The sequence below is a fragment of the Oryctolagus cuniculus genome, chromosome 6, assembly GCF_051225735.1.
Source record: "Oryctolagus cuniculus isolate XC-2025 breed Fujian yellow rabbit chromosome 6, ASM5122573v1, whole genome shotgun sequence".
Taxonomy (NCBI): Eukaryota; Metazoa; Chordata; class Mammalia; order Lagomorpha; family Leporidae; genus Oryctolagus; species Oryctolagus cuniculus.
In genome coordinates, this window is record NC_142872.1 from 63364084 (window position 1) to 63504306 (window position 140223).

General features: G+C 53.8%; 1 protein-coding gene across 2 annotated transcripts; it reads left to right on the plus strand.

Moving 5' to 3' along the window:
* Positions 1 to 29680: 29680 nt before the first annotated feature.
* CPLX2 (complexin 2) lies at positions 29681 to 110767 on the plus strand. Of its 2 annotated transcripts, XM_051843633.3 has the most exons (5): positions 29681 to 29946; positions 41107 to 41188; positions 105452 to 105571; positions 105705 to 105880; positions 106766 to 110767. In XM_051843633.3, exons 3-5 carry the CDS (start codon positions 105541 to 105543, stop codon positions 106961 to 106963), a joined length of 405 nt encoding a protein of 134 aa, XP_051699593.1. In that variant the 5' UTR covers positions 29681 to 29946; positions 41107 to 41188; positions 105452 to 105540; the 3' UTR covers positions 106964 to 110767. The 2 variants fall into 2 exon arrangements, with proteins under 2 accessions (XP_051699593.1, XP_008253661.2); XM_008255439.5 differs by lacking the exons at positions 29681 to 29946; positions 41107 to 41188 and adding an exon at positions 98360 to 98591.
* The last annotated feature ends 29456 nt before the right edge of the window (positions 110768 to 140223 follow it).

Consider the following 140223-nt stretch of genomic DNA (forward strand, 5'->3'; position numbering starts at 1 on the left):
GTGGCAGCTTAACCCCTTATGTCACAACACCAGCCTCTTGTGTGGGGGTTAAATGGGATGATGCAGGCAAGGGGCTTAGCACAGAACAGGTGCTAGAGGTCTGTAACTGTGTTAATATTCCCCATCTCCCCAGCCTGCTTACTCAGCGTCGTCCCATTTTACAAGTGATGGAAGTGAGGCTCAGATGAAAGTGAGGTCACACATCCGGGAAGCGGCAGAGCCAAGACCTCCATGCTGGGCTCTTGCTATGAGCGACCAGGTCCCCCTCCAAAACTCAGCTGTACTGAGAGCTGGATCCCACGCAAGGTGTTAGATCATGAGGGCTTCTGCCTTTAAGTAGGACTGGGAGCCCTTATAACAGGGCTTGATAGAGGGTGTGGAGCCAGTCCCCTTTGCCCAAGGCCTTCTGCCAGGGGTGGACAGAGCGTTCCTCCCCTCCAAGGGGTGCAGGAGCAAGGCCCCATCTCGAAGGCAGAGAGAGCCCCTCACCGGGCAACTGAACCTGCCAGGACCTTGACCTCGCACTTCTCGGCCTCTAGAAATGTGAGAAAACGGACTTCTGTTCTCTATAAATTTCCCAGCCTCGGATGTTTAGTTCCTGCAACACAAATGGACTGATACAGTCCCCGAGTCTTACATGGATGCCCTTTGCCCTAAGAATGACTAAGGTCGTCCCTCGGCCCAGTATGACCCTGCAGCCGAGCGCAGAGAGCCATTTCCTGAAAAAAGCCCAGAGGGATCTGGCTTCCAGCCCTCCTCCTGGCTGTGTGACCTTGGCCAGAACTGTGAGCCTCTCTGGGCTGCAGGTGCTCATCTCTCACTCAGCCATCATTAGCCTCCCTCCTCCAGGACTGGTGTGGGCAGGAAGCCAGGATGGGTGGAAAAAGTGCCCAGCACTGTGCCAACAAACACAGTGGGTACTCAGGAAATGTTCCCTCGCCTGCCCTGTTCCCATCAGTGCACCTGTCATCACCTCCCCTGGGGCTGCTGGCGCCAGCTTCGTGTGCAGCCAGAGGGACCTGGGTGACTGGCAGGCCCTGACATTCCAGCTGACACGGCACTTTCGTCTCCACCAGGCCACCCCGCCTCCCAGCCACCTGCTGCGGCGGCATCCCACCACCCAGACTCAGAGACCTAAGGAGACCAGGGGTGGGAGCACAGCCTAGCCCACACCCTCCAGCCCCTGCCTTTCTCTCCTTCCTCTTGTCTTCCCCTCCTCCTCTGTCCTCCCAACCTCTGACTCCTCCTCATCCCCCCCCCCCCCGGAACTTTCAAGGAAGCAGCCCCATGGCCTCTGACAACGACCCAGAGATTTCTCACAGCCTCAAACAGGCACACATGGCTCAATCCACCTCCAGCTGCCATAACAAAATCCCCGAGGCTGGTGACCTTAGAAAGCACAGAGGTTTTCTTTGCTCACAGTCCTGAAGGCTCAAGGGCATGACACCAGCGACCGCGCGACTGTGGGGAGGGCCTGCTGGCTACATCACAGCCCTGCAGATGGCGTCATGGTGGGCGCGCGGGCCATGAGAAGGTACGTGGGGAGCTGCGGCGTGGGGGATTCCAGGGCCAGGCTCGCTCTTTGTGTAGCCATTCACCTGCAGAGGAACTGTCTGAGAAGCACTTTAATCCCTTTCGAGGACGGCGCCTTCCATGGCTCATTTACCTGGCAGTGAGCCTCATCTCACGAAGATCCCACCAACCCCCAAGATCGTCACACAAAAGATGGAGCTCCCAGTTCCAGTTACAGAGAGAGAGGCAGAGGCAGAGGCAGAGGGAGAGAGAGAGAGAGAGAGAGGTCTTCCATCCGCTGGTTCACTCCCCAAATGTCCGCAACGGCCAGAGTTGCAGCGATCTGAAACCAGGAGCCAGGAGCTTCCTCCAGGTCTCCCACGTGGGTACAGGGGCCCAAGAACTTGGGCCATCTTCCACTGCTTTCCCAGGCCATAGCAGAGAGCTGGATCAGAAGCAGAGCAGCCAGACTCGAACTGGTGCCCATGTGGGATGCCAGCACTGCAGGCGATGTCTTTACCTGGTACACCACAGCGCCGGCCCCCTCTGTCTATATTCTGATCTCTCCTGTCCTAGGTTCTCCGACCAAACCATCACCCTTTTCTTCACTCCATCTCTACAGTCATCCCTTGGTGTCCAAGTGATTGGCTGCAGAAGTGCCTGCAAACATCAAGATTCATGATGCTCGAGGCCCTTATGTAACTTTGCATGGTATTTGCATATGATCCGAGCACACCCTCCTATATATTTCAGTCGCCTCTAGATGACTTAAAATACCTGTGAGGGTGCAAATGCCATGCAAATAGTTCTAGGGTGTCATTTAGGGAATGTAACAAGGAAGGAAGTCTGCACATGGTGAGTACAGGTGCAATTTTTTAAAATATCTCAGCGATCCACAGTTGGTCGGATTCTCAGGTGTGGAACCCAAGGACCTGGTGGACCAGCTGTAATTGTTCATCAGTTGGGGCTCGAAGTCATCCCTGGTTCATCAAAAGAGTTTGTGAAAGCCAGAAATGATTTAAATAATGACCACACACACTGTCAAAACATGTTATTTTGGGGCCAGCACTGTGGCGCAGCAGATTAACGCCCTGGCCTGAAGTGCCGGCATCCCATATTGGCGCTGGTTCAAGGCCCGGCTGCTCCTCTTCTGATTCAGCTCTCTACTATGGCCTGGGAAAGCAGTAGAAGATGGTCCAAGTCCTTGGGCCCCTGCACCTGCATGGGAGACCCGGAAGAAGCTCCTGGCTCCTGGCTTCGGATTGGCACAGCTCCAGCCATTGCAGCCAATTGAGGAGTGAACCAGTGGATGGAAGACCTCTCTCTCTCTCTCTCTCTCTCTCTCCGCCTCTCCTTCTCTCTGTGTGTAACTCTGCATTTCAAACAAATAAATAAATCTTTTTAGAAAAAGTGTTATTTTATCTCAAAGCATATAAATGTATATGCATTCAAACAATTTTATTTTATTTTTTAAATATTTATTTATTTATTTGAAAGGCAGTTACAGAGACGCAGAGGTAGAGGTAGAGGTAGAGAGAGAGAGAGAGGCTTCCATCTGCTGGTTCACTTCCCAATTGGCTGCAACGGCCGGAGCTGTGCCAATCCAAAGCCAGGAGCTTCTTCTGGGTCTCCCACATGGGTGCAGAGGCCCAAGGACTTGGGTCATCTTCTACTGTTTTCCCAGGCCATAACAGAGAGCTGGATCAGAAGTGGAACAGCCGGGACTCGAACTAGCACCCATATGGGATGCCAACACAGCAGGCAGCGGCTTTACCCTCTATGCCACAGCACCAGCCCAAGAAATTTCAGATGGAGGTCTGTGAGCCCTTTAAGAACAGGCCTGTTGATGAAGTCTGCATTCTTTTTTTTTTTTTTTTTCCTATAAACCTGGCCATCCTATGTCTAACATTCGTGTTTCAGGCATCCTCAAAGTGGAACAAGGGAGAGCGACCCGAGTGGGGAATCTCCAGGGAGTTTTATGGATTCCTGGTTTCCTCCTAACACTTTACAGGTCTCTCACCCACACACAATTGGACACAAATTAGCAGCTGACCTTTATCGAGTCCAGCATTCCGCTGGGTTCTCAAAAGAGCCGAGTTCGCTTTCCTGGTGGTACTTGCCTGGGATTCTGTGTTGCAATTATGCGGTTTTGCTAAATGTGATATAAACCGATGAGGCACCAGCACAAAAAGAAAGAGTGGTTGCTCCTGTGAAAGCTAAGCTGGACATCTTGGAAACGCTTCATAAAGGTGAGTTGTCGCAGGGGCCGGCGCTGTGGCGTAGGAGGGTAAAGCCGCTGCCTGCAGTGCCGGCATCCCATATGGCCGCTGGTTCAAGTCCCAGCTGCTCCACTTCCATTCCAGCTCTCTGCTGTGGCCTGGGAAAGCAGTAGAGGATGGCCCAAGTCCTTGGGCCCCTGCACCCACGTGGGAGACCCGGAAGAAGCTGCTGGCTCCTGGCTTCGGATCAGCGGCCATCTGGGGAGTGAACCAGCGGATGGAAGACCTCTGTCTCGACCTCTCTCTGTATCTCTGTCTTTCAAATAAATAAAGATAAATCTTAAAAAAAAAAAAAAAAAGTGAGTTGCTGCAAACAAAGTTAGCACCTGCTAAGCTGCAGCCAGCTGGCAGGAGCCGGAAGATGGGTCCACTCAGCCAGATGCAGCCAGCATCAGGTAATAGAGGTTTGCAGAGGAAGTCATGGACCCAGTGAGATTGTCGATGAAGCCTTGGGAATGAACTTCCACTTACTTTGTATTTCTGAGCCCCTAAAGGCACCCACGCAGTGGGGACCCGACATGATGTTGCCTGGCCCGCTTATTCCCAATCTTGTCCACACAAGTGGAGGGAATGTAGTTTTAAGTGGTGAGATCCTATAACACAGATTCTTTTAGTGAGTGGGCAGGGTTGCAGCCATTTTTCTTTATGTCTCACTAGCTCTTGTCTCCTGCCTCATGGTGGTGTCAAGAAGAATCTGAAAGAGGATCCATTTAGAGAGGCTGGGACGGGGCGGGGCGGGGGGGGTGGGACGTGACAGAAGAGCTGCTGGGAGGCGGGAAGGCATCCGTCCTGGAGCCCTTGGATGCCAAGCTAAGACAACCAGCCTGCATCCTAAAGACAGGTGTAACTGAGGTTGAATGTGTGCTCAGTCTATCAGTAGGGCTGCTGACGCGGAGACTGGACCGGAGCAGGATGGAGGCAGGGAGACCAGTGAGCCTCCTGCCTGGTGGTCGCCAGGCAAGGGATGATAAAGACAAAGCTCACATGGGCAGCAACGATGGGGCTCCGGGTCCCACACAGCACCAGGCCTAGTCGTGATTAGGGGATGGAAGCTGCACAGTCTCAGTTAATGCCCAGGTTCCCATCCTGGCCAACCATGCCAGGATGAGACGGGACAGGGTTGACTCCAGAGCATGCAGGCTTCCAGTCTGGCTATTTGAGCTTGCATTGTCTGTGAAGGAGAATTCCAGGGTCCCAGAGACAGTCAAACCTAGGAGGGAGACGGCCTCTTAGAAACAGCCTTGCTCTGGGGGCTTGAACCAGAGGAAGACTGTTCTCTGCCTTCAGGATTTCTGATTGTTCTTGTTTGATTCAATACTTGGCAAGCAGAACAGGTAAAGGGGGAAAGCCACAGCTCTGAATCCAGATCTGGATAGAAAATCCTGGCCCTGCTGATCTGCATCCTATGTGGCTTCGGATATGTGATTTGGTGTCTCTGAGCCTCTCTGACTTCAGCTGTGAGGCGGCAATAAATAATAACACCTTGTTCATGAACAGGACCCTAATGGGAATCCCCTGAAGTCAGGGATGCAAGCACCCAGTTGCCGGACACATAGTAGGTGTTCTATAAATGGTGCTAAGCTTTCATTTAGAGTAGTTAGTAGTGATGCTTTGTTGTTGTTTGAGAGGCAGAGAGAGGAGAGAAAGAGAGGTCTCTCATTCACTGGTTCACTCCCCAAATGTCCACAACAGCTGGGCCTGGCAGGGGCCAAATCGTGGATCCAAGAACGCAATCCAGGTCTCCCACGCGAGTGGCAGGATCCCGGGCACCTGCTGCCTCCCAGAGCCTGCATTAGGAATCAGGAGCCCGAACAAAGCATGAAACCCAGGCACTGCGATGTGAGACACCCTTCCTGTGTCTTCACCTCCAGGCCCAATGCCCACCCGTCATATTTTAATTGTAATCTCTGAAGTCCTATTGTTTTATTAATCCAACAAAAATCCGAGTTTGCAGTTCTAGAGTGGGGAGTCTGTTGACTTGAAGTGATTGGAGAAGGAAATATGTATATCATATATCATATATCATACATCAATCATCTCAACTCCACAAGGCTTTTCTGGGCTCCCCTGGTATGATTGACCCTGGGAATACAGGAGAAGCCTCCCGATTTTTCCATGCTCTCCCTCCAGCCAAGCAGACAGTCACTAAAGGAGGTTTCCTCCATTGCGTAGGAGCTCTCAAAGCTGGGTTAAACAGACATTCCATGCTGGCACTGAGCACGGAGAGAGGACTCACGCCAAACCTAGGCCTGGAGGTTCAGGGAGCCCAGTTCTGGCCATAAGTGAGTCTTGAATGAGCTTTTTCTCCAGGAACCCGTATCCACCCCCGCCTCAGGCTCCCTGCCCATGCACAAGGCTGCCAGCCCATCTGTGTCCTTGAGAACATGCTGGGCTCCTGACCCAGGCAGCAGCTGCTCCACTACCTGCTGCCCCCAACCCGGCACCTGTCCAACTCTGAGGTGGTGAGGACAGAGAGAATCGGAGCTGGGAAGGAGTGTGGAGCTCATCCAAGGCCCAGAGTGTGCAACTCGCTCGACCCAGGGTCAGAAACGGGCTTGGTTTGTAGGGCACTTGGCCCTTTGCTAGCTATGGGGGTTGAATCGCTCTCTTTTCTCCCTGAGCTTTGGTTTCCTTTTAAAGAGAGAAAGGAAACATCTACTTCATAGGGTTATTGAAAGGTTTGTGTAGGCTAGGCACTGTTGGGCCTCTTGATTGGAAATGATGGACATGGCATCCAATGGCAAGTTAAAAAAAAAAAAAAAAAACAATGAGGAAGGTGTTTAGAGGTTCAAAGTGTCACTGAAAAGTTTAAGAGCAGACCTGACTTGAGACATAGCTGAACCAGGTGTTCAAAATAGTTCCAGCTTCAGGCAAAGCTAGATCCAGCCAGCCAATGGCATCACCAAGGATCTGATTTCCTTTTCTGTGTCAGCTCTGTCTTCTTCAGTGCTGACTTCATCCAAGGCTGTTCCTCTGGTATTAGCAAGGTATCTTCAAGTAGATCCCAGGCCTGTATGTGTCCACTTTATGTCCAGCAGGGGAAAAATAGCTCCTTGTCCCACAGTTCCTAGCATAATTCTAACAGATTCGCTCTCATTGGACCATCCTTGATTGGTTTAAGAGAGCCATGGTGAGTTCAATCCTCTCCACTGTCCTACCTCCCTCTCCCCCCCCAAAAAACCCCACATGTCTCAAAATGGGAGAAGAGAAATCAAAGATCTCATAGCCATTAAGGACGGGGGAATATGCCTGGCTGTGGTCTACAGCTGTCCACTCTCAAGTCACACTCAAACGGTACCTGGAGGGGAGCCCAAATCTTGCCTATATCCTTAGAGACAACCTGCCTTTGGTTTCCGTTTCCACTTGTTTGGTTGGAAGTTATTGGTTGAAATTCTTCACTTTGAGTCTCGGTAAGGAGTACATCAGAGTCCTCTCTACTACTCTAGCAATTTTTTTTCTGTAGGCTTGAGATTATTTCCAGATAAAAGTTTAAAATAAATACATGGAGCATAATACCCATTTTTGGCCCCTCTGGTAAGATCCATGTAATCTTGGTATCTCCCCTTTCTTCACTGCAGGGATGGTGGAGAGTGGGTAGAATTCACCCAACTTGGCTGAGATGTTGGGAGCGCTGGTCTGGAAAGGGATTTTTGCATTTTGGTTGGCTGGATGTTGATTAAGTAACAAAATACACAAAAGTCTTCCCAAAGAGATTCATGGATGGGACCTCTAAAACAAACACCTCCAAACTGGGGCCAAGTGTGACACCATCAGGATCACAACTCGTGTCTCAGTGACCCTGTTATTTAATATGAGGCGTGAGTTTTCAAGGTGATGGGGGGTGGGGACTGCCCTGTTTTCTCCCTTTTCAAATGTGAGTACTTAGGGCGGTTCTCCGGTGCCTGCCTTGTCATTAGGCTGGGTGAGGGGGACACATAACTCGTCTGTTTAGTTCACTGATCTTTCAACCAAGAGGAAAGGTGCTCAAGACACTGCACATGAGGGTTCTTAGCTAAACCTGCCTGGATCCCATACCATGAAACTTTGTCTAACAATGAAATAGATGCAATTTTGGAGGGAAGTGTTAGTATGAGTGAGCACATTTTTTACAAGGGAAAAACACAACCCCAGAGTCTCCGCAGTCCAGAGAGTAGATAGCAGTGGCTTGAAAATGTGGCCCCTGAGTAATTTGAGGCTCCTCCAATAATGAGGTACACTCTAGGTCCATTTCCCTTGAAGTGAGGGTGAACTCAGGATAGTCAACAAATATGGTTGGATTTTTGAAGCTAAGTGAGAAAAGGCCAAGCAGCTTCAGTTGAGTTTTCTTGAGCTGCTCGCTCTTGTGATCCAGACAAGACCTGACTGTGGAGAGGCCATGTTGGAGAGGAACCAAGGTCCCTCTGACTTCCGCCCCAAGTTGAGCTCCCAGTGGACAGCACCAACTTACCAGTATGTGCGGGAGCAGTCCTGACAGCAGCTCCTCCCGCCCCAGCCAAGCACCCCACATGGAACAGAGTCCAGCCAAGCACCCCACATGGAACAGAGTCCAGCCAAGCACCCCACATGGAACCAAGCCCAACCTTTCCAACCAATCCCTACACACACTGCAGATTGGTGAAAGAGGTGAGATGATGGTTGGTTTTTCAAGCCACTGAGTTTTGGGGTGGTTTGTTACATAGCCAAAGTAATTGGAGCACCATGCAAATGGAAGCAAACGCACATCAAGGAGAATAATTTTGGGCTCAGAGTTTTAAAGAGATACCCTTGGGGAAAATTTGAAAGTCCATGAATATTTTGTGCAAAAGTGATCCTCTTGATAAATGTACTGCAAAAGTCAAATGAAAAATAAAGGAGGCAGTAATGAGCTATCCAAAAATTTTACTGGGAAAAATTATATACACTCTCAAAATGAATCAACATTTGAATTAATTCTTGTTTGTTCTTAAAATTAGCATATAATTTCAATCATGGCATTTATTTTGTAAAGTATAGAATATCACCAGTTTTATTTCAAATCTTTTAACTCTTGACAAAGTCCAATTTAAAACTATTAATCTGCTTTTACACTAAAATTTCATTCCCTCTTTAAAGTGGTTCCTATTGAGTGAAATATTTTTCTGGTCCCAATTATTCTTAGGAAACTGTACTAGTCTTAGTTCTCTGAAGAAACAGAACACATGTGCATATACATATGAGTATTCTTCATAGGTTTCATGAAAAATGTCCATCAGGAAAACATCAAGCTGGATTTCAACTTTTCTTGCACCAAAATAAACATATTAATTTGTTGTATCATACCTGAGCAAAATCTAGTTTGAAGCTCTAGGAAGGATAAGATGTTAGTTTTATTTAAAAAGCCCCTATCAGAGCAATATGAATTTTGCTAAAAACAAAGAACATCAAATCTATGTTAAAGCTTGGGTGGAAGAATTGTAAAATCACTGTTTTATGAAAAATGTGTTGGGACAATGCCCCCTCAGCAGTTTATAAATCAATAATTCGTTTTTAAAATGGAAAACACATGGATCAAAAACATCACATTGTGTCCCATGTGTCAATCAAAAAAGAAAACAACAACAAAAAGAGTGAGACAATACAGAAGCCCAAGCCTGAAGCAGCAAACCACATCAATTTGCTAGGAAAGAATTGATCATACTCATGCCCTAATTGAAGCAGACCAATATTTTTTTTAAAGATTTGTTTACTGATTTAAAGGTCAGAGTTAAACAGAGAGAGAAGGAGAGGCGGGGTGGGGGGCGGGGGGAGAGGTCTTCCACCCACTGATTCATTCGCCAATTGGCTGCAATGGTCAGAGCTGTGCCGATCTGAAGCCAGGAGCCAGGAGCTTCTTCCAGGTCTCCCACACAGGTGCAGGGGCCCAAGGACTTAGGCCATCTTCTACTGCTATCCCAGGCCATAGCAGAGAGCTGGACCGGAAGTGGAGCAACCAGGACTGGAACCGGCACCAATATGGGATGCTGGCACTGCAGGCAGTGGCTTTACCCACTAAGCCACAGCACCGTCCCCGAAGACCAATAATTAACAGCAAAAACAGCCAATGCTAGAGATATCTAAATGGTTTGGCTCACACAAATGTAACTGAAAATTAAAGTAGAGAGAACTTTCTAGGCAAAACTGTTGCACCTAACCCAGATCAACTGCAGCCAACAGCAAAGATTTCAATGAAAATCTTGAACAAGTGGAATCAAGATCCCGAGGCATTTCTTCAAGGAATTGTAATAGGAGATAAAACATGGCTTTGCCAGTGTGATCCTGAAGACAAAGCACAATCAAAGCAGTGTTTCCCAAGAGCTGGAAGTGGTCCAGTTAAAGAAAAATTGTCCAGTTAAGAGCAAAGACCGTGACAGCAACTTTGAGGGATGCTCAAACCATTTAGCTTGTTGACTCTCTGGAGGACTAAAGAATGACAGCATCTACTTATTATGAGTACTTCTGCTTAGCAAAAGCTTTAGCAGAAAACACCCTGGAAAGCTTCTCCACCACAACACTGCTCCTACTCATCGCTCTCATTAGCAGCAATTTTGCAAGTTTCATTGGGAAATCATTAGGTATCTCCCTTATAGTCCTGATGCCTCATTTGGATTGACTTTTTTTCCCTAATCTTGACAAAGTCCCTAAAGGTCACTCATTTCTTCTTTAATTAATAATATGAAAAGACTTCACTGACATAGTTAAATTGCCAGGACACCCATGTCTTAAGGATTGGTCTAAATGGCTGATATCGCTTACAAAATTATCTAATCCAGTCTAAAAAATCACCTCACACACACACCCCAGAAAGAATGTTTAAGCTACCTTCTGAGCATCTCAGGGCCTGATCAAGCTGACATAAATTTAACCATAAAAGAAGCCAATAACCTCTTCTCTGTGCCTGTACTATAACCTGTCATGGTTGCTTTATCTTTGGAAACAAAAGAAGAGGATGTTCCCCAGCCTCTTGGGATCTGCCATCACCCCAGTTTGCCCACCCTTCAGGCCTCCTGGCACCCACTGAGAAAGAGCAGCCGAGACAGCTGCCTCCCTCCAAAGCGCCGTCATGCACTCTGCCGCCCCAGCCTGCCTCCACTCTGCTTGTCCACATGTCTCCACCTCCTTGGTTCTTCATCTTCCTTCATGCTCTTCCCTTGTGTTGTCCTTGGCAACTCCTCTTCATTCCATCTGTATACTTGGACATGCAGCGTAATTACGTATGTAGATTTCATTCCATATGTATCAACCTCGCCCATGAAATAGCCCAAACCAATTCCAGCAAGTCCCCAACACCAGCCCACAAGGCTAAGGCTTCTGCCAGATCGGTCCCACTTATCACAAAGAGAACCAGCAGTCAACTGAAGAGAACCAAATCATGACAAAATTCACATTGCTTTGGGGCTGGCTGTGGAGGCAGGAGGCTAAAGGATAGGGCTTTACATTGGGATCTTCCAAATCTATCCTTTTTTCCTACCCGTCAAACTTTGGAGACTCAGTTAGAACTCATTATATTGAAAGTATCAGAAAACCCAATCAAAGGGGAATGAGATGCCTGATGGGACTGACAAGAGGCAGGTCTCACCTCAGGTAAGGCTTGATCCAGACACTCAAGTGATGCCATCAAGAATCCATTTTCATTCTCTCTGTCCTCTCTACCTTCTAGGGAAGTGCCCTCATCATAAAGGCCTCACTCTGAAGCCACCTCCCCTTTTCACAGGACATCTCTCAGTATCTCCAAGGGCTTTACAAAGCCGCTCTCTAAGCGTTGGCTACAATTCTAAGAATGGAGTCTTACTGGTCCTAATTGGCTGATTGAGATTATGTGCCATTGGCTGATCCTCATGGAATCTCTGTGGTCAGGAAGACGAGAGGTGCTGGTTCGTTTGAGTGAATTGAGTCCACCCTTCGGAGGTGGAATTAACACAAACCAGCCCATATGGATGATAAATGCAAAGTACTCTTGGGAAGGGGGAGGGGATGTTAGAAGGCTGAGAACTGACTCCAGATCACAAGTTCCATATGCTTCGTGGTTGGAAGACATGTTAAGGTACTTAGCTGCCTCCAAGATGGTGAGAATAGCGCCTGTCTGCATACCTTTTTTAAAACAGGCTTTATTTTTTAGAGTAATTTTAGACTCACAGCAAAGCTGAGCAGAAGGTGCAGAGATTTCCCATCTCTCCCTTCTCCCATCCCTGCAAAGATCCCCTAGAAGAAGGGGCCATTTGTTACATTTGATGAACCTACATTGACACATCAATATCATCCAAGGTTCCCTCTTGATGCTTTCGGATTTGGACAACTGCGTAAGGAAACCTAGCCGGCGTTGCAGTATCACAGAGTGGATTCACTGCCCTAGGAATCCTCAGTGCTTTGCTCGGTCGTCCCTCTCTGCACCCCCGGCTCCGATGACCATTCAAATCTTTAGTGTCTCCATAGTTTTGCCTTTTTCAGATGCTGTAGAGTTGGGATAAAACACTATGTAGCCTCTTAAAATTGGCTTCTTTCACTTACTAATATGCATTTAAATTCCCTCTGTGTCTATTCATGGCTTGATAGCTCATTTCCTTCTAGCATGAATAGTGTCCCATTGTCTGGCTATGCCACAGTTTGTTTACCCACTGAAGGACTGCTTCCAAAATTTTGCAGAATATTAATAAAGCTGCTATAAACATCTGCATACAGGTGTTTGTGTGGATGTACATTTTCATACACAACGTTCCACAGTTGACCAAGCTCCTTTTCAGCCATTAGCTCTTTGGAGCCTCACATTTTCCCTGAAAGGTAGATACTGGTGACTCCAATGTCCACAGGAGCAAACTGAGGTTCAGTCCAAGAACATCTAACTGGTTGGTGATGGAGAGGGGACATGAATTTCCAAATTCTATATTTTTTCTTGACATTGTCACTAACCTCCCAGAATGTGAGTTTTTATAAGACCAGACTCAAAGCTCTTCCCAAATGGCAAAGTACTGAGCCCAAGTTCTCAGTACCTGTAGGAAGTAGGTATCCCTACCTGTATCAGGGCTAACCCACCAGGATATCCCGTGTGATGTTGCTCTTCATTCTGGGTAGCCTGATTTCCATCGTCTATGAGCCAGGCTGATAGCACGACTCAACCTCAGGCCCCCTGATGGAAGACATTTCCCATTGGCAGGTTCCTCGGTTGTGTGCCAACCAACTCCAAGTAGACTATGAGTTCCTAACCTTCCTCTCTCCCCCTGCTACAGTTCTCAGAATGGAGTCTTACTGGGTCTAATTGGCTGATTGGGATTATAAGCCATTGGCTGATCCTCATAGAATCTCTGTGGTCAGGAAGATGAGAAGTGCTGATTTGCCTGTCTTCATCCAATGTTCATTGAATGCCTGCTGAAACCCGACCTCCTCCCTGCAGCACTTCACACACACACCACCACCACCACCACCACCACCACCACCACATTCCTGTGACCTCCCCTCATTCAATCCACTCCAATCAACAGTCTCGAATCTGCCAGGCACATCCCACCTCAGTCTTTGTTCTCAACCTACACAACTCACTCCTTCACTCCCTCCAAGTTTCTGCTTGACTATCACTTATAAGTGAGGTCTTCTCTGATTCCTCAGGGAATAAAAAATAAACCAACACCCTCAAGACTCCTGGTATCATATCTGCTTTAATTTTTTCTGCAATAATTATCCCAAGAAATGTCTTGCACCTTTATGCATTTATTGTGTAGCTTCCTTCCCTGAAAAGAGGGTGAGCATGTCCAAGGCAAAGATCTTTCCCTGTTTTGTTCATTGGTGAACTCGAAGTATCTAGAACTGTTCTTGGCACATACTTGGTGCTCCATAAATATTTGTTGAAACAATGAATGCTGTCAGCTACCTGAACTCTCTTTAGAACTTTCCAGAAATGGATGACACCAGCCTAAGTGCCCCCAATGTCCAGAGACCCACATGAGACTCCCCAGGGACTGTCTACTCATTACCGTGCCTGGGTGGGGCAAAACCTAGCACTCCACTAGCTCATAAAGCTCCTCCCTCCCTTTCTTTTCTTAATTTCAACTTTTGATGTCTTCAACGTTGGCCATGCCTGCTTCAAAATCAAGCAGTACCTCTCGACAGGTGGACTGATCTCTCCCTTGGACTGAGGATGCTTGACATCTAGAGTTTATTTCTGGCCATGGTGGCTTCAGATGACTGACAGAAGCAGTTCCCTACTCCCCTGCTACCCGTACAACCTATACTTAAATGTTCACAAATATCTTTATCTGCATTTTGCAGATAGGGAAACTGAGGCTCATGGACTCCTCCCTCAGACTAGAAAACTGCTCACCAAGTACTCGCCTCTTGGTTACCCCCAGAGAGCTATGTGTATTGCTGCCCTCAGCCCTGGGTTCCATCCTAAACATTGAGTTGGGCTCTCTCCAGTTGTCTGCTGTCTTCACTTTGAGACTCTGTCTCCCACCTGTCATTAGAACATTCCCTGCTTCCAACAGGCTGAACCCAGACAGGCCTCAGACCCTGAACAGCTTGGCCCCTTGCCCACTGCTGCAATAAGCAGCTTGGGGGACTAGCAGTAAATGGATGTGATTATTGGCCTTAAATGAGGTTTAAGGATTATCTGTGGATTTTCTCCATCCTTGTGGCAGACACATGGAGAAGGGAGGGCTGTGACTTCAGAACCCAGCGAGAGGCCCAAGCACTCTCATGTCTTGAGTTGTACCAAAACTTCAGAATCAGGTGGCTTTGGATTTGAATGCAAGCTCTGTAGCCTTGGGCAAGTTACTTCACTTCTCTGTGCCTTTTACCTTCCTCTGCACTAGCAAGTGGAGACCAGCTAAGGCATGCTCTTTGACATCTGAAGAGGATGGCTCTTCAAAGCACGTAGAATTTCACAGATGACTTTAAAGCTCTGTATTAATTCCCTCTAAGCATCTTGTCCTTCATGGAAACTCCTCAGGAATACCTCGAAGGAGCCAAACGAGCTACCATCTACGCAAGAGAAATAGCAGCAATATTAATAGCAGTCAATGTTTACTGAGCCCTTGTGAGAAAGCACATTACCATGTAATCCTCTCAATCATCCTAACAAGTAGGTTCTATTTTACTGCCACTGAACTTAGGAGCAAACTTGATTTTGCGTGGCTTGCACAGGGTCACAGAGTTGATGAAGAGGTAAAACCAGGTCTAGAACTCTAATCTATTGTTTCCCAAAAGTGACATTCACATCATCTGCTAGGGGTAAGCATTTGACCTGGCAATTGAGATGTCACTTAGCATGTGTGTGTTCCACATTGGAGTGCCTGTGTTCAATTCCCAGCTCCAGCTCCTGACTCCGGCTTCCTACTAGTGTGAAGCCTGGGAGGCAGTGGTCATGATACAAGTATTTGGGTTCTTGCCACCCTGGTGGGAGACTGAATTGGGTTCCTGGCTCCCGGCTTCTTACTTCCACCTCTCGGCTATCATGGGCATTCAGGGAGTGAATCAGAGGATCCCTGCTCTGTCTGTCTGTCTCTCCTTCCCTCTTTTCCTCTAAAACAAATAACATTTAAAAAAAAATTTAAAAATAGAGGCCAGCACTGTAGTGCGGTGGATAAGCTACCACTTGTGAATGCAGGTTCGGGTCCTGACTGCTCCAGTTCCGATCCAGCTCCCTGCTAATGCATCTGGGAAACATGAAAAGATGGTCCAAGTGCTTGGGTCCCTGCACCCATATGGGAGACCCAGATGGAGTTCCTGGCTCCTGGTTGCAGCCTGGCCCAGTCTTGGCTGTTATAGCCATTTGAGGAATGGAAAATCTTTCTCTCCCTCCCTCCCTCTTTCCCTCCTTTCCTCTCTGTAAATCTACCTTTCAAATAAATGACTAAATCTCTTTAAAATAAAAATTTAAACAAATTGAAAATAAATAACTCCTCTGCCAAATGCCTCAATTGCATACCCCATGAGTTCCACAGCATATTATGACATGGGTTCATTTGAGTAATCTCTGTGCAATCCTACAAAACCACTTTGTGATGTGCGTTACACCTGTGCCTGCTTCTTTGTCTGTAAACTGGGACTGATACCATTTCCCTTCAAGTGGCTATTCTGAGAATTGAGTGAGATATAGCAAATGTTACAGAAGGATCCATCTTCCTTCTTGTCACCTCAAAAAATTAATGTACATCAATTTGCTAAAAGTATGAAATGATGATTTAAGAGCATCCATAAAAATAGGGGGACATAAGTCAGGTGCAAAATTGATGATGCTGGACCTTGTCTACCTAATTCTGCAGAGTGTCACGTGATGCTGTGCCTTGTTCTGATGCTAGAGCTGGGTGGCCTGGAAAACAGGGACGAATCCATCTCACTGATTGAACCAGCAGGGCTGGCGTTGCCTTTCCCAGCAAGCACTGTGGGTGTTGCGGTCTGAATGTGTCCTCCAAGATTCATGTGTTGGAAAATTAATCCCCATTGCAGCAGTGTTGGGGAGCTGAGGCCTTTGGGGAGGTGTTTGAGTCCCTAGGGGTCCACCCTCATGGATAGATCAATGCTGTCATACACAGGGCTTGCAGCAGGGGGCGCCCTCTCCTGTTTTTCTGCCCTGCGGGCTCAGAGTTCATCTCTTTCTGTCCTTCTGCCTTCTGTCGAGTGAGGACTCAGCAAGAAGGCCCCCAGCAGACGCCAGCACCTTGATCTCAGACTTCCCCACCTCCAGAACTACGAGAAAATAAATCTGTTCTTTCTAAATGACTCCATTTTGAACATTTTGTTTGTGCAGCACACAATGGACTGAGACAGTGGGTTTAGAGATAAACAGAACAGACATAACCCTTGCTCTCATGGAAACTGCATCCCAGTGAAAGAAATAGAAAATAAGCAACAAATAAATAAGACGACTCAAAAAGCAGCGAGTGTTATCAAAAATATAAGAAGGCAATTGGGTGGTGTCACTTGAGGCAAGCAGGGAATAGTTTACAGTGTGGGCAGGTCAGTCTTCTCTGCAAAAAGGGCATTGATGCTAAGTCCTAACTGCTGAGGAATAAGAGGCATTCATTCGAAGAGCAAAGGGAAAGGCTGAGGCTGGTGTGGACTGAAAACGCAGCAGTGGGGTCAGAAGCAGGCTGAGACCAGATCGTGCACAACCTTGAAGGTTGTGGTGTGAAGTTTGGACTTTATTCCAAGTTCAACTAGAAGGCTTTCATTTTAATTTTTATATGTTTATTTTCCTTTATTTGAAAGAGAGAGAGCGCTAACTTCCATTTGCTGGTTCATTCCCCAGAAGCCCACAATAGCCAGGGCCAGGCTGAAACCAGGACCCAGAGTCCAATCCAGGTTGCCCACCTGGATGACAGGGACTCAAGTACCTGAGCCATCACCTACTGGCTCCCAGTGGGCAGTGCACATTGGCAGGAAGCTGGAATTGGAAGCAAAGCTGAGAACGAAACCTAGGCACTGGTAGGGGATGCAAGGATCCAATCAGCATCTTAACTGCCATGCCAAATGCCCACCTCCATTAGAAGTTTTTAACAAGGGGCCAGGTGGCATAGCAGGTTAAGCCACCAACAGCAGTGCTGGTAACCCATGTGGGCTCTGGTTGCAGTCCAGCTGCTCTACTTCTGATCAGTTCCTTACTAATGTACCTGGGAAAGTTGTGGAAGATGGCCTGGGTCCTTGGGCCCCTGTACCCAGTGGGAGACCCAGATGAAGCTCCTGGCTCCCGGCTTCAGTCTGGCCCATCCCTGACAGTTGTAGCCATTTGGGGAGTGAACCAGTGAATGAAAGATCTCTCTCTCTCTCTCTCTCTCTCTCTCTCTCTCTCTCTCTCTCCCCCCTCACCCCTTTCTATTTCTCTCACCCCCTGTAACTCTGCCTTTCAAATAAATGGGATAAATCTTCAAAGAAAGAAAGAAAGAAAGAAAGAAAGAAAGAAAGAAAGAAAAGAAAAAGAAAGAAAGAAAGAAAGAAAGAAAGAAAGAAAGAAAGAAAGAAAGAAAGAAAGGGAAAATCACAAAAACTAAAAGGCTAGTTACTGAGGCCTGTACTGTGGCACAGTGGTTAAAGCCCTGACCTGAAGTGCTGGCATCCCATATGGGCACCGGTTCGAATCCCCACTGCTCCACTTACGATCCAGCTCTCTGCTATGGCCTGGGAAAGCAGTAGAAGATGGCCCAAGTCTCAGGGCCCCTGCACCCACATGGGAGACCCGGAAGGAGCTCCTGGCTTCAGATTGGCGCAGATCCAGCCACTGCAGCCAGCTGGGGAGTGAACCAGCCATGGAAGACCTCTCTCTGTCTCTACCTCTCTCTGCAACTCTGTCTTTCAAATAAATAAAATAAATCTTTTTTAAAAAGGCTAGTTACTTTATCCATTTCATATTTTCCAAAGTCACACTGGATCCACATAAACATGGGTGGGCCCTTGACTTATAACAAAGATAGCATGCAGAACAGTGAGGAGAAATGGTTTTCTTTTTAATGGGTGATGATGTATCAATAGAATAATCTATGTGGTTAAAAAATATTGGATCAAATGTTTAGCCTGACAGCTAAGATGTTGGTTAACACTTCCATGTCGGGGTCAGCATTGTGGCCCAGTGGATAAAACTGCAGCCTACAATGCCAGCATCCCATATGGGCACCAGTTTGAGTGAGTTCTGGCTGCTCCACTTCCAATCCAGCTCCCTGATAATGTGCCTGAGAAAGCAGTGGAGGATAGCCCAAGTCCTTGGACCCCTGTACCCATGTAGGAGACCTGGAAGAAGCTCCTAGCTCCTGGCTTTGGCTTGGTCCAGTCTGGCCATTGTGGCCATTTAGGGAGTGAACCAGCAGATGGGAGACCTCTCTCTCCCTTTCTCTCTCTCTCTCACTCTCTCTCTCTCTCCCCCTCCGTCCCTCCCTCCTTCTCTCTGTAACCCTGTGTCTCTCCCCCTCTTCATGGAGGAACAACACTAAACCCTGCCTAGGCTTCATATCCGAGTCACGGCACCATTATGTCGCTCCCCCTCTTCGTGGAGGAACGACACAGGACCCTGCGCTGTTCTTTTGTCTGCTCGGCCCTCCCCGGGTTTGCTGCTGGTTCTTCCCGGGTTGGCTACCGTCCCTTCCACCTCCGTGGAAGGGCGGTTCCCCCTAGCCACTTTCCCCACTTCCGCAGGAGAGTGGCACACCGCCGGCCGGCTCTCTCGGGGGCTGCTCAGGTGTTCCTTCAGATAGATGTTCCTGGTGCCTGTTGTCTCTCTCCTCCTTTATAGTCCTCTTCCACCAATCCCAACTCGGCTGCCCACACGCCGAGTACGCTGCTCTCCTCCAATCAGGAGCAGGTCCTGCTGTTTATTGGTTGAACTGGAGGCAGCTGAGTAGAAGCTGTTTCCTCCTCTCCCAGCACCATATTGTGGGAGAGCAGATGCATAGAATAAGTCTTAATTCCAGTAACAGTCTAGTCCGAGTTGCTCCCCACAACCCTGATTTTTAAATAAATAAATAAACCTTATACACACAAGCGCGCACGTGCACACACACACACATATATTTTAAAAAAGACTTCTGTGTCCATATAGGAGTACCTGCCCTCAATTCCCAGCTGCGCCCCTGGTGCCATCTGGCTGCTAATGCAGAGCCTAGGAAGCCGTGCTGATGGCTTCAGTGACTGGGTCCCCACCAACCACAAGGGGACCTGGATGGACTGCCTGGCTCCCAGCTTCAGCTCCAGCCCAGCCTCAGCCATTGCAGGCATTTGGAGAGTAAACCAGCGGGAGGGAGTGCTCTGAATAAATAGATGAACTGATATTTTTAAAAAACCTTAACTCCTACTTTACACTATACACTAACATCAATTCTAGGTGGCTTTTAACTATAAAATGTTTAACAATAACAATGAAAATTCTGAAACACGATAAGGAGAGTACTTTTTTTAATTTTCGATAGGCCAGGAGTTTGGTTTTTTTTTGTTTTTTTTTTTTTGTTGTTGTTTTTGTTTTTGTGTTTTTTTTTTTTTTTTTTTGACAGGCAGAGTGGACAGTGAGAGAGAGAGAGACAGGGAGAAAGGTATTCCTTTACCACTGGTTCACCCTCCAACGGCCGCTGTGGCTGGTGCACTGCAGCCAGCACACTATGCTGATCCGAAGCCAGGAGCCAGGTGCTTCTCCTGGTCTCCCATGGGGTGCAGGGCCCAAGCACTTGGGCCATCCTCCACTGCACTCCCAGGCCACAACAGAGAGCTGGCCTGGAAGAGGGGCAACTGGGACAGAATCCGGCGCCCCGACAGGGACTAGAACCCAGGGTGCCAGCGCCGCAAGGCGGAGGATTAGCCTATTGAGCCGCGGCGCCAGCCTGGCCAGGGGTTCCTAAGCAAAATACTAAAAGGGACCTTTTTAAAAAGATTTATCTATTTATGTGAAAGGCAGAATAACAGAGAGAGAGAGGGCACTTTCATCTGCTGGTTCACTCCCCATGTGGCCACAATGGTCAGGGCTGAGCCAAGTCAAAGCCAGGAGCCTGGAATTCCATTTGGGTCTCCCGCATGGGTGCAGGCAGAAGCCCAAGTACCTGGGGTATCCTAAGCACATTAGTAGGCAGATGGATCAGAAGTAGAGCAGCCAGAACACAAACTGGCACTCCTATGGGATGCCGGTGTTACAGGCAGCAGCTTTACCTGCTGTGCCACAATGCCAGCACCATGAAAGGGCTTTCAAAGTAGATACATTGGACTTGGACTTTCTCAAAACTGGCAACTTTTGTTCACCAAGAGACATCATTAACAGAGAGAAAAGGAAAGCCACAAAATGAGAGGTATTTATACAACATCCAATCTCAAACGATTTCTATCTGGAATATATACAAAACTTCTACAAATCAATAAGAAGAAAACAGGTATCACAATAGGGAAATTGACAGAAGACATGAACAAGCACTTCACAAGAGAAGTTTTCCAAGTAACCTCCAAACAGATGGAAAAAAAGTAATTCATTAGATATCAGATAAACTCAAGTTAAAATTAAATATTCACAAAATATCTAGAAATTAAGATAGATGGACAACACCAAGTGCTGGTGAAAATGTGGAACAGGGGCCAGCATTACAGTGCAACAGGTGAATCCACTGCCTGTGACACCGGCATCCCATGTGGGTACCAGTTTGAGACCCGGCTGCTCCACTTCTGATCCAGCTCCCTGCTATGGCCTGGGAATCAGTGGAAGATGCCCAAGTGCGTGGGCCCCTGCCACCTACATGTGAGACCCAGATGAAGCTGCTGGCTTCTGGTTTCATCCTGGCCCAGCCCCAGCAGTGGCAACCATTTTGGGAGTGAACCAGCAGGTAGAGGATTTCTCTTTCTTTCTTTCTTTCTTTCTTTCTTTCTTTCTTTCTTTCTTTCTTTCTTTGTCACTCCCCTGCTCACTGTAACTTTCCCTTTCAAATAAATAAAATAAGAACTTTTTTAAAGAAAATATGGAACAACAAGGACTCTCATAGATCACTTATGACAGCAAAATTGGCAACTATTTGGGAGTCTCCACTGAAGCCAACTACATGTGCACCTTATCCGGAAGTTCCACTCCTAGAAATGTGCTCAATTAAAATGCTTACACAGGCCGGCGCCGCGGCTCACTAGGCTAATCCTCCGCCTAGCGGCGCCGGCACACCGGGTTCTAGTCCCGGTCGGGGCGCCGGATTCTGTCCCGGTTGCCCCTCTTCCAGGCCAGCCCTCTGCTGTGGCCAGGGAGTGCAGTGGAGGATGGCCCAGGTGCTTGGGCCCTGCACCCCATGGGAGACCAGGAAAAAAGCACCTGGCTCCTGGCTCCTGCCATCGGATCAGCGCGGTGCGCCGGCCGCAGCGCGCCGGCCGCGGCGGCCATTGGAGGGTGAACCAACGGCAAAGGAAGACCTTTCTCTCTGTCTCTCTCTCTCTCACTGTCCACTCTGCCTGTCAAAAAAAAAAAAAAAATGCTTACACATAAGTATCTAAAGGTCTACACAAAACCTGAAAACAACACACAAAAAAAGTATCAATGAATTGAGATACTCATTCATATAGTAGAATACAGCACGGTCGTGAAAAGTAACATATTGTTCAGATAGGCAACTTCGTGGATGAATCTCACAAACACAGAATTAAGCAGAAGTCGAACACAAAAGGATATACAGCAATCTTCTCCCTCATCCACAGTTTTGCTTTCTGTAGTTTCAGTCATGTGCAGTCGGTGGCTGTCAAAAAGTATTAAATGGAAAATTCCAAAAATCATTCATGCATTTTAAATGGTACAGCACTCTGAACAGTGTGATGAAACCTTGCACCATCCCATTCTGTCCCACTGAGACGTGAATCATCCCTTTGTCCAGTGTTTGCACATTGTATATGCTACCCACCCAGTAGTCTAGGTTATCAGATCAACTGTTGTAGTATCACTTCGCTTGTGGTTAATCCTTATTATACTTGCTAATGGCTCTAAAGTGCAAGAGTAGTGATCTTGATCTTGGAAACTTGGAAATGCCAAAGAGGATCTGTGAAGTGAAAAGATTAATGTTTCTACCTGATAAGGGAAGAAAAATAATCATACGTTGAGATTGCTGAGGTTTGTGGTATGAGTGAATCTTTTATCTGGGACATTGTGACAGAAGAAGAAATTTGTGCTAATTTTGCCATCACATCTCAAACTGAGAAAGTTACAGCCACAATGCATGATGACTGCTTAGTTAACATGGCAAAGGTATTTCATTCGAGGGCGGAAAACATGACAGAAAACATGTTCCAGTCAACACGGTGTGCCAGAAAGCATTGAGCCACAAAGCATCCACTGGAGATCTTGGAATATATACGCTGAGAAGGAGTGGGAACTTGTGTGCGATTCCAATTTATAAGGTCCGAGAATTGGGACAGTTAACCTAGAGTGTCAGAAGTCAGGGTACTGAAAACCTTTGAGGAGGGGTAAAGAGTTATACCAGGGGCTGGCACTGTAGCATAGTGGGTAAAGCCACCACTTGCAGTGCCGGCATCCCATATGGGCACTGGTTCAAGTCCCGGCTGCTCCACTTTGGATCCAGCTCTCTGCTCTGGCCTGAGAAAGCAGTAGAACATGGCCCAAGTCCTTGGATCCCTGCACCCTCATGGGAAACACATGAGCTCCTGGCTCCTGGCTTCAGATTGGCCCAGCTCTGGCCATTGCAGTCAACTGGGGAGTGAACCAGTGGATGGGAGACCTCTCTCTCTCTCTCTCTCTCTCTCTCTCTCTCTCTCTGTGTGTGTGTGTGTGTGTGTCTCCTTCTCTCTGTGTTAACTCTGACTTTCAAATAAATGAATAAATCTTTTAAAAAAATACTTATACCAGATGTCAAGGTAGAGACAAGACAGGTTCTGTTTCATTATCTGGCCGCTGGCTACACAGGTGTGTTTACCTTGTGATCATTAATCAACTTGTTCACATGATTTATATTCTTTCCCACATGGGATACGCATTTGACAAATCATGTCAGAGAGCAAGTATGGAAGCAGAGGGCCCAGGTAAGAGGACGTTGTAATAGTTCAGGCAGGAGATTGTGAGGTGGTCTGGAGAGGGTTTGGCAGAGAGGGAGAGACGTAGGTTAGTTTAGGATGTGTTTTGGTGAAAAATTTTAAATGAGTTTGGAGGCTGAGGGAAAAGAGGAATGCAACAGTGGCCCCTAGGTCTGTAGCCCGAGCGGCTGGGTGTACCAGGAGGAGACCCTTGAAGGAACCAGCACCGCTTAGGTGCCTGCAGACACGGCCTCACTTATTTCTCCAAGTACCCTTTCTTAGTTGCCATTTATAACACCACTTTACCGAAGAAGAAATTGAGGCTTGCAGAGATGAAAAGAGTTGTCAAGGTCTGGCAAGGAACAGCATGGAAAGATTTTTGTTTGGGAGAGTATTAGGTGTAATGTTGGGGTGCACACACTCTTCTATTTTAAAAGATTTATTTATTGTATTGGAAAGGCAGAGTTACAGAGAGGCTGAGGGAGAGAGAGAGAGAGAGAGAGAAAGAGAGAGAGAGGTCTTTCATCTGCTGGTTCACTCCCCAGATGGACACAATGGCCAGAGCTTCACCGATATGAAGCCAGGAGCCAGGAGCTTCTTCCTGGTCTCCCACGCAGGTGCAGGAGCCCAAGGACTTAGACTATCCTCCACTGCTTTCCCAGGCCGTAGCAGAGAACTGGATCCAAAGTGGAGCAGCCAGGACTCAAACCAGCACCCATACGACATGCTGGCATTGCAGGCAGCGGTTTTACCCACTATGCCACAGCGCCAGCCCCAGAGTGCAGACTCTAGAACCCGCCAGCCAAGGTTTGAAGCTGGCCTCTGATGGTGAACAATATGCTCTAGTCTCTGGACTTACTGTGTCCTCATCTGTAAAGTAGAGTGACAGTCTTACCTACTTCACAGCATTAATACATGCCATCTCTGAGGCCGGTATTGTGGTGCAGTAGGTTAAGTCGCTGCCTGCGATTCCAGCAAAGCAACACGTATGAGCAGCTGTTCATGTCCCAGCTGCTCTACTTCTGATCCAGATCCCTACCAATGCACCTGGGAAAGCAGTAGAAGATGGCCCAAGTACTTCAGCCCCTGCCACCTACATGGAGACCCAGATGGAGTTCCAGGCTCCTGACTTTAGCCTGGCTGAACCCTGGCTGTTGTGACCATTTGGGGAGTAGACCAATAAACAGAAGATTCTCTCTCTCTCTCTCTCTCTCTCTCTCTCTCTCTCTCCCTCTCCCCTTGTAACTCTGCCTTTCAAATAAATCTTTTTGGGGCTGGTACTATGGCTCAGTAGGTTAATCCTTCATCTTTGGAGTCCACATCCCATATGGGCGTCAGTTCGAGTCCTGGCTGCTCCACTTCCCATCCAGCTCTCTGCTATGGCCTGGGAAAGCAGTAGAAGATGGCCCAAATCCTTGGCCCCCCGCATGGGAGACCTGGAAGAAGCTCCTGGCTCCTGATAGGTCCAGCTCCAGTCATTGTAGCCAATTGGAGAGCGAACCAGCCGATGGAAGACCTTTCTCTCTGTCTCTCCCTCTCACTGTCTGTAACTCTACGTCTCAAATAAATAAATTCTTTTTAAAAATAAATAAAATTTTTAAAAAAATACATCTCTATGTTTTCCATCATCAGCTTCTGTGTGGACTTCCCAAAGGGGTAAAGAAACAGAAGGTGGAATTTAGTACTTGAGCCAAGATCTGCTTCATTAGCATGGTGAATGCCCTTTAAAACATAGAAACAAATGATGGTATATAATGTTATTGCTACATAATAGAGACCATCAGGACCAAAACGCAGAATCCAAAAGACATAAAGTAGATACGACTGCAGAAGATTCTGGCTGGGCAGGCTGTTGGCTGTCAAGGTGCCAATATGGTTTTCTGTATATTGAAGAGAGGAATTGTTCAAGTTATTCACCAACCATTCTGTGGAGCTGCTAAATCCCAGCCCTCCCTCACCCCCGCAAGGTGCACAGAGGTAAGAGGCAGCACAATTTGACTGTGTAGATGCTGTAGTATACAAAGTTGTGCACTTCTGAACTACATGCTGCTTTTCATCCTTTTTCTCCTACTCGAATTATGGTAGCAGCATCCAGACTCCTGGTATCCAGTTTCTTCCTCTTCAACAAATGCTTCCTGAACACCTTGCCACTTGCAGATTTTCTGCTGGGTGTCAGAACAAGCCCACGTGGTGCCCTCCTGGGGCTTCAGACCCACATCCTGCTGGAGGGATATTTCTGATGTCAGCAGAAAGCACCTTGTGAATGGTAAAGGACTGATCCGGTATTGTTGCTGTGGGGTGAGCAAGGTGGCAGCGGCAGTGGTTAAAGCAGAGCTCTTCCCTTTCCACGCCTCTCCACTGCCTATGGGATTAAGTTGGGCAGCCACATACAAACCAGTTCCAGCCTGTTTTCCCATCTGCTACCTCAGCCTACACTCTGTCCACACCAAACCTCTGACAGTCCCATTTTCACACCTCAAGGCCCTTGACTATTTATCACGCTCTGAAATATTCTCCTTTTGTCTGCCCAAGAAACTCCACTTAATCTTCCAAGGTCCAATTGCAACCTCCCTAACTCCCCCTAAAGGTAGTGTTCATCCCTTTCCTCCTCATCTCAAAGCTTTCTCTATACAAGTGCTCTTGGTGGTGGTGGGAAAGACTGGTAAGAACAACCTAAGAATCATCTTCAAACCCCAGGCCCATCCCTGCTCACCAGAAATCCAGACTTTGAGTCAACAAACCAACTCGGGCTGAGTCCCACCTCAGCTGTTCTCCATCTTAGTCAAGCAGCCTAACTGCCCAAGGCTTCATAGCCCATGTAAAATGGGCAAAGGAGTGAGCAGAAATGACTCGCTGAGACAGAATGTATATAAATCACTTAGTGCAGGATTTGACACCCAACTATTTTTGAAGAGTTTGAGTTTATTCTGATGTCAACAGCCTGTCCACTCCTCTCCCCACCCTACTCTATCCCTTCCAGGTCAAGAAACACTGGCCAGCATTCATCAGATGGTGTTAGGATCTGTTGTTTATGCAGCTGTGCCTCCTGCTAATGGGAGATCCTGGAGGTCAGAAACGTGTGTTCATTCTGGAAGTTAGTTCTCAGCTCAGCACTGTAGCATGGTGCCAGGAACAGTGCACTGCTCACAAGCTGTTTGACTTTGTTCAACTCAGTCTATCTGTTGGCCTCAGTTGTTTTAGTTGTGAAATGGGGAGAAGAATGCCTCGAGATAAGGTAATCACAAACATCAAACAAGATCAAGAGTGGGAAAGTGTTTTGGATGGTGTACAAAAGTGAGTTGTTCTGATGATGTCATCCAAAGAGAAAAGGGGCTTATAACGTCACAGGTACACACCTGTGACTCACCCTACTATGGCTTGAAGGCACCCTTCAAAGCTCCTGATGTAAAACAAACAAACAAGCCACTGCCTAATGGGAGGTGTTTAAGGCAAGAGGGCTCCACCCTCATGCACGGATTAACCCCAGTCACACAGGAGCTTGAGGCTGCATGGTCGATCTCTTGCTCTCTGTCTCTTTGCCTTTGCACAGGAGGTGGAACAGTGACAAGGCCCTTGCCAGATGCCAGCCCCTCTGTCTTGGACTTCCCAAAATCTGAAATCATGGGCCAGGGAGTTTTGGAGCATGTAGATTATCCAATCTAGGGTATTCTGCACGAAATGGACTAATATCACCCCTACCTCTCCTTTCTTATTCCATAGAAGATCAATGTGCCCTTCTTTCCTTAAACATTCTTAGCTGGCTTATACTTCAGAGAAGATTCCACAATGACCTGCACAATAGCTCAAGCCTTTCCAAAGACAAAAACAAATGAATGCCTTGTTATAAAGTCTGTTCCTCCAGAAGGTTGAGCACTGAGATCACTGCAGTGGGCAAGACAGACATGATCCTTTCCCCAGCAGTTTCCATTCTAGTTGGGGAGATGCTAAGTGACCAACAAGTAAGCATGTAAGTACACTGACTCTTTGTATTCACAGATTCTGCATTTATAGACTCAACCAACCACGGATTAAAAATATTTGGCAAAGAATTACATCTGTAGTAAACATGTACCACCTTCTGTATTGTCATTCCCATTATTCAATATAGTATAGCAACTATTTGCATAGCATTTACATTGCACTAGGTATTATAAGGAATCTAGAGATGATTTAAAATATGTAGGAGGATATATGAAGATGAAATGCAAATATTATATCATTTTAATTAAGGGACTTGAGCATCCACAGATTTTGGTATGTGCAGGAGGTCCTGTAACCAGTTTTCCCATGGAAAGAACGGGATGACTATAAAATTACTTCCCAGAGTAATGAGGACTAAAAGAAAAAAGGAATTGTGCTAACGAGGCAAGGATGCTGCCAGGTAGGGCCTTGCAGGCTGTGATAAAAATGTAGGAATCAAATAAGCAATCATAGGAAGAAAAGGAAGTTACTTTGGCCTCTGCTTCTCCTGTGTGCCTTCATGCAGCAGATTAATTCAACACCTATTGTGTGTCAGCCACCATGCTAGGAGACAGAGACAGGGAGAAAAATAAAACATGGAAACAGTTTTGATGAGTGTGGCAGCTGAGGACACAGTTGCATAAGTAATTATGATACAATGTGATAAGAAGTCTAGAAGAGCATTGTAAAGGCTAGGGGAGCCCGGAGGAAGAAAGACTAACTGTGCCATAGGTGTCAGGGAGATTTTCATTGAGAATGAGGACACTTTCCCTTGCAGATGAGCCATTGGTAGTAAAGGGAAGACTATTTTTATAGAAAGCTTTTATTTAATAAATATAAATTTTGTAAGTACAACTTTTGGATTATAGCAGTTTTTCCTCCCATGCCCACACTCCCACCCCCACACCTCTCCCACCTCCTACTCCCTCTCCCATCCCATTCTTCATTAAGATTCATTTTAATTATCTTTATATACAGAAGATCAACTCTATATTAAGTAAAGATTTCAGCAGTTTGCACCCACACAGACACACGAAGTACTGTTTGAAGACTAGTTTTACCATTAATTCGCATAGTACAACACATGAAGGACAGAGGTCCTACATGGGGAGCAAGTGCACAGTGACTCCTGTTGTTGATTTAACAATTGACACTCTTATTTATGATGTCAGTGATCACCCAAGGCTCTTGTCATGAGCTGCTAAGGCTGTGGAAGCCTCTTGAGTCCACAAACTCCGAAATTACTTAGGGCCATAAGCAAAGTGGAAGTTCTCTCCTCCACTCAGAGAAAGGTACCTCCTTCTTTGATAGCCCCTTCTTTAAGGGAAAACTATTGCAGCCAAGGGGAGCAGCAGGTGCTAAGACACAGGGGTGAACCTGTTCGGTCATACGGTGGCACACTGGAGAGGAGGGCCTATGTCTTGCTGATGAAGGATCTAAAATGCCACAGCAAAGAAGGTGTGTGTGTGTGTGTGTGTGATCTAGAAAGATTCCTCTGAGGCATGGTTGATGCTGGACAAGAATGAGGTACTTGGGGCCGGTGCCGTGGCTCACTTGGCTAATCCTCCACCTGCGTCACCAGCATTCCATATGGGTGCCGGGTTCTAGTCCCGGCTGCTCCTCTTCCAGTCCAGCTCTCTGCTGTGGAGGGCAGTGGAGGATGGTCCAGGTGATTGGTCCAGGTGATTCCACCCGCATGGGAGACCAGGAGGAAGCACCTGGCTCCTGGCTTCAGATAGGCGTTGTTCTGGCCTTTGCGGCCATTTGGGGAGTGAACCAATGGAAGGAAGACCTTTCTCTCTGTCTCTCTCTCTCACTGTTTGACTCTACCTGTCAAATAAGTAAAAAAAATTAACTAATTAATTAAAAAAAAAAAAGAATGAGGTACTTGAGGCCAGCCTTGTGGCACAGTAAGTTGCTGCCTGGGACACCAGCAACCCATATCCCATATCCGAGTATTGGTTGGAGCCCCAGCTGCTCCCCTTCTGATCCAGCTCCCTGTAAAATGTGTCTCAGATGATGGCCCAAGTATATGGGTCCCTGTCACCCACGTGGAAGACCCAGATACTGTTCTTGTTCCTGGCTTTGGCCTGGGCCAGTCCTGCCATTGTGGGCATTTGGGGCATGAATCCACAGATGGGAGATATATATCTCTCTCTCTCTCACACACACACACACAGAGAGAGAGAGAGAGAGAGAGAGAGAGAGAGAGTCTTTCTAATAAACCAATAAATAAAAATCTTTAAAAAAAATAAGGTGCTGGAGGCAGTTAGATGGTAAGTGGAGTTTCCAACAGGGCAGGTAGGTATACAGCCACATTTGGCGGTTGGTCACAGACGGGAGGGGGGAGATTTCCAAGGCGAAATGTCCTAGTCACAGGCCCCCTAAGTCCCCAAACTTCAGGGCAGAACCTCTGTGTGAGGAACTCCCCCGTCTCCCTCTTGATTTCACAGCCACCTCTGCTGGCGCCCTCTCTCCTCGCCGCCGCCGCCAGCCCCCGCCTCTTTGCTCAGGAAGCTCGGGTCTCCCAGGGAGCGGGTCTGCCCTTGGGGGAGGCCTCTCGGTTCTGTGCCTGCAGCTGGGCTGACGGGGCGCGCGGAAGAGGGGCTTGGCGCCCCCCGCCTGCACATGTACTAGCCCAGGCAGGAGGAAGCGCCTCGGCGGAGGAACCGGGGAAGAGGGGGAGGCAGAGGCGCGCCAGCATCTCGGTCCCGGGCGCCCTGGTCGGCCGCGGAGGAGCTGCAGCCTCCAACAGGTTCGTAGAACGCGCGCTCGCTCTCGCGCCCGGCAGCCACCTGCTCCGGCGGCGTAGGTTAGCTGCAGAGACCCTCGCCTTGGGCCCCGCGCTGCGGCGCTCCCCGCAGGCGGCTCCCTCCGGCCTCTCCCCCGCCCCGGCAGCGCTCAGCCGCCGGCGGTTCTTCCGGGGCGAGGCGGAGGGCGCCGCGGGCTCCCTTCCCCTTCAGCACCACTTCGGGGACGGAGCCCGTGCCCCGGCGGGGGCCTCCCCTGTTCAGCACCGCCCCGGCGGACAGCGTCGCCGGGCGAGCTCCGCGCCTCTGTCGGTCCCGGCTCAGCCCCGCGGGCTCCGCTCCCCGCGTCAGCACCGAGGCGGCGGACAGCTTCTGCCAGCCGCCCGCGTCCCGGCCCCTGGCGGCAGACAAAGCGAGGGGCTATGGCCCCCTGCATTCCCAGGGGGAGTTGGTGGGTGCCTCATTGGGGGATATCGGTGTCTCCCAGAGCGGGGTCGGGGACGAGCCGGAGAGAGGGGGCCTAGCTACAGCCCCGCTTCCCTGGCTCTGCCATTCGCCAAGGCCTGGCGGTGCAATGGCGGGTCCCGGCTGCAAAGGTCCCGGGCTCGGTAGGGCGCGCCAGGCCTATTCTGAGCTCCTGCCCAGGAGGGAGTGCACCGCCGCCTGTTTCCTGAAGACCCCCCACCCATACCCCCTCCCCCACCCGAGCCGGGACCGGGGACTTCCGAGAGCCTAACATAGATGCCCGCTGGCTGGCAGCTGCGATCGCTGACTCTGGCTGTCCCCGGAACATCCCTAGAAAGTGTGAGGCTGAGTTTCCGTGGGGGGAGGGCGCAGAGAAACCGCGGGGAAGCCGCACCAACGTGTGGGGCAGCTACAGGCTCCCCCACCCCCACTTGCCCAGAGTTCCGCCTCCACCTCCGGAGAAATCCCGGCCCGCAAGGAAGGAAGTGGGGGAGGGGTGACCCGGGCAGCGGGTTGCAAACGCAACTAAGCTTTGGGAGACTGCAATTAGCAAGACAAGAGGTTTGAGCGGGTACGCGAAGCTGGGAGGTTCCCGAACTGGGAAGCCAGCTCGGCTGCCGGAAACCAAACGGGGAAGAGAAACCTTCCCTCCCAGAGCTGGAGGTGGGAGGGCCCTGGGATCATGTGATCCTCGAGATGGCTGATAGTCTCACCGGGAGACGGCGCCTAGGGGGCAGAGGTGATCCGCCCAAGGTCGCTCAGCGGTTCAGTAGCACAGCTGGGCCCGAAACCCAGGCCTGTTGTGTAACGTTCACAGAGAAGACTTTTTAAACCCCAGATACAAGAAGAGCGAAGCGGTTTCCATTCTGAGCCCAGTCTCAGTTCTGTCGCTGTAGTAGTGTGTGACCTTGAGCAATCCACCTCTATCTTGAGCTGTTAAGGAGAAAAGACATGGGGTGGGTGCTGTGGTGCAGTGGGTTAGAGCCCCAGCCTGCAGCGCTGTGGTATCACACGTGGGCACAGGTTCAAGTCCCAACTGCTCCACTTCCGATCCAGCTCCCTGCAGGTAGGCCTGGGAGAGCAGTGGAGGAGTGTTTGGGCCCCTGCACCCAGGCTTCTGGCTCCTGGCTTTAGACCACTCAATTCCAGCCATTGCAGCCATCTGGGGAGTGAACCAGAGGATGGAAGACCTTTCTCTCTCTCTCTCTCTCTCTAACTTTTTCAAATAAATAATAATTATAAAAAAGGATATAATCACACCCACTTGTGCTGGGGATTTAGTGGGCTGGCTAAATAACAAGCTTAGTTTAGAACCTGGCACACCTGGCACACACCAGCTCCCCAAACCGGTACTACCCATTGCTGTGTACCCGTTGCTGTAGTTATTCTTTCTGTAAACATGCTGAGAACCTGGCTGTGCACTGAGGGGACAGAGCAGTGTCCCAAGGATGACAGAGATCAGCAGAGGAAGCAGAAAAAAACCACGGTTGTAATATGGTGTGAGAAGTGTCGAGGCAAGTACACGAGGCTGCAGGATCTCCGAGGAGGAGTGACAAACTGTGGAATGGAGGAAAAGGCCCCCAGACAGATGGAGCTGTGTGCAAAGGCTTAGAGGTGTGAATCACAGCCACGAGGGTGATGCCACTGAGCCGGAGGGTCCTCAGGACAGGGACTGCGAAGTGACAGGAGAAAGGGGGGGTTTGAAATATTGAAAGTATAATAGAATAAAACCCATGTATTCAATAGTGCACCAATTTTATGTCATCTCTCTGTCCCTCCTCACACACATGCACGCACACACACATACATACTTTGAAGCAAACTCAAGACATCATATCATTCCATGCAGAATGATTTCTTTTTTTAAGATTTATTTATTTATTTGAAAGCAGCTTCTTTTGAGTATCCCATGTGGGTGGCAGGAGCCCAAGCATTTGGGCCATCTTCTGCTGCTTTTCCAGGCCATTAGCAGGGAGCTGGATGGGAAGTGGAGCATCCAGGACTTGAACTAGCACTCATAGGGGATGCCAGTGTTGCATGCAGTAGCTTTACCTACTATGCCATAGCACCGGCCCCTCACAGAGCAATTTCTAACATCATTAACAACTTCTGCCATTCAAATGTGTTGTGCCTCCTTGGAAGCCATGAACTCAAGTCATAACTTCTGCCTGCACTGTCCCATTCTTAGCAGAAAGGTTTGAGGGTGGGGTATATGAATTAGAAGAAGCTGCTTCTGGAAAAAACAAGGGTACATCCACCCTTGGCAAGGTTAGTGATTTCTACCAACCTCCCTGGGCCATCAGCCAGTGACTGTTTGCCAGAGTGACCAAAAGACAGACAGGGCCCCATCAAGAAGAAGTAGGCTCTTCCCAAAGTCGTGTGAGTCAGGAGCTCATCGGGGTAGAAGGCTGGGAGTTACAGAAATGACTGACTTGGGAGTCATCCCACCAGGTTTTACAGATGGGGAAGACAAGAGCAAGAGAGATGGGGTAAAATTTACCCCAGGTCCCACAGGGTTGAGACCACAGCCATGGTCTTTGAACTTGTGATCCAGAGTTCACCATTCCACCTGCCAGCTTAGACCCAATGGTTGCTGAGCCCATAGACTGTGGACACCACATCCTTTCGCAGCTCCAAGAGCCCAGAAGGAGGTAGGGGATGTGAGGCAGGACGAGTCCTTCCTGGTTCTCAAGAGGTTGACAATGTATGACCATGGGGCTTGAAAACTCTTTGACGACGTGTCCTTCCGTACACTTTCAAAGTCAGGTGCTCCTGCCAGCACCTTCCGGTTACTGTGTGACCTCTCGGCTGGCCCTCTTGCTCCTTATTAGCAAAGGCTCTGCAGGCAGACTCTGGGGCCTCATTTCGGTGGGTTTTTGACAGTCCTGCCGAGTGCTTGTGAAGCCTCCTTTTCCCCCACTGGCCCTGACTTTGGCTGCACATCCCTCTCGGCTGCAGACTGCAGCTCCTCTGGGGGTGTTAAATGAGTAGCGTTTGGCCCAGGCCCTGGCAGATCTCAGAGCTCTTGTGCCTTTTTGGAGCACACAGGCTCTCCAGTTCCTGATGAAATGTGACAGCCGTGATAGGTCTGGGTGCCCCGATCGGGCTCTGGAGCTCTGACTACACCAATCAGCATTTTGACTTTTCAGGGAAGTGCCTGCAACACTGGGGAGGGCAGGGTCTCACAAGCTCCCCCGCCTCCTGAGACACGCGCGCGCACGCATGCAAGGAGCTCTCAGCAGCCCTGGTGAAGAGAACAGCCAATAAAATTGACTTACTTCTGGGAGTGTGACTGCAGGCAAGACAAAGGAAGGTGATAAAGATAGTGAACTTCAGCTTGTGAAATTGTCCTGGCTATTAGCCTGGAATGAGACCGATTTAGATGTATTATATTACCCGGGCCTAGTTGTATTGCAATATACAGGATCCCAAGGGGCACCTGGTGAGCATCCACTCTTCCTTCGAGATGGTTATTCAGTGAACGGCTGCTCTGAGCCAGGCTCCGCTCCAGGGGCTGGTGATACAGCAGAACAAGACACCTCTGGTGCCTGTCCTCTGGGGCTTACGGCGTGGATACAATCATCAATAACAATTACAAAGTAAACATGAAAACACTAAGGCTGACACACAGACCAGGGAGGCCTGTTGGAAATGGTGACCCGGCACGGAGGCCCAAGTCACAAGGAAAGTTGGTCCATGTGCGGATGTGGGGCCGAACAGTGCAGGCAGAGGAAATAGCTCTAGCAGAGGCCCTAATGTGAGCCTGCACTGTTCTGGGGGGACGGGCAGGGGGCCAGTGTGGCTGGAGCACAGTGATCAAGGGGAGAGCGCAGCAGGTGAGGGCAGGGAGCGAGCCGCCAGTGGATCAGGCAGAACCTTCTCGGCCATGGCCAGCCTTGGGATTCTATCCAAAATATCATGGATTGTCGCTGGATGGTTGGAAGCAAGCAGTGCTAAAAACTGGTCTGGGTTTTTAAAGCGTGCTGTCGTTGCTACGTGGAGAATGGATGACAGAAGCTTCTGGACTGGGCACAGAGGAGACAAGGGAGATGGAGACACGACCTCCCCCCCCCCCCACCTCAATGTGCTCAGCACAGACAAGAATGGCCGAGCCCCGATGTGAGGTTGCCACTGGGGTAGGGAGGGCAAGGCCTTGTGGGAATACAGAGACAGGAGTGAATTCAGCCTGGGAGGCATCAGGGAAGACTTTGTGGAGTTGGGCGATGGATGTTGAATTGTACCCAGCAAATGAGAGTAGCAGGGCTAGAGCATAGGTAGGCAAAAGGCAGTGTATAGTCACACTGGATTCCATGGTCCAGGAGGCAGGTTGCCCAGGTTCAAATCCCGGCTCTGCCATTTAGTAGTTGTGTGTGTGTGTTTAGGCAAGTTTTGTACTTCTGTGGGCCTCAATGTCTACTTCCTTAAGCCGAGGAGAAGCCAAATCCTTATTTTAAAGGATTTGAGTGGAGACTAAAAAGTGAAAATTTGAGAAGCACTCTGACAGTCCCAGCACTAAGGAAGTGCTGTATGTGAGCCTTGCTGAATAGAAATGGTATGAGACAGCAGGGAGCAAACGCTGAAACCTGACGCTCAGTGGCTTTGGGTCCCGGCGGAGATGCCCATCTTGCTCCGTAAGCAGTGAGAGAATCTTCAAAGGTTGCTAAGCAGGGGATTTAGGGTGCAGAATAAGATAAAACCCGGAAGGCCCAGAGAGGGGAGGGGACTGGCCCGCAGTCACACAGCAGGACTCTCTGTTATTTGTCTGAGGCCAAGGGCAGAGTGCATTTGCTTCTGTCACTGCATCCTCAGAATCTCGAAAAGCACCCAGAATATTCTCAGTAAATATTTGTTCAATATGTTGCGGAATCAATGGCCAAAGGGGATGAGAAATGTCAGGAGCCTTGAATCCTTGAGAAGGTCAGAGCATTTGCACAGTGGAAAATGAACAAATTCAAGGAAACTGAACTCCTCGAGGTGTTGACTCCAGCTTGGGGGATTCTCAAGCCCCTCCAAACCCCAGGTTCTCTCCTATAACAAGAGACATCAGTGCCCACCCCCACCCCAGGCAGCCCCTCAACCCACAGCAAGCCTGGCTGCCTAGGGTTCAGAAGTTAATCCTGGTAAAGTGCCTGGAAGATGAAGACTGTTCCCCAGACATCCGCGTGGTAATTGCCAGTGCGGAGAAAATGTAGCTCCGTATTTGCAAGAGGCAGGTCTTTGTATTCCACACACACAAAAAAAAAAATTAAAAAAAAAAAAGCAGCCATTAGAATTCCTGTCTGTGACTTGGAGAGCTATGACAGCCAGGCGGGCCAGTAGGGTCTCTGCAGTTCAAGTAGCAGATGGCAAGAGACTGGGAGGAACTCAGCCCCACTCTGACATCGCCAAACGCCTACTCGGAGCAGAGCCTGGGGCCAGACGCTTCTCCAACAGGACACAGTCCCAGCCCTGGCACTGCCCAGCTGGTGAACTTGGGCAAATCCCATCATTTCTCTGAGTTTCAAGTTCATCATCTGTAAAGTGAGAGTATACTACCGCCCCACCCCCAACCCCCAGCCCCGGGGGCACTCGCTCGATTGACAGGCTGTGTGCAGCAAAAGTGCTTTCAGTTCTGACAATGACCCTCGGAGCGGGGGTTGTCACCCCACTTCCCAAATGTGGAAACTGAAGCCCAGAGAACGGCTCATTGAGTACCTGCTACAGGCCATCTGGTTTAGGAGCTGGAGAGGCAGCGGCGAATCGCACAGACAGGGGCCGTGTGTTCACAGAGCTCAGGTTCCTGTGAGGAGACAGAAAACAAGCAAGTAAACACATCAGATAATTCCACCGCGTCATACCTGCGCTAGGAGGGGACTCAAACAGGCGGGCGTGCCAGGCAGAATGCAGGCAGTTGAAATAAGGTGGCTGGGGAGACTCCAAGGGAAGATTACTGAAGATGAATGATGAGAAGAAGCCACCCAGGGGACAAGCATCCAGATAAAAGGAACAGAACGTGCAGAGGTCTTGGGGCAGGAAAAAGCCCAATAAGTTGGGTGAGACAAAAACCAAGTGAGAACAGGGCGGGGACTGGCAAATGATGAGGGCACAGAGGTTGCAGGCGCCACATCAGGCTGGGCCTTGAAGGCTAGGCAGAGTCTATTTGTAGGGGAGAAAAACAGCATGATCTGAAAGGTGACAAAGCCACTTCCTTCAATTGTCCATGCAGGAAGGGGCCAGACGGGATGAAACCCGAGTCAGAGGGATCCCCTGGACTTTCCTTCGGGCCCACAATCCGCACCAGAGCAGGTCAGCCAGGGGCAGGCCAAGTGATGCACCTGCAGGACTCACCTGCTACCAAGTAAATCCACCGGCCAGCTGGCTGTGGGGGGCGCTGCAGGGTGGGGGTGGGGGGCTGGGTGCCTTGCTGGTTGCAGAGAGAGAAGACTTAGCATAGGCCAGACCAGGGTGATCCCTGTAAGAGTGGCACCTGCTTCGGGTGCACAATTTAAGGGAGTGCTTAGAAAACTCAGTCTCCGAGATAAATAATGTTTTAATTTAGGACAAAATGTTCATGATGAATAAAGCATATCAAAATTATGAATAAGGACAGGGTACAAAAAAAAAAAGCCAGGATTCATGCAAAGAAATCAAGTAGAGGGATTCACGCATTAGCAAGGCCTCATGCTGTACCTGGTAACCTTTTCTCAACTACAGCGACAGCCCCCTGGGGTCGGGCTCTGTTCCCACAAGTCGGTGGGCTCACAATGAACCGAGAGGAAAACACAGTCCTTAAAGAGCCTCAGAGACCTCTGTCTGCCTTAGTAGTGGGGACAGGAGCCCAGAGCAGAGACCACACAGTGAGGAAGTGATGCCAGGACCAATCCCAGGCACCAGGGGCACTGCCTCTCCAGCCTCAGTTTCTCCTCTGCAAATCCAGAGCTAATAAAACCTCGACCCCAGGATTCAATAAATTATGTAGGAGCCCTCTAGCACCCGGCTACTCCCACAGCATCAGCAGTGGAGCGGACGGCAGTGTATCAGAAACGCAGACTCTCGGCTGCATGCCGGACCTGCTGAGTCAGAATCTGCCCTGTTGGAAGACCTTCCCCACCCCCTCGCTGCCCCCTGCCAGGTGATTGGCACACTGTGAGAGCCTGGGAAGCTGGTTAATTCTTGGCACAGAAACGACGCTCATTAAACCAAACCCTCAGTGAGATTCTTGACTTCAGGCAAGAGGAAACTCCCAGCTGGAGAGATGAGCGCTTGAGATGGACACCTCTTTAGGTACTCAATTTTGAAGCCAGGGAGCCTGACCAAGCCCTCTGTGTACTTAACCATGTGGGTCCTGCACTTTGTGCATCTGCATCTGTACAATGGGAGAGTAACGATGACAGGTAACGTGTTTGCTGTGAAGCGAAACTGAGTTCACACAGGGAAACCGCTCAGCACAAGGTGTGGCATGTAGTAATTGCTCAATAAAAAATGCCTGCTGGTTTTGCTGACCGTGGCAGCTCAGTGAAATGAAATGAGAACACTTGTATAGCTGTTTGCCATTTATAAAGCACCTTTACTTTATACCCTTTCAACTGAGTTTCAGAACCCTGTAGGTAAGACAGCATGAAATAAAACCATTTTATAAATACAAAAAAATCTAGACTCAGGGGTGAAATGAATTGGCCAAGTTAACCAGGATTGGAGTTCCTGGAGTTTGATGCTAAAATCTGTGTCAGCAACAAATTATCCAACGAATAACCATGGAAAAGATCGAAACCCGACAAAGACGATATTAGACACTCAGAAGTGGCGTCGTGCAACCTCCCTACTTGACAGAAGGGAGAACAGCTAAAGCCAACAGAAGGCCAGCAGCTCGCTCGTCCGGGGTGTCCCAGACAGAATGCAGCTGGCAAGGCGGCCCGCCCAGACTCCTTCTAGGGACACAGGCCCCCCTTCCTCCCCTGTCTGGCCAGCTCCTTGGACAGGGGGAATGGTCAGGAGACATCCCGGATGCGCCTCCACTCCAGCCAATCAGGAGCAGAGGGGATGGAAGTTGGCATGACCAAGGTGAGGGCTGCAGCGTTGCTGGGACAGCGTTTGGGAGCATCCAGATGGCCAAAGAGACTTTGCTGGGGCCAGGGCTCAGGCAGGGACCAGAATCTGCCACTGTGATTTTCTTGGGGGTTGGGAGAGCATCTCCAGCTCCACGGGGCAGGGCATGCAAACCTCCCCGCCCCCCGCCATGTCACCGCTCCACCCCGTCCTGGAGGCTGGCTCACTTTCTCCCCAGTTCCACCCTGCAACAACACCAAGTCCTGCCATTGACGCCTCCCATCTTTGCCATTCTTGAGCCACTGCCTTAGCGCCTTTCCCTGCCCTCAGCCTGAAAAGAGGATGGCAGGCTCCCGTTCTCCTGCCCACTCCCCCCAGGACCCCCAGGGGAATCCCTCCTGGCTCCTGTATCCCCCGGGGTGCATCCAGGCTCCTCCAAGGCCCCTCAGAACATGGCCCCGACAGCCTGTCATCTCTTTTGACCCAAGGCTGCAGCCAAGCCTCACTTGTCCAGGTCCCCTGAGTAGATCTCTGTGCCTTTGTCGATGTTGTTCCTTCTACCTGGAAAACCCTTCCTGCTGCACCGTCCCCTCGGCCTCCTCCATGTCTCAGCTGCTGCCTCACCTCTCAGGGGAGCCCTCCTTGCTGCTCCCGGCAGAGGGTGGCACTTGGACGAACCTCAGTTCAAGAGGGTGTCGCATTGCGCTCTGACCACCTGCTTTTGTACTGGCGTCCTCCAGTAAGCTAGGAGTTTTTTTCCCATCTCATTCTTAGGATAAGACAAGAGGCCTGGCTTCCAAAGATGCAAGACAAAGGCCTCTCTGGGCCTCCTTGCATACTCTGTGTGATGGGAGTTGTGACATTGGCCTTGACAGGTTAATGGGAAGCTGGAGGCTATGGACGTGAAAGACTTGGTGCACAGTAGATGCACTGGAATCGGCCCCTCACCTGCACAGGGAGGGCGACTGGTGGGTGACAGCCCCAGGAAGAGTGAAGCCCCTCTTGTGATCTGACACTCATGGCGCCCACAAGCCCCAAGACCTAGGTCTTCCTGACACCCTGTGCCCACCTTCATTCATTCAATCAAAGTTCCCCAAGCATCTACTGTGCACCAGACACTGTGCCAGCTGTTTGGGGCTCCACAGTCGGCTGACATTAAACACTGTCTTTCTTTGCTTTCTTAAAAGCAAAGCCTCCTCACCCTGCACACAGGAGGCTGTGCCTGAGGGCAGAAAATCTGCCCCCCCCCCCCCCCCGGCCACTTGGAAAAACAGCTGCCCTGTTTTCACTTGCAGCTGCCGCTGGAAATCCCAATACTGCCAGCTCCCTGGGAGCGGGGTTTGTGCCTTCCCTGTGCACTGCTGTGTCACCGACATTCAGAGCAAGGGCTGGCCCAGGGGTTCACCCACTTAGTCTCTCATTCATTCATTCACTCCAACAGGCACTTATGAAGCCCTGCTAAGTGTCAGGCTCTGGGGAACAGGCGGGCCCTGTTCTAGCAGTGGGATTGGGATGTGGGGGTGACATTAGGGGGTGGCAGGGCCACGGAGTCCTGTGGCTGAGGCCAAGGGGCCAGAGAGCTTTGTTACCCTGGGCAATCCCTGAAGCCTTCCATTAACATAAGGCGCCCGGGGTCTGCTGGTCTCTGTGGGGGTCCCTGCTTCACCCAGGACTGCCTCTGTGGGCTGGGCAAACTTGTGCTTTTCCCAAACCCCAATGCCTACCTCTAACTGAGACAGTCTTATGAGCTTCCTGGAGCCGCTGTGGGTGGGCCCTGCGGCGGTCGGCAGTTGGGGGAGGCAGTGGCAGGTTGTGTCGGGGCGGGGGCAGGCACAGCTCTCAGGCCCTGGCGGGCACCCAGCCACAGGAAGCCCTTCCTGCTGCAGCAGACAAGAGAGTGAAGACGCCGGGTTCCGATCCCAGCCCGCAGCGAGCAGCTCACTCTGCTCTCTGCCTCTGGATTCTCACACATGCGGTGGGGACAGACGTCAGCCTCCCTCATCCCAGATGAGTGGAAGCAGATCTGGCCCACCATGGAGCAAGGCCCAGCCACGGGGGACCTACGTCCTCTCAGGCCTTGTGGAAACACAGTCGTGGAAGAGCCAACCCAGGCCTCGTAAAGAATGCCTGGTGTCCCCTAGAGTCATGCAGAGGGAGGGACTAAAATTTGCAGGGCTACTACCGAACGGATAGCTCCACCCACATGTTCTCAGCTAACAACAGCAGCAACAATAAGCCATGCACAACCGGAGCTCATAAGGTATGCAGTTGGTGCTAGTAGAAGCCCCATTTTACAGATTAAGAAACCGAGGCTCAGAAGCTGTATAGATGTTCCCAAAGGCAGATACCACTGACAACAAATCCTGTCCGTTGACACCCACCAGAAGTCGCCCTGAAGGCAGAAAACAGCATGGCCAGTGGTATAATCTAAGCATTGCCTGGACAAGTGAGTAAGAGGGGAACCCCTACAGGTTAGGGGAAATGGAGCCCAGAGCTGGGCCTGAGGCCAGGCAGCACCCTGTCCCACCTAGCCTTCTGCTGGAGCCAAGAGAAGCAGTTGGGACCGAGTGCGAGGGAAGGACATGCCCGCCATGGGACTGGGTTCTGTGCCCATTGAGGAAGCCAGCATCCCACAAGCTGGCTCCTCACCTTCAGCATACTCTCTCTTCCTCCAGGAAGCTGTGTGTCTCTGACATGCCCACCTGCTCTGCTCAGTGACTGGAGACGCCGGTATCTCAGCTCAGCCAGCAAGCAAAGGTAAGGGTACTGCCCAGGGTCTCATCCATGGGCGGTGTTCAGGGTGTTCAGCGTGATGACATTTTTCCCTCTGAGCTTGCCAAGAGCGCTCCGAAGTTGCAATGAGATGGGGCAGTCGGGCTGTGTGATGGAAGGGTGCAGGTGCACCTCGTCCCAGCTGTTTCCAATGCACATTGTCTTATTCAATGCTCCCCAGTCTACAGATGCTGAAACTGGAGTTCAGAGGGGAGAAAGAATTTGCCTAAAAACTTGAGACTGGCAGGTGGTGGCTAAGGCTGACGAATTCTGACCTGCTGTTTCTTGTGTGTAGCCCGTGGCCTAGGCACATTGTATGTGCTCAGTTCGTGTTTGATGAATGAATGAGTGAACTAAGGAACTGCCCCCAAATCAATGGCAAGGTGGAATGAGCTGGACCCTGGTTCTTCTGTCACCTCAGGTCCTGCGTTGTTTCTTCTTGAACCCTTGCCTTCCTGTATTAATAAGCAAACTCAACCCCACCCCCACCTCAGGGTCTCAAGGCTTGTGTGTGGCATCCATTAGTCCCTCCTCCTGAGAACAGGACCCGTGGCAGAGCAGTCACCCCCAGGTCCCCCTCCAGGTGGCTGGCCAGGCTTGGCTCATGCCCAGCGTCCCTCCATCCACATCGCCTGCTCTCCACCACCCACTCCAGTAATCCAGTGAGCATAGTTGTAAACTTGTTTCTTTAAATAAACAGTCTTGAGTTTCATACCAAATAGTCTTTTAAGAGGAGGCACGTCTCCAGGCCACCTCGTATTTAGCACACAGTGAGCCACATATTTGCACAGAGCGAGTGTGTGTGGATGTAGAGATCGCTCGATCGCTATAGCTAGCCTTGCTCATCCAGATGGGAGCTATTTATGCTGCTGAGTCATTTGCAGCGAATGTCACTGAGGGATTCCAGGCTGGGCTCTGAGCCCCAGCACCACAGACCTCATGGCTGTCTGCCTCATCTTAAGTGTTCACAAATGAGAGAGAGGGAAGAGAGAGAGAGAGAGAGAGAGAGAGAGGGTCCCCCATCACAAGGAGATATTTTTGCCACAGGAAAAAGAGAATTTCTCGTGAACAGTGTCTATTTCAAGTCATTGCCAACCATCCGGGACACAACACCCATGCAGCTCATCCAACTCTTTCATTGTGTAAGGGAGAAAACCGACACCCAGAGAGGGCAAAGAGCTCGCCCAGTGCCTCACAGAGAATGGGCAACAGGGCTGGTGCTGCACCTCAGGCCTTCTCAGGATTATTTGAGGTTCTTCCCTGCCCCAGGCACGGGCTTCTGCTCCCCCCCCCCCACACACACCCCAGCATTTGGGCTCCCTGCGGAGCTTCCCGCCCTCTTTGGAGCTGTCACTGAGCACTTAGTTCCGTAGGATCCTCACGACAGGAGCTGAGATCCTCTTGTTTTGTGCTCTCCTGCTCTGGGCAGGGTTGCTCAGTGCACTGTGTATTGGGAGTTACATAAAACCAAACTCAGCACCAATTCCTGGGGAACCCTGATTCTCCATTTGAAAAATCGCCCATTTATCTCCACCCTCTCTTTCTTGTCTTGAAGCCAGTTCTCTATCCATGCAAAAATAGACTCCCTCCCACTCACCACCCACCTCTGCCCAATTCTATCATGAATCGATTTTATTAATAGGCTTTGGGATAGAATCTTGACAAAGGTTTTTTTTTGTGCAAGTTACCCTTTATCTCCCTGTATAGTTTATTGTTCAAAGAATCCTAATAAACTAGTCAGGTGGGATTTGTCCTTTACATAATATATTCATTAACCCACTCTTTCTTGCTGTAGAGAATGTTTCAAATGTTCAGTGATGTCTACCCTTCATGATGAAGATCCTATGCAATTGTTCTCAGAGACAGGAGAGGGAGATTCAAAGCTCACAGGCTTTGGAATTAGGACTGGGTTAAATTCTAGCCACTTAGGTGGTTCCATATCCTGTGAGAATTAAACGAAATATGTGCAAGGTGGCTGACACGTAGTAGGTGTAATAAATGCGTAAATGCAGGTTTGTGAATAAGTGAGCAACTGAGTGAATGAGTGGCTTGGGACCCACATGAACTAAATCTGAAGTGTGACCCGAAGTCAGACCTCTCCAGGAGGAAGATGGTTTGAGGAGCCTTGGGAAGTACACTCCAGGACCTGGGCTGCTGGTTGGGCTGTCTCAAACCAGCAAAGAAGACTCTCCACCCCAAGTGCAAGAGGCTTGTTCCCTAAGCTCAAGGAAAAGTCTGGAGTCTAGGTTTAAAAGAAAAAACTCCTTGAGAGCCCAGAGTGTGTCTTGTCTGTCGTTAGATGCTAACCTTCCCCCAACTCGAGCCTGCATCTGGCTGGTATAGAACAGGTGGAGAGGGCCACAGTAAGTATGCACTGGGTTGGGTGGAGTTGGATCTGTCTTCACTTCAGTTGACTGACTTGGCTTGACTTAAACAGAGTAGACCCAAGTCGCCTTGGCTTGCATTCACTGGAGTAGTTTTGAGTTTTCTAAAGAACCCAACTCTTGAGCCTACCAAGAGAGAAGCTTCCTGAATTTAGCTAAGATCTGATCCTCATAGCACAGGAGAGACCCAAAGGATGATGTTCTGGGGATACTTCACAGCCTTCCAAAGATGGTGGCATCTCAAAGAAGACCAAACCATGGCCAGGACTGAGAGAAAAGGGTAGCAGTCTTGGCTTGGCGAGGGAGTGCTGCAAGGCTGAATGTTCCTTAGGAATCTTTCCAGCTAATTGGAACTCTTCCAGGACCTAGCTGTATTTTTAAGGCATCCCATTGCACCGTTGCTGGCATACAAGGACCTGTGGGGGTACCTGCCTCCGTGGGAGGATGGCCTCTGGGTGAGGGAGCCAAATAGACTCAGCAGTGAGGGGAGGAGTCAGGCTCGGGCTGTGAGCCAAGCAGAGCTTCTCCTTTCCGAGGCTGGGTCATGGTGAACTGCCCTGGCTGCTGGAGTGAGGATCTGGAGGTCTGAGTGGGATGTGGTTGCAACTCCAGACTCAACTCAGGCAGTGTTGCTGAAGGAAGAGTGTGTTAGTCGGGTTTCACAACCACAGCCAAATACCTGAGACAAACTAACTTTATGGGGATAAAAGGTTCATTCCGGTTCCCAGTTTTGGAGGCTCACAGTCCAAGATCAGGCAGCTCCACTGGTTCTACCTCTGGTGATGATGTTTGTGCCAGGAGAGCCCTGAGGCTGTGGAGAGCACCACATGGTTGGAGAGAGCAATCACTGTCCATCTATGTCTGTCCTCACAAGTCCACCCTAACAACCTGATCCAATCAAATCACCTTCCCAAGTCCCTGCCTCTAAACATGGTTATTGAATCAAGTTTCCTCCTCCTATTACCATTAAGACTTTGGGGACCAAACATTTAATGCATGGGCTCTTGGGGGACACCCAAACCAATATCCAAACCACAGCAAATAGTGACCTAGGAAATGCACTGGGGAATCCAGCAAGAGCTCTGGCAGCCCACACTGTGCTGGGGTTCTGGGGCTGGTCCCATCATAGAATGCAACCAGGCACCCTAGAAAGGTAGGAACCGAGAGAGGGAGAACTCCAGGTGAGCGGGAGCTGTTCTTGCACTTGGCCATGGCTGTGACTGACTCCTGCATTACCCTGGGAGTAATCAAAGGAAACATTCTGTTCCTCTCACTCCAGCTTTGTGTCTTTAAAAATCTGGGAGCAGGTTAGGCATCAGTGTTTGATGAATGAGTAATTGAGTCGGAGCAAGACTTAGAAAGCCAGTGGAAGATTTCAAGATGGAAAATTTCACGATCTCATGATGGCCAAGGTCCAGGGCGGAGATGCTCAGCATGAGAGGGGAGCAGAGACCCAACAGGTGCCCCTCAGGAGTCTGGCTGATGGGGAAGTTTGGACTAAATGGAAGCAAGGGGCAGGTGGTTCAGGGTTGGTGCAGAATCACCTTCCTCAGAGTCCTGGGGTCCCAGGAAGGGTTCGCAAGGGCCATTACAGAAGGGGGAGGAGTGTCCCAAAGAGAAGATCCAAATACCACCACCCCCAGCCCCATTTCAATCACAAAGTTCTGCTTTTCTCTCTCATATACTGTATTTCCAGATACACTTCTTTTTCATTTATGATTCTCTCGATTTAAAAAAAAATTTATTTGAGAGGCAGAGTTATAGACAGAAGGAGAGACAGAGAGAAAAATCTTCCATCTGCTGGTTCACTCCCCAGATGGCCACATTGGCCGGAGCTGGGTCGATCTGAAGCCAGGAGCCAGGAGCTTCTTCCAGGTCTCCCACACAGGTGTAGGAGCCCAAGAACTTGAGCCATCTTCTACTGCTTTCCGAGACCATTAGCAGAGAGCTGGATCAGAAGAGGAGCAGCTGGGACATGAACCAGTGTCCATATGGTATGCTGGTGCCTCAGGCAGAGGCTTAGCCTACTACGCCACAGCCAGCCTCATCGGCTTTTTGTTTTTTAATGCCTTTGGAAAGTCCTGGAATTGACAGAGCCTAGGCCTGTGGAGATGCTGCTGGATTCACACCGCAGCCCCACCCCATTCCACTTGTGGGACTTCATTCCCCCAAGGGGCGAGAGCCTTAGCTACGATGCTGCAGGATTTCCCAGAGGCTAGCACGTGTGTGGCAGATGCTCTGTGAGATCGTTTTAAGTGGTATACAGATGAATATTTATTATCGTAATAGCTCGCAATTGATGCATGTTAGAAATAAATAACCAGCACACCAAACTCCGTGATTTATTGAGGATAATACAGCATTTCCTTTGAAAATAAAATTGTGCACCTCTTTTAAAGGCAAATCAGTTTTAAAAGATACACTCAGTAAATGAGTAGTATTGATAGGGCAGGAACCATGGAGATGGTGGTGATGAGAGAAGCACTGAGACCATCCATGGAAAACACCAATCCCAGTGTTTGTCGCTCCAGATTCGTGCTTGGATCCATCTGTTCATTTGAACTCCCTGAGATAGTCAGATCTAATATCAACTTTATCCACTTGGACAAGGCAGGTGCTCAGGCCCGGATAGCCCAGAACATGGCGTTGTGTTGGGGCTCTGGGATCAGCCGTGAGTGGCCCGTGAGACAGTTGTCAGGCACAGGTTAACTACTACAGGGAGAGAGGTATTTCCTTTTCAGCTGACTTCATCAAGGAGAAAGTCCCATGTACAGGCAAGCATTTCCATAACATCCCCTTCTCAGCTAAGAGCCCCAACCTTCAGCTGGCCACAGTATCTAGCTAGAATCAAGTGACAATGATTTATTTCCCTTGTATTCATTTTTTAACCATTGTCTTCCAGTTAAGAGCACGATGCAGAAAACACTAACTTTAGTAATGGTTCTGCTTGAAAGTGTTTTGACTTCACAGTGGTGCAAAGGTGATTCTAACTCAGCAGGCACTGTCCGGGGTGTTGGACTTGACCTTTCCCAGGCTGGTGCTCTGGGTGCCTCTCTGGTGGTGCCGGGCAGCAGCAAGCCCAACTCCCCATCAGCTCCCTGGGGTGCTGTGCTCCGAGCTAGGGTGCACGGCGGGCTAGGGGCATCCAATGCACTTTCCACGTATGCTATCTCCAACGCATTGGGACCTAAGTACATCGTAAGTGAAGGAGCCTCCGTACTGGTTTCCTGTGTATGAGAAGGATCTTACACTCCCTTTGAAAATATCCGTATTCAGGGTTAAAAGAGGAATCTGCTACTCTGTTGAGTGTGCAGTGAGTAATACCGCAACCAAGATGTACACAAGGTAAAAAGGTAGAGGGAAGAGCTTGCCTGGCAGAGACACTGCAAGGGGGTCCCTGGCTCTGGAGCCCACACCAGGCCCAGAAGCAGAGCTTTCTCCCTGCCTCAGAAACTTCTGAGCAAGCTTTACCCTGGGGAGTGCAAAGGAGGCCCCAAGCTGGGGAGGTGTCCCACCGCCTGCCCATTGAACTGAGCGCCCAGGGGCCAGGAGGGCAGCCTGGCCAGTGGGGAGTACGTTTGGAGCTGTCCCCAGGGGCGACTGGAGCAGATCCAAGGCCTCTGGCTCCTGACAAGTCCGTGCAGACAAAGGACGAGCCAGTGGCTCCAGCAGATGGGGGAGGAAGGAGCAGAGGGCAGGACAAGGCAGCCTGGGCCAGCCTGTGACAGGGGTTGCGTGTGAGTTCAAGTGTATTAACAAGTCACAGAAGCCACTGGTGCCACACTCGGACAGGAAAGAGGATGACAGGGTGTCCCCGAGTGCCCAGAATCAAAGGGGAAGAGAGCACCATGCTCAGGGAAGATAGGAACTGAAGGCGAGCCAGGGGTCTGGGAGCAGGCCTGGGGCCAGTGCTTTCCAGGGTCCCTGCAGGCTGAGGCAGTCGCTGCCGTGGTCTCCGCCTCCTCAACCCAGGCTTTTGTGGGAAGCTCTTATTTTTTTAAATACCGTCAATTCTGAGGGAAAAAAAAAATCAGGACTGTGCTAACTGAACAGTATACGAAGGTACTTCAAAAACTACACGGAAAATGAAGCTAAGATACAAGTTTATTTTGGTGGGAAAGATCTAGAAAGCTGGAGTGGGCATTTGGCCTAAGAGGCCCACATCCCACACTGGAGTGCCTGGGTTCAATATCTACCTCTGGCTCTGGACTCCAGCTTCCTGCTAATGTAGGCCCTGGGAGGCTGGGTGATGGCTCAAGTCATTGGGTTCCTGACTCTCAAGTGGAAGATCTATATTGAGTTCCTGGCTCCTGGCTTCACCCCAGCCCAGCCCAGCCCAGCCCTGGCCATCAAAGCCCAGCCCAGCTCAGCCTAGCCCTAGCCATCACAGGCATTTGGGGAGTGAACAGATAGATGGGTATGCCCTCTCTCTCTCTCTGATAAATAAGCTAAGTAAAAAGTTTTTAATTAATGACTAAGCAGTCTGTAAGAAGTTCATAGAAAATGAGTATTATGAAAAAAACTATGCATGGCTTTCAAAATTTCTTTGCACCAAATAATCCATTAATTCCATTTTTTAAATGAACCTTCTGAAGTACCCTCAAATACCACCGCTTTGTGGCTGCTGGACGAACTTCTGTTCATCCACTACAACTCCCCTGAAATGCCCCTTCCTCCAGGAAGCCTTCTGTGACCGGCCCCTCCTGCCTGGCCACCCTGTCCTCAGATCTGCTCCCGCCCAGAGTTTGTATTTCTTCCCGTCTCAAAAGTGCATCTGCTTTGGTCCTCTGCTCCATGTAAGCTCCTGGAGAGCACCCACTGGGTCTTGCCATGTCTGTGGCCTGACAGGTGCCACGGCGTTGGTGCAAGGAGGCAAGTCGGCATTCCAGGTGTCAAGATGGCCAGGTCTCAGTGTGCCAACGATGAATCCTGACATCTTCACTGCTTAGTACAACACGGATTTGTTTCTTGTTCATGTGAAGTCTGCCGGGGAGCCAGCAGCTCTCCACTGAGCTTCCTTCCTCGGTGACTGAGGGATCCAGGCTAGCTTTGCCTTTCTGGGCCTGGAAGTGACACCCCTTCATCCCGCCGACAGCCCATGGGCCCATGGTGTCTTACACCAAGGAGTCGAAAGCACGCCTGGGAGCAGAGGGGTAGCCACTGAGGCCGCGCGCGGCAGCTGGCAGTGGTGGTGAGGCTCCAGAGCCCAGCAGGTGGACTCCGGCTGCTGGAGGCGCCCAGGCAGACAGAGCCAATGGTTGTCAGGTAGCAATGGGACTATTCATGGTCAGTGCACGGAACTGCCTCTTAATTTGCACATTTAACTTGAGACATCCTGAAAAGTAGAAAAGGGAATGGAGAGAAAATGTCATTAGCCAGAGCTTTCCACCTTCCTTTATTTTTCCAATCAGTAAACACTAGGAAATGAAAATCAGGTTGATGGAAAATAGAGGTCAAATGCCAGTGAGCAAGCCATTTAGAGTGAAGCCACCACCTGGCCCCCTCTGCATCTCATCTGAGGCCCACGGTGATCTGGCAATGACTGAGGCTGCTCAGAGGCTTCTCTTCCATGAGCCGATTCAAGTGCACTCAGGGGTCCTGATCCTCCACGCACTGCTGGCCTTGGCCAGACCATGGCTGACCCCAAATCCGTGGGCCCTGCCTTCGCCAGCCTGGGCATGGCGCCATAATAGCTGTGTCCTTGGGGGAGGAATCACCAGATCTGAGCATCAGAAAGCCTGCAAGCTTAGGAGCCAAGAGACCTGGGTTTGAATTCTAGCTGTTTCCTAGGAAGTCGAATTCCCAGCAAGACCCTGCACTCCTCTGGGTTTCCATTTCATCACCTTGACAACAAGGGCAATGAAAACACCTTCCTCTCGAAGGCTAGGAGATGACACCCTTAAGGGCCTGGCACACGGCAGGCTCTCAATGGATGTCATCTCGCTTCCTTTTCCCCCTGGGTGTGGAGGAACTGGACCCCCCCCTTCCACCAGTGGCATCTGTCTCTGGGGCCAGCCAGTTCTCATTCGCACACCTCAGAAGACAAGGGGTTCACGACGCCCTGCTCTCTTTTTCTATGTGTGTGATGAGAGGATCTGATAACCCTGGGGACTGAGGTTTGTGGGAATGGCCATTGGCCAACTGCCCAGTCTGACTGACCAATTCATTTCCAGTTCACAAATGGAATCCATCCCATGGGAGACGGCATTGGGACTGGGGTCAACTATCCCAGGGATGGCTCTGGAAGACTATCATGACCATGGGGGAAGTCCACCGTGAGATGGAACATGGGGAGGTCAAAGCAGGGCAGATAGAAACCCAAAGTGGGAATGCATTTCCGTTACTCATTCCTCAAACACTCACCGTTTGTCCACCATGCCAGGCCCCAGGCTGTGCAAAGGTGACAGAGAACTGAACCAGTCACAGGCCCTGCTCTTGGCAAGAGTGGCAGCCATGTAGATGTGCTATTGAAATCCCACAGGGTGCTGAGATGGAGCGAGCATGGGAGTTCAGAGAAGGGGCACCAGGCTCCCCTGGGGGAGGGGATGTTCAGGAAGAGAGGAGGAGACAGGCAACACCAGGGAGAAAAGACAGACAGAGGGACACCACGACGCAGGCATGGCAGGAGGAACAGCCGAGGTGCAGGAGACCCATGCTGTGTCCCTGTCCTCTGAGGCGGTGCATTGGGTCAGCTGGTGGCAGGAGCCACGGAAGCGGGGGGCTGTGTTTTGCTTTTGTTTTCAGGAGATTTTATGGAAACACAACCTATGTTCCTCAAAGTGCTCATATCATGTGGACAGCTCAGTGGCTTTTTGCAAAGTGAACACACCCATGTGTCCCACCCCCATCAAGAGATGGAACCTTCTGGAGTCACGGGAAGCCCCGCTGCCCCCTTACATAGGCACTGTATTCCCCCAAGAGAACCCCTTCCCGGCTTCTAACCCCAGAGATGTGCTGGTTTGTTTCTGGGCTTTCAGTTAGCAAAATCCCAAGTTCACTGGACTCTCGAGGATTTGGCTTCTGTCCCTGTGCGTCACGCTGGAGACGCACATTGTTGCCCTTGCGGCAGCTGCTTCTCAGTGCTGTTGTACGCCATGGAGTGCCTGTACCAACATGCACTTATCCGCCCTCATGTTGACGGACACTTGGGTTGTTTTCAGCGTGAGGCTCCTGGGAAAAGAGCTGCCACAGAGATGCTTGTACACGACTCTGGATGAACGCATACATGCATCTCCGCTGGTTTTAGGCCAAGGGGCGGGGCTGCTGTGTCACAAGCATGCAGGTTCAGTTTTAGCAGATGCTGTCAGAGGCTTTACCCAAAAATTCCAGGACCAACTGACACTCGCTCCTGTACTGCATGAAAGTTCTCGCCAACATCTAGCATGTTCTGCCTTTTCCCACTGGCCGTCCTGGTGAGCATGTAGTGGTTACTGATGGAATCTCTACTCCCCCGATGACTAATGAACTTGAACACCTCTTGATGGGCTTACTGGCCTTTTGCACATTCTCTTTCATGTCCCTGGAAGGGGAGCTGAGTAGCCAATCAGGGTGACTGGGGCTGTGGGAGCAGGCCCCCTAGAACCTCTGTCTCACACCAATGGGGGTTCTCTCATAGGCACCAGGCTTCACCCACTTCGTCTCCTTCCTCAAATATTCACTGCCTCCCTCAGAGGTCAAACTGCTGTCAACGTCTCCCAGAGGAGGGGTTTAGAGAGAGGAATGAGTTGCCCAAGACCTCACAGGTGGAGCAAGGCGTGGAGCCCAAGACTGGGGGCCCTGGGTACATCTCCTCTCCCATGTCCCCTAGAGGAGGCAGCCCCAGGGAAGGAAACAGAACAGAAAGTGAAGAAACAACTACAAGGACATGGCTCTCACTGAAGAGTTCGCAAAAGAAGCCATGCTCTTCTCTTTCCTCTCTTCCTTCCCACCCCCTCTCCTCTCTCTGCATGTCACCCAAGCTCTCTGCATCTGTAGGCTGGTGCCCCAATTTTGACCCAGTGCTGATGCCCACAGTGCTGCAAAGGGTGGAGTCAAACCAACTGCAGTCAAATCCAGGTTCTTCCACTCTCACTGTGTGGCCATGGACCGGTCACTTTGCCTGCCTGAGCCTTCGATCCTCTGTCTGTTTCAGTGGTCCTTTCCCCAGAGCCTGTGGCCAGAAGTCAATGAGATACAGTGGATGAAGTGCCCGGCAGGGTAGCTGGGCTCATGCAGACCTTGGTTTACTGGGCATATGCTCACTACTTCCTCCCCCTACCTCCCGACACTTCCAGGAGAGGCAGGGTTCCCTGTCCTGCCTGGGGCCCACTCCCTGGGCTTCCTCCCCCTGAGTAGCAGGGTCAGCTTCCTTTTGTCTCCTGGGGCCACAGCAGGTCCCTCATGGGTTTCCTAGCTGTCTGAGAGCAGGTGTGACGGGGCAGGGACAGCATCCCTCCCTCCCCATATCCGCCCCCTCCCTACGTCTCCCTGCAGCTGTCTGCACTCGGGCTGACAGCCACACAATTAGCCCCAGAAGGGCCTTGCTCTTCTCAAGGGCTCTCATCTCAGAGCCCAGATGCCTTTATTTTGGGAGCCTTGCTTAGTAAAGTGTTTCATCAATGCCACCTCCAAGCAACACCCCCCCAGCCGCCGCCACACACACCCCACACACTCCCATCTTGCCTGTCCGTCCATTCATTAATCCACTTAGCATGTGATGAGCATCTCCAGACAGCCTGCTAGGCACCCAGAGACCCACAAAGACCCTTCCCTCTCGGAGCTTCTCTGCAGAGGGAGAGACAGACGATAAACAAGCAGCTGGCTACGGTAAACAGGATCAGGCTGGATGGTGCCCAGGACCATGGACAGTGTGCAGGGAATGCTCTGGCAGCGAGGCACCATGGGCGGTCTGTGCAGTTCCTACACAGGGCAGGGGAACTCAAGCCCACTGCCTCCAAGTGGATATCCTTCTCTGGTTTGGACTCCAAAGTCAACCTTGGCAGGAAGGGCCCCATGACAGACCCTGGGGAGAAGAGGGCATGTCCTGGGATGTGGCAGCTCCAAGAGGTCCTGGCTGCTCCCGGCCTGGTCTCCAGCTGCTTCCTCCCTTCCCTGCATGCCTGGCTCAGTCCCAGTTCCTCATAGGTGTCTGCATCTCCTGCCCCCATTGGCAGGGAAGGGAACTGCAGGAACTATTCCTTGGGCCACCATCTTGGTGTCTTTGGAGTCCATGGAGTCCAATCATCCGGGCAGTCCCCCATGAAACACTAGGGACAAGGTCAAGCTCACACAAGGCTGGTGGATGCTTTCTGATCTGCACGCTCAGGCCTCCCTCACTTGCCTCTACCTTTCACCTCCTTGCTGATTTGTTCTCTCCATCTCCGTCTCATCTTGCTTTTCCTCTCTCTTCCTGTCTCTGTCTCTAATTCATATCCCAAATCTGATTTTTATCTTAACATTCATTCCCTTTAAATAAAAAAAAACATGCTGAACCCCTACTGGGTGCCAGGTAAGGGGTGAGGAGCTCGGATCTCATCAAAGATGAGTAAGACATGGACGTCCCCAGAAGGAGATGAGTCATGTGCTGACATCAGGGCAATGGGGAGGCTGAAAGTGACCCGTGCCATCAAGGAGACACTGATAGGAGCCACAGAGGGGGCTCCTGGAGGAAGTGGTGTTTTTTAGTCAGAGCTTGAAATATGGTCAACGTTAACAAAATTTGTTCAGGATGTAGGCAGCGAGGTTGCTCTCCAGCCAGCCAGTTGCTCAGACACCAGCTCATCCGGGTGGAACATAGGGAATTTGAATATTATCTTTCAGCCAGTTCACCCGTCTCTGATCTTACAGATCTCACCACCTTGTCCATCTCTCTCCTCTTTTCCATTCACACTGAACCCTTCACAGACTAGAAGACAGTACACTTCCAAGCTCTGCCTTCAACTTCCTTTTCTCTCCAGCCTCTTTTCTCAAATCAGTCGTTCTCTGCAGCATCCTTTCTCCTTCAACTCCACCATCACGGGTGTCTTACAGTCCAGGTCTGACTGCCTTGACTCAACTCTCTCATCCCCGGTCACCAGCCTCCCAGGGCTGTTGTGCAAATCAAACATGACAAAGGTGTGGAAATGCTGCCTATTGGTAACGAGACTCTTTGGTGTTCGTGAGCGCTTTTTGGACTGCAAGTGACAGAAACCCAACTCCAAATGGCCTGAAGGGAAGACAGAAGGTCTGGCTGTGGGCCTCAGACACACGCTCTTTCTTCCTTTTTGGATTTTGTGTTGGTATCACTCATGGGCAGGCTCCCCTTTCAGCTGACTACTCCTTTACGAGCTGAGTAGCTCCCATGGAATTAGAGTATCCCTTTCTCCATGGTTCCAGCAAAGTTTTGGGATTGAGTGTCAGGGCACTACCTCTCAACCAATTCCCAGATCCAGGCGAGGGCCACATACCACCACCAGGAACTGGTGAGAAGGTGACCTTACCCCACAATCCATAAACCATGAATGGGAACTGGGTAAGTTTCCCCATGAGTGTTGTTTCACAGTTATAGGAAGAAGGTAGAATGGTTGGCTTGCAAATCAATCTCCTTGCTTAAGAGAGACAAGGAACATGTTTACTCCCTCAGCCTAGGGGTCTTCTCAAAAAAGTCTCTGAGCTTGCAAAGAAGTGTTGGGTGCCTCAGCTGTGGTCCTGCAGAACCTTGCTCCTCCTTGTCATCAGACTTATCTCATTTGTTTTAATTTTCTGCTTACTTATCTGACTGCTTCACATGATTTTAATTATTTGGAAAGCAAACCCAGTGTCTGTCTTGCCTGTTGCAGTATGCCTGGTGTAGTAAATGGTGGATGGATGGATGGTTTGGTGAACAGTTAGGTGAGTAGATAATAGATAGATGGTTGAATGAATGGCTGCATAGTAGGAGAGATGATGGACGGGCAAATAAATGGTTGGATGGATGAGTGGATGGATGGGTGGGAGGAATGGGTGGATGGATGGATGGATGGATGGATGGATGGATAGGTGGATGGATGGATGGGTGGATGGATGATTTGGGAAGAAACTGATGAAATATTTTAAATGTGCTAAACCTGGACTGCCTGTGGACACACAAACAGAGCTGCCTCTCAAGCTGTTGATAGATGGACCTGGAGTTAGCAGAGGTCTGAACTGGAAAAAGGTCTAGGAGTGGAGACTATCACCATGGAGCCTCTAACAGAGGCCATGGGAGTGGATCAAGATCAGCAGAGAGGAGGCAAAGTGGCACACCCAAGGTCACACAGCGCATCAGTGACACTTGAACTTGTGATTCCAAGCCTGTTCTCGTTCCCTCGTTCTTCTTTCTTATTCCCCCTTCCAAGGCAGTCTGGCCACTACTGGGGACGGCAGCACAGAGTTAATGCCTCTGCCTTCTCCCCTCCCTCCCCCTCCTCAAACCGCTCAGCCAGAAGGGAGCAGCTGCCTGGGAGGACAGAGAGACAGATTATGTAAACTGCGATTGCCACCCACAGGAGGAGGAGGACAGTGAATAGGTATTGAAATGCGCTTTCAATAATGCATGTCCTCCTCCGCAGAGGCCTAGGGCGGGGACCAGCCTTAAAGAGACCCAGCTTTCCATCCCCAAGGGCTGGCCACACAGGTCTGGAGGACTCTGTGGACATCCACCCCAGGGATCGCCAACCTCCCACCCCTGGTGACACCTTTTTCCCCTCCTGGCCTCAGTGCATTTGACTTTTGAAAGATTCTGTTTCCCAAACATGCTGCATTTAAGTCATGACTAATTCATCCCCTCCATTTTTTATTAATCAAAGACACTTAACTGCCAGTCAGAGCTTTGATCAGCAAGAAGAAGCCACAAGGAGACACAGTCCAATCCAGAGCTAAGAAGTAGGACAGCATTCTAAGTCAGGCCCACCCTCTCTGTCCCGCCCCCCCAACCCCCACCCATCACTGACTCTGGAAAAGCCAAGAGACAGAGAAGGCTGGGTTAGGGAACAGGGATCCCACCCCACACCTTGGTCCTGCAGAGGGGGAAACTGACACCCAGAGCTGGTCCCTGGACTTCACCTGGGGTCCCCAGCAGGGTCAGTGGCCTGGCCTCACCACTTTTATCTGACCTAAAACTTGGCAACGAGACAGACACTTAAGGAATTGGAAAGACAAGAGCAGAGCAGGGAAAGGAAGGAAAATAGGAGTCTTCCCAGTGCCCCTGCTGTGCGCCAGACCCACTTGATTCAACCTCCCACTGCTCTCACACAGGCACCGTGGCAGGTACCATCGCCATTCCTGCTGTGCCTAGAAGGAACCCAGGCACCAAAGAGGCTCCAAGGCCAAGGTAGCCCATGTGGCTAGGAGGCGAAGGGTCAGGATTCTGGCGAGCTCAGCCCCTCCCCAGCCTGGCCAGGTGGAGGCAGGAGCTCATTCAGACCAGATATGGAGTTGCGCTCCCCACTTCAAACCTGTGTGGGTTAGGCTGACGATCTCACCTCTCTGATCCTGCATTCCCGGGATGAGGAGTTGGCAGAACTCCTTGTTCCTGGAGTGACTGTGGACGATAACAAGAGACAGTGCACTAGAACCCCCAGAGCAGAGGCTGGGGCACCATGCTCAGGAAAGGTATCCTCCCCCGCCATTCTCCAAGCCGGCAGGAGCCAGGGCACGAGGTGTGATTGCTTATGTCTTTGAGGACGTCCTAGGCCGTGGATCAGGGCAACGTGGCCTTGACCTCGCTCTGTCATCAGCGAAGTGGAATGTTTTCCTCTGGGCCAGTGATTCCAAGACAAGAGGCGAGGCTCTGTCTCTCCAGGTGACTGCTCTCCTGGTCCCTACCATCTGCTTCCAGGCTGGTTTTGTTGATGTCAGGTTGGAGAGGGCCTGAGAGTTCCCACCATGCTCCTGGACATGCTGTTTCTTTCCCCAAGGCAGTGGAAATCCCAGCTCCCAGCAGCTGGACAGAGCACCCTGCTGGGCTTGCCACACTCTCTCCTCTACAACCAGGTAGGACTTGACCACCCGGTCTCCCTCTAGACATGATTTTCAATGAATAAGTGCAGAAAAGAAGAAGAAAACCCACCCTGGTGCCTGGGCTGGAGCGCTAAGCAGTTCCTTGGGTGGGATTTCCACGTACATCAGTGAGGGATACAATGCACGAGCCCTCGTGTCCACCTGAAACCTCCGACTGCACCAAACCCTGTGTGGTTTTCCCACACACACATACCCACAGTAAAGTTTCATTTACAAATGCAGAAGGAGATTGGCCATAATATTTGATAAAGGAGAACAAGTAATACCAATGTAAAAATCATATACAAAAGTCATGTATGTGAATACATGCATAAACACATACAAAAACAACTGTGCTTTCTCCTCTCGTTCTCAAAATAGCTTCTGTACCGTACTCACACTTTACCTTGAAATGATGTACGATGTTTCGACACCTACATGATGAGATGAAGCGAGGTGGGGGCACAGGCACTGTGATGCAGCTTCGGGCCCCTACGTGGGTCACAGGCAGGGCTACACTGAGAGCCAATCTGATAACTGTCAGGTGGATAATGTATACAGCCGGGATACAGGGGACATTGACACAGACACGACTCCCTTTTCGGGCAGAATAGAGGAAGTCAATGTGAGATTTCCTCCTGCTTCGCAAAGTGGGGCATGATCAAAAAGTTAGGAAGTGTTTATCTTTGGAATTTTCCATTTAACATTTTTGGATGCCGATGAACTGTGGGTAACTGAAACTGCGGAGAGCAAATTGCAGCTAAGAGGAGGCTACAGGGTCGCAGGCCTGGGAGGCCCCCTTCTGTGCTAGCAGGGGTTAGAATGGGGCCTGGCTCTGCTCTCCGGGAGCTCCCAAGCCAGCTCTGGGGCTGTGGGGGAGGGTGGGGATTGGGCAGATGACAGGGAGACAGACTAGAACTGCTGGGTGGTTTGGGGCTCTGGTAAAGGCTGTGAGAGCGCAGGGAGAGGCACATCACAGCTGATAGAGTTGTGCGCTGAGCCTCGGGAGAAATGAGCAAGCTCGGATGCTATGTACGGCCAGAGGTCTTGACTGCCATTGGCAGTGGGAACGGCCTCCAGGCTTCGGCCAAAGAGCCACGGCACAAGAGAGCCAGGGGTCGCACGAGGGTTTAAGAAGCTCTCTCTGTAGAGGAAACTTTCACAAACACAGAACTGGAGCGGATGTCCCAAGGTGGAAGCAGCAGGCCCTGCCCAAACCACACGGACCCTGAACGGGGCAGCAGAGCTCTTTATGGAGGGTGAATGGGTTGGGCTGGGCGGCTGACTGGACGTGGCAATGCTCCAAGGACGGCACCCTGCGTTTTGGCCCCTTTGCTTGGCTCAGGGAGAGAAGAGGGGACCCACCCATGTCCAGGCCAGCGCAGGTTCCCATGGAAGCCTGGAGAGGGGCAGGCGCCCTCCAAACTGAAGAGCAACTTTGCTTCCGGCATTCCTGCGCGGCTCAACACACTCTCTGTGGCAAGTGAAAGAAACCCAACTGAGAGTGACTTAGCCAAAGGGAGGAGGTCTCAGTGTGTGCAGTGATGGCTGTTTCTACCACACCGAGCTCGGGCAGTCCGGAGGATGAGAGCAGATCTGACTTTCCCTCCAAGTGTTCGCTCTGCTTTTCTCCACGCGGGCGCCATGTTCAGACAGGAGCGCCTCCCGCAGCACCAGGCTCGCATCCCACCCCCTTGGCAACCCCCAGCCAGGAGGCGTCCAGAACTGCGGCTCATTGGCCTTTCTTGGGTCACGTGCCCGGGCCTTGACCTAATCACGGCCACCAGAAGAATGGCTTACGCCGATTGGCCAAACACTTGGTCATGTGCCCTCTACTGGCGAACCAGGGGCTGGAAGGAGACTGGGGGAGGAGCCGTTTCCTGGAGAGGGAAGTGAGCGTGGAAAGCCAAGCCGCCGTGCTCTGGATTATGGCCAGTGCGCTACATCCCAGGGCTGTCCAGACTTGGCGTGTTTGACACCTAGAGCGTGGTTCCACGGCCAGGCCTCCTCAACCCGACGCCAAGCTTCGAGGGCTGAGTGAGCAGAGATGCAGTTGACCTTTTGTACATCCGGAAGAACACAGCCCGCAGCCTGGCCAGCTCCGGCTGTCATGGGTGACAGAGAGACCCAGACTCTGCCCCCCGGGAGTCCACGGTGAGCAGAGTCTATTTTAGGAATAATTCTCCAATAATTTAGTGCAGTCAGACTTACTTTCCAAAAAATACGTCTCACTGCATTTTTTTTTCCCCTGGCACTCGGATGCTTGTATTTGCTTATAGATTAACTGCCTCCTGCGAAGATCATGAACTGAAAAGTCCTTGCAAATCTCCCTTTTACTTCCAAGTCCATGTTATCTTCAGCATTAAAAAGACCCAGCTGTCGCATCGACTGGATGTCCTCGTTAAGGAAGACCCTGGAGTTCCGTGGTTTCTTCTCTGCATGCATCTGGGTCCCTGGAAGGTGCCATGAACCCTTCACCGGCCAGGAGGGTGAGGGGCTGGAAGCGCTCTGTTACTGCAGGGACTACAACATTATAGAGGAGACAAAGGGGACTCCAGGGCTTGGGAGCTCTGTGGTCAGGGATCTGGACAAGGAAGCTATGTAGTTGATTCTGAGGACAGAAGGTATTCACCTGAGTATCTAAAGACCAGAGTTACAGAATGAGTAGGCTGTGGTGTGAGGTGTGGGGCTCCTCGTCCCCAGAGGTATGTAAGCAAGGACTCTTAAGTGGGAAGGTGGACCAGATGGCCTCAGCCTTTTCCAACAAACAGATCCCTGAACCATGGGCTGCAGTTTTGGCTCGGCCACTGCTTTGCTGTGTGGCCTTGGGTGAGACGCTACCCCTTCTCTGAGCTGCAGTGACCTAGATAATCCTCCTGGAAGCGCTGTGCCTTGTCTCAGGCATTCACACCTGCCTCTGTGTACTCACGCAGCATCTGCCCCACGCACGTCCCAGGGCTCTCAGCGCGTGAGCAGGGCGGCTCACCAGCCCCACAGGTGCCAGGCGGCTTCGCTGCTGCTTCTGTTCCTGGAGACGCTATGATTCATCACCCAGGGCCCCTCCTCCATCTGACAGGTGGAGAAGGGGGATGCAGGACCTCCCACCTCACCCTCTCCCTGTCCCCAATTGGCCCTGATCCACAGCAGATGCTGGGAATCGGCCGCTCTCCCCCAGGTCAGACTGAGGGCGGAGGCAGACCCTGACACTGGCGCTGGGAGAGTCTCCCCCAGGGTCCTCTCCACAGCAGCCTCCAGGCTAATTTTTTTAAAAGATTTATTTATTTATTTGAAAATCAGAGTTATACAGAGAGGAGAGGCAGAGAGAGAGAGAGAGAGAGAAGTCTTCCATCCACTGGTTCACTCTCCAGTTGGCTGTAATGGCCGGAGCTTCACGATCCAAATCCAGGAGCCAGGAACTTCTTCCGGGTCTCACTTGGGGGTGCAGGGGCCCAAGGACTTGGGCCATCCTCCACTGCTTTCCCAGGCCACAGCAGAGAGCTGGATCAGAAGTGGAGCAACTGGGACTAGGACCGGCGCCCATATGGGATGCCAGCACAGCAGGCGGCAGCTTCGCCTGCTACACCACAGCGCCAGCCCCTCCAGGCTAATTTACAAGGCAGTCATTACCACCCCCAGCTTGGGAGTCAGCTGAGGCCGGTGGACAAATTAGACACACCTGCCCAGCCACAGCCCTTCCAGGGGAGGCCCGGGAGCTCAACTGCCCCCTCCCCCTGCCAGGACAGTGAGCCAGGACCAGGGCCAGCGCTGACCCCCTCGTCCCTCTACCAGTGTTTGCCAGGGGACAGACAGCAGGAGTGAGCCTAGAGGTCCCCCTGCACACTGAATCCCATCAGGGGAAGTCACCTGCATTCTTCAGGCCTCCGCCTCCCCGTCTGTGAGGGAGGAGCTTGGCATCCCAGGGGCCTTCCTTCTGGTCTGCTCACCCCCCGGCCTCCATCTGGGCAGAGTTGAAAGCTTCTGGCCACACCCCACACGACAAAGCCCCGCCCTGACGTGACCCTGCCACGTTGGCACACACAGGACCCATGGAGGCGGAGGGAGGAAACCCAGAGGTTCTGCTCTTGCCCAAGAGCGCACAGCCAGGAAGGCAGTGCCGGGAACGAGGCCCAGACCCTTAACCCAGGGCAGTTCCTTGCCCAGGTGTTCCCGGGGCTCCCCAGGAGGCGAGCATCAGGCAGAGGGAGGGGCCAGGCCTAGCAGCCCCGCACCCCACCACTGCCAGCTCTTCCTCCCAGGGCCTCGTCCATGGCCAGTTCCTGTGCCTTCTGTTGAAAAGAGCCGGGCTCCAGTCTCTGCCTGGGGAGCCCTCTCCTCCACCGACATGACCCAGTGTCCCTGTGTGGGGCCTGGGTAGGCAGGGGAGGGGCCAGGTGGGTGGAGGAGGCAGGAGAAGAGACAGGAGAAGGGAGGAAGCTGCCACCCTCTGGAGCCACCAGCCCAGGCCAGGGCACAGCAGAGCAGGAGAGGGATGATGGGATGTGCCTCCCGAGCACTGATTTGCACAAATCAAGAGGGATGCAGAGATGATCTGCCCATTTGTCGGTGAGCACACTGATGCTCAGACGTGAAACACCTTGCCTGGGTCACAGGACCAGAAGGCGCCGGAGCCCAGGTATAACCACCGCGAAGCCCCACCCAGGGGAGCCGAGCGAGGCAGCTTCCCCCAGGAGGGCAGCTTAGCAAGGGAAGCAGCCCGGCCAGGCTTAGCCTCTGCCTCCGCCTCCTCCTCACTCAGGGCACTTACAGGGGCGCCTGTGTCTCCTGGGGGCATCCTGGCACATGGCTCCCCAGGCAGGCAAGGGACAGGTAAAATCCAATCTCTGGAGTCATCATTCCCCCAGAGCTTTCCTGGAAACAGCAGGAAGCTATTTTTAAAAGCAGCATCGGCAGGCAGTAACCCGGGAGATGAAGCCCCTTCCTGATCCTCACCCTAGGGGCCTGAGATCCTCACCCTGGTCATAGCTCAGCCCCAGTCCAGGTCCAGGAGCAAGGGGCGGGGACACATCGCCTGCCAGGGAAGAGATGTGAGTGGGCTGAACCGACCCGGGCTCTACCTGCTGGGAGGGGCTTGGACCCCACCCTCACTGTGGGCGTCAGGGAGCTGCTGTGTGTGTGTGTGTGTTAGCCCGAGTGTCTCTATATCCTATCCAAGCGTGAGGTTGAGGCACAGGTGTATCTCTGTCTCTGAAAGCCAGTACACGTTGACGTGAACCCACGTGTGTGTGTATGTGTGAGTCCGAGTGTGTCTGAATCTGTTTGTTCCTGTGTGCGTGTGTGTAGGTGTCTGTAGCGTGCGTGTTTACATCTGTCTGTCAGCCTCCAAGAAAACCAGGATGTAAAGGTACACCTGCAGGAGTGGGAGGAGCCTCAGCTCTCTCTAGGACTTGGTGCCCTGTCTCCCGACTGCTCCAGTCACAGAGGGAAGATTGAGGCTGCGAGAAAGAAAGGGACTTGCCCCAGAGACTGGTACTGTGGCTCTGTGACATGCCGGCATCCCATGTCAGTGTGCACATTCCAGTCCCAGCTGCTCCGCTTCTGGGAAAGCAGCTGCAAGATGGCCCGACTACTTGGCTTCCTGCCATCCACATGGGAGACCCGGATGGAGTTCTTGGCTCCTGGCTTTGGCCTGGCCCAGCCCCAGCCATTGCAACCATTTAGGGAGTGAACCAGTGGATGGAAGACCTCTCTCTTTCCCTCTCTCTGATGCTCTGCTTTTCAGATAATAGACAAATCTTGAAAGACAGAAAACGAAAGGGCTTTGAGCTGGTCAGTCAGTTGCAGAGTGACTGAGCCCCTACTTGAGCCTGTCTGCGTGGTGGCTCAGTGCAAACTTCATTTCCAAGGCCAACACAGCTCCCTCCCTGCCTCTGGGCAGGTGAGGACCACGTGGGCCGGTCACCCCAGAGCGTTTCGCGTCGGCTGCTGGGAGCAGGGAGGTTTCCAGACATGAGTCGTCTGTGGCACATCCTGGGTGGAGCATTGATCACATTAGAGAACCTTTGCTGTCAGGGAGAGGCTGAGAGCTGTGCCTGGAGAGACCCCCGAGAGCGGCAGCCCCCAGTCTGGCAGGAGGACACACAGGTGACCCAAACTCTGGACGTGCTGTTGTGTCTGAGCGAGTGCCAACAGAGGAGCACCACACATTGATAAAATTGGATGATCCTTTATTGCCAGCAGTGGAGAGAGGGCTCATGCCTTAAAGAACTCTCGACCCCAAAGCTCAAAGCAACAGGGTTTATAAAGACAAAAACCACAAGACCGGGGCGGGGGGGGGGGGGTACACGATTGCTAAGGTCAAGCTGACCTAAAACATATGCAACACTAATATTAATTATAATCTTGACCATACCAATTACAGTCTTGATGTTAGTCCTGGCACCGACCTTTAGCATATGTAGGACGTTAGACAAATTACAATCCTAACATTAATGCAGCTGCAGCCTATCTATTTTAAATTTGAGTGATTGTGCTCGGGGACCTCTGTGTTTTGCCAAGCAGGAGGTACTGTACTGTTATTGTCTGAGTTTCATGCCACAGTTTGTCTCAGACCATATTTTCACAATGGGGGGGTGCTTTCTAAAGATGGAGTCTTGGGGCCGGCGCCACGGCTCATTAGGCTAATCCTCCACCTTGCGGCACCGGCACACCAGGTTCTAGTCCCGGTCGGGGCACCAGATTCTGTCCCGGTTGCCCCTCTTCCAGGCCAGCTCTCTGCTGTGGCCCAGGAAGGCAGTGGAGGATGGCCCAAGTGCTTGGGCCCTGCACCCCATGGGAGACCAGGAGAAGCACCTGGCTCCTGCCATCAGATCAGAGCGGTGCGCCGGCCGCAGTGTGCCAGCCACGGAGACCATTGGAGGGTGAACCAATGGCAAAAAGGAAGACCTTTCTCTCTGTCGCTCTCCCTCCCTGTCCACTCTGCCTGTCAAAAACTAAAATAAAATAAAAATAAAAATAAAAAAAGCAAAGCAGAGGCCGGCGTCGCGGCTCAATAGGCTAATCCTCCGCCTTGCGGCGCTGGCACACGGGGTTCTAGCCCTGGTCAGGGCGCCGGATTCTGTCCTGGTTGCCCCTCATCCAGGCCAGCTCTCTGCTGTGGCCAGGGAGTGCAGTGGAGGATGGCCCAAGTCCTTGGGCCCTGCACCCGCATGGGAGACCAGGAGAAGCACCTGGCTCCTGCCATCAGATCAGCATGGTGCGCCGGCCGCAGCGCGCTGGCCGCAGCGGCCATTGGAGGGTGAACCAACGGCAAAGGAAGACCTTTCTCTCTGTCTCTCTCTCTCACTGTCCACTCTGCCTGTCAAAAAAAAAAAAAAAAAAAAAGATGGAGTCTTGGATACTCTAAAACGGAGTCCCTCTTGTGATGTCAGGATGTTACTGGGGTTCAGGATGCCTGAGAGAGGCAAGAGCAGAATCCCAAAGAGGCACAGACGCAGGGGCAACCGCTTCTGCCTGGAGGCTCCAACAAAGTAGCGGGGAGGGGATATTTGAGTTGGGTATCAGACATTGGAAGAGAAAGGGAACCGAAAGCCGGGGACACGCCCATGTGACAGCATCTTCTCTGCTTCCCGATCCCTTGTTCTAGAGAAAGTCAGCTCCTCCCAGGTCTGCCCCAAGACTTGTTCTGCCCACCATGCCTCTCGCTTGTGCTGGCTTGTTGCCATCATCTGGGATTTATTCATCCTGTCCGCTAATGTGCTCTGGACACCACAAAGGTTCCTGGCCCTGCAAGTGGTATGGGTGATACAGACCCGGTCTCTGCAGGTAGGAGGTGGGAGTGACTAAGTTAACCCACTGCATCAGCGGCTGCTCATTCCTTCAGTGCTCGGCATGGAGAGGGACAGAGAAGACCAGAGAGAGAGGAAGGAAGCTCTCTGCACACCTGGCTAGGCAGACAGCAGTTCTTGCAACAATGCGGGAAGTGCAAAGTCTCCATGGGCCCATTTCTGAACAATAAAGCCGAGCCTCAGAGAGACAGAGTTAAGTTCTTTGAGCTTGCACATAGGCCTAAGAGCCAACCCAGGTCTGTGCGGCTCCGAATCTGGGTTCTGTCTGCTGAGCTGGGCTGATTGCCCACTCAGCCAGACACATGGGCTCTGGCAACTGCTGCTTAAGGGCCTGAACCTGTCTCTTTATGGGGCTGCTTAGGCTGTCAGTTACATTCCCTTGGGGGAAATGCCAGCCACGCTGAGGGACCCCAGCTAGCAAGGCAATTGCCTGCCCTGGGAGTCAGATGGAGTGGGATCAAGCCACCCACCACCAGGGAGCCAGTGTGGCCCAGCAGGCTTGAGGTTGGAGTGGAGAAAGGGAAGGGGGACTCGGGGGATGTGGCTGGACTCCCTCGTCTTCCATACCTTCCAGAAAACACCTCTGCTTTAGCAGGAAGGTGAAAAATGAATGAGCCAGGACTGGAACCAGGCACGCCGATACGAGCAGTCACTTGACAACTGCACCAAACACCTGTCCCTGATGATTATTTTAGAGTGTATTCCTTCTACTCATAAAAAAACGCACCACAGTTATGGTTAGGCAGTGTGCCGTGTTCCGCTGGCAACAGCCTCACACCTTGTATTTACTGCATCTCTTGATAGCGGCAAGAGGCCACAATGAGTGTCTGATCCACAGGGACCGGGTTCGTGTAAGTGCACTCCAGGCTGTTCACGCCAGGATGAAATCGCCTGCCAATGCACGTGTCAGAACACGTCCCGTTGTGATGCAAGGCCAGGGGAGTCACCTAACCCAGTCTGGAAATTCCAGAAAAGTTTTGCAGGAGAGCTATTCCCAGTGGAGTGAGTCTGGGCAGGGTCGGGGGGAGGCACGCAAGAGAGAGACAAGAGGGTGTGCAAAAGCCAGGAGGCAGGACCAAAGCCACAGAGTGAGAGGTAGGCTATAGACATAGGTGAGCCAGGCACATGAAGTTCAAGATCAGCTCGGTCGACTGCAGTCTGTTAATGTCTTTGAAACAGATTGCAAACAATTTGTTGCTTTTGCAAAAAAAAAAAAAAGTAAAAACCTGAAAATCATAACATATAAATTTAGATCATATTACAGTTACTAGAGCTTGATGTAGCCCAAAGCGAGGATCCAGGGAAAATGTTGGGAAACAAAACATTGGGAAATGTTCAATCAATGCATAAGACAGGAATAGTGAGCAAAACAGTTCCTTTAAAAAAAAAAAACAGGAATTTATAGCATCAAAAATCTGAATCATGCTTCCCTGATAAATTCCACCAAACACTGCAGGAAGCGAAGTCACAGCACTGCTGTGTGAAGTCTTCAAGAAAAAGGGAGGGGTCTTCCCAGATGCATTTAAGTGGCCAGCATTGATCTGAGACTAAAACCAGACAAAGACATTACAGGGAGGCTACAGACACACGTGGAAGCTAAACACGCCCATTTTCGTAAAAGATTCACACATGGAATCCGACTAGCGCCACTTTGTTCCCAGGCGCTCCAGTCTGAGATATTCTGATTGGCGAAGTCCAAGGTCTTGTTAGAATCAAGTGACTTACTTGGAGGTGTATGGGTAAGAAAAGTCTCAGCGGCAAGTGGCTTGTAGATACTCAAACCGAGCGAAGTGAATGGAAGGCAGCAAGGTATCAGGGCTGCTGAAAACCCAGGACAGCTGCAACCAGGCCCTTAAGAAAGTCGCCAGGAGGCTCCCATGCCAACTCTCAGCTCTGCCCTCCTCTGAGCTGTCCCATTGGCTCAGGCAGGTTCTCCCCCGCCCTGGGGGTGGAGGGCAAGATATTGCTATTTGCAACAAGAGCTTGTCCAACTGGTGGCAAGTTATCAGGAGAGTGGGGACCTCCTAGGGGAGCCCGGAACTGGGGTGCCTGCGGATGGGCTAGTCATCATGGGTCTTAGCCAAGCATTCCGCCTCCAACTACCGCCCTCCACATCCCCAAACACAGAAGCCCTGGAGCAGAGAAAGGAGGCAGGAATCATTCCCATCCTTCCAGCCTTCTGATGGTCATTGACTGAGCGGGTCTTGACGTTGCACGGCAGTCAGAACAGGTGCAATGCCACACCCACTTTACAGATAAGGAACTTGAGGTCAGGAGTAGAGGAGATCCCACAAGTGGTGGAGCCAAAGCTTGCATTTGGAGATGCAGGATTGCACACCCAGGTGCTTTCAATTCTCAGAGAACCTTTCCAGGGGAAGCCAGACCCAAACGTGGATCTGCTATCGAAGCCAGGGAGAGGACGCTGGGGCTCACCGGGCACCGAGCACAAAGGTGTCTCACCTTTGGCGTCATTCACTCCCCGCTGCTGAGTTACGGGGCCGAGGCCGGAGCTGGGGGAGAGGAGAGACCAGATCTCAGGCGCTCTCTCCTGCACCTTCCCTAGGCTCTACTAGCACGGCCTCCCTGCCATCCACGCAGAGACCGCCCTGCCCTGCGCCGCCACGTCAGGCTGGGGCTGATTGAAAGCCAGGGCTTTGAAAATTTCCTCGCTTGGCGCCCGAAGGGCCCCACCCTCCCCCTTTCCACCTGGAGCCAAGGCCATCTGTTCCCTTTTGTCAGGATGCAGGCAGAGATGGAACTAAATTTAAATACTAATAATACTTAACATTTGTCTGGAAAGTGTTTTGCACACTAATTGCTGATTAATCCTGCCCAGGCCCCAGAGAGCTGTCCCTGTCTTTGTGTCCCCACTCTGCAGCCGGCCCCCTGGCTTTCAGACTCAAAGGAGCTGGACCAGTGGGTCCAGACTGAGGGCTTCAAAAAGAAACAAACCCATGCACGTTCAGTAGTGCTCCATGGCTAAGAGCAAAGCTGTGAACTGGGTCCAAAATACGACTTGGCTGCTGACCAGCTGCTGGATCACCAGTAGCCTTGCAACCTCCCTGAGCCTTGGTTTCTGTATCTGTGAAATGGGTATAGTGTTGCCTGCCTCTTGAATCAGTGGCCACCATGACTGAGCACCTGCCGTGGGCCAGTCACTGAGCCAGGCTCTGAGATACCACCTTGAACGAGACAAGGTCCCTGCTGCCGTGTAGCTCATGGTCCAGTTGGAGAGACAGACAACACTAAGACAAATATAAACTAGCAAGATACTCGCAGCTCCTCACTCTCAGGCTGTTAGGAAACAGTTCTGTAAATGTTTTTTAAACCACATTACGCCTCAAACACTCTTCCAGTTGGTAGAGTCCTCTATTCTTTTTTTTTTTTTTTTTTTTGACAGGCAGAGTGGACAGTGAGAGAGAGAGAGACAGAGAGACAGAGAGAAAGGTCTTCCTTTTGCCAATGGTTCACCCTCCAATGGCTGCCACGGCCTGCGCGCTGCGGCCTGCCCACCACGCTGATCCGATGGCAGGAGCCAGGTGCTTCTCCTGGTCTCCCATGGGGTGCAGGGCCCAAGCACTTGGGCCATCCTCCACTGCACTCCCTGGCCACAGCAGAGAGCTGGCCTGGAAGAGGGGCAACCGGGACAGAATCCGGCGCCCCGACCGGGACTAGAACCAGGTATGCCGGCGCCGCAAGGCGGAGGATTAGCCTAGTGAGCCGCGGCGCCGGCCGAGTTCTCTATTCTTACAACGTTTATCTAGAAATTGAAGAGAGGGTCTCCAGGAAATGGACAGAGTCACAGATGTAGGAATTATGTTGAGATGGACGGAGCATGGTCCTCTTGCATTCTAGGGAGTATAGGGCCCTGCAGCTTCCTGCCCTTGCCTTCCTGTACCGGAGGCAGCTCTTTCTAGTTGTTCCCATGTCTCCCCTGACTCCCCCAAGGTTTCCTGGACTGTGAGCCCACCCAGGCCTCAGAGCTGGGCTGTTCTTGTGGAGTTGGTGGCTGTGGCCGCATGGTTTTCCAGCTGTGTTCTCAGAAGCCCCAAGATGCCATGATAGGGCCTCCTGGGCCCCCTAGGGTAGGAGCAGGGAGCAGGGTAGGGCTCCCCACGTCCGCCACCACCAAGGCTAACGTAGCTCCATTCTCACTTTCTTATGCATCTGACTGCCACACCAAATGCGTCTCTTCTTTAAGAGAAATGGCTGATTCGGAGTTGGGAGACCAAGATTTCAACTCGGGCTCCTATTAGTGGATAACTCTGAGCAGGTTGCCCGCATCATCTGCAAAATGGCACTGCTGTCTGATCAGAGAACAGGAGAGATATCTGCACAAGCATGCTGGGCAGACACTTCATAAGCATTTTGTTGTTGCTGTTGGGATTTTAAAATTGTTTCCCTGTATTGAACAAGGTAGACTAGAGCTGGGTTGCAATATCCCACTTCACCACCAGGTGGACCCCGGCTGAGACATCCATTAGAAGAGACCCAGACTCCTATCTTTTATGGAGCCTGTAGCTCCAAAAGTGACTGTATCCCATTCATTTTAAAGGAGATGCCTGTCCCTGTGGTAGAAGAGCTTCATGGTAAGCCTTCCGAGGAGGGTGGAAAATCAGCAGAACTCATCACAGGGCCCACACAGCCACGTTCTCGCTGCCCGTGCCCAGGCGTGCAGTTATTCTGAGTTCTGCAGCAGGTTTGAGAGGGTCTCACCTCCTCTGCATGAGTCAGTGCCAGGGAAAAGGGGAGGTGTGGCCAGGAAGTAGGGAGCTCGTCTTGCAAGACTGTCAGGGAAACACTCCCTGCCTTACCCGCACGGGGGACGCCAGCAGGATGGCGTGTGTTGGACAAGGCATTTTCCTGTAGCACACTCAGCTCCAAGAACCTCCCCTGTGGTGGGCACAGGAGGACCACACACTGTGCCCCTCGGGCCCAGGAAAGTGGGGGACAATCAGCCTCCCTCACAGTAGATGGGCGCACTCTGGGATTTGAGGAGAGAACGCTCTTCCCATAAGAGGTCTTGCCAAGAACATTCTAAGGTGGAGCCCAGGAAAGCACTGGCCTTCCGTGCTTCGATTCAAGAAGCAGAGGCCTTTGAGAGAAGGTGAGGGTGAGACAGGAGGCTCCCGTCGCCATCCGTTACCTCCGGCAGCTTCCCAGGCCACCTCCCAGCCCAGCCCAGCCCAGCGCAGCTCCCCACACAGCCACACACATCCCCACAACGTTTGCAGACTCATCCAGGGATGCGGATGCATGGTCAGAATGCCTGGCAGCCCTGAGGCTCGCGCTGAGCAAACTCCCAGCAGGTGCAGCGCCGGCTCACAGCGGGCACGAGCACAGCGGGTGCAGCTCACACGTGCACAGGAGAAACACACGCACCAGGGCTGCACGACAGGAAGCCTCTGATGGGGACATTCCTGTGTGTGCAAACCGAGCAGTGCTTGCTGCCGTCTTGGAACACCCCGTTCTCTCTGAACCTCACACGTCTCAGCAGCAAAATGGGTTTTAGCAAGAGGCGAGACCCCAGGGGCAGGCCTTCAGGTGAGAGCTGAGTGTTGGTTGTGGTTACCTTGCCCTTGGCCTTACTCTTCCAGCACTCGCCGCTCAGTAGACAGATTCACTCAGGGCCTCAGAGACTAGCAGGGAAGATGAACGATGACCAGACCAGGATTGTCCAGTGTGAAGGGCTGTGAAGGAGGCGGCCGCTGAGCCCTGTGGGCGCTCCGGGGAGACAGCAGCAGAGCAGGCTGCCCAGGGCAGTGGGGGCTGAAACCTGCTGGCAGGGATGGGGCCACCGGCCGTGTTTCCACCGAGAACAGTAGCTCCTCGAGCACCCTTGGTAACCATCCCCTGACCACCGCCAATCATGATTCCCTCCTGCCTGAGCACCTGCCACATACTACCTTCCTGCTTAATGAGCCCAAGCCCACAATGAAGCCGCAAAGAGCCAGTTACTAGCCCTTCTTGAATAAAAGGGAAATCAGCAAAGGGGGCATGACCTGCCCAAGGTCACAGAGACCAAGGTCAAGTGTGACGCCAACTCCCTTGCTCTTCCCCTCTCTCTGCTGTGACCCACAGCCCTGCTTCCTGATTGCGCCTTGTCTCCTGAGTTCCCGGGGTGGGGTACACTGTGTCCTTGTGACCTGAACATTCTAGAAGGATGGTTGGCTCCCCTAATCTCCTCCCCTAGCTCCAGCCAGCTTCTCTGCCTCAGAGGGGGCCCCTGCCTGTCTGCCTGCTCTTGTGAGACAGCTGTGTGGGGGCCCCGGCACGGGCTTGCACCTGTGGGTGTTAGGCAGCCTTTCTGGGACCTGGGACATGGCTAGCTCTGCCCTCCTGAGACCCCTCCAGCTGCACACTCAACTCGTGACAACAGGTCGCAGAGGCGGAGACGGGGGCAGGGGCCCCAGCTCTGCACCCGAGCCAGACTCCTCTGCGGGCACGGGGGCGGCAGAGTCTGCACACCCTTCTCCCGCCCTCAGCAGCAGGGAGCAGAGGAGCTCAGCTCCACACAGCTCACTGGCCGCGGGCTGGGCGAGGATTAAGAGCGTTCCAGAGGCTGGGGCCAGGGCCTGATGAGTCAGCGGGCCTCGCGGGGTCAGCCAGCCGGCAGCGGGGAGGGCCCGTGGGCAGGGCAGAGGGCAGCAGCCCCAGTGTCTGGCAGCCCGTTCTGAGTCAGCCAGACGGGGCCAGCTGGTCAGACGCCAGCGACAGCATGCCGGCCCTGCTCCCAGCCTCCTCCGGGCCTGCCCCCGTCTCCGTCAGCCCCAGGAGCTGGGGCAACACCCAGGTGTCCTGCACACACCCAGATACTCACTGTTGGGCTGTCAGGCGGGAGCACACCCAGATGGACACACATGTGTGCAAGCTGATGGTGCAATGTCCCCACGTGCTCACAGCCACACACACACACACACACACACACACTCAGGGGCTCTTTCTGCTCACGCCTTTATAATTAAGACCCTCAGGGCACCCCAATCGCTGAGGTCACGTCTTCACCTGCCAAGGGTCATGGAGGGCATGCGCAGTGATCTTTTGGAAGCCGCTGCTTGCTCTTCTGCCCAGGCCGTGCCAGCGCAGGAGGAGGTGGGGGTTGTGGATAGGAGGCCCGGGGCTCTGGGAGCAGGAATGGGGGTCCCCACGGAGGCAGAGCTCGGAGGGCTCCCCATCGCCCCTCTCCCACAGAATGGTGTGTTCTGCTACCTCTGCCTCTTCCTTTGGGGTCGTGGCCCACGGGGTCAGGCTGGAGGGCAGAAGCCCCGTGTGCTCAGCCCAAAACAACCCTTACCCCCTCCTGACCTCAGCACACCCCAGCACTTCCTGTCTGTAGAATAAGGTTAAGAGCAAAGGAGGCTGGGGTACATAAAGTTGGTTGTCCTGGGTATTTGGTTCTAAGGAGGAGCTAAGACAGGGATTATCAACTGTGTCTCAGAGAACGGCTTGCAGGATGGGAGCAGTCAGAGCAGGCCTCTGAGGAGGTGTCTTGAAAGACACCACGGCCCATGTGAAGAAAGGGAGAGCAGGTGCAAAGGCCCTGTGGCTGGACTGAGCTTGCTGTTATTGTGTGAAACAGAAAGCAACGCTGTAAAACCAACATAGCGTGAATGCATTTTAAAGGGGCGTGAGTGGGGGAAAAACAACAAAACGGAACACAGGGCCTTTGCAGAGAAAGGAAATGGACAGTTGGTGTAGAATGTCATGAGAAGGGCCGGCACCGCGGCTCACTAGGCTAATCCTCCGCCTTGCAGCGCCGGCACACCAGGTTCTAGTCCTGGTCGGGGCGCCAGATTCTGTCCCGGCTGCCCCTCTTCCAGGCCAGCTCTCTGCTGTGGCCAGGGAGTGCAGTGGAGGATGGCCCAAGTGCTTGGGCCCTGCACCCGCATGGGAGACCAGGAGAAGCACCTGGCTCCTGCCATCGGATCAGCGCGGTGCGCTGGCTGCAGCACGCCAGCTGTGGCGGCCATTGGAGGGTGAAACAAAGGCAAAAGGAAGACCTTTCTCTCTGTCTCTCTCTCTCACTGTCCACTCTGCCTGTCAAAAAAAAAAAAAAAAAGAATGTCGTGAGAAGGACCAACAGCACCATTGCACGTGCTGGGAGCCTCGGCTCGGGGCCTGAGCTGTACTTTAGGAGAGCAGATTTCCACGCAGGAGACCCCTGGGGGGGGGATGGAAGACCCCAGGAGGGCAACAGCACAGGCTCAGGGGGCTTCTGGCTGCCCCTCTGCCCAGGACATCTACCGAGGATTAGTTCTTGGAGGAGGAAAGCCCAGGAGGCTGTCCCAGCACCCGAGGGGGCCCTGCAGCCTCTGGGTCAGCCTCCTTCCAGCTTCACAGCCGCCCTGAGTGGGAGGCGCCGGGGGACCCCTTTTGCAGCCCAGAAAGCTTCTGCACAGGTGATTACACACGTCCCTCCCCTGCTTACAACCCCTACCAGAAGCCACTATGCTAGTATGAAAACCCGTGGTCTAATCTGGGCCCCTAGGCTTGGTGCAGGCGCAACGGGCCCTACTGGGGTCTCTAGACCCATCTCCTGAACTCGCTCCCTGCCCCCCAGCGCCAGCCCCATTGGCCTTCTATTGCACCAAAGCACAAAGTTCATTCCTGCCCCAGGGCCTTTGCACATGTTCTTCTGCTCCATGGCAGATCATCCCACTAGGCAAAGCTCACCTCCCCCCAGGGGAGGGGCTACTCCTCCCCTCCCCGCTTCTCTCCTCTCTTCTTGCCTCGTTCCTGTGATTCTCTCCAGGGCATCCATCTCTGTCTGAAGCCATCTTTTGTTTGCTATTGCCGACTCCGAGACAGGGAGCCCACTGGTGCTCAGGCCTGGCTCAGACTAAGGGCCCAGGAGACTTGTGGGACAAAGCAGTGGGCGACGTGTCCCCTGACAGCCCAGGTGACAGAGGCGGGGTGGACACCCGGGCCCCTGACTGTCCAAGGCCAGAGTTTGTCTCCAGGACTTGGAGGGAAACCTGAGTGGGTGGGCCTGGGCCCCAGCGTTGCTCCCTGCTGCCAGCCCCTCCGACTTTACCCCCAGCAGCCTGAGTGTCACAGGGCGGGGCCGGGGGGGGCTGTCTCCTCACCCACCCCCCTCCCATCTGCAATCAGCTGGGCCAGGCCTGGGCTAGGTGACCGTCAGTCCTGCCGTGCCTCCCCTCCCTTTGTTTCTGGCCTTGCCATATCGCTCTCTACTTGTGACCACACACACAGCCCTCACCCCAGTCCCTGGCCAAGTCCTCGCCCAGGGAGCAGATGGAGGGCCCAGCGCGAGCCATTTTGTGCCCCCAGATTCCCACAGCCCTGCACAGCACATGCGTCCTCCCTGCCCCGTGGGTTCCCGGGGGCTCAGGGCTCAGCCTGCAGTGGGAGACAGAGGCAAGAGGGCTGGGTGAGGAGTTGGGCAAGCTGGGCTGCAGCCTTCTCCGCCTCCAGCTGGCTGTGACCTTGGCCGGGTCACTTCCCTTCCCTGAGGCTCCATCTCCCCCTCTGAAGCACAAAATCAGGGTGGATTTTAATAGCCCTGGGTAATCTCCCAGCTCCAAAGGGAAAATAAATTATTGGACGCCAGTTGTGTACCATCATCACATTTTTTTGATCTTGTAGCAAACCCTCTGCCACAATTCCCAAGATCCTTGGGGCTGAGATTTGCCCAGGTCCTCGCAGCCAGCAGGGGGCAGAGCTGAGCCGGCAGCCAGGTCCGCCTGGCTCTGCTACTCCAAGCCTTGGGTCAACCACCCCATGCCTGGAAGGCCAGCCTTCGCCCCCTCCGACTGAATAGCTCGCTTTGGCTCCGAATCCCTCCAGGGCTGCGGGAGCCATCTGCTGCCTGACAGCTGGAGGCCTTCAGAGCCCAAGGCCGAGGCCACCTTGCAGGCCTGGCTGAGCCCCGAGGCCCCGCTGGGCCACCTGGGGCCGATCAGTCAGCCTCTCTGAGCCTCAGCTTCTACAGAGGTACCATGGAGGGAACCCGTCTACCAAGGCAGGTGCTAAGACACCTCTGTGAGGTGCAAACGGGCCAGAGAGGAGGCGCCAGACTGGACTGCACAGGTGGCAGCGGGGCAGGGCGATGCGAGGCCACGGCGGCAGGCCGTGTCTGAGCTGAGGAGCCACACGTGTGAGGGGTATTTTCAGGACAGCCCAGGTGGAGCTGAGTCTTGTCAGGGAGTGGGAGCAGCAATGGCACCTGGAAAATGCTTGCCGCGGAGCCCCCAGCTCTGGGGCCACAGGGCCTGGGGCTGTAGGTGTCCTGTCCCCCACCCATCTCAGGTTGCCCCCAAGGTCAGCTCCCTCAGGGACCCTCCTGCTGGCTCCTCCCCCAGCACCACCACAACAAAGCACTTCCCTGAGCAGCGCATCGGCTTTGCCAGCCTGCATGGCTCCCAGGAGGAGGAGGCAGGCACTGCCTGGGACCCCGCACCCCCCCCACCCCAGTCCCCTCCTCCAGTCCCTATCAGTGGTAGGGCCTTTGGCTGTGAACTGGGGACTGCAGGGGACCAAGTCCAGGGCCCCTCTGGGCTGTAGTGCAGACATTACAGGGAAAAGGAGCCCGCACCCCCAACCCCAACACATCCGCACAGACTGGGTCCCCGAAGGGCATCCTGGCAGGGTCGGAGAGCCCGGATGTCTGCCTCTGGTGGGAGTGGCAGGGCCAGGTGCAGGCAGCTGTTGAGTGTGCCCGGATCCGAGGCAGGTGCCCTGTCTGATACCAACCACAGTGCAGTGATCCCTGCTCCCTGCCCAGGACCCGCGGGTCAGGCAGCCTCCAAGGAGGAGGCGGCACCAGTGGGTTCTGGCTGGACCACAGCCCCCAGCCCCCAGCCCCCAGCCCCAGCCTTGCGGCTGCTGGTACCAAATCCCCCACCTGGCAGCTGCGGCACAGGACTAGCGAGCATGGCTGTTCGTTCAGGAAACCCTTCCAGGCCCTGGGCACGGGGAGCCGGGGACAAGAGCCAGCGGGAGGAAGAGGAAGAGGCTGAGGCTGAGGCGGCATGGAGAGGACCCCAGAACAGGTGCACAGGTGGCCGCAGAGGGGCCCCATGCCTGCTGGGGTCTGGAAGGACTTGTGGCACAAGCGATGCTGAAGTGAGTCATGTAGAGCTGTGGGTGACAGGAGGAGGGAGAGGTGTAGCATGTGGACGGGGGAAAGGTGAGGCAGGTACAGCACAGAGGCCAGGAAGAAGGGGTTCCTCCCGGAAGCTGCAAGAAGTCAGAGAGCAAGCAAGACACAAGGGAAGGGAGACCGGGGGAGTAGTACCGGCCCCAGGGACCACCAGGGTGCATGGATTCCTCCCCTCACGGAGATTATATTCCAGTTAAAGAGACAAATAATAAACAGGTAGACAAATAGGTTTAAACAAATGACAATAAAATCAGTTTAGGCCATGGCCAGTGCCATGAAAACCAGAGGAACATGGCAGCAAGTGGCACCCTGTTTTAAAATCCAGTGAACAAGGAAGGCCTTTGCCGAGTGGGACACTGGAACCAGGTCTGAATGCCAAGAAGGAGCCAGATGTGGGCAAAGAGTGTTCCAGGTAGAGGAACCTGCACATGCAAAGGTCCCGAGGCAGGAACAAGCTTGGTGGCTCCAGGGAGACACAGAGTCCTTGTGGCTGTGAGTGGAGTGAGCAAGGGGAAGGTGGCGGGGTGGGGGGCTGAGAGCAGAGAGGGCTCAGCTCACGAGGGGCCTCAGAGACCCAGGAAAAGGCTTCCAATCTCATCCCAACCAGAGGTTTTCATCCAAGCTAATGGACACTCATAAACAGTGACTGTGGGTACGTGTGGTTTTTAGACATTTTTACATTTAAACTTTTGACTGATTGTTATTCATTTTATTTGAAAGGCAGAGACAGAGACAGACATAGAGTTTCCATCCCCTGGCTCACTCCCTGAACACCTGCAATAGCCAGGGTTGGGCCAGATCGAAGTCAGCTCCTGCCCAGAACTCCATCTGGGTCTCCTCTGTGGGTGACAGTGACCCAAGATCCTGAGCCATCATCGGCTGCCCCCCGAGGTGCACTTTAGCAGGAAGCTGGAGAGGGAGTGGAGGCGGCGGGACGTGAGCTGGGCACTCTGATGTGGGACGCACATGTCCCAGGCGACCACTGAGCCGCTGTGCCCGATGCCCACCCTGCTGTGTGTCTCATGGCAGTCCGTGTGTGCTGTGATGACACCGTGTTCTAGCAGGTGCTAGCAGACAAGAAGTCAGTTTGCGTGCCTGGGTGCTGCCGACCCATCCGTTGTTGCCGCCATCTCCCATGGGGTGTCACATCGTCCAGCTGACGGCTGGCAGGGCCACTCCCCCACGAGCGAGGGCAGGGGCTGGACTCGCTGCTTCCATAGGAGTGCATGATGGTGAGCTTCAGGCCTCAGATGTCAGAGGGTAGTCCCTCCAAAGGCCCAGAATCTTCCTGGGGCCAAGAGACAGCGATCCGTCACCCCACACACTTGCCTTATACGTGCTAGATGCTGGAGATGCAAAAGCAAATAGGACTTGACCTTGAGGGGCTCTGGTCTGCTGGGGGAAGAGGGGACACACAGAGCAGAGACTCTCCCAGCACAGGGAGCTATGCCTTGGCTGGGAGCAGCCTCATTGGGAGAGTGGAGAGAGGGTTCCTGGAGAGAAGTCCTCTGACAGGGGGCTCTGTCCTGGGCCCTGAATGCGGGTGTCATGGGAGAGGCCGGGCAGTGCACCTGCGCTAGCCTGGGTTCCGGCCCTTGTGTCCCTCCCCAACCCCCGAGCAGGCCCCTGGCCCCTGCCATGGAGCTCCTCCTGGCACCGCTCTGGCCAGCCATCTGGTGACGTGAGGTGAGGTGGCAGGCACACCGGGCAGGCTGTTGGCATTAGTCCCCTCGTGGAATGTTAACACGATTGTCCCTGTGGGGGAATAGCCATGTGTCTCTGAGCGTGCGGAGCGTGGTTTTGGCGCCATGTGTGTGCGTGTGTGTCGCTGAATGCAGGGGGGCTGTGTTTCCGATGTCACCCGTGGAGGTGTGTGGTCCCTGCAGATCCACCTGCGGTGCAGGGCAGGGGAGTGAGGGACCTGCAGCCGATGATGCTGATCAAAACGCGGAAGGATGCCAGTGGGTCTCTGCTTGTTTGTTTTGAGGAAATGAGAGCCATTCCAGAGATTCCCCTGTTGGAACATCACATTTGGAATGGTCTGGCATCAGCTGGCGGTGGCAGGGGGACGCCTGGGCCAAAAGAAGGGGGAGAGGTCCTCCGCGCGGCCGCGGGCGCCTATCTCACGTGGGAGGACCCCAGGCGAGGGTGGGCGAGGGGCTGACATTTGCGCTGTGTCTTGCAGACGGGGCGGGTTTGGATGCATGGAAAGAGTGAGTGTGGCGGGAGCGTTCGTGGGCGGGAGGCAGAATCAGGGAAGCCGCAGCAGGCACAGGGAGCGTTCCGAGGTTTTTTTTTTTTGTTTTTTTTGTTTTTTTTTTTTAGCTGGAACTTTCTGGATGTCAGAAGACCAAAGCAGAGTGGCAATTGGAAGGGCTGACTAGGGCCGCGCTTTGAGGGGCTCTAGCCAACACCCCAGCATTTCCTCCAAACGCACTTCACCTTGATGCTCCCCATCCAAGGGGTCATGATCAAATACATTCTAGGAAAGCCACACGCTGCACCACCTGAGAGTCACGAGCCCCAAAGGCACATTAAAGGCCCTGAGAAGGCCTGCAGGGGGCGCTCTGTCGGAGCCTGCTTAGCCCAGCTAACTCCCACTCCTAACACTTGGAAAACGCCGCGGGAAAGGGGAGAGGCACCCCTGTGTTTTGAGCAGGGTCGGGGCTGGGTGGTCATAGCTGAACCTGGGAGGGTCTCAGTGGTTCCCCTGTGAAGGATGGGCCGAGAGGGCCGGCTGGAGGCAGGGAGGCACAGCAAGGAGGAACCAGGGCTGCGCCGGTGAGGCTGAAGGGACACACGGGGGGGGGGGGGGGGGGGGACGGCTGGAGGGAGGGAGGGATGCGCATGGGCGAGCGGTTCTACTGATGTCCAAGCTGGCATCCGCGCTGACCGGGGCTCTGAGTTTGAGGAAGCAGAGGCGGCGGAGCGGTCACCCCAGATGTTTGCAGCAGGACCTGCGAGGGTCCAGTTCGGGGCCTGTGCGTAGGTGGCTGCACCCTTCCAGAGGTCCCAGGATGTTAATGCTGGGTCAGGGAAGCCCTCAGTGAGACCAGCCAGAAGGTTCAGCCATTCCTCCTGCCCACGTTTGTCTGTCACGTCCTCCTAGGCCACGCCCTGCACCTCCCAGATGACCCTGGCAGACAGGACAAGTCAGCAGGCTGGGGAGCAGGGCCATGGGGAAGCCTGTGCAAAGTCCCAGAGAGGTGGGGACACACTCTGCCTCGGGGGAATGCTGTGTGTCCCAGGTGGGGAAGGACACAGAGGAGAAAAGGCGTCCCTGGCAGAGGCACGTGCGGCCACTCAAAGGTGTGTGGAGGGTTGGAGAAGTGGAAGCCTGTGGCTGGAGAGAGATCTCATCACATGAAATCACATCATGGTCTGGGCCTCAGCTTGCCCACCTGTGAAATGGGTGCACTAATAATCCCCACGGTGGCCTCCCCCGCTAGGCTCCTGGGAAATGGCTGTGGACTCCCCCTCATCCCCTCACAAGGCCCCGCCAGGCACTGAGCCAGCCACGGGGAGGTCTCAGAGATGCATGAGCCCCAGGACCAAGGTGGGTGCCCTCCTGGTACTGGCACCTCTGAATCTTGGGAGGTGGTTATTGTTGGACTCACAGCCCGTGCTGTCCTCAGCTCCCAGGGGCTGGGTTCCAGATGTGCGCGTCTGGCAGCCCCACTTCGGTCCTGGCTCCGGCCCCTGGCTCCGTGGGCTGCTGCAGAGAGGCAGATGTATTTTGACAAGCTTGCCACAGCTTCTGCAAGCATCCGGAGTCAAAATAAGCCCTTCTCTGGGCAGCCCCTGGGACGGGCTATTTCTGCACCACGGTCTTTTTTCCCCCACACAGGGTGCTGAGCAACAATGATTTCCAGCTAAAAACAGAAGCTGCCTCAGCTGGAGCCCACAACACCCCCTCAACAGCAGCCACATCCGCACACAACTGCCAGGGCTCCGAAAGTCTCTGGTGTGGGCGTGTGCTCATGTAATTTCCCGGGAGGGTGAGCAAGCGACCCCAGGAGCCCTGTGATAAGCCTCCCACCCCAGAGAGTCACAAATAATCCCACTAAATCCTGGCATGTCTACGAAACTCAACCAAGAACAAAATATTCCCCAGCCCATACAGGAACAGTGACGCCCATTTGAAAGATGAGCAAACCGAGGCTCTGACCCTGCAGGGGGTGGAGGAGAGAGCATGTGAGCTCCTGGCTGTCAGGCTGTCTAGGAGCGGAGACGGAGCTTGCGAGGAGAGAGGAACAGGAATTGGGGCAATGTGGCTGCGAGCAGGCTCACTCAGGTCGGCATGGAGGGAGACAGAGACCCTGCTGTGTGACACACAGAGCCTTGTCCCAACCACATGTGGATTTCAGACTTTGCTACACCAAAAATAAGCCCCCTTTTCTAAAACACATATTTATTTATTTGCAAGGCTGAGCAGCAGGGAGAGAGGGGGAGAGAGGGAGGGATTAAGAGCCTCCATCCACTGGTTCACTCCCCCGACTTGGCCACAACCGTCAGGGCTGGGCCAGGCTGAAGCCAGGAATTCCATCTGGGTCTCCCACGTGGGTAGCAGGAGCCCAAGCCCTTGGGCCATCCTCTGCTGCTTCCCAGGCAAGTTAGCAAGAGCTGGATGGGAAGTGGAGCAGCCTGCACTCAAACCAGTGCTGTGATAGGGGGATGCCAGTGTCTCAAGCAAGCGGGGGCTTAGCCCGCTGTGCCACACACCTGCCCCTGAACTTGTCTTTTTATTCCACTTTTCCACAAGCTTTGTGAAGACCCCTGAGCTTCATTGGCCCCAGGAGAAAGGCTCAGAGCATCCTTACCACGCCTGTGATGTCATCCCCTCTGTCTCAAGCCTCAGAGGTGTGACTGCAGTCTGTGGACAGGACACCCACCCCTCACCTCCAGATCAGGCCCTCAACTGCAGTCGCTGCGAGGGCCTTGAGAAGCCAGCTCCCACGCCGTCCCTTCCCCCCAACCCCGGCCCACACAGACACCTGCTGAGCTCCAGGCCTCAGCCCCACCTCCCTCACCTACTGAACCGGCGGGCACGCGGGCTCTGGTTTGTCTCTGAGCCCTGGAGCTGACAGGTGTTTGTCCGCTGCACCCTGGCATGTGCTGGGGACAAGGAGAAAAGTCCCTGAAGGGTGAAATCATGAGGAAAAGAACTTGAACCCATGGTTGCTGGCAGTACAAGGCCAGGGCTTTCACCCATGTCCAAGTTCAAACCGTTCTTGAGAACACGGTAATGCTAAAGCAAAGGTTCTAGAACCACCCGGCCAGGGCTCAGGTCCCTGCCGCCTCTTCTAGCTGAGTGACCTTGAGCAGGCGGCTGCCTTGCCCTCCCCAGGGCCCTCCTCACAGCGCTGGCTCCGTGGGCTGTTGCTGAGTTCGCACAGGGGAAGCGCTTTGGCAACGCTGGCCCATGGCGAGGCAGTCCCCAGGTGTCCTCTTGAGCCGGGCACCAATCTTGCAACACGGGCTCCACGAGGGGCAGTGGCTTGTCGCAGATCATAGAGCCAGGAAGTGCTGGAGCAGGTGCATCCCTGGTCCCTCTCTCCAGCACCCCGGGGTTCAGCCCCATACCCGAGGCTCCCACCTCCTGACCACTCACTGGGGACAGCCAGACCTCCCTCTGCTGGGTCACTTATGGCTCCCACAACCCTATCCCAGCCTTTCTGCACCCTTCACTGCCTTCCAGGCCAACCTGGCCATTCCCCATAAAGTCAGAGGGAAAAGCTCTCTAAGCCTCAGTGTGCCCTCAGGTACAATGGGCTCATAACAGTACATACAGCACAGCAGATAGAAGGATGAAATGAAGCAATGCATGTGAAAGGCCTAGAACTGTGCCTGGCGGACAGGAGGCGCTCATTATCAGTGTACGGCTTGTGTTGTTATTATTGTTATCACTATCGCTCGAGGGATGGTGGGTGGAGACACTGCCCCTGTCTAGGAGCAGAAACCGCACATGTGCACCCCAAGGCAAGTCAGCAGCCCCGATCCGGTCCAGCCAGAAGGAAGTCACGTAGGTAGACAACACTGGAGCGAAAATCCAACACTACTCACTTAGTCTGCAAACATTTCCCAGGCAGCCACTGCGGGCCAGGCACTGTGCCAAGGTGTTTGGGGCTACAACAGAGGCCACACAGACGGCATCTCTTCCCCCATGCCACCCCACACCGCCATGGGACTCCCACCCAGCACAAGAGAGGAACCTGGAGCAAATAATTTACTGACGTTCAGTCGAGCCGAGAAGAAAAATTATATGACGCCACAAAGATGGCCACCAGGAAGCAGAGCTGGGTGTGAGAGGGTAGCCAGGAAAGAGCTCTTTCCCCAAGCACATGGGGATTCACAGCGATCGGAGGAGAGGGAGAGCAGTTGGTCAAGACCCAGAGTGTAGACCTGAGCAGAGATAGGTCAGAAGGGAAACCAGCCTCCTGTCAAGGCAGCGTGGCCAAGGCCCAGGCTAGTTGGGATCCAATCCCAGGTCCATAGCACACTGGCTGTGCCGCCCTTGCCAGTGTGTTGTGTGTCTCTTACACAGTTCCCTTGTCTCTGTAATGAGCCCAGGGTCAGCACCCTCGCTGGGTTATGTGAAATATCAGCATGGGGTGCTTAGCACCATGCCAGCCAATCCCATCTTAGCTGCCAGGGGTAGAAAAATAAATGCAAGTGGTTTAAAGGCCAAAGGAACTGCCTGAGTTTACCTACCTGAAAAATTCAAGGCAGTCATGTGGATCTCAGGAGGGGCTCGATCCAGGAGCTTACGCAGCATCATCACGTCCCAGCTCCCTCTCTAACAGCTCTTCACTCGAGCCTGGATTTCTGCATGTGACCCTGCAGCTCCAGCGCCAGGCTTTCCTGGACCGGTGACTCCGACAGGAGGAAACCTTCTCCAGCATTTCCAGAACAAGCCCCAGGGTTCAGCAGCCATCCTCAGTCCCAGGCCTGGTTACCTGCCCGTCCCTAGAGCTTGCGGGAGAGGTGATTCCACTCCACCCAGACCACAGTGATCAGAGGCCGGGGGGTTAAGAGTGATTCCCCAGGGGTCAGAAGAAAGGTCCCAAGGCGAAGTAAGACCAGCTGTGTGCACGTCCTGCTGGGAGCTTACCCGCAGCTGGGAGCCTTATGCAGAACAGAGGTTTATGTGGCTCACAGTCCTGGAGGCAGGGGAAGCCAAGTGTTTAAGTAGCATCTGGTGAGGGCCTGGGGCTGCTTGTATTCACAGCAGCGCATGGAGAGGAGGCAAGTATGCGTGGCAGAGGGGCGGACTCGCAGTAACGGACCCAGTCCCTGGGAGGGAGCCGCCAGGTGAGAAGCGTGCCAATCCACTCATGAGGGCTACCCCCACCCCCCAGTGACCTAAACAACTCCCAGCGCTGCTGCCCTGGGGAGTTAAGGTCCCAACATGTGAGCTCCAGCTGTAGCAGTTACACAGAGACACAGAGAACCCGTGCCAGAGCAGTCGGTGACATACTCACAGGGCCACCTCCTCCTACCCCCAGCGATAGGGTGAGCCCCATCGCCCCTCCAGACATCCGGGTCCCAGAAGAACAGGGGGGAAGAGTTTGAATTCCGGGGCTAAGCATCCTGGGTACAAGTGCTTAATGGCAACTTCCGGCTGTGTGACTTTGGCAAGTTTCCCGTCCCCTCTGCCTCATCTTTCTCATCTGTGAAGTGGGCATCACAATAACTCATCTCAGGACGTTGTGCAGCTCCAGTGAGCTGGCTGTAAAAGCTCATTTGCGTTAAACATCCTACTATGTGCCTCATACTCAGCTAAGATTCTGGGTACCGCCGTCTCTTACTCCTCATCTCAGACACTGGTCGTGATGGTCTCTGGGCTTCAGATGAGTAGGTGGAGGCTCAGGAAGGTGGCAGGGACTTGCCTGTGGTCACCCTACCAGGCAAACGACTGAGCAGGTGCACAGCCCTGGGCTTTCCATGCATCCTCTGCGCTCCCGCCACACTCCGCACGCAGCCGATCCGCCAATCTAACTGCCAAGCAGCCCGAGCCCAAAGACAGAGCAGGTTTCCAAGGAGAAGGAGGAGAGGTGTTGAGAACATGCAGTTATTTACAGGATGCTGTGTGGGCTGCTGACGCGGGAGGGAGGCGTCCTGAGGTGAGGAGGCAGTGGGAGATGCTGGGCCTCAGTTTCCTCACTGGAAGAGCAGAGAGGGTAAAACCGCAGCCTTCAGAGCGAGGGAGCCCGTGGCAGGAGACGGCAACTGAGCTAAGGCCACGCGGAGAGCTTGGTGGGGGGGTGTGTGGGGGTGGTCAGTCAGGTGGCTGTGGTCCTCATTGATGGGACGAGGCCTGACCCCAGGACTGTAGGCCTCAGTTTCCCCAGAAGTGATGGAAGAATCTGCTTGGATTCCACTGTGGTGATTTTGTAAAGAAATCTATGCACTCAGAGACCTTGGGCCTGAGGACAAGAGATGTCAACTAGGAACCCCTGGAGGAGGACCTGACCCATTGGCTGAGGCTCTCAGAGGCCCCCACCTGAGTTTGATAACCTCCAGCCCTCTCATGAGGCTTGCGGAGATCATACACAAAACTTGGTTCCCGCCACACACCTGCTGCCTGGGCTCCATTCTGTGGTCCGGGACACAGACCATGCTCTCTCCTGCTCAAGGGAGCATCCCATAGGCCAGGCCCTCACACGGGCCTCTGCAGCTGCTCAGGTCAAGTTCAAATGCCATCTCCTGGAGGGCGCCCTGGACATGTCTGGCCCACCTGCTTGCTCTCGTCACCCGGCTTCGCTTCTTCAGTGCACTTTCCTCTCTGAATGACCTTTCCATCTTTGTATGAATTGTCAGTCCATTCCCCCCAGAAAATATGCCAGAGGCAGGGCCCTGCCCCACCTCGCTCACTCTGTATCTGAGCACTGAGACGTGCTGGGCCCAGAGCAGGTGCACAGAGAACAAGGATAAGGGGTTCCGTGGGTACCGATCTTTCTCAGGCAGAGATGTGACGGTTAAGCCCGGCGGTTTCCATTGTGTGCTTCCTGTGTGCCAGGGTCCGTGCACAAATGGGCATTTGAGAAAGTTCATGGAAAATGGATTTGCAAGTATGAGTTTCTCTTGGTGCCAATCTTTCTTCTTAATAAGTGGAAAGTACACATTCCGGAAAAAAAAAAACTATGCATGGATTTCAAGACACATTTGCTACAAAATAAACTCGCACTTTTCATTCCATTTTTTCTACAAATGTGTTGAAGTGCCCCTTGCACCATCTCAGCCCAGCAATGTATCCACAAGGAAAGAATCAGTGCCCCCACTTTGCCTGTGAGAAAACTTGGGCTCACAGGGGAAGGCTGACTTTGCCCAAAGTTACACAGTGAGGACCGGCAGAGATCAGAGAGCAAGCCAAAGCCCCTCCTACTCGGCTGCACCCTGGGGAATGAGCCTTACAAAAGGCTTCTCTTACCAGAGTGCCGGGAGCTGGGCGCCCCAGGAGAGCACAGCCCACCCCCAGCTCACCCACTGACTGCACCCCAGATTCCTGACCCCTTCCGGTGGGCGGGCTGAAGGCGCCAGGTCTGGCCAATGAATGGCAAGCAGAAATGTGACCACCAGGGGAGCCATGAGAACCCAGTAGGAAGCGTGGTGCACTCACTCCCTGGAGGCTGTTTGAGGAAGGCTCGGTGACAGTGCAAGCAGGGACAAGGGACGGAGGATCCCACAAGGGTGGGATTACCACCGCTGAGCCAGAAAGGGCAAGAAGGAAGCAGATGTGGAGCCTGGAGCGGATACCCCAGGGGGCAGGACTCCACTCGAGAGGAGCTGCAGCCCTGGGCCAAGGGACACTCTGCTGACACTCTCCCTTGCCTAGGACACTTGCCAGCACCTCATTGTGAAACCCAACTGGAAACCCCAAGACAAAGGGAGCCTGCTGATTGGCCCACATGTGCAGGCCCCTGGGGCACAGAGTAGGGTGGAGACAGGGAAGAAAGGAATGACCCGGAAAGACAAACAGAAGATGACCCAAAAGGTCACTGGTGTGCATCACTGGGTACCTCGGGCACATTCGGCTCCCTCTTCTTTCCACGGTGCCCCTAGAAGCCTTGTGTTGAGATGGTGGCATCACAAGACCCCCGCAACTTGTGTGGGTGGGGGGAGCCTCCAGGCTTGCACACAGCCTAGCATGTTCTCACCATTACAACGGGAAACCAAACAAAAGAAGGCAAAAGCCACAACAAGCCAAGGAGAGACATCTAGGGAGGATTGCAGAGAAAAAGACATCTTTGGGGGACATTTAAAAACTGAGGCTCAGCAAAGGCAGCGAGCATTGAAGTTATGCAGTCCAGAGACACCCCAGAAGTCACCTTGGGAAGGCCTGTAGGGCCAACAAGAAGAGGTCTTTCAAATGCATCAAATGGAAAAGAGGTTAAAAAAAAAAAAGTCCCAGCAAGGTGCTTGATGACTGCCGCTCTGGGAAAGAGCTCGAGATGAAAAAGAGCTTTCTGGAAGATCTGAGGATGCCTCCGCTTGCTTCAGCCTTGGCTGAGGAGGACCTCAGGGAGATTCCTGCTCCCAAATTGTCTTTTGGAAGTGGGGAGCCAATGGCACTGCTCTCGCGGGCAAATGTTGCAGCTTCAATAGACACACTAGATGCCGACAAGTCGCCAGGGACGGATGGCACCCGCCCAAGAGGGCTGACACCACTCAGGGGTGAAATTGCAGAAGTCTTGGCCGGAACGGTGTGCGCTGTTGAGGGGCTGTGGCCGCAGGAACTGGGGTCTGTGGGGTCTGTCACTTGGGCAGAGCTCTTGGTCAGGGCACACGCCGTGGGCTTCTTCCCTACCTTCGTTACGTGACCATGGCACCAGGTTGTAGCAGGTGGGGGGTGGGCTTGGAGACTGAGGGTGGCATGCTCCTTCTTGGATATGAGACTATTTTTCAAAATTTTTTTAGATTTTATTTATCTATTTGAGAGGTAGAGTTATAGAGAGAGAAAGAGGGAGAGACAGAGAGAAAGGTCTTCCATCCACTGGTTCACTCCCCAAATGGCCTCAACAGCTGGAGCTGGGCCAATCCGAAGTCAGGAGCCAAGAGCTTCTTCCGGATCTCCCATGCAGGTGCAGGGGCCCAAGCACCTGGGCCATCTTCTACTGCTTTCCCAGGCCACAGCAGAGAGCTGGATCAGAAAAGGAGCAGCTGGGACATGAATTGCCAGTGCCGCAGTTGGAAGCTTAGCCCCCTATGCCACAGCGCCAGCCCAGGATATGAGGCTATTAAATGAAGGGTCAGGGAGGGGATACACAGCTCCAAAGTTACAGATTCCAGCAGGTCCCTGCCAGGCAGAGACAGAAACCTAATCCAAAAGCAACTGAATCAGAGAAGTGGTGTTTATGGCCCCATAGGACCAAAAAGTGCATAACAGATGAGGCTTCAAGACACATGGGGATGTGGCCTTCAAACACTCTTATCAGGAATTTGTTTCCCACCCTCTCTCAGCTCTGTGCTTCTCTGTGTTGACATCACCCCTCCCCAACCCCACACCCACTATAGGTCTCCCTGGAAAGTGGCAAAATAAGCAGCTGCTCAGGCGGCCTTCCGCCATTCTTGCCAATTCCATAGAAACAAGCTCTCCCCCACCGGCTCTGTCAAAGGTCCCAGGGAAGACACTCATTGGCTCAGCTTCCATCCTTTGCCACCCCAGAACCAATCACTGTGCCAGGTGCGTACCCAGCACTCCAATTACCTGGCTAGGGATCTAATGCCCACCCACGGAAGTGGGGCATGGGGTTGGCCCCACCCAGATCATAAAGACCGAGAATGGGAGAGGGAGGGACTCCAAAGAGAATCTGGACAAATAAAAATACAGTACATCACAGCAAATGACACCGAAAATATCCCAAGGCTAAAATGCCACCATGGCAGGGACAATGCATGGAGAAAATGTTGTGGGGGAACGTGAATGGGTTGAGAGACGCAAAATGTAAGGTTCAGATAAGGATGCCAGTGACAGGGTGTTCTGTGACCAGAAGGGGCCTACCCCTGGGGTTGGCACTGCAGGCAGCAGCAGAGCTGGTTAAGCCACTGCCTGCAGCCCAGTCATCCCATATGAACACCAGTTTAAGTCCCAGCTGCTCCACTTCCAATCCAGCTCCCTGCTGATGCACCTGGGAAAGCAACAGAGAATGGCCCAAGTGCTTGAGGCCCTGCATTCATATGGGAGACCCGAAAGAAGCTCCTGGCTTCTGGCTTCAGTCTGGCCCACTCTGGCCACTGCGGCCATTTGGGGAGTGAACCGGTAGATGGAAGCTCTCTCTCTCTGTCTCTCTCTCTCTCTCGTCTCCCTCTTTCTCTGTAACTCAGCCTTTCACATAAAATAAATGAATCTTTAAAAAATAATAATAAAAGGCCTACCCCTGAGACTGAGTACGCTCATGGGCCAAGTCAAGTCATTATACGGCCAACCAGCTGGCACCGTGCTGGGCGTGTCTTCCCCCTCTGGGGACTTTCATTGGCCAATCACAGGCCAAAAAGCTTCGGACTTGTTGTGGATGATTCAGGGATGAACAAGACACCGACGGTCCTTGCCCTTAAACAGCGTATACGGCGAGAGGAGGCAATGGAAGATCCCCTCTATCACAACGAAACGAACACGAGAGGGCGTGCTAAGCGGGAGAAGGCCTGCGAGGGAGGCAGAAGGCAGAGCCACAGAGGCACTCCTGGGTTTTGACTTGGTGCTGCAGGCCACGGTGAGTCAGCCGAGGCTTCTGAGTACAGGAGTGACACGGATGAGCCGCACCGTCTTAATGGAGGCAGAGAGGCCTGATGGAACGTCACAGGGATGATCAAAGGGCTGGCGACAGGCCTGCAGGGGGAGCCGGGAGAGTGAAGACGGGGAAAGCTGAAGGCAGGGGGAGCCGTGATCAAAGCCAGGCAGGGGAGGACACTGCACTGATGACGCTGGGCCCAGGCAGGGCTGGCATGGTGGCACAGCAAAGTCAGAGCGAACATTGCTTTGTTGAGCTCCTGTCGGGAAAGGTGAGTGTGGCACACACGCGTGCACGCGCACGCACACAGACACACACATACACACACGTCACTTATATAACCAGGACCCCGCCAAGAGGGGCTGTAGGTGGGAAATTGGGGATAAGTCACAAGCAAAGAGCTTCTGGCAACAGCTGTCACACAGGAGGGCTGAGGGTCGCAGGGCACCCGGGGGTGGTCCTTACTCACAGAACAGCCACGTCCCCAGGGCTGCGTTGGGCCTGGTCGGCCTCTGGACGCACCCTTGTCTTGCTGTGTCACAGCTCTGTCACCTCGCCTGTGTGTGTGTGTGTTTTGACAGGCAGAGTGGACAGTGAGAGAGAGAGACAGAGAGAAAGGTCTTCCTTTTTGCCGTTGGTTCACCCTCCAATGGCCGCCGCAGCCGGCGCACTGCGCTGATCCGAAGCCAGGAGCCAGGTGTTTCTCCTGGTCTCCTATGGGGTGCAGGGCCCAAGCACTTGAGCCATCCCCTACTGCCTTCCCGGGCCACAGCAGAGAGCTGGCCTGGAAGAGGGGCAACAGGGACAGAATCCGGCGCCCCAACTGGGACTAGAACCCGGTGTGCTGGCACTGCAAGGAGGAGGATTAGCCTATTGAGCCGTGGCACCGGCCATGTGTGTGTGTTCTTAAGTGGTGTGCACTTCCTCTCCTGCACAAGACAGGAAGGTGTACTACCCAATCCCCAGAACCTAGAGAAGCCTCAGGCACGTAGGGGACGCTCAGTACAAACAGCCGCCCCTCAGTAGCTGCAAGAAATCAATTTCAGGGCCCCCCTTGAATACCAAAATCTGCAGTTGCTCGAACCCCTTTTATAAAATGGTGCGGTATTTGCACAGGGTCCATCTCAGCTTCCTGTGTACTTTAAATCAGCCAGAGACAACTTGTAAAGCCTAGCATAATATAAATGCTGTATAAATAGTTGCTATCCTGTATTGTTTAGGGGCTAATGACAAAAGGGTATGTGTTCCATGCAGGCGGAATCTTTAAAATATTTTCACTGCACGGTGGGTGCAGTCCACGCAGGCGGACAGCTGGGGATGCAGAGGGCCGACGGCATTTGCTAAGTGAATGAATCCTTCCCCTTGAGTGAGCGCATCACGGCGCGGGGCAGGGAGACTTAGCCAAGAAAAATCTAAGTAGAAACTGCAGCCGGCGCAGCAATGGCAGGACCCACGTGGGAACACAGAGGACACCCCCAGCTCCATCGCAACCCCCCACCCCAGAACACCCACTGAGCCCTAACGGTCACTGGAAAAGCAGGCCAAGTGAACAGGGCAGACCAGGACGCCCCCCACCTACCCCACCCCGCAAACACCTCGGGCTAAGGTTCAGAGACGTGAGGTCGCAGGTCCAGGAAGGGGACAGTGCTAGGTGTGGATAAAGCACCAGCAGCCAGGGCCAGGTCGTGGAAGGCCTTAAGGCCAGTAAAAAGATGTTGAACTTTCTACTGAGGGCAACAGGAAGACATAAAAAGATATAAAAAAAGAAGAAGAATATTTTGTATCCATTAAGATCACTTTTGTTGCAAGTAGAAGGAAAAAAAAACCAGCCTGCATTGGCCCTCTCTGGTCAGGTGCCTGGCCCTGCCTGACCTGTTCTCAGAGGCCGGGGCATTGCAGGCAGGGGAACTGCACTTGCTGAGTGGCTCAGTCCAGCTCAGATGACTCCCCTGTGAGACACAGGTGGCCCCCTGGACCGCTGGGTTCTGAATCCATGGATTCAACCAAACGTGGATCAAACATATTCGGGGTGTGTGGGGGGGGAGTCGTCCGCAGTGAGCATGTACAGATCTTTTTTCTCTTGTCGTGGTTCCCGAAACAATGCAGCGTAACAACTATTTACATAGCATTTCCATCGTTAGGGATCACAAGGACTCTGGGGATGGTTTAAAGCACATGCGAGGCTGTGCGTGGGCTCTGTGCAAATACCACACCATTTTATATAAGGGGCTTGAGCAACTGCAGGGTTTGGTATGCAAGGGGGTCTTGGAACAAATCCCCCATGGCACCCAAGGGACAACTGTGTGCAGGTGGGCTCCGGCAAAGTTGATTCCGTGGTGGGGGGGAATGAGTTCTGGAGGGCAAAATAAGCCGTGACCCCTGTGTGTCTTAAGGAGAGGAGAGGTGCGCTCAGATTCATGTTGAGGAAAGCTACAATCCTCCTGCAGATTTAGGAGCAAGAGCAGAGGCAGGAGCAAGGGTTAGAACAAGGGTGATGGGAACCAGGCTGAGCCAAACTGGACAGAAGAGAGCCAACGGCTGCCCCAGAGGCCGACTCCTCATGTACATCCTTAGTGCCTGGCTCTGGAACCTGACCTCCGGCCCCCAGCCCTGTGATCGCCTTCAGCCCAGGAACATGGGGCCTGTTAAAGACCAGCCTGTGGCAATGTCTCCGCAGAGCATGCCTGTCCTGCTAGGGTCTCCCAGACTCTAGAACCCATTTCTCTGAAGCAGCATGGCCAGGCTCTGCTTCCAGAAACCCACCCAAACCCCGTCCAGAAGTGCGGCCACCCAGAGAGAGAGAGAGAGGGAGAGAGAGAGAGAGAGAGAGACCCAGCACCTCCCAGGGCTGCTGCTGCTGCTAAGCTGTGTTGCCCTGAATGAGGCACTTAACCTCTCTGACTATGAACGTCCCTATCAGAATATAAAGTGGAGGCAATGACATTTAAGGTAACAGAGGAGGCTCCAGCCTGGGAATTAAATCAGATACAGATCGTGAATCACCCAGCTCGGCGAGAGGCTCGGGAAATGAAAATCCCTTCCTCTCCAGCCCTTTAAGCTTTTTCTTGGCTTCATCTTTCCAAGACCTCTCTTGCTTGGTTGCCAAATAAAAGGGGGTTTGGTTTGGCTTTGTTTTCCTGCCCGAACCAAAGAACCGGAGCTTGAGTAGCACTGAGCAGCCATTTTTAGATTCGTGGATGGAAAATTCCTCCCCTCGTTGGGCCTGAAGTCTGAGCCCCTTCTGGACTTCCTGCAGGCCATACCTTCCGGGCGACACAGTCTCCTAGTCCCCTGCGTTCTGAAAGAGAAGGGGGAAGCCGGAAAGGGGTGAAGTAACAGAATCATCCCGCCTCACCCCCATTTTCCTCGAAGCTTTCAATTCTTTTCTTTCTCGTTCCAATTCAAAGAAACTCAGGGAAATTTCAAGGCAGCCTTTGGCCAAGAGGGCCATAAAAAGAGGACTTGGCTATTGGTCACTCTGTTGCAGTCCCCAGAGCACAGCCTTAGTCCGGTGTTGGAGAAAGAGGATGTTGCTTCCTAAGCATTGTTTTGGGGTGCCCTAACCCCCACACCCCTGCACTGGGAGGCAGGGACCATCCCCCTTTTATTGACAACAGAAGAGACTCTTGGTCACAAAGTTGGAAAGGGACAGAGGGCTAGTGACGTTCAACTCCCCCCAACATACACACACCCCCACCTACGAAGCCTCTGAGACTTGGGGTGTCAAGGGCAGAGGCCTGCCACCCCCACCTCTTCCCGGCTGCCAGCTTCCACTTCCATGTGGCTCACAAGCCCTGTGTGTGTGTGTGTGTCTGAGAGAGAGAGAGAGAGAGAGAGAGAGAGAGAGAGAGACTGCTCCTCCACCTGCTCCCTCTCCACCAGGACAGTGCTCCGTGCTCCGTATCGTCATGCACTGTTTGCAGGCACCTCTCCTCTCCCCACTCCCACTCTCTGCCTCAATCGCCGGCTCCCAATCACAGAGCCTCGGATCCGAAAGCATCTTGAGAGTGTGCATCGGCCCACGTGCTACCTCTCAATGGGGTATTTGCAGCTCTCCCTGTGGAACAAAGAGCAGGGGGAGAAACCCCAACACCTCTCACCTGCACCTTTGCCTGCTATCCACGGCCCTCCCTGCAGGTTTGAGAAATGAGTTAAGCGTGTGGCAGAAGCCCGCGTGGCATTGTCACTGGGTAGAGGGCTGGCTTCTGTCACATTCTTCCAACAATACCCGGCATGCAGGACTTGTTTCAGAAATGTGGACCTGGGTGCCGGGCTCGCCCCAGACGTAAAGGGTCTCCTTACCTTGCTGTGTAGCCTTGAGTCTCTCCTATCTGTTTCTCCATGTGTACATGGAGGAGACTTAGGGATGACCAGAAAGGTGCCTGTGTTACTAACTCTTTATGCACATTTCATTGCCTACACACACACACACACACACACACACACACACACTCATGCCTGTCAGTCTCCAAAATGGCATCCCGCCTCCCCATGGTGCTCTCTGTCTCTCTTCCTTTCATTTCCTTGACGAGAGGCCTCATGAGCTTCTTAACCTCTGCTGTCTGCTCCCTGCTCTCATAAAACAGCAATAATGTCCCCTCAACTTCATTTCATCAAAAAGCAAGATCTGGTTGTTGGCCGAAGCACGCTGGGCCCAGTGGGAAACTGGAAGTCATTCCCAGCTCACTCACCACCCCCCACATGGAGGGGTCCTGCCTGCTGCCTTGGCGCGGAGCCAGGAAGAGTGAGGGCGACACCAGGGAGGCAGTCCTTCAGGGGGCTTCCATCCCAAAAGAGCAGGAAGCCTGAAAAATCAAAACTTCTCCTATGCCGGGAACAAGGCCACACTCTGGGGTCCCTTCCAGCTCAACAGTTCTAGACACGGACATGCTTAGGGTGTAAGATTCTAGCGCTGAGCGTGGATGCGGATGAAGGTTGATTCTAAGCTTCAGTTAGTCCTGAAATAGTCTAGGATTCTTTTTTTTCTGGAGGACTGGGGTCCTGGGTCGGCTGATTCCCCAATTCTGTTGAGCCAGGGCCCAGGTTGTACGACCACTGGACGTGTCAAAAACGCCAGGGGACTACGGGAAGGCCGTGAACCCCTGGGCCTCTGTCTCAGAGACTGGGGTCCGCTCCATGCAGGATGAGGCCCAGGAGGCTGCCAGCTTTTGCCAAGTCCCCCCTCTCTGGCGCTTCGTGTAGGAGTGGCCCCTCTCTGACATATAGCGTTGTAAAAGCCTCCGATTCTGTGTTTCTAAAAGTGGTTCTTGGGTGGCCTTTTGCTCACGACTGTAATATTCAACAACTCTCCTACGGTCTCCATGTGGCTTCGGGAACATTCTAAGGGGTGAAGACTCCTGCTGAGCATGGGCTTTGCAAGGGGAGAGAAGAAGGGACCAAGGGTTTGGGCGCCCTGGAAGGGCTTGAGCAAGGCCAGGGCCAGGCTCAGAAAGCAAAGGGAACTTGGCTGAGGCCGTCGGCTGAGGTCATCAGAGAAGAGTTCTGGATGGACAGGGACATGCAACCATGTCCTGGAGAGCTGGAGGGACTGAGTTTGGGGGAGGGGAGGCAGAAGTCACAGCAGAATGCTCAAAAAAGAACCAGAGGCAAAAATTGGAAAGGTTTATCACCTAAACATCCTCCCTTGGGTGGCTGCCGGGGGACTACAGTCTGGCGTGCAGACAGCAAAGTGTGCAGATTCAGAAGAGCTCAGAGGAGAGGGAGCTGACTGTGTGGGGACATGGAGACGTCCTGGGGTGGGCTGTGTGGCCTGGAAGAGGACTGCTTTGCAGTGTCCCTCAAGGGGTGGTGGTGCTGGATGAAAGGGGCACCTCCACCGAGCTGTTGGGCAGGGCTCTGGGAGGGGCAGAGAGGAGGGCTCCCCAGAGAATGCCCACACAGATTCCATGGAATTCCAAAGAGTCAGGGCTCAGGCATTGAACCTGGGACCCTCTTTCTGAGACACGCGAGTTTAGAATGCAGGACCCTGGGCTCTTGGCAGTTTCCCAGTTGGGGCAAGAGCCGGCAGACACAGGTGCCCGGGGCCCCCTCTGGTGGAGGAGGAATGCTGAAAGAGGGGTTAGTCACTCTTGGTGGCATATTTTGCCTACACGCCTGCTCAGTGGTGATGACACACTCCTGGCTGCAAACACACACACCCCTACTGCCCCACACGGTGGCAGAAACATGTGTGCCGCTCCACTGTGACACACGGCCATCTGCAGCCTTACCACTGATGGTGGCACAGGACTGCATCCTTGCATATTGGAGGTCCTTCCTGATGGATGGCAACACTCAGGGATCACACAGAAGTGGTGACCTGTTCCTGGAGGCCTTTGTGTCTGACATAGTCTAATGATACCCTTTGTGGTGGTATAGTGCACAACCCACACAGCTGTACATGTACCCTTGCCTTCTATCCAAACCCTCACACAGTGCTCTAGCCACAGCTCACTGAGCTCTATGCTGTCATGGCACTTCACATCAGGAATACCCTTGGCAGATACTGATAGTCCCGTGGTGACAGACCCACACCTGTCCTACCACGTACTGAGGACAGCATACAGCACCTATGTCACTCCACATGTATGCTGCCACACTCACACCTGCACAGTCCCACACTTACGCACAAACACACACACACACACACACACAAAGGCACCACTGCTCACTGACGGGTTTGCCATCACACTGTCGCTCCTCATTGAAGGAGGCAGACCGGGGAGCCTCGCATCACACCCACGCAGGGCAGCACCCGGGCCACAGCTGCTGACAAAAGGAAAGACACTCAGCAGATGAGCAAGGGTGCCCCCCCATCCCTCCTCTGTGCTCCACCCCCGCAATTCTGTCTCTGCCTCTGGCACATGGCCACCCTCTCAAACCAAGACCAACTCTGCCCCTCCAGGCTCCTGCTAGAACAGCAGGATGTGAGTTGGCTTGCACCCACCAGCTGGGGTCAGGACCAGCCCGCAAGCTCCATCTCAGAGCCGGTGCCTGGCGCTTCCTGGAGACCTCGGCATCTCCCGGATGGCAGCCAGGGCGCCCTTTGGATGGAGGCAATTGCAGAGAGAAAGGGGCTGACCTCTGGACAGGCGTGCTCTGCAAACCATCCTTCCTGCTCGCGTTTGTCATTCCTCACACACTGTTCCTGGAGCCTCACACAAAGCACTCACATCAGCTCCCTTGATTGACTTCCTGGTGAACACCCAAGGTGTGCACATATCACTTTATGATTCTGTTCAATCCTGGCCCCACCCCCTGCCCCCACGGCTCATAAATGAAAGCAGGGACTCAGCAGACGTGACAGCACAGCCACATCTCGATTTTACCAGGTGACTCTGGGAAGCTGGCTGCAGAGCGGGCCCTGCCAGGACCAGAGGCTGGGCCCCTTGGCACTCCTGCTCGCTCGCGCTCACTCCCAGCGGGCTGGATCCCAGACACAGGAGATGAAGGGAATGCTGGCAACACCCATGGCATGGGGACCCCAATCTGGGTGTGAATCCGTGGCAGGTTTTTCTCTTTTTGATTTTTTTTTTTTAGTGAGAAATCGGAAAACAGGGATGACTATAAATGTCAATGTGGGAAAATATCTGTAGAGCAAAAGTTACATTTCCATAGGCGGTGGGATGTGTCAGAAGAGAAGTGGCCCATGTTGTGGAAGAGCCCCAGAACTCGGGGTTGGGCTAGCCTGGGTTGGAATCCTGGCTCTGCCAAAGACCCACTTTCTCCCCCTGGCCCTCAATTTCCCCATCTTGAAAAGGGGAGAAAGCGAGAAAATGTCACTGGGGAAAGAATGGAAGCTCTGATTGTCGCTGTGACTGGTGGTGTTGGATTGTTGCTAAGATTGATGGTATTGTGGTCAGGAAGTGTTAATGGTGATTAGCAGTTTCCCTTCAGTAATAATAAGGGATTTGGGAACCACGTCCAGCCTGGAAACACAGAATAGAGAGCAGGTGCTCATCTCTCCACCTGCTTTTCTCAAGGGCAAGTTCAATGGCTAACAAGTCACCATGCATCCCTATTCATTCAGCAGCCAAAGTTCAACTGGGCTGTCCAGTAACCCCTAAGATTCTCACAGCTCATCAGCTCAGGTGGCTTCTCAATAGCCTCACAGATATTGGCGTTCAAAGCGGGCTTTAGCTGTCACCTGGGCCACCAGCCTCTCACCCACCTGCCAGCTTCCAGGGACATGGACCCGTGACCTCACATGAGACCGTCCTAATGTTGATTGGATAGTTGCAATGGTGAGCAGGTGCTTGTCAAAGCTTGAGGCTGCTTCGAGCCCTTACCTTTCCCCCACTGGCCTCATTCTTTGTTGAACGATGTGAAAGCCGGAGTCGGAATCTCTCTTTGCAGGGATCATTTCTCCACTCAGCAACCAGTTCTTTAATACTGCTGTCCCAGGCATCATGCTAAAAGCTCGAATGCAAATGTGAACCCACCACCCAGCCTCCCTCTGCTCCAGCTCATCCAGGCTCCTCTTCAAGCAGGCTGCCCAGAGATGAGCTCAGGATTTTTCAAGCTCAACTTGGTCCACGTCCATGTCAAAGGCAATGCCAGTTGTGGAAAAACCCCGATTGTAACTAGAGTGCTGTCAGCCAGGTCCCATCTACTGAGCGTGTTGTTGAAGAATGCGGAGAAAGGGGGAGGGTGGGGGACCCTGGCTCTGGAAATGACAACTCCCCTCAGGCGTTGGTGGCGAGTCGAAGTCACTCTGATCAAACAGCCTCCCCACTGTCCCCCTCCTTCTGTGTCCGCCCTAGGAAACTGAAGAGAAATAAAGAATGAGCACGCCAATGACCCTAGATGGCGCCCAGCAGAGAACTTGCCCATAAGGGAAGGGCCTTCTTTATGCAAAGCCCCACAGCCCAAGAGGAGCTTCAGAAGGAGCTGGTCCAGATGAGGGGTGTGGGTCTGCCGATAGCCTCTGTCTTGTGGGGTCCCCCACTTGAGGCCCTGGCCGTGGCCAGGTTCAAAAGGAACAGCCCTCTGCTTGGAACACAGGGCTCCCTCCTCTCCCAGATCCTGTCTCTGCAGCTCATGCCACTCCCTTTTTGAATGGAAGCCATCCCCAGACAGAAGCAGAAGTCATCTCCACGCTGACACAGCCCTGATTGATGCATAAACTCCTATGAATCTTTCAAAGGCCTGGTGTGAGGCCCCTCCTCTTAAAGCCATTTCCCTGCACCTCAGGCCACCACACTGCAGGCAAAGTGAAGAGGCTCATTAGGAGAGAAACAAAGCAAACCATGAGTGTGAGGGCAGAAGGAAGGGCTGGGGGGTGCGGGGGGGGAGGTGAGCAGGTGTTGTCCTGCTTCTCAGAGGTCCCAGGGCTTCCCTGGGCTTCGGAAGGAAAGAATCTAGGATCACCATTGCCAGAGGCTCCCTCCCTGTTTTCACAGGATGTAGGGTCTAGAAGGGACTGGGGAATACTCCCTGGATCCACTGCTACTCGGCATGAGCCTTCTCCCTCTGGTGCACAGCAAAGGGCCTTACCCTCACTGCCCACCTCAGGTCTTCCTGCTGCTGGCCACTATGCTGAAGGGCTGCAAAGGCCATCTGACCGTGGCCCAGCCCCAGATTTGCTTATGGACAGAGAAAAGCAGGCTGATGGTCAGGGTCTGCCCAAACAGGAGTTCCTCCCGGTGGCGGTGGCGGGGGGGGGGGGGGGGGGCAAGGAGTGCAGTCATTCTGCCTTTCCCACAGAGAGGGTCTCTGAGCGCTGCTTTGAAGAGCCCTCTCCTCTCCCCTGCCCCCACCAGCCCTCTCTGCAGCAGGCCTGGGGTCCTCAGGGCTGCAGCCTCTGGGGCAGGCTGCGGGAGCTTGCTGGGGGAGTGGTGAGAGGAAAGAGGGGAGGGGGAGAATGGGAGAGGGGAGCAAACGGAGGGGAGGAAGGGAGGTAAGAAAGAGAGGAATGAGGGAGAGGGGAAAGGGGAAGAGAGGGAGAGGGGAGAAGAAGGAAGAGAGAGAGGAGGGGGAGGGAGAAAGAGAGAAGGATGCAGTAGAGACTGAGAGGGGAGGGAGAGAGAGGAGGAGGAGGGAGAGAGGGTGAGCAAGAGAAGGAGGAAAGGAGGGAGGGAGACCGAGAGGGTGAGAGGGGAAGAGAGAAGGAGGGAGGGAGGACGAGAGAGAGAGAGAGAGAGAGAGAGAGAGAGAGAGAGAGAGAGAGAGGTTTGAATTTCCCATCTGGAAGGGGAGCGGTAGCGCGTCAGGGCCTGGCTGAGGGGCGTGATTGGAGGGCGCCTCCGGCAGCAGCCGCGGCCGCTCGCCGGGCAGAGTACACGAGGCGGCGGCGGGAGCTGGAAGAGCAGGCGGAACCGCCTCGAACAGCCGGGCCGGAGTCCTGCAGTGGCTTAGACGGCGCGGGGACACCAGGTCGGTGCTGGCCGCGGGCCGGGAGGGCGGAGCCGGGCTGTAGGGGACAGGGTCCCGGCTCTCGCCTCGAGCCGAGGGCAACCCGGGAGCCTGGGGAGGCCGGTTTTCGGGGGGCAGCTCCCCGAGACCGCCTGGCGCGGGAGTGGGGGCTGCGTGGCTGCGTCGCCTTGGTGTTGAAAGGACAGCTCCCCGCGGGCGCAGCGAGGGGCCGGAGCTAACCCGGCAGGCGTGGGCCGCGCGGCGCTAGACCCCGGGGCAGGCGCCCAAAACCCCCCGGCTCCCGAGGAGCCAGCACCGCCCCGAACGCAGCGGGGGACTCAAGTGTCAGCCCAGAGAACTACTTGGAGCTGGCGGGGCTGGGGCGGCGGGAGACCGGGGCCGCTCCGGGCTGCGCTTAACCCGGAGCCCCCCGAGGCCCTGTTCGCCCCGAGAAGGGAGCCGCCCCCCCGAGGAGTGCAGCTCGGGCTCCGGGAGTGAGTCAGAGGGCGGCGGCAGGGCAGCGCACAGACCGCAGGTGGAGGGGAGGCGAGCCCGAGCGTCGACTGGGGTGGGCGCCGCCGGGGGCTGCCTGTCCTTCTCCGGGAGAAAAGGGCCCGGCAGCTCGCGTGCCCGCCCGGGCGCCTCCGGAACGGTCCCCGCTCCGCGTCACTCCCGCTGCCCGCCCCGCTCTGCCCCCTCCCGCAGCAAAGTTTTGGAGCGGCTGGGGTTCGGGGTTGGAGCGCTGTGCGATGGGGGAAGGGGCGTCTCGGCGTCCGACCCGAGCTGGTGGGCAGGGCTGCCCGTGTGGGGGTCTCCGCGGCACTCCAAGTGCCGGGGTCTGGTCCCCTCCTGTGGTCGGGGTGCGGGCAGACCCCGGCAATGCCGCTTTGCCGCTGGAGCCGTACCCCCCCCCCACCCCGTACCCTCCCCCAGCGCGTTTCCCTTCCAGGGGCGTGGGGTGGGGATGTGAAGGGAGGGGGTGGTGGTTCGTGTGGCATCTCCCTTTTCTGCCACCGCCATTAGCGCGGGGTCCCCTGCGAAAAGCAACTGAGTGTTGAATTGAGTTGCGGCGAATACAGCCCGGACCTCGAGCCATCAAAGCAGAAAAACAGCCACAAGGACAAACACTGCAGGTGTCCGAGTCTGCTTGTCAGAGGGCGGGGGCTCCGTCCCCGAAAGCCGCCCGGGGCTCAGATGGCCGAGCCGGAGCAGGTGCCTCCGCTGCCTCCGGGCTGGGACGAGCTGCGGGGCAGTCGGAGAGCGAAGCCAAAGATGCGCTCTAGGTCCCCGGCGCGCGGAAGGCACGGAAACCTGGTGATGCCGCAGCACCTCTCCCCCTCCCCCCTCCCCTCCCTGGGTCCCCTCCCCCAGCTCTGCCTCCCCCTCCCACCCACCACCACCCCCCAACGCCCGCACCCCCATCACCACCCTTCCCGCGCAGGCATAGACCGAGGCTTCCCGCAGAACCGCCGCGGAGCGCCTCCTGGCGGCCCGGCCAAAATCTTCATCGGCGTGCGACCTGCTGAACCTCCGCTCTCAGCTAAGGGCTTGTGGCCAAACATCACACACCGCGCACAAGCAGGCTCACAGGACGTCTGAGCTGGGAGTTAGGAGGGAGCACACCCGGAAGGCGCACTTCTCACTCGCTGACACACAGGCAGTATATCCTGACGATCGACCTGGTCCTAGGAGATTGAGTGCAAGTTTAGGAGGGGGTAAGAGACATGGGCACACTCGGAGTGATAAGGACAGATCCGCAGATGGGTAGAGCATAAGCTGAAGGCGGGCAGCACTGGAAAGAGCCACGGATCTCAGGAGAGGCAGCGCCACGTCTTGCCAAGATCTGGGCCATTTCATGGAGGTGGTGACGTTGTTGAAAGATCTTTGAAAATTAGTGCTGCTGTTGCTAATGATGATGATGACGATGATGCTAGCTAACACATCTGAGCTCCCACACTGGGGCAAACTGGGCTGAGCGTTTTGCATTATCTCACTTAATGCTCACAACACTCTCCATTTTATACATTTAGTCTCCCGCTCAAGGTCAAGAGCCAGGATTCAGACTGGCAGAGATGAGGTTAAGAGGTCCCGAGGCTGTGGGAATAGCAGGCACAAAGGCAAGGGAAGGGAAGTGAGCAGCAAGCAGCAGAACGCAGGGCTTGAAGGTCAACACAAGGACTCTGCTGGGCTTAACTAGGCCGTGGGGAGCCGTTGCGGGGTGTGTTTGCACGAGTAGATGTGTCCTTTGGAAAGATTAATCGGACAGCCACGTGCAGGTTGGATGAGAACTGGGTGGAGAGGGGGACAGAATTAGAGGTTATGCACAAATCCAGAACCTCTAGGTCCTGCCACAGCAGGAGGAGAGAGGAAGCTGGGGGAGGCGAAGTTTTTGAAGCTACAGATTCCCCCCTGCAGCACCCCCTCATCCCACTGCTCCCACCCGTTCCTTGTGTGATCTATTGTCTGGTGTCCACCTCCCCAGCCAACTGAATGCTGGGACAGCAAGAGCTGGGCTCCCTTCTTCCCTTCCACAGCCCCAGTGCTCAGGACAGTATCTGGCAGGGAGCAGGTGTCAAAAATAGTTGCAGGCGGAGAGGATAAATGAAGGAGGTCTGCGTGGAATCTGGGGTCTTCAGGCGAGGGGGTTGGAACAGGCAAGCTGAAGGAAAAGATGGTTGGGTGAAGGAGGTAAGGATGAGACTGACTGTCAAGACCACATGTGGAGCAACATCCAGAGTTAGAGGTGAGGTTTGTGGGACAGGGTTGGGGGACACCAAGCTGATGAGCTTAGATGAGATTCCCCAAGGGAGAAAGCAGGGAAGGGAGCAGGGGGGAGGGAGGAAGGGACAGCTTGCCTGCAGCACGGGTACATTTTAAAGGCAAGGGAAAGAATTAGCAGAGAGAGAGTAGACCTATCTGAGAGGCAGAAGGGAGACTGCAAGACGGCTGAGTCACAGAGCTCACGAGAGTGGAGAGGGCCAGACCAAGGCGCAGGGAGGGAGCGCTGATGCTGCGGAGGGATGGAGGAGGGGTAGGGGCTGTGGGAACACCCTCAGTAAGGCACCACTGAGGAGGCCTCTGCCTGCTCCCACAGTGGTGCACAGGCAGCAGGTCTCTGGCTTGACTTGGGGGCGTGAAGATGTGGAGACCCCTTCATCACGAGGTTAGAGAGAAGAGGTGAAGGGACTTGCAGGGCTCGGAAGCTGCAGAAGGGAGGGCAGGAAAGATACCTGCAGAGAGGAGATGGAAAAGGTAAGGGAGGGGGAGTGATGAACGGACTTGGGTGGGGGGTGGGGATTCGGAATCCAAGCACAGGCGGATAGGAGGGGTCCCTACACGAGTAGTGGGGTGTAAGGGTTCTCACTAGCTGGCGCGAATCATTTCCATTTGTTTCCTGAGCACCCGTCGTGTGCCAAGCACATCTGAAGCTCCCAAGTGGTATCATAGCCCTCATTTTCCAGGGAAGGCCAGGGTCAAAGGAGCTGGGCTGATTGTTCACATTCGCATAGCCACCAAGTGGCAGATTCAGGATCCGAGTCAAGTGTGCCTGTCCCTGGAACACCTTGCTTCTGCCACTCACCATACCAAGTGGGAGGAAGGCCACCTGCTGAAAGGGAGCCACTAGGAGTGGCTTGGACCTTATGAAGTGGAGACTTGGTGAAGGGACTCTCAATAGAATGAACAAGAGATGGCTCAACAGCTGAAAGGGCCATGCTGGGCTAGGTGGCTTTGAGCTCAGCTGAATAATTCCAGAAAGCTAAGGAGAAGCCGCCTACAGTGATAGGGATGCAAGCCTTGAGAAGACTCAGCCCTTGAGTGATGTACTTTGCAAACTGCAGGGGTGGGTGGGGTAGCTGGGCAATCCACGTTGGCTGCACGGATGCATGCCAGGAGGGGAATCGCAGAAGGAGACTGCTTTGTGATCGAGAGATGGCATGTTGAGTTTGAGTAGTGCCCACTGGACACCCAGGGGGATGTGTCCAGGAGGAAACAAAAGCATTTCCTGACTTATTCACCACCTATTTCTCTGCACGTGTGCATGCACACATATAAGCCCCAGAATGTAACCCGCAGGATGGCAAAGCTTTGTCTTCCCTGCTCACTGCTATATCCCAGGGCCTAACACAGCAACTGGCACACAGTAGGTGCTCAATTAATACTTGCCACATTTAGGAATATAAGGATCAGGAGTCCAGATACGCAGGCTAAGTGTCATTCGTGTCAATGGTCATCAAGACCCCCGGAATGGAAGAGTTCACCCAGGGAAAGTTTAGTAAAATACAGAGGCAGGGGCTGAGGACAGAGTCCCTGGGGGACAGGAAGGAAGGCGAGGCAAAGGAGAGAGGGGATGGGGCAGTAGGAGAGGAAAGAAGAGAGCGCAGCCGGAGGAGGGGGTCTGAGGGTAGCCTGTGTGCTGTGGGACCCTCCCACAGAAGCCTGACAGGCCACCTTGAGGAGGGGGAGACACTTCTGCAGAATCAACTCCCAAGTTAGGCAGGAGGCTGGAGCCGGAGCCCAGGTGCTCTGCTGCCGCCCAGCAGTCTGAGACGTCCCCACTGCCGGCTGCCGCCGCCACCACCACCACCTGCTAATTCCTCGAGCTCCAAGTAAATGCTGAGCCCGACTCGAGAGTTCCTGAAGTCACTTGATTATTACATTGTTCATTTCCTGTGCTTAGACACGAAGGCTTTTCACGGGGTCTGACATCGAATGCAAACATCTCGACTGAGTTGAACAGCCTTCTGATTCAGAATTCTGGGTTGGGGCGGGGCGCATTCTCTTGGGTTTCCTGGAAAGCGTGTTCCTTTTTTGGCTTATGGTCCCTGTGAGTATGCAGTGGGCACCATCTTGCTAGCTGCTGCTATGCCCCAGGCCTGTCACCAGTCTCCTGCCTTCTTCAGGCACCAGTTCAGGGCAGCCCTGATACTGCCCCCATTTGGTGCAGTGTGAACAGAACCTTCCAGGCAAGCTACAGCCGGTTTCACAGGATGATTTTCAAACCAGGCCCGTTGACGGCCAGGTCCCCTTGGATTTACGTCTTGTGCTATGTCACGGCCTGCTCTCCACAAAACCACCTACCGGGTAGTCTGATCATGTAGATAGGTTCTTGGGCCCCATAGTATGAGAAAAAAATCTGTCTGCTGTTATGATTTCTCATTTTGAAAGAAATGAGGATAATCCATCAGTGGACAGCCAGGGAACTTGGACTCATCCTGGTTCCCAAACCCAGGCTGGTTTCTCCGCCGCTGTTGCCCAGGACCCCTTTTGCTTCCTAAAAAATCATAAAACTGCCCCCACCCTGGCTCTGTGAGAGTCAAGGTCTGGGGAGTAGGGGGTCTGGCCTCAGCTGACCGTGAAGCCCTGTCACCCTTGGGAAAAACTGGGGGGGGGTCCCCATCCACAGCCAGAAAGACAGCTTGGGAGGCTCGTCTGTCAAAGAACTGTGCGAGTGAATGGTGTGAAGCAAGCTAAGCTCTGAGAGTTGGAGCAGAGGGCTAAGAAGGAGGCGGGGCTGGGGGGTGGGAGGAGAGCTCCAGGCCCTGCCTCCCCCCTCTCTTCCCACCACTGCCACACAGTTTGCATATTGAGATTCCCATTAAGATTTAATTCAAAGAAAACCTTCTGAGACAAAACAAAAAAAAGAAGAAGAACAATAAGCTGGAAGTCGGTGGTTCAGGGCAGGGGGCAGGAGGACAAACGTAGTCTTAACATTAGCACCAGCGGAGGCACCTTCAAGGCACGAAGTCCCGTACAGTTTATAAAGTCTCCAACACCCCCCTGTGTAATTTAAAATAAAAATCAATATTAAGCCGTAAAACACAAAACTTACATGTAGGCTGCAGTAAAAATAACGGATCACTCTGTCTAATTGCTAACGTCTGGCTGTGTTCCTCCTCACAGCTCTTCTCATGTTCTCTCGTACCTCTCTGGGGCTGAAGCTGGAGGCACAGGCTCGGTTCTTCCGGGGGGCGAGCCCGTGGCACAGGCTGGCCTCCCCCCAGAGCCCACAGGAGCCCTGGTAGAGGAGGTGCTGCCCGTTTAGGAGGATGCTTGGGGCTGCAGGAACGCCAGTGACTCGCCAAAGCCACAGGCAAATGAAGGAAGCAGGTGGCTTGCTCTCTTTGTCCCTCTCTCTCTCTCTCTGTGGCTCTGCCTTTCAAATAAATAAACCTTAAAAAAAGAAAAGCAAAGAAGGGGAGCCGGAGCTGTGGCACAGCGGGGTAAGCCGCCGCCTGCTGTGCTGGCATCCCAGATGGGTCCCAGTTCGAGTCCCCGCTGCTCCACTTCCTATCCAATCCCTGTTAATGGCCTGGGAAAAGCAGCAGAAGATGGCCTAGGTGCTTGGGCTCCTGGCATCAGCCTGGCCCGGCTGTGGTGGTTGCAGCCATCTGGGGAGTGAATCAGCGGATGGAAGACCTCTCTCTTTCCTTTTCCTTCTCCCAGAATGGCTCTTTCAAATAAATAAATCCTTAAAAAAATACACAAAACCCCAAAAACTCAGCTCAGAATGACTCCATATCCCAGGCTCTTTCTCACCCTTCTGGCTGAGAGCATTGTTCAATATTGCTCAAATATTGAAGTAGTGTTCAAGTCAGCACAATATTCATGATGAAAGTTTCCCAATGGAACCCAGAAGCTGTTTGACAGCACATAGGAGAGTGTTTCCAAAAGTTCATGGAAATGGAATTTGCAAATTTATTTTGTTGCAAAGGGATCATTGAAATCCATGGCTTACAGGAGGTCTCCAGAAATTCACGAAAATAGTGTATTATGAAAAATCTCTGCGTGGATTTCAAACTAGAGGCCTCAGACTGCTGGGGCTCCTTCTGTGAACCAGGGAGGGGCCCTCCACCGCCTGACCCGCAGCTTTGCTTATGCAGGTCGGCCCCCCACTCGGCGAGCAGGCGGCCCGGGAGCGCTGCATGCCGACTCAGCCCTGCACTAGGACACACTAACCAGAGCCGGCGGCATGGACTTCGTCATGAAGCAGGCCCTTGGAGGTGAGCCCCCCAGCGCAGCCGGGCTCCGGCGCTCGGGTCCCCACCCACCCACCCGGCCCGCCGCCTTCTCCCCTCGAGCTCTGCCTCCCATCCGACCCCCTCCTCTCCATCCCCACCGCATTCCCCCGCGTAGGGGCCACGAAGGACATGGGGAAGATGCTCGGGGGAGAGGAGGAGAAGGACCCTGACGCGCAGAAGAAGGAGGAGGAGCGGCAGGAGGCGCTGCGGCAGCAGGAGGAGGAGCGCAAAGCCAAGCACGCGCGTATGGAGGCCGAGCGCGAGAAGGTCCGGCAGCAGATCCGGGACAAGGTCAGTGCGGGGAGGCCCCTTGGCTCCGCCTCCGGAGGCTGGGGAGCACCGGGCGGCCTCCCTGCCCGCCCCCGCCCCCCAGAGGGGTTTCCCGGCTCTCACCTTATTAGCCCTAGTTCCCAGGCTGCCCCCAGATCCTCAGAACCCAATCTGTGTGGAACTCAAGTTTGGCGAAGGTGGGGAAATCCCATGTGCCCTGAGCACCAGTGCTAGGTTAGGTGTCACTGCCAGGGCCTCTGGGGCTGCCACTCCAGGGCGCGGCTGGTAGCACCGCGCAGGAAACCTGTTAAGAAGCCTGCCATTGGTTTGGGTCAGGCTGGGTCCCCAACATTGGGCTCCACTCAAGTGGGAAAATTTCCAGTGCTTGGAGACTTGAGGATGTCAAAAGGCAAAGAGGTTAGTATGCACAGGTATGAATTTTTTGTTAAGACTTATTTTGTTAGTTTTGAGAGAGAGAGAGAGACCATCCCCAAATGGGCACAACAGCCATGGTTGGGCCGGACAAAAGCCAAGAGCCTGGAACTCCATCCGGGTCTCCCACGTGGGTGGCAGGGGCCCAAGCACTTCCCAGGTGCATTAGCAGGGAGCTGGATGGAAAACAGAGCAGCCAGGATTCCAATTGGCACTCCGATATGGGATGCCGGCGTTGCAGGCAGTGCCTCAACCCGCTGCGCCACAACGCCAGCCCCACAGGAACGAATTCTAAGAGCAGCGCCACACACCGTCTCTGTGTGTCTGTCTCTCAGACCAGGCCTGAGCCTTCCAGGAAGCTGCCTTATCCCTACTTTGGAGATGAGGCATCTGGGGTTCAGGAAGTCACCTCTGCCCACCCTATCTCCCCGTGTCCCTCCCCCCAACTCTCCTCTCTGCCTCTCCCTTCCCCAGTACGGGCTGAAGAAGAAGGAAGAGAAGGAGGCTGAGGAGAAGGCAGCCCTGGAGCAGCCCTGCGAGGGGAGCCTGACCCGGCCCAAGAAGGCCATCCCTGCGGGCTGCGGGGACGAGGAAGAGGAAGAGGAAGAGAGCATCCTGGACACGGTGCTCAAATACCTGCCGGGGCCACTGCAAGACATGTTCAAGAAGTAGCCAGCCCTCCCGCCCCGCCCCACTCCACACGTTACTTTTCATTTTATTTTATTTATTTATTTTTTTGGTTGTTCTCTCTTTTCTTTTTACTCAGTTAAGTCTCAGTTCTGAAGGGGAAAACCTCAGTCGGCCTCTTTCCCCCCTTCTCCCCTAGGCCAGGGGCTCCTCCCCCTCAGCACCAGGCTCCATTTACACTTTCTTCATCCCAGGGTGTCAGCCCCCACCTCTCCCATGGAGCTTGAGAAAGGGAAGACAGCTTTTCCCCAGCAGGGGGCGTTGAACCTGGGGCCCAAGGCACCAGAGCCCCTAGGGAAGCTGTGGTCTATGTGAGTGTGATTGCCACCCCCCCATACTTTCCTTCATGCTCCCCACTGCCAGGAGGACCACTGTCCCCAGCCAGCCAAAGTAATGACACATTCCAGCCCTGCCCAGCATGCTGACCCTTGGCCTCTGACCTCCTGCAGGCTCCAGGCAGGGCAGGGGCACTGTGTGGCCTGGCTCTGAGGAAGGGAGTAAGGGTAAGCCTGCACTGTGAGGGCTCAGCCTGAGAGGCCCAATGTGTGGCCAGGCTGGGGTTCAGCTGGGAGGCTGGGACTTTCCTTCTCCCCTCTCCCTGATATCACCCAGCCCAGGAGTACTTACCCCCTTTCTCAGCCCCCACCCAAAGAGGCATGGCCGCTGCCAGACTGGTCCTTCCAAACAGATCTTCTTTGGACTTCAGCTCATCTGTGGAGGAGCCCTGTCCCCTCACCCCCACCCTACTTAGGTCCTGGGACCCCACTGCCAGGCTGAGCCCAGCTTGCCCAGCCAAGGGGCTGCCCAGGCCCCCAAAAACACTTGGAGCCATCGGGCAGCAATGGTCTATCCCATGGGACCCCTCCATTGGTGCGGCCAAGCTGCCCCCATTCCTCTCCACCCTTCTTTCCCACCCTGTCCTGTCCATGTGCTTCCAGGGCCCCGTGGTCCCCAGGAAGACCCTTCCTGGCCAAAGCCCCAAGTATTTGGGGAAAAGCCAATTTCCACTTGACAGAAGGCATCTGTCCATTCATCTCATTGGCCAAGAACAAACTCTCCTCTGGGATGTGTGGGACCAACCTTGGGTCTCCCCTCCCCCCACACTGTGCTCAATCAGTTGTGTGAGTACGAGCGGGAGGGGAGTAAATGAGAGAGCAAAGTGTGTGTCCGAGCATGTGTGATATGCATGGCAGAGCCTGCATCAGCGGCTGTGTCCAAAGACCATATGCCTATGTGTATGGTTAGAGTATATTTGTGTCTTGAGATTGTGCGTGTGTGTTAGTCATCACATCTCTGTGTTAGACACTGTGCAGCCTTATGTAGGTGTGCTTGCCTGAGGTGGTATATTTGGGTTGAGATTGTGTCATATGTGTGTGCTAGCCATCTCATACATGTTTAGAGATTGCATGTGTTAGCTTGAATATGCATGTTTTCAAAACGGCATGTGTGTCAGGAATGACAGATATGTGCTAAGTGTTTGTGGAAGCATACGTCTAAGAGAACTATTGGACGTGCTAGGGCTGTTGTGTACACTGTGTGGGTCTGAAAAGGAAGCTCTGTGCATGGACATGTGCTTAAGGAGGAAGAACACAGGTAAAGATGCCCACTCCCAGCCTGGAGACCATTGATCCCAGGTGGCCACATCCAACAGGAGACCTTGTCCTTGGCCTAGAGTCCTCCTGCCCTTGGAGGGTTCCTGCCTGAGGTCCTCATAATTCCACTGGACAGACCCAGGCAGTGCCCTAGGAAGCCATGCTGGGCCCCCACCAGGGCCTACCCCCAAAGCAGGGGCCAGGGAGGGGGCGACTTGCCTGCTCCTGAAACCCCTGCTCCTTGGCCCCAGTTTGCATTCTGCGGGTTTTCCATTTTAGTGGATTTATGCTTTTATTTCAGAGAGAGACATGTGTCTTCTCTGTCCGTTTCCAATAGTTAAAGCCATATCAGTTAGACTGCAATACTTTAAAGACAAGACAAAACAATCCATATGTTTAGGGAACCAGAAAAGTCCCCTGGTCTGTCCCTTCTCTGGGGAGCAGGACCATGGCAGCTCCTGCTCCCCGGACTTACTCTCCTCCCCCCTCCCCACCCCTCTCCCTCTGCCCCCTGTGTCCGCCCCCCAGGGGGCCTGTGTCTATGTCTGTGCTCGTGTCTGTGATGGGGAGCCACCTTGCACCCCTGTCGTCTGCTTGTCTGGTTGTGTCTATTATCCTGGGTAGGATGGTCTTTCTCGAAGAGTCCTGGGCATTTGGGGCCAGAGGCAGACAGGACTCAACCCAGGGGCCCCAGGCCTCCCCGGACCCAGAGTGTGAGCCCTACTTGGACACAGAGGTGGATACCAAGTATTCATAGAGGTCTCCCCCTTGTCAGGGGCCCTCAGACCTCAAAGGTGATGCCAGGACACAGAGAGTGCCAGATGCGTAGCAGAGACCAAAGCCAAGGGAACTTCCCATGAGCAAGAGAACCCAGCCACAGGAGATATCCCAGATGGGCCCTAGGGACCCCATGCTCTCAGAGGGCATCCTTTATGGTCCCCACAGCCCTGGACCCCTAGAATGGGCTTTTCACCCACCACAGTGCCCTCCAGTCCAGCTGGCTTAGTCTGGATGCACCTTCCAGACTCCTCCATTCTGCTCTCCAGAAGCAGGACTTGAAGTCTTCCTGGAGCCAGGGGCAAGGGGGAGAATTCCTGCATGGCACGGATCTGGCTCCAGCCAATGCCAAGCAGTCACCTCCAGGTCCAGTGGGACACAATGACTGTCATTTCTGATACACATCTGACTGTGGGGAGAAGCCAACAGGCGGCCCCGAGAGGGGGATGTTCCACTAGCAGGAGATGGGATGTTCATGTGGTGCACCTGGGGCGACAGGTGTGTGTGTGTGAGAGAGAGAGAGACCCACTGGGCAGGAGGGGGATGAGTGTGTCACACATAAACAGAGCAGTGTGCGTGTGACACCCCTAGGGGATGGAGAACAGTCACCTATGGAGGGGCAAGAACAGCATGAGCTGCAAGGAGCAAGCACCCCTGTGTGTGGGCACGGGAGCTGGTGGGAGAAGACCACCCAGACCTCTGTGCCCGGGGTCCCTGGCCAGAAGGAAGAACAAGGGCTTCTCTAGGTCTCCCTGGGTGGGGCAGTGGCAACGGGTCAGGATTGCTAAATGTGGAGGTTGTGCCTGCAAGCCCGCATTGGGTGTGCCTCCAAATGACAGCAGGAGTTGAGAGACAAGGACTGCAGCCCAGGGCGCCTCTGCAGGAGAGGGGCGTAGCAAGCGGGCTAAGCAACCACCCCAGAGGCTTGTGGCACCAGGAAAATGGGGTGGGCTTCCCAGCCCCAGCTGGCAGGCTGCCCACCGCCACAGCTCACTGCTCCACCCCACGACTCCACAGGCCCCAGAATGCACAGGGGAGCTGGGGTCAGACTGGCTCAGATGGGGGAGGTGTCCCAGGTCTGAGGACGTGGGCCCTGCTCTGGCCCCCACCTCCCTCCCTCCACTGGGGAGGGAACAGGAGGTGCTCAGGTGGTGCTGGGGTGGGGTGGGGAGCCCTGGAGAGGCCAGGTGGGACGGACCATCCTGCCCGCGCAGGAGACCCCTTTCCCACACGTGTGCTGTGTCTTTGTTGCTCTGCTTCCTTTACATGTGTCAGTGCCTGGGGGGAGGGGAGGGGCGGGGCACCCCCTCGAGCCCCCCTGAACCTGACCAAAAGCCATGGCTGTCGCTCCCCCCTTTGTATGACGCAAATGCTAAGATGTACAAAACCAACCATGACAACAAAGAAAAAAAGACCTGTACAGCAGCTGTCGGTCCTCTTCTGTCTGTCGGCACCAACTCACCAGTGAGGGCGGGGGGGGGGGGGGGGGGGAATCCACAAAGCAAAGCCCAAGAGGCCCCCAGGGAAATCTTCAGCTCCATCCTGGCTTCTGGCCAGGACAATGCAGAAGCAACTCCCTGAAGTCAACCAAGGCCAGAGGCAGGGCTGGCCCCAGAGTTCAGGTTCGCTCTAGCTCCTTTCAATGCCAGCTCGACACCCCCGGGTGCTGAGTGGTCCAGGCTGACCCCCAAGCTTCTCGGGGTGTGGCATTGGCCAACTCCCATGGGTGGGCTAAGGCGTGTCAATCATTCATCCCACACATGTCAGTGGAGGAGCTACTCTGCCTGGCCTTGAGCAGGAGGCTGGCACCCAGAGAGCATTCCTCCTGCTCACAGATACTTCCGGGGTCAGGACCAGACCAGAACTCCCCCATTCTCCTCCCCCAGTATGCTGCCTTAGGCTAGGCCCTCTTTCTCTCTGCTAGGCCTAGCGCCTCTCACTGCCACACACTGGTCTCCCACACACGGGCCCATCTTTCCATCCATCTTCTCCCCACCACCCCACAGCTGCCCCGAAACCTCATCGCGTACCTCCCTGCCCAACACCTTCCAGGGGCCTAAACTGCAGGGCGGCAGCTGCCTGCCAGGCAGGACTCGCACCCACCTGCCTGCTCCAAGCACCCCAGTCCCCACACACACACCATGCTGTGTGCGTCCTCTGCATATCCTGTGCCCTCTGCCTGGGAAGAGTGGCACCTGCCCTGGCTTGGGGTGCTGCTCAAGCCCCTCAAGATCCAACACAAACATCACCTCCTCTGTGAAGCTCACCCTGATGCAGCCCCCGTCCCCCTGACCGGAACGGACTCCGTGGCTGTGCTTGCAAACCCAGGATGGCACAGCTGAATGTTCCAGCTGTGCCACTGTCACCCAGCAGAGTGATCTCGAGCGAGCTACGTAACCCCCCAAGTGTCTGCTCGCAAGTAAAAGGGGCTGATAATCATCACTTTGCATTCCACAGTGGCTTCGAGGAGTAAGCCGGGTCCTGCACACAGACTCCTAGCGCCAAGCCGTCAATCAATGATGCTTTGCAAATGCTACTGCAAGCTGTGTCACTGCGCGTGTCTTCCTCGCTAACTCAAGAGCTCTGAAAGGGCAGAGCGCGCTTGCACCCTGACCCCTCCCCAGTACCCGGCACAGCACCTGGCCCCCATAGGGGCTTCAGACAGCCTGACGCTGATCAAGGCCATCGATCCCTGCCCTGCCTACTTAGTGGCTGCAGACCCTTCTCTTCTACTCATAGCCCTCTGCACCCACTGCATGCTCCGGTCCTCTCCCTGTCCTGTGCCCTGTCATCATCTCCTGCCCCTTCTCTCAGATCTGCCCATGACCCTGGGCTGGCGCATGGGGGTGGCAGGGCCTCTGGGCTCTGAGGCAGAGGGAGCCGAGTGTGCCATGGAGGCTGTGTTAGTCACTGGGAGCTCCTTCACAAATTCCCACAACCGTGGTGGCCTCATACTGCAAGCGAGTGGCCAGTGAGCTGTCACCATGTGCTGGGCACCATCCTAGGCACCAGGACTGTCAGTCACATGGTCCCTCCCCTCCAGGAATCTAATGGGGGAGACAGGTGGATAAACAGAAAACATCCACCACGGCATGGGCAGTGACACGGGCAAACTTGGGGAAGCCTCCCTGGGAGAGGTGGCATTTGGGATGAGTCTTAGGTGATGGAGGAGGGGCCAGAGGGGCTGGCGTGAGCGAAGGCGTGGAGGAGATTCAAGCACAACAGCCTGGGTGGTGGAAGTGGAGAAGGGAGCGGTGGGGGTGTCTGGAGGAAGCCACTGAGCTCACAGAGAGGTCGGGCTGCCAACCAGGCAATGGAGCCTGGGCTCCACCCAAAAGCAATGGGGAGCCACAGGAGGGCATGGGGCCAGAGGCCTGCTGTGAGCAGCCGGATGGAGAGGGGGATGGGCTAGGAGTGAGAGGCTGGAAGCTGGGGGTCCCAGGAGGGCCCGGGGCAATGTCTAGGTGGGGGATGATGAGGCCTGGCCTCTGGCCGTGGTGCTGGTTGAGGTGCAGGGGGCAGGGTGCAGGGATCAGGAAGAGGACCCATCAGGGCTTGAGGATCGGATGGCGTCATGGGTGGAGGCGGGTTTGAGACCAATGTCTGGGTCTCCATGGCCTGGAACACTGCTGGGGGTAGGTTTGAAGGAAGATCATCAAGAGCCCAGTTGGGGTTCTGGGTTCAGTGCACCTGGGGAGACTCCAGTGGGCAGTCCACACCCGTTCACCCAGAAAAACACATGAACCACTCTTTCCAAGGGCCAGCTCCCAAATACAGCAAGGTCTTTACCACCAAAGCATGGGCCATCAAGAAACCAGGAGCAGAAAACCCCTACCCCTACGCAGCCCAGGCGTCCCCTCCGTGCGGTGCTGGGCAGAGGGCACCTCCCCCTCCCCTACTTGCTTTCTCATGGGAGTTGGGGAACCCATTCTAGCCTGACAGCTCCCCTCTCCCTCCTACACCGAAAGCTGCCAGGAGGCAGGGGGTTAATGAAGCCTCCTCTAGCATCTCCTTAATTGACTGCAAAACCCCGCTTCCAGACCACTCACTTAGCACTCATAATTAATTGGGGCTTCTTGCCTGATCTGAGAGATGATTTGCTACCCCCTGAGGATAATGTTTTCCCAGCTGGGATCCTCCAGCTGGAGCTGTCTCTACACTCCCAGCCTCTCCAGGGCTCTGACCTGGGGGTGAAGGCACGCTCCAGCCCCTCCCTCCCCACTGCGTGGGCTGGCAGGGGCACCTCCCTGCTCCCAACAGAGAGGCAATGCATGCACAGGCTCAAGGTGTGGGGCCACAGCTGGAGTTGCTCTCTCCTTGGACCCCATCCCACGATGGGCCAGGCGCAGGGAGCCAGAGTGTTGAGGGCACCAACCTGCTGCTCGCCTTGTTCTAAGAGGCGCTTGGCATGACCCTGTGTGCTCGAAGGTTGAGACTGACCCCCAAGGAAAGTATATAAGGGGATGAGGGCAAGGGAGCTTCCACTTACTAAGCACCTGCTATATGCCATAAACAGGGCTAGCTGTTTCAAAGGCGCCGCTTCTCCCTGAGAGGAATCTATAAGGTCAAGGGCATCCCCATTTTACAGGTGAGAAAGCTGAGGCTTGGAAGTGGAGGCATACAAAAGGAACCAGTGTAGGCTTTGGTCTCAGACAAAAAGACTTCTGACTTTCCCTGTCTGATCCTGGACAAATGGCGCAGCTGCCCCACACCTTGGTTTTCTTATCTGTTTTTTTTTTTTCTTAATATTATTACCTGTAACCATGCCTAACCCCACCACCACCACCAAGGTTGTTGAGGGAATTAAATTAAATAATGTCTGTGGACCCCTTAGCATATGCCAGGCACACAGCAGGTACTTCAAAAATAACAGCCGTTGTCATTAAATGCTACTATTACTACAGCAAGATAGATGAAGAAAAAGAAGAGGAGGACAAGAAGGGAAAAGGCTACAGAGACTTGATTATCATAAAAGCATCCCAGTCATCCAAGCAGTCCACTGGGGAGCCTGCAGGTGCAACCAAGCCTGTGTCACGTAACACACAACAAGCTGAGAGGCCCCAGTCACAGCTCAGTTAGGGAAGAGGGGAGAATCACTGCCTCCCTCAGGAAGCTCTCCCAGATCTGCAGCTCTGAAGACACTCAGTGATATCTAGCAGTTATCAGTCTCTGTCTAGCATATTACCCCAAAACAGTGGCTTCAACAACAGACGTTTCTTCTGTCTCATGGTTGCTGCAGGTCAGGAATCCCGGGGGTGGGTGGGGTGGCGGCTGGGCAGTTCTGGACTGAGGTCTCCCAGGAAGTCATCGGCCAGGGCTACAGCCTCAACGGAAGGCAGAGTGGACAGAATGATGCCCCTCCGAGTCGGCTTAGCCACATCACGGGCCATCAGCACTGGCTGCTGGCAGGAGGCTGTCTTTCCAAGATAGACTTGAAGGACTTCTCAAATGTGCTCTGTATTAGTCAGCTTTCCATTGCTGTAACAAAAGCAACACAGGCTGCTTATGAATGAACAGGGTTTATCAAGGCTCACAGAGGTTCAAGTCCAAGATTGGGCAGCCCCAGGCCTTTCATACCAACCCTGTGGCAGAAACTCAAAAGGTCAAATGAGAACAGCCTTCCGAGGGCATGCCCCCAATGACCCAAGGACCTCCCACTAAGTCTACCTCCTTAACGGTTCCACCACCTTTCAAGTGTGGGCTTTGGGGACCAAGGCATCAGACGTGGACACTGGGAGACAAGAAAACCAGTACCAACCACAGCATCTGCACAGGGTGGCACCTCTGAGTGAGCCCTCCAGGCAAGAGAGGTGGAAAAGTCACCTATGCCCTAGCCACGGCGGCCACACACCGTCACTCCCACAGTGCTCCGCTGGCCGCACAGTCCCGCTCTGATCCAGCGTGGGAGGACCCCTGGTGGAGGGAAGATGGCTGCGGACACGGGGCTGTCTTGGAGGCTACCTCCAGTGCTTAGCTGAGCCACCTACAGCTCTCTGTTCAGACAGAGTCAGCAAGCACTCGTTTGCTTGCCACGCACTCCAGCAGGCATTTGCTTGTTGCTCTCTACCTTCAGCCATCTCTCCGCAAGAGGCCGCCCCCTACACCAAATGTTGGGCAGGCAGTCCCGAGTCTGCCACGGTGCTGGAGTTCAGAGAGGGGACCCGCAGCCTGGCACACAGCTACACAGCCGAAGCAAACACCTGATGTTTGTTCTCCCACACACACATCTGGTTCCAAGCCCGGCCTGGAACTTGGAACTCATCTGACCTTGAATGCACATTTTCACCAACTCATAGTGTCCAGTGATGGCAACAAATGTATTAAAGCATCCAGCACACAGCAGGCCCTCAGGAAATGGTGACTAACTGTTCAGATTACCTCTTGAAGAAACAGAAATTGCACCCCCAAACTAGGACAGCAAGCCATCCAGGTATCCCCGGTGCCCCAAGATAAGACTGGGCTCTTGGACCCCAACACTGGCCCCCATCTCCTGCCTGCCTCCTCCCCTCAAAGGCGTGGTCCAGCCCTGCCCTGGCTCCCAGCAGCTGAGGCTCCCTAGCCGCCAGCCCTAATCAGTAACTCCAGCCGAGACCTCAAATTGATTTGCCATCGTTTAGCTGGGAAGCAAGAGCTCTTCTTGACTTGCGGCCAAAATCCATTCTGTGAGAGCAAAGTAATCACCTCCGTGGCGGGTGTCGGGAGGACGTGATAGAGATCTAGGACAGAAAGTCTCCATCCTACCGCTGGGAACGGAGCTGCACCTGCAGCGCGGCCGCGGCCCCGCCCCCGCGGCCCGCACGCGTGTGGGCGGCCTCCAGCACAGCCCGCTGCCAGGCCGCGGCTCTCAGGCTTGGCGGAGCAGTGCAGGAAGCCTGGCTCCTGCCCACACACATTCCGGTGCGGCTGGCATGGCTGCATCCTTGGCTCCCCGGGTTTCAAGATCTCCGGGTGATTCTGTTGGACAGCAACGTTGGGGAATGGCCAGTTGCATGCACACAGCTCCACCTGGATGCACTGCAGTCTGCAGTATTCATTTAGTCATTCAACTTTTTTTTTTTTTAATTTATTTATTTGAAAGGCAGAAAGGCAGAGGCAAAGAGAGAGAGAGGTCTTCCATCCGCTGGTTCACTCCCCAGTTGGCTGCAACGGCCAGAGCTGGGCCAATTCTATACCAGCAGCCAGGAGCTTCCTCCCGGTCTTTGCTTTCCCAGGCCATAGCAGAGAGCTGGATTGGAAGTGGAGCAGCCTGGACTAGAACAGGCATCTATACGGGATGCCGGCTGCAGCTTTACCCACTACACCACAGCACTGGCCCCTTCAACAGTTCTTTACGGAGTAGCTACTGCGTGCTACCTGCTGAAGATGCCACAGAAAACAAAGTCATGGCCTGCATGGAGTTGACATTCTAGTCAAAGGGGAGGAACAAGAACCACAGAACAGGGAAAAGACACAAGGAGGGGACTTTAAAAGGCGCCTGGAAACATGGAATTAAAAGATGTTTATTTTGGCACAAAAACAGTTTATGTGCAACTTTTTTCTTCACAATATGCATTTTCCAAGAACTTCTCATGGCTTTCAATTTTGTTGCATCAGAATCCACTTATCTTTTAATTCCACTTTCCACGAACTTTTTGAAGACCCATCCCGTAGGATGCTAAATGGGAACAAATGCTTCCAAAGTCACAGGCGGCCCAAGTCACTTGTGTTACATCTGAGAGTCACCAGCCACCAGCCTGCAGATCCAGAATGAGTATTTCAGCCATACGGTGATCCCAACTCACACAACACCCCCTGGCTATTTGCTGGTGCCCCCAGCTCTCCCAGGATCCCAGGGCTGGCCTCCCCGGCACAGCGTGTGCAGGCCCAAGACCTGTGGGCACCTCTCGAGCCTTGCTGCTGTGCCCAGCACAGCACCACTCCACACAACTTTCCCCCAAGAAAACCCACTGGGCTTTCTAAGGAATTTTTACTACTAGTGTCTCCAGGCACAAGGCAACAGATGGGCTACACAGATGGGGGAGCCTCTAAGTGGGGAGCTGTGGGAGCTGGGCGGTCCCTTCGCAAGCACCCAAAGCAGCCCCACCCCCTCATTTCACAGCCAGCCCAGGGAAGTTAAGAGGGAACTCATTCAAGGTCACAGAGAAGTGAAGAAGCAACTTATTCAAGGTCACGCAACCAAACAGCAGAAGAACCAGAGATGAAGTCAAGATCTCCTCTCAATCTTGCTTTCTCCCTGCTACTGGGTCCTGCCACCCAGGCCAGGCTGGAGACATCCCCCGTCTGCTGAAACAGCACCCAGACTTCCCCTTGGGGACCTGCTTATCCTCTAGTCCCTGTCCCCCAGGGCTTGGATAAAATCCAACCCCATCAGCACCAGATGTCCCCTCCCCCCTTAATTGGTTGGTCAGGCGGGAAAGTGAGACCTCAGCCTGGGGCTGGTGAGCCAGGACTACCTGCTGGCCCTGCACTTTAGGGACATCAGTAAGTAAAAGAAGGGTTACTTGAACACAGGCACTGTGACACCATGACAATGGACTTGAAAACCAAGATGGCTCCGCGAGCAGTGAAGGGGTAGTGGGTGCAGTGCAGATAACTGGACAAGGGACGATGGGTGCCCTGGGTGGGACAGGGGGCAGTCGTGCAAGAGTTCCTCACACTACCCAATGCGGTGCCTGGTCTGAAACTCACCAATTATTTATTCCTGGAATGTTCCATGTACTATTTCTGGAGCCTGGTGAGTAACTGAAGCTGCAGAGGGCGGCAAGGCCAGGGATGGGGCGTCGGGGTGTGGGAGGGGGAGCTCCTGTACTTAGATCCCACTTGGGTTGCCTTTCTGTCCCTGGCAGGCCTAACCAACACAGCTGGGGGCCCTCCTGCTGGCAACAAACCCTCCTGCACCCTGACTTCACTGGCTTTTTGCCTGGGATCTCTCAGAGTGTTTGAATTTTCACAGAACACGCTCCTCCCTGTCCCCCAGTGCTGGCTCCTATATCCACATTGTGGGGAACAGGATAAGGGTTCCCCACCCCAAAGATGTCCACGTCTTAATCCCTAGATTCTGTTAATATGCTGTTACTTTTTTTTTTCTTTTGACAGGCAGAGTGGACAGTGAGAGAGAGAGAGAGATAGAGAGAAAGGTCTTCCTTTGCCGTTGGTTCACCCTCCAATGGCCACCGAGGCCAGCGCTCTGCGGCCGGCGCACCGCGCTGATCCAAAGTCAGTAGCCAGGTGCTTCTCCTGGTCTCCCATGGGGTGCAGGGCCCAAGCACTTGGGCCATCCTCCACTGCACTCCTGGGCCACAGCAGAGAGCTGGCCTGGAAGAGGGGCAACCAGGACAGAATCCGGCTCCCCGACCGGGATTAGAACCCAATGTGCCGGCGCCGCAAGGCGGAGGATTAGCCTAGTGAGCTGTGGCGCCGGCCGATACGCTGTTACTTTGCATGGCAAAGGGGAGTGAAGGCCGTGGACGAAACTAGGGTTTCTGATCACCTGATCAACCCTGGCTTATCCAATGGGCTCACATCATGCACCATATCCTCAAACGAGAAGGAGGAGGCAGAAGGAAGAACCAGAGACTCAGCCCAGTGATTCTGGCTCTAAGGATGGAGAAAGGGGTCCATGAGCTTGGGCAAGTGGCGACTCCTTGAAGCTAGAGCAGGCAAGGAAATGGATTCTCCTCTAGGCTTAGTAAGGACAGCCCTGTCCACACCTTGATCTCAACCAAGAGAGATTGAGTCCTGTCCGATGTCTCCTTTTAAAATATGTATTTATTTGAGAGACAGAGACAGGAAGTTCTCGTCCACTGGTTCACCTCTTAAATGCCCGCAAGAGCCAGGGCTGAGCCAGGCCAAAGCTGGGAACCGGGAACTCAGACCGGATCTACCATGTGGGTGAGCATCTCAGCATTAGCAGGAAACTGGAGTCAGGAGCTGGACCTGGGGCTCAAACTCCATCACTCTGATATGGGATGTGGGTGTCTCACCTGGCATCTCAACCACTGTGCCAAAGCTCGCCACCCCACCCCACCCCACCCCACCCCACCCCAGGATCTCTGACCTCCAGAACCATTTGTGCTGCTTAAGCCACTTCATCCATGCACATTTGTTTAGCAACAAGAGGAAAGCGCGGCACACAGCCCAGGACCTTGAAATTGGTAACTGAGAGACCGGATGACAGACACTGGAGCTGGAAGCTAGGAACAGCAAGGTAACAAGCACGCCAACCCATATCCTCCAGGGCGGCTGGGGACAGGGGACACATCTGCAGCCAACTCCAAGAGAGCACGTCGAGGGCTGGGACACAGAAGCTTGCAGGATGCTACCAGTGCCCAGTGTAGCCACCTACACCTGCTGGGAGCCCACGGAAGGACAAATTCGGAGAACACCGTCCCCAGGAGGCGGAAGCTGAGCTTACTCCCATGTTAGCTGAGATTCAATCGTGAAAGGTGTCGCAGGCAGAAGGAACTGCATGAGTGAAGGCTGAGGTGTGAGGGAACCTGGAGGGCTGTGGGAACTGGAAGGTGCAGAGGGCTGGAGGGGGCGATGCACCCCTGGGGCTGCTGGAATGTCCGGTCTGGACGTCATCCAAAGCTGCCGGGCAGGCTCACAGCAGTGAGCTGTGCAGAGGCAGATGTGGAGGGTCAGCCAGCAAGTCAGAGACCAATGCGGAGACTGAAGGGTCCGTGAGGGAAGGGAAGGTATGAATGGGAGCTGCAGTGGGGCAGAGCAAAGGGGAACTCGGGACAGGCTGGGTGTGGCCTGCGCAGGGTGCGGCAGGGAAGCAGCAGTGTTGGGCATTTTTGGTTTTCTGGCCTGGCTAGAGGGGCACAGAGTAGACCCTCCCCCACTTCCGCCATGGGGTCCTGGCACCAGGGAGGCGGAGCAGGCTGGAGGGTAAGGTGAGACAGGATCTCTGGAGGCAAGAAGCAGCCCTGGAGGACTTGCAGGGCCAGTCGCTCAACAGGGAGTCTGAGACGGATGGGGTGTATCTCAGCTGGAGGGGGTGCTAGGAAGGAGAAGGGGAGAGGAGAACAGGGCTGCAGACTCAGCCACTCAGCAGACGCTTTCCACGTGGGAGAGGCGGAAATGACGTTGTCTCCAGCGTGCAAGCAGCAAGACGCCCCAGGGTTATGAGCAGAGCTGCAGGCTTGTCAGCCAGGGCAGGGAGTGAGGGGCCCCCAGTGGGTGTCCCAGCCCCCAGCCCAGCCACATGGGAGCCTCAGACCCCCTTGGGCGGGGATGCACCTTGGAGAGGCCCTAGGCACCCACCCTGGGTCACTGCCTGCATCCACGGCTGCCCGCCAGCACCCCTCCTGCTACTGCTGTTGGGAAATCACAGGGGCAGGCGCAGGCTCCTGGAGAACCCGTCTCCGCCCTCCCCATAAGCCAGGCCTAGGGGTTTCCCGGTCTCAGCAGAGCCCACCCCACCCCGAACACATAAATCCCACGTCTGCTTTCTCCCCTCTCCAGCCCGCCACGCTCACCTGCCTAGAGAGCATTTAATAACGGGCTGCCAGTCCCCGGGGACAGGCTAATGACGCTGCCTCCAGGCCTCTGCCTCCTCCTCTAGGGCCCTGGGCTCTGGGCGCCGCCCCGCCCCGCCTGCTCCCACCCTCTCCCCCTCCCCCTGCGGCACTTGAGTCTAGGACCCACTTTCCTTGGGACAGGGAGCGCCAGGCTGCGGGAGAGGCCAGAAGTAGTGCAAACAAGGGAGATTCCTGGGCCAGAAGGTGAGGACTCCTGTGCCTGGAGGTGTTCTGCGGAGCCCCAGCCGGCACCCGTGGCCACATTTCCAGGGTGCATCCACTGCAGCGGGGGTCTCTGGCCCCTAAATGTCAAAAGGGCCCAGCTCGGAAGAGCTGGTGCTTGGCCAGCAAACAGACTTTGGGGAGCCATGGCTGTGCTACCCACCGCGTGAGACCTTGGTGGAAGTTTCCAGGCTCCCCAGCACCTAGGTTCCCTCATGTGGAAGATGGCGGCGGTCCCTCTTCCCGCAGAGTGGGCGAAAGCAGATGCCCTGTGTGAGGCGCCTGAGGCTGGGCCGCGTGCGCAGAGTGCCCCATGAGTTCCCTGCAGAAGGTTTCCCACGCGCTCCTCGGCCAGGGCAGGTGTCCAATCAGGATGTGGCGGTTGCCCTGGAAACACAGGTTTCTGCGAACAAAGGGTCAGTGGTGCCACGGGGATCAGGCTCACCTCTCCAGCCTCCCATAGGCTGGTTTTGAGCCTCCAGGGATTGGCAGGGAAACCTAAGACCCCTTTCTTCCTCTGGCTCCTTCACTGCAACCCCTGGAGGGCCCCACGGGAGGGAGACTGGGATGTGGGCGCAAGGGTTGTGGAAGCTCAGGTCCATCCGTCCATCACAGCCCTCTATGCCCAGCTGCAGCGAGGGGCAGAGTCAGGAGGGCTCCTGCTCCGTGGAGTTGACCGTGACCGCACCTGTGCCTGGCTCCATTTTTCCTCTGCCAAAGCTGTCCCAGCTCCAGGTGTGCTGGTTCCTCAGCAAAGGCTTCCCTGACCGTCCTGGCTCAGGTGCTCCGGGTGCCCCTCAGCCCAGGGTCTTAGAGACCCACAGGTGCCTCTGTCCCCCTCCGCTGACTTCGCTGGCCGGCCATCGCTCCTTCTTCGGAAAGCAGGACTTCCATGCTCCTGGGCCAACAAGGCTTCTCCACTCTTAGCCCCTTGTAGTTCTGGTGCCACAGCGCCATGGGACCCAGGCCTTTGACCCTAGTCTGACCAGTGAAGCTGCAGCCAAGGACTTTATCCGGAGACACTGGGAGAGAGGCTACCTCTGCCCTCTCTAGTCGCTGAACTGACACAATGAGAGGATCTGGAGCTGCCTGGGGCCATGTGACCAGGAGAGGGTCCACCTGGGAGGAAGGCTCACACAGAGGACAGCAGAGCAGGGTGGTGGGCAGAGTCACCTGTCGGAGCACTTAAGCACCGTTCCATCTTCTCCCTCCATTCAAAGGGCAAGACTCGCTCACATTCCATGGCTGCCAAACTTCGAGAGCTGCAACACGGCTGAGTGTTGGGAGCAGCAGTGCCCTCATTCTGGGGTGAGGCTGACCTTCGGACAGACGCAGAATCAGGCAGCGCTAGGTGGGGCTCACAGCTCTGCGGCCCCTCGTGCTTCACCCTACGCCCGCTGCACCTTCTGTGTGCCAGTCAGTTACCTCCTATTTGAAAGAGGATTCGTGGGGCAGATGCTGTGGTGTAGCCGGTAAAGCCACCGCCTGCAGTGCCGGCATCTCATATGGGCACCGGTTCAAGTCCCAGCTGCTCTACTTCTGATCCAGCTCTCTGCTATGGCCTGGGAAAGCAGTAGAAGATGCCCATGTCCTTGGGCACCTGCAACCGCTTGGGAGACCCGGAGGAAGCTCCAGGCTCCTGGCTTCAGATCAGCCCAGCTCTGGCTGTTGCAGCCATTTGGGGAGTGAAACAGCAGATGGAAAATCTTTCTCTGCATATCTCTCTCTCTCTCTCTCTCTCTCTCTGCCTTTCAAATAAATAAATAATTTTTAAAAATAGGAGGGGAAAAAGGAAGAGGATTCATGCCCAGAGGCAAACTGAAGCCCCCATACCATTCCAGGCGTGTCCAACTCTCACTTCTCCATCCTGCAAATTCTTACTTGACCTGCAAAATCCCACCCAGTGTCACCTCCAACCAGCCTCATTTTCTCCACTTTGCCACCTTGGAGATAAGGCATATTGAACACTTTTCCTGTACACCCTCCATTATGTGTGTTGCATTTCACCTGCACAATAACCCTAAAAGGTTTGGGAAGTGGGAAAGGAGAAGCCCAAAGAGATTAATTAACGTCCCAACATCACATCCTCCCACCTCGTCTTACTACTTCCCATCTTGCTTCACTTCTCTCTCTCCCACCACTTGGCTGTGAACTCCGCAGCCCTTGTTCATCTCTGCTTCCTTTGCCACTCATCTGAGAGCCTTTGTACTCTGGACCAGAGCAGTCAGGCACGTGCTGACCCCAAGAGAGACTCAGAAAGGCCTCCTCCAGTTCACCCCGCCCCGTACCCTGCCCCTGCTTGTCCCCACCTGCTGAGTGGCCCGGGTTCACAGGCACAGGGAGTTCTAACGCCCTTTACCCTCCCCCGGAAGCCATGGGGGCCGCAGAGAAGGAAGCAGCAGAGGGGAGACGTCAGGCCGTCAGGCCGTCAGGCCGTGGACACCCGGCCCCTCCCAAGGCCCAGCTTTGGAAACAGCTGCTCAACACATTATTAAGCGATCAAAGTAGAGGCAGAGCCTGTTCTAAACGAGTGAAGAGAAGGAATATCTGTTCATATTTGTTTGTGTCTGCATCAAAAACCCTGGGAGGGTACAGGAGAAAACACTCCTCTGGGGGTTTATGTGTGGTAGGGGTGGGAGCAGAGTGGATGGCGGCAAGTGTGGGAGCTGGATTGTTCAGTCCATGCTGTCTCGTGTCGTTTTGATTGTTGGAGCCTAAAATTTGATTTCCTTAAAATAAACAAATGAAGAGGCAGGCGGTGGTTAAATTGCCACTTGTGACTCCCGCGTCCCATATCAGAGTGCCTGGTTTGGGTCCTGGCTCTGCTTTCAATGCCAGCTTCCTGCTAACATGCACCCTGAGTGGCAGCAGGTGTTGGCTCAAGTCCTTAGGCCCCTGCATCCACGTGGGAGACCTGGAAGAAGCTCCTAGCTCCTGGCTTCGGCCTGGCTCAGCCCTGGCTGTTGAGGCTATTTGAGGAGTAAACCAACAGATGGGTATTTCCTTTCTCTTTCTCTCTCTCTTTCTCTCTCTCTCTCTTTCTCCCTTTCCTGTCTCTTGCCTTTCAATAAAATGAAAATAATTTTTAAAATAATACAATAAACAAATTACAACTTTTAAATAACAAAAGAGAGGGCCAGCGCCGCGGCTCACTAGGCTAATCCTCCGCCTTGCGGTGCCGGCACACCGGGTTCTAGTCCCAGTGCCGGATTCTGTCCCGGTTGCCCCTCTTCCAGGCCAGCTCTCTGCTGTGGCCCGGGAGTGCAGTGGAGGATGGCCCAAGTGCTTGGGCCCTGCACCCACGTGGGAGACCAGGAGAAGCTCCTGGCTTCGGATCAGCATGGTACACCGGCCGCAGCGGCCATTGGGGGTGAACCAATGGGAAAAGGAAGACCTTTCTCTTTGTCTCTCTCTCTCACTGTCCACTCTGCCTGTCAAAAAAAATTTAACAATAAATAACAGAAGAGGAAAGTCCCACCCCTCTCCAGCTGAACCTCATTATGTAAAGATGCAGATCTGTGCGGCTGGAGCTTGCAATTGTCCAGAAGAAACCAGAATAGAGGAGGTTAATGTGAAATAGCTGAATTTTTTAAACACATGTCTTTTTAATTTCTAGAATTTTCCTTGTATTTGAGAGGCAGAGACTTGGGGGGGGGGGGGCGGGGAAGGTCTTCCATCCATTTCCCAAACTCCCACAATGGCTGATGCTGGGCCAGGCTGAAGCCAGGAGGCAGGAACTCAATCCAGGTCTCCCATACGAGTAGCAAGAACCCAGTCACTTGAGCCATCTGCTGCCTCCCAGGTCTGCATTGGCAGGAAGCTCAAGCCAGAGGGCAGAGCCCACCACTGCACTTGGGGTCTCCAATACGGGATGCGGCATCCCAAGCTGGGACTTAACCACTACACCAAACACCCGCCCCTATTCTGTGGCAATTGTGGAAAGATGCACTTGACATACAATTTGCCATCATAAACATGTTCAGCTGTCCCATTCAGTAGCATTCAGAACATTCACGCTGTTGGGCAGCCACCACCACCACCCGTCTCCAGAACTCTTCCTATTGCCAAGCTAAAACACTGTGCCCACAACATTAACAGCTCCCCGCTCCACTCTCCCCTCCTCCAGCCCCTGTCAGGGCCAGGGACAAGAACTCTCTCACTTTCTGTCTCCATGACCTTGACCTACCCTAGCTGCCTTATATAAGGGGACTAACATAGTCTTTGTCTTTTGTGATTAGCTCACTCCCCCCAGCATAATATCCTCAAGGTCTGTCTCTGTTGCAGCCTGTGCCAGATTTTCTTCCTTTGTTAGGCTGCATGATATCCCTCTGTTGTATGTGCAATCCTTTGGGTATATACTCAGAAGTGGAATTCTTGCATCCCGTAGTAATTCTAGCTTTAATCTTTAGAGGAACCACCAGACTATTTTCCCAATTTTTTTATGTTGGAAAATGAATACTTATTTAGAATGAGAAGTCCCCGGTTTTTAGATGTCGCTACTTTCTGTATCTTAGCAGGTCCCACGCAGCCCAAATTCTCACCCAGTCACATCACTGAAGCCAGAATCCACTTTACAATGGCTGGTGCGACAGTCTGTGAGCTTTGGCTTTCTTTACTGCTACCCAAAATACAAGCTCACCTGGCAATCGGTCTCACAGTAGACTTGATGGAATAATATAGGTTTGGTTCTGTAGATATACCATAAATGTTTGCAGACATTTGTAGACCAAAGGAGCTCACACCTGAGGGCCAAGTAGACCCAGGGGCTATTGGCTCAGTCATCCGCTGCCTTTGCCCGTGCACCACCATGTGGCCTGATGCATGGCCGCCCTGGTCCCTCACTAGGGAGGGCCCATCAGGGCCAGCAGTGGGGCTGGCAAAAGCAGACGCTCAATAACTGTGTATTAAACAGATGCAAGACTGGTGGAAGTAATGACTTAGAGATAAGCCGGAGTCAGAGGTGCATCCGAATTCACCAGGGTTCACTGTCAGGGCCAGGGACAAGAACTCGCTCCCCAGGGCCGACTGAGAAGAGGATCTTCAGCCCAGAGATCAGTCAGGAAATCAAGGGGTTAGAACTCATGGCCCAAAAGATACTGATTGTCTGGTGGGTCTGGGGCCAGAACTGTGCCATAGCAGCTTAAGCAACTGCCTGCAGTGCCAGCATCCCATATGGGCGCCAGTTCGAATCCCAGCTACTCCACTTCCAATCCAGCCCTCTGCTATGCCCTGGGAAAGCAGTGGAAGATGGCCTGAGGGCCCCTGCACCCATGTGGGAGACCTAAAGAAGCTCCTGGCTCTTGGCTTTGGATTGGCCCAGCTCTGACCGTTGCGGCCAGTTGGGGAGTGAACCAGCTGATGGAAGACCTCTCTGTCTCTACCTCTCACTGTCTGTAACTCTATCTCTCAAATAAATAAAATATTTAAAAAAATAAAAATAAAAAAAGAGGAACTGGCCTCATGCTCATGCCCCTAGATCTAGGGATGGGCACGTGACCCCAGCCTGGCCAATGAGTGTTGGCCCCTGAGATTTACTCTGGAGCTATTAAATTAACTGCTGTCCCACTCTCTCTGCCAGTGCTGTCAAATGGGCAGGAAGTGGGTCTGGAGCTGTTGGGGACTGTCTTTATCTCCACAAAGGAAGACCCTGCCTGAGTGAGAAGCCAATGCTGAGGACTTAAAGGTGGACAGACAGGTACCTATGTGGAGAGAGAGACATTGAAACCTGTCCTGATGACAGCCTTTGAACTCCTGGATCCATCCATTCCTGAAGCTATTTTCTTAATTGCATGAACAAGTAAATTCCTTTCATTACACCAATTATTTTGAGTCAAATTTTCACAACTTCATCACTCATGAATATGCTCAAATGACTTCCTCTATGGTATGTGGTAGCTACCATTTTTTATCAATTAGCCACATATAAATGAGGACTTTTTTAAATTCCTATTTTTTATAGAAAACTTTTATTTAATAAATATAAATTTCAAAAGTACAACTTCTTGATTATAGCAGTTCTTCCCCCCATAACTACTCTCCCACCCACAAACCATCCAATCTCCTATTCCCTCTCCCATCCCATTGATGTTGAGGTGGATTCATTCTGAGAGGAGGAGCATGGTGGGGGCAAGAGGCGTGGAGTCACCACCCAGACCCCGGGAGTCAGGTGAAAGCAGGCCAGAGCAGCCCACAGACTCATTTATTTCAGTTGGTACAGCAGCTTAAATAGCCAAGGCAGCCAATCCGGTCAAGGGGCAGTTTATGCCCTAACAAATCACAGCCTGTTGCCAGGCAGGCTCTGTTGCCAGGTGGGTTTCAAAGCCATTCCTGAGTAACAGACGCTGGCTTGCCAGCAGCCAGCCATCTTGGCATGGCCTTCTCACTCCACCACACCATTCTTCATTAAGATTCATTTTTAATTATCTTTATATACAGAAGATCAGCTTAGTATATACTAAGTAAATATTTCAACAGTTTGCACTCACACAGATACACAAAGTATAAAGCACTGTTTGAAGATTACTTTTACCATTAATTCTCATAGTACAACACATTAAGGGAGCAAGTGCACAGTGAATCCTATTGTTGTAAATCCCTATCTTATAGATAAGTGAATTCCTAGGTGTTAGGGTGGATCTGGCGCTATGCACAAGGCCTCTCTTCAGAAATGAAAGGCCTGCTTCCCAGCTGTAGGAAACGCCACCTTCAGACAGCCCCAGCTCACAACACAACACCTCCAGGGATTCCGGAGCAGGAGACCACAGCCACCTCCCAGGGCTGCCCACGCCCGAGACAGATCAGCATCAGTGCACAACAGCCAGGCCCTTTGCTCCAGTTCAGAGCAGAGCTCTGCAGGGTCAGCCGAGGCTGCCAGTGTGGCTCGCCGTGCCCTCCCTCTCGGCCCCACCCTGCCTCTGGCCCTTCCCTTCCACGGGTGTTGCTCCATAAGTGACCACACCACAGCGGAGCTCCACGCATCACGGAGTCCTCGTCCCAGGAACCCAACCTCCTGCAGTGGGAACCCACAGTGCCTCGGGAGGGTGGGAAACGGAACCAGCTGCTTGCCTGGCAGTGAGACGCCCGTCACCAAGAGCCCTGGACCCAGGTGACAAAGCATGCAGGACTGCGACAGCCAATTCATTAACAGGTGTGAGGGCCAGGTGTGACTTGAGAAGTCTGGGGAAGAGGGACTGTAAGGGCGATTGAAGCCAGTGCGTGTTGTTAAACCCAATCGATCCGGAGAGTGGTAACAAACAGCTGAGCGTGACGAATCAGCAAGCAGAGGCTCAGTGAGGGGGCTGGAGGCCCTTCTGGTGGTTAACCGGGCTCGCGTCACCTGCAGCAGAGAGCAGAGAAGGGGGAATGGAGGCCACTGCAGGGCTGGGGTGCCAAGGTCAGGGCCCGGGTAGATGAGTAGGAGGAGCTGGCCCAAGGAGCAGGGATGTCTAGGTTAAAGCCCCTGCAGACGGGGCCTCTCTGGATTCCCATGAACACTGCAGGCGGCAGCAGTGGTTTGTTCTGTCTGCAAAGCTCCAGTCCTCCTTGCTGGAGCCCCCAGCAGGACGCAACCCTGGCTCAGAGGCTGCCCCACTTCTGCCCTCTGGCCACAATGCTAGGGTTCCAATGTGCTTTGTCTCCTCCAAAGCTTCTGTTGAAAGTTGACTCCCAGTGTGGGGCCCACTGGCAGGTGTTTGGGGCATGGTGGCCCTACCCTCAGGAATAGATGGAGGGAGGGAGGGAGTTTGGGCTCCTGCAGAGCTGGATCAGACACTGGAGAGCAGGTTGTTATAAAGCAAGGTGCCCCCCACTACCACCATCACAGGCACCCACTTGCCCTATAGGTCTGGGTCTCCAAGGACATACAGTCAATCCTCCATACCCATGGGTTCACATGAATGACTCAACCAATCAAGGACCAAAACTAGTTTTTAAAAAAGGCATCTGGGCCAGCGCGCGGCTCACTAGGCTAATCCTCCGCCTAGCGGCGCCAGCACACCGGGTTCTAGTCCCAGTCGGGGTGCCAGATTCTGTCCCGGTTGCCCCTCTTCCAGGCCAGCTCTCTGCTGTGGCCAGGGAGTGCAGTGGAGGATGGTCCAAGTCCTTGGGCCCTGCACCCCATGGGAGACCAGGATAAGTACCTGGCTCCTGCCATCGGATCAGTGCGGTGCGCCAGCCGAAGCACGCCGGCCATGGCGGCCATTGGAGGGTGAACCAATGGCAAAGGAAGACCTTTCTCTCTGTCTCTCTCTCTCTCACTGTCCACTCTGCCTGTCAAAAAAAAAAAAAAAAAAAAAGGCATCTGATGGGGCCGGCGCTGTGACGTAGCAGGTTAAAGCCACTGCCTGTAGCACAGGCATCCCATGGGGGCTCTGGTACGAGTCCTGGCTGCTCCACTTCCAATCCAGCTCTCTACTATGGCCTGGGAAAACAGTAGAAGATAGCCCAGGTGCTTGGACCCTTGCAACTGTGTGGGAGACCCAAAAGAAGCTCCTGGCTCCTGGCTTCAGATTGGCCCAGCTCCAGCTGTTGCAGCCATCTGGGGAGTGAAAGAGTGGATGGAAGATCTTGATACCCTCTCTCTGCCTCTGCCTCTCTGTAACTCTGCCTTTCCAATAAGTAAATAAATCTTTTTTTTAAAAAATGCATCTGTGTGGAACATGAACAGACTTTATTCTTGTCCTTATTCCCCAAGCAGTAGGGGATATAACAACTATTTACCTAGCACTTCGCTGGTGTGAGGCAGTAGAGGTCACGCAGAGGTGACCGAGGGCGTAAGGGAGGATGTGGACAGGTGCTATGCAAACACGATGCCACTTCCTAGAAAGGACTTAAGCATCTGTAGAGTGTGGTATCGGCAGAAGGTCCTGGAAGCAGTCCCCCAGGAGACGGAGGGACGACTGTAATTGAAATCGACATACTTAGCAACTGGCACAAGCACACTTACCCGGTGAGGTAAGAGCTACAGCAGGGAAGACCGAGAGCAAGCATCTGAGAAGCCACTCCTGGCTAAAATAGTAAATCAGAAACAGGGTTCCTCCCAGGGACACGGCAAAGAGTAGCACCATCCTTCAGGGTCTGAAGTGTGCAAAGGGACGTCGGTCCTCTCCAGCTCCATTTCACGCACCAGTCTGACCCCCGTGGGGTCCACAGGGACCCTAAAGAATGTCCCTCAACAGGCAGATGCGCACCAAGTGGCAGCTCCCAGGGCAGCCCCTGTGGCCACGTGTGGTGTTGCTCCCAGAGCGATTGACGGGAGCTCAGGGGTGTTATGAAGCAAACACTGTGCTGAAGACACTCTGTTCTACCCCAGTCAGGTAAAGCAATCACAAAGAGTTCACAATGACACAGGAGAGACCAGAGCACGCGCTCACCAATTTCACTGGGGCTCTGCCATAATCTATACGGCCTGGACCATCCAGACATCCTAGACGCCACAGTGGCCCATGACACCGATGGCCTCATGCTGACCAGCAGAGCCAGCTAGGAACCATCACATATGCAAAACTCCTAGCAACCCAGTGGTCTAGTGTCTGGCTGGGACACTCCTCCAAAATACAGACGAATTATTTCATCACACATCTCCCATCACAAAGAAGAAATCGCAATACACCTGCCAGGTGGCATGGAGGCAACCTATTCTGCACCTGGCACCACGGCTCCAAGCCCGTACGCCAGAATCATGAAAGACTGCCAAGGGGCAGGGCAGGAGAGCACTTTGCAGAGTGCTTGGGCTGCAGGGACGATCAGCCCCACCCTAGGGCCATCAACTCAGCAGCCCCTGTGGTGTCAGAGGTAGACGTGATAGGAAAAGAGGCCATGGGAAGGGTGGCAAGCTCCAAGGGGAGAATCCCCTGGGATTTTTGAGAGCCTCTGGGATCTTGGAGCAAATCCATATGATTTGCAACAAAGAATTATACACCCTGGGCCACGGGTCCTGGTGTGCTACTGGTCCCGGTAGAGTCAGACACTCAATCATGAGACACCAAGTGATGATGCAACCAGAGCTGCCCAAGCGCTGTGGCTGCTGTAACCAGCAATCTTTAAGTGGATGCATCCCGGGTCAAACATAAGTAGGACCTGTGAACACCAGAGAGCTATATGGGCAAGCAGCAGCACGTGTGACATCAGCACCCTCAGGTCACACAGATGGGGTGGGGGGTCCTCTGCCGCCCACTGGAGGGGGTAACATCAGGGTGGATTTGGCTCGAGCAGCAGGTGACGGTGCTGGATCACCCCTGGAAAGACCAGAAATGGAGACAACTTCCGGATGTGGATTTGCATGCCCTTCCCATGGGCTCTCTGCTCAACGGCTTATGCAGGTTTATGAGCCCTTGGCGCAGGACTCCACACAGCATCGCAGCTGACGGACTGAGCCTCCTCACAGAGTAGCCCAGGAGGCATCGGGGTGGGCTGCAGAGTACATGGCTTCAGGTTCTCACTCCGAGGCCCCTGTTCCCATTGTCATAGGCACGAGAGTCCCTTAAACTCTAAGCTACCGCTGTCTCCTTGGCCCTTTGGATTGTTTGCATCAAGGGCTGACAGTAAGAAGTCACCACCCCAGCATCGGGACAAGGCTCCTCCCAGGCCAGGGGGATACGTCTGATACCCACATGCTCTTGGTGCCACTTGCCCAGTTGTGACGGCAAATTAGTGCGGCAGCCCTAGCCTGGAAAGGGCGTGGCCAGCAGGGTTCCAGTTCCTTCAGGGCCTCAGGAGACCAACAGAGCTGTCGTCTGAGAGCGTGGGTGGAGCAGGCAGCTGCGCTGTGTCACTACCTGTCCTCCTCCAGCTGCCTCCCCCAGGAGCTACGCCAGGAACTCACACGGAGTGGAGCCGAGAGTGGTGGACTCTGGCGGGTGCCACTGAGTCCCTGTGCAGGAATAAGGGAGACACTCCAGCGGCTGCAAAGCCACTCAAGTCCCCATCCTAGCAGGGCCCACAGGCAGGAAGTGGTCATGAGCACACTGTCTCAGCCCGTGTGCTGTTGCTATAACTGAATGCCTAAGACTGAGTAATTTGTAAAGAATACAGACTTTTTTTTTTAAGTTTTATTTATTTTCATTTTATTTGAAAGGCATAGAGAGAGAGAGGGCCAGATATAGAGAAATCTTCCACCTGCTGATTCAGTCCCCAAGTGCCTACAACAATCGGAGCTGGGGCAGGCGAATGCCAGAAGCCTGGAACTCTGGGGACCCAAGTACTTGACCCAGCACCTGCTGCCTCCCAGCAGGCACATCAGCAGGAACCCGGACCCAGAGCAGAGCCAGAACTCCAGCCCAGGCGCTCTGATACGGGATGTGCATGTCACAACTGGCAACTCAACTGCTGCACCAAACGTCCACCCCGCGATGAGGGTTTATTACCCTCCTGGACGTCTGGGAAAATGGGGCCAGCATCTGCTCAGCACCCAGCGAGGGCCTTCTCAAAGCATCATCACCCGCCCGAGGGCATGGCAATGGGACAGAGCCAAACTGGCTTTTGTAACCGATCAATCCATTCATGTACAGGCAGAGCCCTTGTGACCCAGTTTCCTCCCCCAGGCCCCGCCCCTTCAACACCAGCACCAGGCGACATTAGTGTCCCACACAGGAGACATTAGTGTCCCACACAGGAGACTGTGGGGAGCACAGCCCAACCGTCACAGCACAGAGTCCCAGACCCTCTGTCCTGACTGGACAGAGCTGAGTGGCAGTCCCGGCCTCCGCCCGTCCGAGGCCTTCCCTGGGACAGCATCGTCGCTGCCCCCTCTGCACAGTCCTGCTTCTCTTCCCTGCCTGCCAATGGCATTGATTTCGAGTCCAACTCCCTGGAGCTGACTTTCTGCTCATAGGACGGGGGAGGGAGGTGTTCAGGAAGAACATCTCCGCACCCCTCTCAGGCTTTAGGGTCCCTCAGAGGGTCCCAGAGCCTCCTCTTCCAGCTGCAGGGCCTTGAGCAAGTCCCTCTACCACCCCGTGCCTCAGTTTCTCCACCTCCAAAATGGAGCCAATACAATGCACCTGGCGCTTGCACAGGGTTCCGTGTTAACACGTTCACTGTTATTCAGGAGCTGCGGGGCCCATCGGCCTGGCGTGGATGCAACAGGAATCCACAGCGCAGGAAGCCAAGGCTGAGACTTCACCTCTTGACAAATGGTTTTTGTTTACCCACGATGTGCGACTAATCACCTAAAAATAACAGCACATATGTTCCCCCTGAGGAGTGCTCCTTGCTAACAAGCGCCATGGCCGTGGGGTGCTGGGGGATGGGGTGGGGACATTCTGCACACTTCTGAGACAAACACAGAGGCCCCTGCCCAGCCGCTACACACACACACACACAGACTTGCCCCTGCCCTGCCACTCAGAGGGTCTGGACGCTCTTCTTCCTGTTCCCCATGCCACCCTGCTCCCAGCCCCGTCAGTGCCACACACAGATCTGTCTGCCTGTCCTGTCCCCCAGCCTCTGTCCTGGGTCAGGCCCCATCACTGTTGCCAGGGTGGCTGTCACGGTCTCCTCACAGTTCTCCCGGCCCCACTCTGTCCCCTCCGCCCTGCCCCAAAGGGCACAAATCTGACCAAACCGCTCCACTCCCCTGCTGGGAACACCCAGTGCCTTCCATAGTCAGGGTCGGGCAATCTCATTGGCCACACCCCCCAGGCCTACCCAGTGACACCTGAACCCTCACAGCGCCCTGAGCACACCTGGGCCGTTGGGCTGTAGGCCTCTGCGGGCACCTGGAGCAGGGCAGCGTCTCTCAGCTCTGCAGCAGGCTCCGTCAGGTGCCCGGCTCCAGGTGAGTGCTGGTGACAGGGGAGTGGAGTCTCCCTCCCAAGGCCAGTCCAGGTCCCCAGCCCTGAACACTGCATCAAGCCACACACTCCCCCAGCTCCTCCTGCCACCTGCAAGCTGCTCAGGCCAAACGCCCTGCCCTGCCGTCTTCCTCAGCCCCTCCCTTCCTCTCCCACCCCATAGCAAATGGAGCAGCTCCATTTTCAGATGTGTCCAGACTCCTCCCACTGCCCCCAACGCTGCCCCCATGCGTCTGTCCCATCACTTAGCTCCAGCCAGAACCAGTTTCCACCCTGCAGCCCCAGGGTCACCTCCTGTTCTTCCTCTGCCAGCAAACCCTCTACAGACTTGGAAGTGGGGGGCAAGCCCAGGGTGACCAACTTTAGCAAATAAAAGTGCAGGATGCCCAGTTACATCTGCATTTCAAGGGTTATGTTAAGTGAAGTAAGACAGGGACAGAAAAACAAGTACCACACAGGCTCTCACATTTACATGTGGGATCTGGAAAAGTCAAGTTCACAAATGCCTTGACCAGGGACTGGAAGGGCACTGGGGCAATGTTAGTCAAAGGATTCCGAATTTCCATTAGTCAGGAGGAATACGCTCAAGAAATCTGTGATAAAAAATGGTGACAGCAGTTAATAATGTGCTGTCTATGGGACAGTCACCAAGAAAGTGGATTTCAAGATATTCTCAACTCCAAAAAAAAAAGTATGCGCCATAATGCAAATGTGAATCAGCCTGATTCAGCCATTCCACAATGCCTACAGATCTCAACCCATCATTTAATTAAATTAAAACAATTTTGTTAGATTAAAACGATTCATTTTATTAAATTAAAACTATTTTTAAAGAATAAATAAAAACTATACTAAACTTCTTATTTCTCAGAAAGGCTAATTTACATGTGACAAACTTACACTAAAATTTGCCTGAAATTCAGATATAACTGGACATCCTGTATGTTCCCTTTTTTAAGATGTATTTTATGTATTTGATAGGCAGAGCCGGAGAGAGAGAGAGAGAATCTTCCATCACTGGTTCATTCCCCAAATGGCCACAATGGCCACAGCTGGGCTGATCTGAAACCAGGAGCCAGGAATTCCATCCAAGTCTCCATATGGGTGGTAGGAGCTCAAGCACTTGGGCCATCATCTGCTGCTTCCCAGGCGCATTAGCAGGGAGCTGGATTGGAAGCAGAGCAGCTGGGACTTAAACCAGCACTGATATGGGATGCTGGTACCATAGCTGGCAACTTAACCTGCTGTGCCACATCTCTGGGCACCCGCCTCCCTAGGTCCTGCCTGTTTCCAGCAGTGCAACCCACAAGACCAGAGGTAACCTGGGCTCACCTTGACTCCCCCACAAACGCCATTGCCCACCGCCCTCCCCTGCCACTCTGGGGGTTCTGCATTCCTTACCTTCCCCCTGCCCACCAAGTTGGCCCCCAAATCCCATCTGGCTCTCCCCCTTGTCCCTGCAGGTCTCAGCATGAACGAAGCCCTCCCCAACCACCTGGCACAAGACAGCAGGGCCTCGTCACCACCCCAAAGCCTGTGACCTTCACCACCTTCCTGGAAGGGAAAGGGTTTTGTCCGTTTCACTCACCTCTGTATCTCCACGCTTAGAACAGTGTGTCCAGTGCATAGTAGATCCTCAAATAAATGATGCCCCCCTGCCCCAGTGCAGGCCCCTGGCAAGCTCTGTAAGCCACGAGGACTGTTCCAAGGTCTCCTCTCTGTCAAGGTCTCCCTGCCACACAGGTGCACCCAGGGGCTGGGGTCGTCCATTGCCAGGGTTTCACCTAGACTCTTCTGATTGACACCATGCCAACAGCACCTAGAACTGCATGTGTATCAGTCACATCCCCTGCAAAAATAAATTTAAAAATGCTAGTGAGGTGTAATAGGCTCATGAGACAGTAGATTTCCTTTTTTTTCTTCTTCTTCATTTATTTGAAAGGCAGAGAGAGACAGACACCAGTCTTCCATCTGCCGCTTCACTCCTCAAATGTCCAGAATAGCTGGAGCTGGGCTAAACCAAAGCAGTAGCCCAGAATTCAATTGGGGTCTCCCATGTGGGTGGCAGGGACCCAAGTGCTTGAGCCACCACCTGCTGCCTCCCAGGGTGTGCACTAGCAGGAAGCTGGAATCAGAGGCAGAGGCAGGACTTGAACCCTGGCAGTTACATCTACCTGGGATGTGGGAACCCCAAGCAGCATCGCAACTGCTGTGCCCAGCACCCACATGGAGACAGGAGATTCGAAACCAGAACATGTGATAGAAACCCGGCAGCTCTCCTTCCGCCCTCTGTGGTGGTCATCTCTCTTCCTGGATTTCTCACGAGATCATGTCCCCTCCACCCTTTTGTCCCCAGTGCCTACTTGATGCTGATGTGTGGGAGGTGCTCAGTGATTGTGCAGATGAATGAATGCGTGAAGAAAATCTACGTGAGTGAAGAAATGAATCTCAAGAGAAACAAGCGGAATTCCAAGTCTAAGTCTCCCGTAGGGGCCGGTTTGGTTTCCATTGTCCCCAAAGGTACAGAGTGCAGCCCTACGACAAAATACTGGTGCCGTCAGCCCCGTGCTGGCTCACGCTGCAGCTCCACGGTCCTCTCACCAGCCTGAGAGGCAGCTCTGAGCACCCCCTCATCCAGAAGACTGAGGCCCAGAGATGGAGCGACTTGCCGCCCCGTGACAGGGAAGAGCAGCTGCAGCTGAGGGTCAGCTCTAGACCACCCGACCCAAAAGGCCACCATGCAGCATATGGCCCCTCCAACGTGCCCCAGGGGCTTGGGGACTCGCGGGCAGGGGCTGGGGGAGTTGCTCCCTGACCTCCTTCTTGCATGTCCCATGGAAGGCTTGTGAACACGGAGGAGGGACAGGACACGCAGCACGAGGGGACGAGGGAGCCTGCCCAACCTACAGCAGCTTTGTCCCCTCATCCCTCCGGCTGACTTGGGGACCCAGCCTGGTTGTGCTCCCACGTCTGCACTGTTCCTTTGCCCACACCAGCTTCTGAGCCAGCCCCACACAGGCGCCTGCCCTGAATCATTGCGTCTGTCTCAAAGAAAAAAAAAATTTTTATATTAATGTCATTCTGCACTAATGAGTCCGGCCCACTTGGTCCCAGCTGGAGCCTCTGATGGATGCTGATTAATTGGTACAGAGCTCTGGGGGGAGGTGGGGGAAGGCGGGTGGAGGGAGGAGAGGGGAGAGAAAGGGAGGGAAGAACAGCTTCCAGGGTAGGATCAGTTTCCTTTGCTCGCCCGGCAGGGGGTTTTTGTGCCTGTCTTCAAGCATTCAGCTGATTGTGCAGCAGAGACTAGAGGGCCACTCCCTCCTTGGTCACTTGCTGTCCCCAGTCCGGTGGACACTGCCCCAGTGTGCACAGCAGTGGGCGGGAGGAAGGTACAGCTCCCTCTCCCTCCCAGCCGCGCTCAGCGTTGCCCAGGGCAAGTCATGGCTTCCTCCAACCTCATTCTCTCCATTTAGAAAATGGAATCAAAAATCCCTCTGGAGCACAAACAGCTGAGCGCGCTCAGGTTTTGACAACTTGTCTGCCAATTCCACCTCTTCCACGGATGAGCTCTGTGGCCTCAGGCAAGCCACTCAACCTCATTTGTCTAACGGGAGTGTTCAGACCCCCGGCCTCGTGGGCTGGCAGCGAGGACTGAAGGAGATAACGCACGTACTCTCGCCTGTCGCTCAGTGGCATCGGTGCACAGGCACTGCTGTTTCCATGCCCAGAAATATCCCCTGGTGAGGCAGCGTGTTTGACTCTGCTCAATGGACACAGCTACCGGAAAAGGTGCTTGTGTACCACCCCGGGGAACACCCAGGTCCCGGTGCCCTCTGCACCATACCCACTCCAGAGCATCTCTGCCTCGATCTTCCAGGAGAGCCAGGGCCCACAGTAGAGACTCCACTGGTCCCAGGACACAGAGTGAGTAAAAGCCAAGCAGAAAATTGGATGCAGGGGAAGACAAACCTTAATGTAGGCTCTTGCCTCCTTCCCACGATTACTGCACACATCACATTTGAAACATCGATTTGTTGCACTCCCGAGCCTGCTGGAATTTCACCCTGGTTTCTGTCCACGTGGTCATGATGCTTTTTAACGCCACAGATAATCAGCTTTTAAGGCAAATAATAATCCCTGCCCTGTGCCGCCCTCCCGGCTCATGTGCAGATCAAAGGCAATGACGGCTGGCTGGGCAGGGGCTTTGGCAATGGGATAGGCATGGCCCCACGTGAGCAGCCATTAGCATCTGGCTGGCGTGGCCTAATATTACACATTCATTCATTCATTCACTCAGCAGTCACTGAGCCTAAGTCCGTGTTCCAGGTCTAGAGGATAAAGGGAACTGGCACCCCGGATGAGAAGACAAACAACAGACCCAGAAGTTCACAGGAACAGGGAAGCCGGGGAGGCCCTGGGCACTGAGGCGCCTCTGTCCATGGTGCCGCAGAGGCGTCTCTGGCAAGGCAGCATTGCAGGCTGAGATTTCAACATGGTATCCAAGACAGGCATTGCAGGCACAGAAGTCAGCAAGTGCAAGTGTCCACTGGGGCTGCCACAGGATACCACAAAGTGCAGGGCCGACCACTGTAGTCCGTTTGTGCCATGCCAACAGAACACCAGACTGGGTAGCTTATAAAGAAACTTCTCTCTTACAGTTCTGGAGGCTGAGAACTCCAAGGGCAAGGCACCCACATCCAGCATCCATCATTCCATGGCAGAAGGGCAAGAGAACATTGAGGAGTGGGGGACAGGAAGTGGGGGGAACTCATCCTCCATCAGGAAGCCACTTCCCCAGTAACTAACTCCCCTGGGGGGAGGGGCATTAACTCCTTTATGAGGGCGGAGCTCCCAGGACCTGACTGCCCCCCAAAGGCCCCACCTGTTGACACACTTGTAGTGGGGACTGTATTGAAACCATGGCGTTTATATTTGAGAGTTAGAGAGAGAGAGGATGGGGAGAGAGAGACGAGAGAGATCTTTTTTAAAAAAAGATTTATTTATTTATTTGAGTCAGAGTCAGAGAGAGAGAGAGGTCTTCCATCCACTGGTTCACTCCCCAGATGGTTGCAATGGCCGGAACTGGGCCAATCAGAAGCCAGGAGCTAGGAGCTTCATTGGGTCTCCCATGCAGGTGCAGGGGCCCAAGCACTTGGGCCATCTTCTGTTGCTTTCCCAGGAGCTTTAGCAGGGAACTAGATCATGAGTGGAGCAGCTGGGACACGAACAAGCACCTATATGGGATGCCGGCACCATAGGTGGAGGCTTAACCTACTATGCCAGCCACAATGTGGGCCCTAAAACCACGGCATGTGTTTCTCCCAGCTCTGGTTCTGAGGGCCTGCTTCCTGGTTCACAGATGACGCTGCGTTGCTATGTCCTCCCTGGGACCCCTTTCATAAGGGCGCTCGTGCCACACAGGAGGGCTCCACAGCGGCGCTCTACTCCCCTCGTGCATGGTCAGTGACCATCTTGGTGGTCAGGCTTGAGGAACACAGTTATGGGGACCCTCATTGGCCCCAGGGACTGAAATATGCCTGTGCTGCCCAAGAAATATCAAGAAGGCCCATTTGGCTGGGGCTGATTGACGGGAGAGAGACAGCAAAGGGCCAGGGCAGGGGCAGCAGGGTCGTGGGGCCCTGTGGGCCATCACGTGAACTCTGGAGCTGATACTACTCCACTTGCAAGGCCTGGCCTATCGCATTCTCCTTGGTTGGATTCTTCCCCTTTTCTTTACCCAGCCATCTCCCATTCTGAATAAATGACATTCAAGGCCTTTCCAAGTGCAGGGACTTCCCAGAATGGGGTCCAGGCCACCCCCACACACCACATCTCCTCTCTCCCCACTCGTCACCTTCCTGTGCCTTTGCCCATGTGGGGCCACACGCCCTGGCCTCCCTCAGGCTCACACTCAACAGGTATCTGAGGGCGCTAGCAGGTGCCAGGCCCTGTGGCAGGTGCTGGGGAGACTGTGGAGTGAAATCTGGCCCATCCCTGGCATCGGGCGGAGAAGATACATGTGCAGCACGTGAGTGTGGAAAGGTGAGTGCCATCAGCTCTGCGGTCTGCACACTCCACATCCACACCGCAGACAACCCTGGAGCACGAGTATTCAGGACGAACTTGTGCTGGCCAAATGTGTCCGCACCTTTGTTCTCGTCACTGCTCCCCACAGAAGGCAGCTAACGACTATTTGCACAGCACTTACGTTGGATTAGGGATTAGAAGGCATCTGGAGATGATTTAAGGCACACATCAGGGCATTCATAGGTTCTGTGCACACACAGTGCCTTTTTCTAGAAGGGATCTGAGCATCCCCAGATTGGGGGAGCCAC

Bases quoted from the DNA above. Each gene is read 5' to 3' on its own strand.
- CPLX2 (XM_051843633.3), top strand. From the start codon at position 105,541: ATGGACTTCGTCATGAAGCAGGCCCTTGGAG. The intron at 105,572-105,704 runs GTGAGCCCCCCA...TCCCCCGCGTAG, and splicing joins CATGAAGCAGGCCCTTGGAG to GGGCCACGAAGGACATGGGG. The intron at 105,881-106,765 runs GTCAGTGCGGGG...TCCCTTCCCCAG, and splicing joins GGCAGCAGATCCGGGACAAG to TACGGGCTGAAGAAGAAGGA.